Source organism: Rattus norvegicus, chromosome 3 (genome assembly GCF_036323735.1).
Source record: "Rattus norvegicus strain BN/NHsdMcwi chromosome 3, GRCr8, whole genome shotgun sequence".
NCBI classification, from domain to species: Eukaryota; Metazoa; Chordata; class Mammalia; order Rodentia; family Muridae; genus Rattus; species Rattus norvegicus.
In genome coordinates this window covers 63,613,252-63,757,430 of record NC_086021.1, presented here as the reverse complement: position 1 = coordinate 63,757,430, position 144,179 = coordinate 63,613,252, and the positions used below count along the sequence as shown (strand labels likewise).

The 144,179-nt window shown below is 43.2% G+C and overlaps 1 protein-coding gene, 1 long non-coding RNA gene and 1 pseudogene across 7 annotated transcripts; all 3 read right to left on the bottom strand.

Annotated features, from left to right (window-relative positions):
- Positions 1–31,236: 31,236 nt before the first annotated feature.
- On the bottom strand, positions 31,237–75,760 carry Upp2 (uridine phosphorylase 2). 2 transcript variants are annotated; one of them, NM_001106481.2, is given in 7 exon segments: positions 31,240–32,535; positions 49,090–49,230; positions 51,240–51,449; positions 55,366–55,480; positions 58,911–59,069; positions 66,948–67,059; positions 75,125–75,605. In NM_001106481.2, coding segments are annotated over 7 exon segments (951 nt in total). In that variant the 5' UTR covers positions 75,187–75,605; the 3' UTR covers positions 31,240–32,383.
- Positions 75,761–89,342: 13,582 nt separating this feature from the next.
- On the bottom strand, positions 89,343–97,039 carry LOC102556145 (uncharacterized). 4 transcript variants are annotated; one of them, XR_005502162.1, is made up of 6 exons: positions 96,928–97,039; positions 96,133–96,306; positions 95,257–95,330; positions 93,379–94,599; positions 90,294–90,370; positions 89,343–89,615 (listed from the first exon to the last, which is right to left on the bottom strand). It is a non-coding gene; the product is annotated as an uncharacterized LOC102556145 (long non-coding RNA). The 4 variants fall into 4 exon arrangements; XR_010065191.1 differs by having other exon boundaries at positions 93,379–93,588; XR_005502163.1 differs by having other exon boundaries at positions 93,379–93,581.
- Positions 97,040–134,380: 37,341 nt separating this feature from the next.
- On the bottom strand, positions 134,381–136,279 carry Gapdh-ps1 (glyceraldehyde-3-phosphate dehydrogenase, pseudogene 1; annotated as a pseudogene). The gene is made up of 2 exons (NR_003722.1): positions 136,122–136,279; positions 134,381–135,674 (listed from the first exon to the last, which is right to left on the bottom strand). The product of NR_003722.1 is annotated as a glyceraldehyde-3-phosphate dehydrogenase, pseudogene 1 (transcript).
- Positions 136,280–144,179: the final 7,900 nt, after the last annotated feature.

The window sequence follows — 144,179 nt, the reverse complement described above, 5'->3', positions numbered from 1 at the left end:
TGTAACTCCAGTTCCAGGGGCTCTCCCTCACTCCCTCTTCTGGATTTGGAGGGCATCAGGCATACAGTGGTGCAAGGATACACACACAAGCAAAGCATCCATACACATAAGGTACAATTTAAAAAAATATTGAAAATATAACTCATCTTGATCGCTGCCCTCTACAAAAAGAAGCTCCTATGAGCCAGGCAGAGAGCAGCCCAGGCCTATTGAGTACAAACATGAACATCTGGAAGGCCACTTGCCAACATGGCCACTGGACAAAGCAGCAACGGTAAATCTACCCAGGGCTGGACCTCCACCTTCGTCTCACTTTGTAAGCAGCATGTTTTGCTGATGCCAGTGAGTGCCATTTTAGCTTTCCATTTGTCATTCTGGTGGGCCATGTCCTGTTTGAGGGACGATTCCTTAGGAGTTGCTTATGGAAACTGTTTTGACTACGTTAATAACTTTGTGTTGGAGGCCTTTATAGTTGCAAATCCGTTTTCCCAGGGAATAAAATGCCATATTTACATTTTCTTCCCTTAGCATAAATGTCAGGAGACCGGTTGTAAACGGTTTTCTTTCCCCGACAATTTACTTCATCGTGTTTGCCTGACTGCACAAAGCTTTTCCCTGCTTTCCTTATGATGTAATAGTCACTGGATTCCTGCTGATGCCAGGGCCTTGGCTGGTCACAGTCAGCAAAACAGTTCCCTCTTATGACACAGATCCGAATGTGTTCCAGGGATTGTTAATGAATTATGCTTCTTCAGTATTTGTTGAATTATTAAAATTCTTGTTCCCCCCAGGAGGGCCTCTTAACTATGCTATTCTGATCAGTTTTCTCACTGTCTCCTTGGTCCTTTGATCTCATTTCTTGATGTATATTCGAGTTTAAGAAACTTCTTGCTTGGAAATAGTTTCGACGCTACAAAAAAAGCTAAAAACCAAGAAGCCATCCACACACAAACTCACACACACACACATGCACACATATTCATGTACACACATTCTATCCTCTTTATCTGTCAGTTTTTCTCTGTCTCTCTCACACATACACAAATGCACGCTCATGTGCACGAGCACACACACACACACACACACACACACACACACACACACACACTTTTTCCTTACCATTTGAGATTAAGTTGTCTGTCCTATCAGTCTACGTCTGCTTACTAAGTTTAAGGTAAGAATGCTAGCTTTTCTAAGCACAGAAGAGTCAAATACAGTGAAATGTATCACTGCTGTGAAACTTTCCATTCTAGTCTCCATGTTTTGTCTTCTGATCCATTTTCAGCTTTTGTAGCATCTCCCCTCACATCAGAACCCAGTCATAAATTTGGCCACTGATTTTCCTTGCTGGCCCTTTAAGTTCCTTTAATCTGGTCCATCTCCATTTTTTAGGTTATCGAAATTTTATCTGTGGTAAATATATGTAATGTAAAGGTTGCTACACTAGCTGATTGCAAACGTGCACTTGGACGGCACTGGGCTCCTTCACATCATTACTCCAACACTGCAGCCGTCCCTCTCTACAACTGTGTCATTTCATCCTGAAACTCTCTACGCACTAACCAAACCCACCTTCCTTCCTCCTTCAGCCACTGGCAGCCACTACTCTAGTTTTTATCCTCATGAATTCGTGTACTGTAAGTACATCAGGTAAGTGCAACTATGCATAATTTATTTGTGGGAGGAAAGTATTTGGCTGGCTTGGTTTAGTCACCGCAATGCTTGCGTGGGTCATCTGTATTATTCATGAGTCAGAATTTTGTTCTTTTTAAAGGCCGACTAGTGTTTTGTTGCGTGTATGTTATTCTGTATAGCGCTATTATAAATATTGATGTATAGATAGTTTAAATCCATGCTTTTGATTCATTCGAGAGTATACCTGTGAGGGGTATCGACAGATGATGTAACACTTCTGCATTTAGTGTTAGAGGAATTTACCTGCCTCTTTCCCACAGTGCCCTCGCTGTTTACATCCCCAGCAGCGATACGCAGATGCTCCAATGTCTTCACATAGTTTGCAGCACATGCTATTCTACACCCCATCCCCCTTTTACACAATAGCCATCCCGGTGGGTGCTCATCGGTGTATTGATGGCCCATTATGGTTTCAGCATGCATTTCCCTGATGAACGGCCCTGCCGATCTTTTCAGTGCGTCTTGCCCATTTGTAAGTCTTCTTTGAATAAATACATAGTCAAGTCATCTGCACATTTTTGAGGTGGGTTACCTGATTGTCATTATTGTCCTTAAATAGTAGGAGATAATTCCATATTCTGGACATGAATCCTTGATTAAATGAATGGTCTGCAAATATTTTCTCCAGTTCCTTGGAGCTAAGATTTTTACCCTGTTGATAGTATGATACCCCTTCTCTCCCTCCCTCCCTCCTTTTCTTCCTCCCTTCCTCCCTCTCTCCCTCCTTCCTCCCTGTTCTCCATCTCTGCCTCCCTTCCTCCCCTTTTTACTGCCTATGCTTTTTCTGTCATACACAAGAAGTCTTTACCAAATTCAATGCCACAATGCTTTTCCCATGTTTCCTTCTAAGGGTTGTATAGTCTTCTCTTGTTTACTTCTTTACTCCATTTAGAGTAGGTTTCTTCTTAAGATGAGAGTGCACAGCTTAACATGTGACGACCCACTTTCCCCAGAATTGATTGTTGAAAACAGTGTCCTTATTCCATTGATTTGTCTTGGCTCCCTTGTCAAAAGTCACTTAAGCAGACATGTGAGGAGGATTTTTTCCAGGCTACTTCCATATTCTGTTTCACTTGCCTCGTCTGTCTGTCTCATGAGCGAGGGACACACCAGCATCATACCGTTTGATTTCTGTAACTTTGTGCTGGGTTTTGGGACCAGGAAATGTGAGACCTTCCGACTATTTGGGGTCCACTGATAGTCCCTATGAATTTCAGGATGGATTGATTTCTATTTCTGCAACAACAAAAATGCCACCAGAATTTTTATAAGAATTATACCAAATCTGCAGATCACATATAGTGTGGATATAATATTGCCTCTTCCAGTGTGGGGAACTCGAAGTATCATTCCACTTGTTTGCAACTTTTATTTCTCTCAATGATGTTTTGAGCTGTTTTCCTTCCCTTTTGCTTTGTGACAAGTTTTACTACTCATTGGCCTGAAGTGGCCGTGTACCATAAGCTGGCCTGAAACTCTCAACCCTTTTGCTTCAGCCTCCTGAACACTGGGATTACAGGTGTGTGTTACCAGGTCCAGCATCAGTTCATAGTAAATCCTTTATATTTATTGTAAATCCTATAATAAAGGCCTCTCACCTTTGACTGAGGTGAATGGACTAAGTAAATTCCTAAGTGTTGAGTCTTTAGAGTCCACTGACAATGGGAATATCGTCTTGATTTTCTTTTCAGACTGTCCACTCTTCGTGCAGAACAAAGCTGAATTTTGCATAGTGATTTTGTATCTCGGTACTTCACTCGATTTGTTTATGACTTATGATGAGATCGTTGAATTAATTTATTAGTTGTGGTGAGGCAATTTTTTTGTAGAATCACAGCTTTGTAGTCTCTTCCAATGGATCTGTTGTATTTATTCCATATGGCCTATTTTTATTTTTTGTGCTTAACCACCATGTCCAGAAAATCTAATACCATGTTGAACAGAAGGAGAGAGAGAGAGAGAGAGAGAGAGAGAGAGAGAGAGAGAGAGAGAGAGAGAGAGAGAGAACTTTGTCCCATTATCTTACAGCTAGCTAAAACCGTTAGTCATTTACCACTGAGGATGACGCTAGAGTGACTTTCCCACATGTAGCCTTTATTTTGCTGTAGAAGTTTCTTTCTAATCTTACTTTGTATTTCTTTATTATTACAAAACAACATTGAATTTTGTCAGGTGCCATTTCTGAGTCAATTTATTTATCTATCTTCTGGTTCTAAAATACGATGTAGTATATTGTTTTCTATATCCTAGAAAAATTTGATGGCTTACAACACTTTTAACTGATGGATTCAGTTGACAGCTTTTTAAAAAAAAGAAAAAGAAAAATCATCTTTAAAATGTCCATTTTGTTGAGGGGGAGTATTCATTTTTTATTTTCAAATTGTTTTGTTCTACCCTACCTCCATTACCTGGAGACTCCATCAGAACCCTGTGGACCCAGCTTTGCTCATTCTTGTGACCTCTCAGTCCTCACTTATAGCACACCCCTTCCTTTATGTCAGCTCTCATAGCTCGAAATAATTTCTACCTGGATCCCCAGTGACCAAGCAGGGCTAGGACTGCGGTGTGTGATTTTCACCCTCCTTCCTGCCCTCCATCCCTACCTTGCCTGTCTTACCCTCAGCCCTTAGTCTTTAGATTCCATTGTAAATGGGAATATTGACTGCTTACAGATGGCCTTCCTCCCACACTACATCCACAAAGTTCTCTGGGGACTTTGTCAGAACTCATTGTTTGTTTCTTTTGTGTGTGTGTGTGTGTGTGTGTGTGTGTGTGTGTGTGTGTGTGTGTGGTATTTTAATTTTTTAAATTATTCTCTCATGTATTACTTCCCAACTGCAGTTTACCCTTCTTCCCCTCACCCCCAGCCTCTCTCCACCTCCCCTTTCCCTCAGATGCAACTCCCTTCACCACTCCTCAGAAAAAAAGCAGGCTTCCTAGGGACACCAACCAATCATGGCTATAATACAATCCTGGCTGCAAGCTACAATAAGACCATGCACATACTATCACATTAAGACTGCATAAGGCAACCCAGTAGCAGGAAAAGGGTTCCACAAGGAGGCAAGAGTCAGGGACAGTCCCTGCTCTCAGGGACTTCCACAGGAAGGATTTCCACAGGACCACCAAGCTAGTCAGCCATAACTGACATATAGAGGACCTAGGTCAGATCCCTACCTGTAGGGTTTCTGATCTCTGAGAGTCCCCATAAGTCCCAGCCAGTTGGTTCTGTGAGCCCTGTACTTGTTTTCTCATTCTATCATGTTCCCTTGATGTCCCTGACCCAAGTGGTTCCTCCAGTCATTCCTCCCCATTTTCCACAGAATTCCCCAAGCTCCAATGTTTGCCTGTGGTACTAAGCGGCTTCCATCGGTTGCTGGATGAAGTCTCTCTGGTCTCTTGGATGACAATTCTTCTAGGCTTCCAGGACAACTTGTAGGTCAATGATTTTATGACTGGATGGTGTCCCAGTCCCTCCAGGCCTTGCCTGGTTACAGAAGATGGCCCGCTCATGTTCCTTGCTTATCCTCTCTGGGTCTGGGACTGTAACTTGATTGCCATTTACTTTATATGTAATATCCACTCGCACATGAGTGCGTACCATGTTTGCCTTTCTGGGTTTAGATCACCTCACTTGGGATGACTTTTTCTACTTCCATCCATTTGCCTGCAAATTTCAGGATGTCATTGCTTTTAACAGCTGAACAATACTTCATTGTGTAAATGGACCACATTTTCTTGATCCATTATTTGGTTGAGGGACATCTAGGTTTTTTTTTTCCCAGTTTCTGGATATAAAAAATGAAGGTCCTATGATCATACTTGAGAAAGTGTCCCTGTGGTATAGTGAGACATCTTTTGGGTATGTGCCCAAGAGTGGCATAGCTGGGTCTTGAGGTAGAACTGTTCACAATCTTGTGAGAAACCTCCACATTGATTTCCAGAATGGTTGTACTAGTTTCACTCCCACCAACTGTGGAGGAGTGTTCCTTTGCTCTGTGTCCTCATTAGCATGAGCTGCCACTCGTGGTTTTGATCTTAGCCATTCTCCCAGCTGTGATATGGAATCTCAAGGTCATTTTCATTTGCATTTCCCCAATGGCTATGCATGTTGAACTTTTTTTTTTAACATGCTTCTTAACCGTTTAAGATCCTTTGTTGAGAATTCTGTTTAGATTTCTATCCCATTTTAAAACTGGATCATTTACTTTGTTGGTGTTTAGTTTCTTGAGTTTTTTATATATTTTGGATACCAGCCCTCTGTCAGATATGGCATTGGATCTTTTCCCATTCTGTAGGCTGCCATTTTGTCCTATTGGTGGTGTTCTTTGCCTTACAGACTCTTTTCAGTTTCATGAGGTCCCATTTACTAGTTGTTGACCTTTGTGCCTGCACTATTGGTGTTCTGCTCAGAAAGTTCCTCTTGTGCCAATGTGTTCAACTTTCTCTTCTATCAGGTTCAGTATATCTGCTTTTATGGTGAGATCTTTAATGCACTTGGACTTGAGTTTTGTGCAGAGTGATAGACATGGATCTATTCTTATTCTTCTACAGGTAGACATCCAGTTAGACCAGCACCAGTTGTTGGAAATGGTGTATTTTTCCCCATTGGCTTCTTTATAAAAAAAAAATCAGATGCCTATAGGTGTGTGGATTTATGCCTAGGTCTCCAATTCAGTTCTGCTGGTCAACATGTCTGTTTTTATGGCAATACCATGTGGTTTTTATTACTGTTGCTCTGTAGTACAGGTTAAGATCAGGGTGGTAATACCTCTGGAAGGTCTTTCATTGTTCAGGATTGTTTTCGCTATTCTGGGTTTTGGGTTTTTTTTGTTTGTTTTGTTTTGTTTCTTTAAGTTGAGTACTGTTCTTTTGAGGGCTGTGAAGAATTGAGTTGGAATTTTGATGGGGATTGCATTGAATCTGTAGATTGCTTTTGATAGAATGGCCACTTTTACTATTTTTATCCTACAGATCTATGAGCATGCAGGATCTTTCTATCTTCTGATGTCTCCTTCAATTTCCTTCTTCAAAGATTTGAAGTTTCTATCATGCTGGTCTTTTCACTTTCTTGACTATGTATTTTATAGTATTTGTAGCTATTGTGAAGGGTATTATTTCCATGATGTCTTTCTCAAACTGTTTTCCATTTTTAAATAGGAGGGATACTAATTTTTTAGTTGATTTCGTATCCAGCCACTTCATTGAAGTTATTTATCAGCTATAGGAGCTCTTGGTAGAATCTTTGGGGTTGCACGGTGATAATTTGACTCCTTTCTTTAAATTTGTTCCTTCTTGATCTTTTATAGTTGCTTTATTGCTCTAACTAGAATTCCAAGTACTATGTTTAATTGATATGGGAAGAATGGACTGCCTAGTCTTGTTCCTGATTTTAGTGGGATTGCTTTGAGTTTCTCTCCATTTGATTTTGGCTATAGGCTTGTAGTAAATTGCCCTTTTATGTTTAGATATGTCCCTTGCATAGCTGATTGCTCCAAAAATTTTGGGTTTTTTTGGGGGGGTTCTTTTTTTCTTTTCTTTTCTTTTTTTCGGAGCTGGGGACTGAACCCAGGGCCTTGCTTGCGCTTGCTAGGCAAGCGCTCTACCACTGAGCTAAATCCCCAACCCCCCAAAATTTTATTATGAAGGGATGTTGGATATGCCAAAAGTTTTTTCATCATGTAATGAGATGATCATGTCTTCCCCCGCCCCCAGTTTGTTTATATGACATATTACATTGCTGGATTCTTGTATTTTGAAGCATCCCTGCATCTTTAGGATAACGCCTACTTGATCATAGTGGGTGATCTTTTTGATGTGTTCTTGGATTTGGTGCGATGGTATTTTTTAAAACCATGTTCTTTTCCTTCCTTTCTTAAAAAGAGAATTATTTCTTTTTATGTATATAAGTACTCTGTTGCTTTCTTCAGACACACCCAAAGAGAGCATCAAATCCCATTACAGGTGATTGTGAGCCACAATGCGGTTGCTGGGAATTGAACTCAGGACCTCTGGAAGAACAGTCAGTGCTCTTAACCACTGAACCATCTCTCTAGCCCCTAGTTTGATAGTATTTTATTGAGTATTTTTACATCAATTTTCATGAGGGAAATTTGTAATTATCTTTCTTTGTTGAATCTATGTGTGGTTTGGATATCAGGGTGACTATGACCTCATGAAGTGGGTTTGGCAATATTCCTTTTGCTTCTATTTTGTGGAATAATTTGAGGAGTATTGGTATTAGCTCTTCTTTGATGATCTGGTAGAATTCTGTGCTAAAATCATTTGGCCCTAGGCTTTTTGGGGGGGATTTTTAATGACTGCTTATATTTCCTTATAGGTTATTTAAATTGTTTACCTGATCTTTTTTTTTTCTTTTTTTTTCTTTTTTTCTTTTTTATTAACTTGAGTATTTCTTATATACATTTCAAGTGTTATTCCCTTTCCCGGTTTCTGGACAAACATCACCCTCCCCCCTCCCCTTCCTTATGGGTGTTCCCCTCCCAAACCTCCCCCCATTGCCACCCTCCCCGCATAGTCTAGTTCACTGGGGGTTCAGTCTTAGCAGGACCCAGGGCTTCCCCTTCCACTGGTGCTCTTACTAGGATATTCATTGCTACCTATGGGGACAGAGTCCAGGGTCAGTCCATGTATAGTCTTTAGGTAGTGGCTTAGACCCTGGAAGCTCTGGTTGCTTGACATTGTTGTACTTTTGGGGTCTCGAGCACCTTCAAGCTCTTCCAGTTCTTTCTCTGATTCCTTCAACGGGGGACCTATTCTCAGTTCAGTGGTTTGCTGCTGGCATTCGCCTCTGTATTTGCTGTATTCTGGCTGTGTCTCTCAGGAGCGATCTACATCCGGCTCCTGTCGGTCTGCACTTCTTTGCTTCATCCATCTTGTCTAATTGGGTGGCTGTATATGTATGGGCCACCTGTGGGGCAGGCTCTGAATGGGTGTTCCTTCAGTCTCTGTTTTAATCTTTGCCTCTCCCTTCCCTGCCAAGGGTATTCTTTTTCCTCATTTAAAGAAGGAGTGAAGCATTCACATTTTGATCATCCGTCTTGAGTTTCCTTTGTTCTAGGGATCTAGGGTAATTCAAGCATTTGGGCTAATAGACACTTATCAATGAGTGCATACCATGTATGTCTTTCTGTGAGTGGGTTAGCTAACTCAGGATGATATTTTCCAGTTCCAACCATTTGCCTACGAATTTCATAAACTCGTTGTTTTTGATAGCTGAGTAATATTCCATTGTGTAGATGTACCACATTTTCTGTATCCATTCCTCTGTTGAAGGGCATCTGGGTTCTTTCCAGTTTCTGGCTATTATAAATAAGGCTGCGATGAACATAGTGGAGCACGTGTCTCTTTTATATGTTGAGTCATCTTTTGGGTATATGCCCAAGAGAGGTATGGCTGGATCCTCAGGCAGTTCAATGTCCAATTTTCTGAGGAACCTCCAGACTGATTTCCAGAATGGTTTTACCAGTCTGCAATCCCACCAACAGTGGAGGAGTGTTCCTCTTTCTCCACATCCTCGCCAGCATCTGCTGTCACCTGAGTTTTTGATCTTAGCCATTCTCACTGGTGTGAGGTGAAATCTCAGGGTTGTTTTGATTTGCATTTCCCTTATGACTAAAGATGTTGAACATTTCTTTAGGTGTTTCTCAGCCATTCGGCATTCCTCAGCTGTGAATTCTTTGTTTAGCTCTGAACCCCATTTTTTAATAGGGTTATTTGTTTCCCTGCGGTCTAACTTCTTGAGTTCTTTGTATATTTTGGATATAAGGCCTCTATCTGTTATAGGATTGGTAAAGATCTTTTCCCAATCTGTTGGTTGCCGTTTTGTCCGAACCACCGTGTCCTTTGCCTTACAGAAGCTTTGCAGTTTTATGAGATCCCATTTGTCGATTCTTGATCTTAGAGCATAAGCCATTGGTGTTTTGTTCAGGAAATTTTTTCCAGTGCCCATGTGTTCCAGATGCTTCCCTAGTTTTTCTTCTATTAGTTTGAGTGTGTCTGGTTTGATGTGGAGGTCCTTGATCCACTTGGACTTAAGCTTTGTACAGGGTGATAAGCATGGATCGATCTGCATTCTTCTACATGTTGCCCTCCAGTTGAACCAGCACCATTTGCTGAAAATGCTATCTTTTTTCCATTGGATGGTTTTGGCTCCTTTGTCAAAAATCAAGTGACCATAGGTGTGTGGGTTCATTTCTGGGTCTTCAATTCTATTCCATTGGTCTATCTGTCTGTCTCTGTACCAATACCATGCAGTTTTTATCACTATTGCTCTGTAATACTGCTTGAGTTCAGGGATAGTGATTCCCCCTGAAGTCCTCTTATTGTTGAGGATAGCTTTAGCTATCCTGGGTTTTTTGTTATTCCAGATGAATTTGCAAATTGTTCTGTCTAACTCTTTGAAGAATTGGATTGGTATTTTGATGGGGATTGCATTGAATCTGTAGATTGCTTTTGGTAAAATGGCCATTTTTACTATATTAATCCTGCCAATCCATGAGCATGGGAGATCTTTCCATCTTCTGAGGTCTTCTTCAATTTCTTTCCTCAGTGTCTTGAAGTTCTTATTGTATAGATCTTTTACTTGCTTGGTTAAAGTCACACCGAGGTACTTTATATTATTTGGGTCTATTATGAAGGGTGTCGTTTCCCTAATTTCTTTCTCGGCTTGTTTCTCTTTTGTATAGAGGAAGGCAACTGATTTATTTGAGTTAATTTTATACCCAGCCACTTTGCTGAAGTTGTTTATCAGCTTTAGTAGTTCTCTGGTGGAACTTTTGGGATCACTTAAATATACTATCATGTCGTCTGCAAATAGTGATATTTTGACCTCTTCTTTTCCGATCTGTATCCCCTTGATCTCCTTTTGTTGTCTGATTGCTCTGGCTAGAACTTCAAGAACTATATTGAATAAGTAGGGAGAGAGTGGGCAGCCTTGTCTAGTCCCTGATTTTAGTGGGATTGCTTCAAGTTTCTCTCCATTTAGTTTAATGTTAGCAACTGGTTTGCTGTATATGGCTTTTACTATGTTTAGGTATGGGCCTTGAATACCTATTCTTTCCAAGACTTTTATCATGAAGGGGTGTTGAATTTTGTCAAATGCTTTCTCAGCATCTAATGAAATGATCATGTGGTTCTGTTCTTTCAGTTTGTTTATATGATGGATCACATTGATGGTTTTCCTTATATTAAACCATCCCTGCATGCCTGGGATGAAGCCTACTTGATCATGGTGGATGATTGTTTTGATGTGCTCCTGAATTCGGTTTGCCAGAATTTTGTTGAGTATTTTTGCGTCGATATTCATAAGGGAAATTGGTCTGAAGTTCTCTTTCTTTGTTGGGTCTTTGTGTGGTTTAGGTATAAGAGTAATTGTGGCTTCATAGAAGGAATTCGGTAGGGCTCCATCTGTTTCAATTTTGTGGAATAGTTTGGATAATATTGGTATAAGGTCTTCTATGAAGGTTTGATAGAATTCTGCACTAAACCCGTCTGGACCTGGGCTCTTTTTGGTTGGGAGACCTTTAATGACTGCTTCTATTTCCTTAGGAGTTATGGGGTTGTTTAACTGGTTTATCTGTTCCTGATTTAACTTCGATACCTGGTATCTGTCTAGGAAATTGTCCATTTCCTGAAGATTTTCAAGTTTTGTTGAATATAGGTTTTTATAGTAAGATCTGATGATTTTTTGAATTTCCTCTGAATCTGTAGTTATGTCTCCCTTTTCATTTTTGATTTTGTTAATTTGGACGCACTCTCTGTGTCCTCTCGTTAGTCTGGCTAAGGGTTTATCTATCTTGTTGATTTTCTCAAAGAACCAACTTTTGGTTCTGTTGATTCTTTCTATGGTCCTTTTTGTTTCTACATGGTTGATTTCAGCTCTGAGTTTGATTATTTCCTGCCTTCTACTCCTCCTGGGTGTATTTGCTTCTTTTTGTTCTAGAGCTTTTAGGTGTGCTGTCAAGCTGCTGACATATGCTCTTTCCTGTTTCTTTCTGCAGGCACTCAGCGCTATGAGTTTTCCTCTTAGCACAGCTTTCATTGTGTCCCATAAGTTTGGGTATGTTGTACCTTCATTTTCATTAAATTCTAAAAAGTTTTTAATTTCTTTCTTTATTTCTTCCTTGACCAGGTTGTCATTGAGTAGAGCATTGTTCAATTTCCACGTATATGTGGGCATTCTTCCCTTATTGTTATTGAAGACCAGTTTTAGGCCGTGGTGGTCTGATAGCACGCATGGGATTATTTCTATCTTTCTGTACCTGTTGAGGCCCGTTTTTTGACCAATTATATGGTCAATTTTGGAGAAAGTACCATGAGGAGCTGAGAAGAAGGTATATCCTTTTGCTTTAGGATAGAATGTTCTATAAATATCCGTTAAGTCCATTTGGCTCATGACTTCTCTTAGTCTGTCTACATCTCTGTTTAATTTCTGTTTCCATGATCTGTCCATTGATGAGAGTGGGGTGTTGAAATCTCCCACTATTATTGTGTGAGGTGCAATGTGTGTTTTGAGCTTTAGTAAGGTTTCTTTTACATATGTAGGTGCCCTTGTATTTGGGGCATAGATATTTAGGATTGAGACTTCATCTTGGTGGATTTTTCCTTTGATGAATATGAAGTGTCCTTCCTTATCTTTTTTGATGACTTTTAGTTGGAAATTGATTTTATTTGATATTAGAATGGCTACTCCAGCTTGCTTCTTCTGACCATTTGCTTGGAAAGTTGTTTTCCAGCCTTTCACTCTGAGGTAATGTCTGTCTTTGTCTCTGAGGTGTGTTTCCTGTAGGCAGCAGAATGCAGGGTCCTCATTGCGTATCCAGTTTGTTAATCTATGTCTTTTTATTGGGGAGTGGAGGCCATTGATATTGAGAGATATTAAGGAATAGTGATTATTGCTTCCCGTTATATTCATATTTGGAAGTGAGGTTATGTTTGTGTGCTTTCATTCTCTTTGTTTTGTTGCCAAGATGATTAGTTTCTTGCTTCTAGGGTATAGCTTGCCTCCTTATGTTGGGCTTTACCCTTTATTATCCTTTGTAGTGCTGGACTTGTAGAAAGATATTGTGTAAATTTGGTTTTGTCATGGAATATCTTGGTTTCTCCATCTATGTTAATTGAGAGTTTTGCAGGATACAGTAACCTGGGCTGGCATTTGTGTTCTCTTAGGGTCTGTATGACATCTGTCCAGGATCTTCTGGCCTTCATAGTTTCTGGCGAAAAGTCTGGTGTGATTCTGATAGATCTCCCTTTATATGTTACTTGACCTTTTCCCCTTACTGCTTTTAATATTCTTTCTTTATTTTGTGCGTTTGGTGTTTTGACAATTATGTGACGGGAGGTGTTTCTTTTCTGGTCCAATCTATTTGGAGTTCTGTAGGCTTCTTGTATGCCTATGGGTATCTCTTTTTTTAGGTTAGGGAAGTTTTCTCCTATTATTTTGTTGAAGATATTTACTGGTCCTTTGAGCTGGGAGTCTTCACTCTCTTCTATACCTATTATCCTTAGGTTTGATCTTCTCATTGAGTCCTGGATTTCCTGTATGTTTTGGACCAGTAGCTTTTTCCGCTTTACATTATCTTTGACAGTTGAGTCAATGATTTCTATGGAATCTTCTGCTCCGGAGATTCTCTCTTCCATCTCTTGAATTCTGTTGGTGAAGCTTGTATCTACAGCTCCTTGTCTTTTCTTTTGATTTTCTATGTCCAGGGTTGTTTCCATGTGTTCTTTCTTGATTGCTTCTATTTCCATTTTTAATTCCTTCAACTGTTTGATTGTGTTTTCCTGGAATTCTTTCAGGGATTTTTGCGATTCCTCTCTGTAGGCTTCTACTTGTTCTCTAAGGGAGTTCTTTATGTCTTTCTTGAAGTCCTCCAGCATCATGATCAAATATGATTTTGAAACTAGGTCTTCCTTTTCTGGTGTGTTTGGATATTCCGTGTTTGCTTTGGTGGGAGAATTGGGCTCCGATGATGCCATGTAGTCTTGGTTTCTGTTGCTTGGGTTCCTGTGCTTGCCTCTCGCCATCAGATTATCTCTAGTGTTACTTTGTTCTGCTATTTCTGACAGTGGCTAGACTGTCCTATAACCTGTGTGTCAGGAGTGCTGTAGACCTGTTTTCCTGTTTTCTTTCAGCCAGTTATGGGGACAGAGTGTTCTGCTTTCGGGCGTGTAGTTTTTCCTCTCTACAGGTCTTCAGCTGTTCCTGTGGGCCTGTGTCTTGAGTTCACCAGGCAGGTTTCTTGCAGGGGAAAAATTGGTCCTACCTGTGGTTCCAAGGCTCAAGTTTGCTCGTGGGGTACTGCCTAAGTCCTCTCTGCTGTGGCAGCAACCGGGAAAATCTGTGCCGCTCCTTCCGGGAGCCTCCGTGGACCAGGGTTTCAGATGACGTTTGGTGTTTTCCTCTGGCGCCTGGATGTGCACAGAGTGCAGTCTCTTCTGGTTTCCCAGGCGTGTCCGCCTCTCTGAAGGTTCAGCTCTCCCTCCCACGGGATTTGGGTGCAGAGAACTGTTTATCCGGTCTGTTTCCTTCAGGTTCCGGCAGTGTCTCAGGCGAAGGGGTCCTGCCGCTCCCGGGCCCTCCCCTACGGGAACCCAGAGGCCTTATACAGTTGCCTCTTGGGCCAGGGATGTGGGCAGGGGTGGGCAGTGTTGGTGGTCTCCTCCGCTCTGCAGCCTCAGGAGTGCCCACCTGATCAGGCGGTGAGGTCTCTCTCCCACGGGGTTTGGGAGCAGAGAGCTGCTGCGGTCCGGGATCTGCCGGTGTGGGACTTCCGGTAAACACAGGAAGTGCCCGGCCTTAGAGGAATTTTGCCTCTGTGTGTCCTGAGTTCACCAGGCAGGTTTCTTGCAGGGGAAAAGTTGGTCCTACCTGCAGTTCCAAGGCTCAAGTTTGCTCGTGGGGTACTGCCTAAGTCCTCTCCGCTTTGGCAGCAACCGGGAAGATCTGCGCCGCTCTTTCCAGGAGCCTCCGTGCACCAGGGTTCCAGATGGCGTTTGGTGTTTTCCTCTGGCGCCTGGATGTGCACAGAGTGCAGTCTCTTCTGGTTTCCCAGGCGTGTTCGCCTCTCTGAAGGTTCAGCTCTCCCTCCCACGGGATTTGGGTGCAGAGAACTGTTTATCCGGTCTGTTTCCTTCAGGTTCCGGCGGTGTCTCAGGCGCAGGGGTCCTGCCGCTCCCGGGCCCTCCCCCACGAGAGCCCAGAGGCCTTATACAGTTTCCTCTTGGGCCAGAGATGTGGGCAGGGGTGGGCAGTGTTGGTGGTCTCCTCCGCTCTGCAGCCTCAGGAGTGCCCACCTGATCAGGCGGTGGGGTCTCTCTCCCACGGGGTTTGGGAGCAGAGAGCTGCTGCGGTCCGGGATCCGCCGGTCTGTTTACCTGATCTTAATCTAGCTTTGGTAAGTGGTGTACACTTACCCAATTGTCCACTTCTTTGAGGCTTTCCAATTTTGTGGAGTACAGGTTTTGAAGTATAACATAAAGATTCCTTAGATTTCTTTAGTGTCTGTTGTTATTTCCCCCCGATTTTGTTAGTTTGGATATTCTCTTTGTCTTTCTTAGTTAGTTTGGATAAGGGTTTGTCAATTTTGTTGATTTTTCTCAAAGATCCAGCTGTTTGTTTCATTGATTCTTTGTATTGCTCTCTTTTTTTCTATTTTATTGATTTCAGCCCTCGGTTTGATTATTTCCTGCTGACTACTCTTCTTGAGTGTGCTTGTTTCTTTCATATTCTAGGACTTTGGGGTATGCTGTTAAGTTACTAGTATGAAATCTCTCCAATTTCTCTATGAAGGCACTTACTGCTATGAACTTTCCTGTTAGCATTGCTATCGTTGTGTCCCATAAGCTTAGGTATGCTGGACCTTCATTTTCATTGAATCCCAGTAACTCTAATTTCTTTCTTTATGCCTTGACTGAGGAGGAAGTTGTTTAGTCTCCATGAGTTTGTAGGCTTTCTGTTGTTTTAGTTGTTGTTGAAGTCCAGCTTTAATCTGTGGTGGTCTGATAGAAGACAGGGGCTGTTTCATCCTTCTTGTATCTGTTGAGACTTGCTTTGTGACCAAGTATATGGTCAACTTTTGAGAATGGTCCATGAAGTACTGAGAAGGAGGTATATTTTTTGTTAAATGTTCTGTAAATATCGGTTAGGTCTGTTTGATTCATAATGTCTGTTAGCTCCATTTCTCTGTTTTGTTTTTATTATCATTATTATTATGATATTATGACATTGATGATAGTGGTATTTTAAAATCTCCCATGATTAATGTGTGAAGTTCAATATGTAATTTAAGCTTTAGTAATGTTTCATTTACAAATGTGGATGCCCTTGCATTTGGGGCATAGATGTTAAAAATTGAAATGTCATCTTGGTGAATTTTTCCTTTGATGACTATGAAATGTCCTTTCTCATCTCTTTTGATAAATGTTGCTTTGAAGTCTACCATGTTTTTTATTAAAATAACTGCTCCACACTGTAAATTAATTGGATTATTTCTATCCCCATCTAACTTCCAAATGTATGATAACCAGACTATGATTTATTTATGTAGCTTTGTGTAATTACTGAGGGATTGGCCCTAATCTATATTTCTATTCACTAATCTGTTAATTCCCAGCTATGCTCTCCAAATACTTGCTGTTTAAGTCTAAGAGGGTTATTTCTGCTCCAGCAGTCTGTCGTGAAGAGGACGGAGCTTGTGCTCCGGGGCCACCATGTTTAATGGAGACCTCCTGTTTTCTCTGTCTAATTTGTCCTTTACCGTCCTTCTTCTTCTTGTGGTCCCTACCTGAAACCCACAGACCAGTAACTCAACCTTTGTCCCTCTATTCTTCCCAGTAGTTGGTGGTAGACATTTTAAATTAACCAATAATTTAAAATTTTGGAGCAAGGCTTACATAGCATCACTTGGCATACATGGGGATCTGTTCATGGAGGCAACCAGATCTTGGGGGCCAGTATTTAGCTTTTGAATACATAGCAGCACCCGACCAACCTCCCAACACCAGTTTGCTTCTTGGGTCCATTTACTCGGAAACTTTTTTTCCAATGCTTTATTTACTTTGAGGTAATATCTATCATTGATGTTGTCATGTATTTCTTGTATGCAGCGTAAGGGCGGATCCTGTTTTCATATCCATATCATATACTGTGTCATTTTATTGGGGTAATTAAGCTCATTGATGTTGAGAGATATTAATGACCAATGATTGTTAATTACTGTAATTTTGTGGTTGTGATGGTGGTAGTGTGTATGTAGTATGGTGTGTGTGTGTGTGTGCTGTGTATTGTTTCCCTTCTTTGGCTTTGCTGGTGTGAGTTTATTTATCTCCTGTTTTCTTGTGGGTGTAACTAATCTCCATGTGTTGTAGTTTTCGTTCTAGTACTTTCTGTGGGACTGTATTTGTAGATAGATATTGTTTAAATTTGACTTTGTCATGAAGTATCTTGTTTTCCTCATCTCTGGTGATTGACAGTTTTGCTGGGTATGCAGTCTGGGCTGGCATATTTGATCTCTTAGTCTGCAAGACATCTATGTAGGCCCTTCTGGCTTTTACAGCCTCCATCGAGAAGTCAGTTGTAATTCTAATAAGTTGGCTTTTATGTTACTTGGCCTTTTTCTCTTTCATCTTTTAATATTTTTCTTTATTTTGCATGTTTAATGTTTTGATTATTATGTGGCATTGGGACTTTCTTTTCTGAGCTAATCTATATGGTGTTCTGTAAGCTTCTTTTATCGTTCTAGATATGCTCTTTACAATAGGAAATTTTCTTCTATGATTTTGTTAAATGTTTTTTGGGATTTTAAGCTGGGAATCTTCTCCTTTTTCTATTCCTATTGTTTTTAGGTTTGGTCTTTTCATAGTAGCCCAGATTAGATTTAATATTTTCTTTGGTTGATGACCGTCTTACTTATGATGATGATCATATCTTCAATGCCTGAGATTCTATCTCCGGTATTCTGTTGGGATGCTTCTATCTGTAGTTCCTATTTGCTTACATAGAATTTTCCATTTCCAGAATTTCCTCAGTTTGTGTTTTCTTTATTGTTTCTTTGTCCATTTTCAGGTTTGAACATTTTCCTTCACTTGTATGTTTTTTCTTGGCTTTCTTGGCATTCTTTGGTATTTATTGATTTCCTTCAAATTTTTTTGTTTCTGTTTTCCTAGAGTTCTTTTTATTTTATTGGTTGTTTTATTTATTTACATTTCAAATGCCATTCTCTTCCCAGGTAAACTTCTTATCCTCTCCTCCATACCTACTGCTCCTATGAGGGTGCTCCCCCACCCAGCCCCTCCCACCCCAGTGCCCTAGCATTCCCCTACACTGGATCATCAAGCTTCCACAGGGCCAAGGGACTCCCCTCCCACTGATGCCAGATAGGGTAATCCTCTGCTACATATACAGCTGGAGCCATGGGTCCCTCCATGTGTACTTTTTGATTGCTTACATTTCTTAAAAAGATTTATTCATTTCTTCTTGAAGGAGCTCTATCATCTTTAAATGTTGGTTTTAAGGTTATTTTCTTGTGCTTCAGCTGCACTGGAATATTCAGGTCTTGCTGTCATAAGATAACTGGGCCCTGGAGGTGCCATGTTGCCCTGCTGTTGTTGACTGTGGTCTTAGCCTGGCATTTAAGCATCTGACTTTGGGATGATTACAGGTCTAGGTGATGATTTCTAAGTTTGTCTTTGTTGGATAGGTATTTTGTTCCTTGGTTTCAATTTCCCCTTTGGTCTTCTGTTCTTTGTAGCCTGGAATTTCTGGCTGCTGGTATGACCTCTGACCCAGTGTATGTATGGGTCTCTGTCTAGGTTGGTGGCTGGACTTCTGGTGGCTAGCTTGGCCTTTGGTACAACAGGTGGTCCCTGTTCTTCTGACTGGTGTGGCCTACACTTGAGCAGGGGAAGTCTACTGGAGTTGGGGGCAGGGGAACAACTGTAGGATGGGTTGTGGTGTGTGAGTGAGTGTGTGTGTGTGTGTGTGTGTGTGTATGTGTGTGTGTGTGCATGCGTGTGTTTAGGAACTAAGTCTAGGGAATAGGGTAATTGTGGCAGGCGGGTCAGTTACCTATTCTTCTGATTGGAATTTTTTTCTTTTTTAGCTATTACTTCTGGCTTAGTCTTCTTTTTCAGAACTATATTTCTTTTGCTTATAATAACTCCCAAGTTATTTTTAGCTAACTTCTTAATTCTGATTAATGTTCACTCATATCTCCTACACTTTTTCTTAGTATATTTTAAAGTTCAGTTGTTGTTTCTGTTTTTGTTTTGTCATCCTTTTGATTCTTGTAATGTCTTCCTGGTACATACTCATTACCTTATGTATTATTCAGCATCTTGCCTTGCTCTCTAGTGTTAACTTTAAGACTTGATTCCTTTCTTTCTTTGCTTGTCTTAGTATTGCCTCCTTTTACCGTCTTGAAGTAGTTATAGTCATAGATAGCTACAGTTGGTTATCGTTATAATTATAGTTTACAGTTATAGTTACAGCTCAGCATAGTTCTAATATCATGACTCCAAATCTCTCTCTTTGGGCATCTCATACAATTTTCAAAACCTTTGGCAGATATTTTCCTGGAGTGTGTACTCCTGGGGATTGATGCAGGTGAGACCAGGCACAAGATAAGGCAAGGCCTGTGATTGGGCAGTAAAAAAGAAAGGCAGGGGAAGAGTTTTTGAAAGGTGGGAAAGAGAGGAGAAAAGGAAGAAAACAAGATGGAGAAAGAGAAGGATGACCCAGACCCATGTGGCTTTAAATAGCCATAGGTAGCTATGAACTTCTTAGAAGGGATGGATAATTACAGGACAATTTGTCTTATCTAGATGGGCAGTTTATATTAATATCAATTAGCTCTGGGTTTATTGTGTGGACATTTTGTGGGGTCAGAATTTACTGATATAAATCTAATTGATAATTTACAAGCTTCTAGAGTTTTGATTTTACTGGGTTGCTGGGAATGTGAGCAGAGTCTGCAGCAAAAGAGCCGTGAGATAGGCGGTCTCTGAATGGGACGAGTGTGGCAGTGACCCACCATGGGAACTAGATGGATGGCCATTGTTGGGGCTTGCCATGGAAGTGGAGAGACCGCAGGTGACAGAGAGTAGCAGGAGGTTGCGTGGCATGGTGCCTGACACTATCTAAACTTTGTTTATTATTTACTACTACATACGCCCTACTTTTACCTAGACCAGCTTTCCTTCTTTGACTTTTTCCTGTACTGCCCACTTTGCAGTTTTGGTTGTTTTTTGTTTTGTTTTGTTTTGTTTTTCAATTGCTCCTTGCTGGGAACCTTGCTCTGGGACAGGTTCTAAGTGTTTCATTTTGGCTCATGGGTCCCCATCATCTGTGGTTCCTCCAGACTCTACTGAAAATCAGGGGACTCACTCATTAGCAGAGACTGTGAAGCTCCTCCTCCTTCCAGAAGTCACCAGTACCTTTGGCTACTTTAGAAGGTCTCAGGTCCCTCTAATGAGCTTGTGCCTTCCCCTGGCATCACAGAGATCTCAACACAGCTAAAAGTGCCAAGGGTTTCCTTGCCAACTCGTATTTCGTCATGGATGGCAAGTCCTTGTTGATTCATTTTCAAGATCATTCCCACAGGACTTTGAACCCCCTCCCCTTTTCTATGTTAAGTTGAAGATTTTTGAAAAGCTGCTGCTGTCCTCCTATCATCTGCTCTTAGATGTGAACATCTTACGCAGAACCTTCTCCTTCCTCAAATCAACTCCATCGACTGCATTAAGTTGACATGAAAGCTAGCCATCTGGTGTATTACCTTGTTTCTCTCTCACACAGCATGTAGCTCATTAAGACTTTCTAGGGCCCGAATTGGAATCATCCCACTGGTAGATGGTATTCTGCCCCCCCAAAAACATTCTAACAATCAATAAATATCTTATATCATACATCCATGTACCAGAATGAGAGGATCAGTTTCCATAGTAGCTTATGACTAGTGTCTGATTGTCTTTCTACACTAATTTAAGACTTCATAAAGCACCTGCATGACAACGTGAGGATGCATTTTTGAAGAGCCAATTGAAACCCTCGGCTTTGGTGAGTAATAATTCTCCAGTCTGCGGTACCTACTGCTCAGGTCACTGGGTACCAGCAAAGAACTGAAGGGCTTGCAGAGGAACAGTGGATCTTCCCTGGAACAGTCTCCTGACGCAAGTTGAGTACCTTTTCTCTTTGGAGAGCCCTAAACACTGACTCTGTGACTGTCCCAGAAATTCTAGAAACTATTTGACACTCTTTTAAAGATTGCCTTTCTATTTAAAGGAATTCAAGTGGGCTATGATGTTCCCTATCATCAATGTAATGAGCCCAGGATCTTTTTCCATCCTTTTGAATGTATTGACCATGGCCTTGTGCTCTCTGTAGATAATCCCTCCATCCTGATAGTTCATCTACTCGGCTACCATTTTCACTCTCTGCACAAAACAGACACGAACATCTAGTCCTTCTGAGCATCGCTGGGGTTGCTGAGTACTGATTTTCATAGAAGTAATTTCCACTCTAAGAAGAACCAACTGTAAGATCATTTTACTCCGCACTAAAGAGCACAACTCACTTCCCAGTATCAAAAGTTCTATCATTAGTCTATAGTCCTAATGTGGTATAAGTCATGGAACCAGCTTGACTTCTATCTGCTCTGTGTGTGTGTGTGTGTGTGTGTGTGTGTGTGTGTGTGTGTGTGTGTGTGTAGTTCTCCCTCTCGGCTTCATATTTCCTTAGGTTTTATGTCAGTCTCATTAAAATATCCTCTTTTCCTCAGAGGCAAAACATAAAATCTATTAAAATAAAGACAGGTTTAAGAAATTTTGAGAAAAACTGGGAACATTTTGCCAAATAAGTGATAGAGGAAAATTTATGAAACAGGCATTTGAAAAGACCTCCATAAAATCCTAGAAATAATTTTTGACCAACCAAGAGAAAAAGACATAGCATTCTACCGTTTCTGTCATCTGACATGTTTGTGTGGAAGACTGGCTGCATGATTATTGGTGCATCTGAGGATGCAGGCTAAACAGATGACTGCCACACACTGCACAGCCCCTAGGCGACAATCCACTGGAACTAAGACATAAGCAGAGGGTGAGTACCCCAGTTCAGTCTTAACACAGAGCAACAGTGTAGCCACATGCTGCAGGACTCTGTGGAATCAAAGTCATTTTTCAGTCCTTAAGGAGAAACTGAACATCAACCCTATGTTACTTCATACTTTTTAATGTCCAGGAAGATGATTTGAAGTGTTCACATTAAATCCTTGAACTAATAAATATTTGCATTTACCATAAACACTATTTATGTCCAAGCTGATTCATCAGTCTATTTAAAATGCATCCATTTTTGCTTCCATTTTATCTATTTTGTTTTTAGTTTATTGAAGTTGATTGGTGCCATTTTTTTCTATTTAAAAATTTGATGGGTTTTTGTTTCAGATTTTGGTCAGTTATACATTTTGTCAACTCTGAGTTCTGATTTTGTGTCACTTTGTGGGCATTATTTCTTTCTGAATCCTTGAAAAAAATCAAGGCTGTCGGTTAAGTGCGTTGTCAAGGGCATGTGGGAGGAGCTTGTGGGCTCAGTGTTTCCCATGGCTCACATTGGTGTGAAGCCTATACTGACAAGGGTCCAGCATCCACCAGAGCTATGTTTACCTCTTGTTTCTCCTCTCTGAGGACCAGGGGCTTCTGGCCCTATTTAGCCGTGTGGCCCGTGGGGTTGGCAAGTCTCTTACCCTCAAACGCTCCCCAGATTGTACCTTCAGGCCTGGCCACTGTTCTAGCTGCCGGTGTCTCGTCCCAATTGTGTTACAACCGTGGGAAGCCACCAGAGCACTGATATCTGCACAGGCAGAAGGTTGGTTCTCATCCATTCGCGACATTGGAAGTATTATCACCCTGCCAGAAAGATGCCGCTAAGAATGTCATGTGACCACTGCTGCTTCTTTTCAGGTCCTATCACACTTAACTGAGGGAGTGGTTTCAGAGGTTGATCTGCCCACTTACATAGGGCCGGAGCCAACGAACCCAGTTCGTCCCAATTGGTGAGATCTGTTCCATGCATGCACCAGTAGGGTAACTTTTATCCGTGCAGATCAAACCACCAGCCACCTGAACTTTTTGGCTTGTCAGCATCCATGGGCTTACCCACCATTCGCAGCTACCTCCCAAGACTTCCTCTTACAATCTAGAACTGGGGAAGATTAAACTCAGGCTGCCATTCTTCTGATAGCTCCCTGTTCTTAGGAAGACGCCAGGATAGTTCAGTTTCAGACAATACCTTGTCATCCAACCAGGCTCCCAGCCTCTGTACATCAAGTGGGAGAGACAGAATGGGATTAGTGTTCACCGCTGACCCAGCTGTAGGAGAACTGCCATTTTACCAAAACCCGCACTCTGGGTTTGAGGTTTATGGAGACTAGCTAGCGGCTTGTCCTGTGGGTAGGACTACAGTCTCTTTGCATCAGGGTGGCCTGGCCTGCCTATTGGAGGAATCTTTTGTTCCCTTCCCCACAAGGATGCCATACAGCAGGCTCTGTGCTTGCCTTAGCTACCTTCCAAGCATTTCCCCGTTTGTTTCCTCCCACTTTTCTGGTGTCTTACCACCACTGTAGATTTCTGAAGCTCTTGCTCTCACCTTGATTTGGAAGATTCTGTTTTGTTTTGTTCTGACTTCCGTCTTCTACCACATCACACAGAGGCAGCCTCCAGACTGTCAAGCTTTCTAGAAAGTTCCCCCAATACATTTTTTTCTTGAAGATTGTACTTCTTGGGCAATTTTTTCATAAACAGTTTTGCCCCTCTATGCAGTGGGTATGCTGTGAGTCTGTGTGTATCTTGTGTGTACACGTTCATGGGGCTATGTATGGGTGTGTGCACGTGTGCATGCACAAGTGTATATTAGTGTGTTGAGGTCAGAGATCAAGGTCAGGTGTCTTCCTTACCTTAGTTTTCCAGACAGGATCTCACACAGAATCTGGAGCTCAATGAGTATCCCCTTGGCTTTGACTCCCAAGCACCAGGATCAAGTGCATGACACCCTGGCTGGATTTTTGTGGGTGCTGTAGACCTAAACTCAGTCCCACAGGCTTTTACACAGTGAGCACTTTATCCACCACTGATATCCCCAGAACCCCGTTATCTTTATGACTTATATTGTAACTTTTAATGGCCACCATAGGTATTTCAATGCACAGAGTAATTGTTCAATGTTCTAATTAGGGTAAGGATTTTAATGTCTGTAAACACTTACCAACTTTTTCATGGAAACAGTAAAAGTCCTTCCTTTCTTGCTTCTTTGAAACACACAGTCCACTGCTACCACCTAAAGTCATCCCATGTGACCAACGCATGTTTCTAGTGATACTGAAATCCTTGCTAATTTTATCAACTAGCCTTTTTTCCTCAGAGAACTTACGGTTTTATAAGTAGGAAAGTTTACTTGTCTTACTTCCCTTCTATTTTACACATTTCCTCTGATATGCCAATATTGCTTAGCACCACATATGCCTACAATTCTTAATATTTATAAACAATTTTACAGACAATTTTAATTTAATTCTGCGACATTGTACAGACACTGCTAATCTGAAATGCTTACTGTAGGAAAAAGTATCAGCTCCAGACCCCCAAGGCCAAGTTTCCGGCACAAAGGAGATTTATTCGCCTCAAGGAACAGAGGGCAGGAAACAAGAGACATAAGACAGGGGACAGGGAACAAGGGAGAAGGGAAAGGCACTTGTCCTGGAGGAGGACAAAGGACTGCATCTGGATAGAGAGGTAATCAGCCTTGGGAGGAGGAAGTGGCCAAGTAAGGGAATGGACCTTGGTGGCTAGCTCTGTGGATGTGATCTAAAGGATTTTAGCAAGGCAGAGGGAACGGGGAGAAGAGTGAGGCCGGCCAGAGCCATGCCCAACACACTCGAGCTGGCCAGAGTCCCTTTACTTATCTTCGTGGTATATTTAAGCAAAATGGTGCCAACCTACCCTATTATCGAACCACTCCAAACTTAGCTTAGAAAGACTACTTTGAAATCGCCCTCCTTTTGTGGCTTACTATAACGAAATAAAAATTTACTTGGAAGTGAAAATGGCTGTCTAAGGGGAACCCAGCAGGAGCTGGTCCCATCCCTGGGACTCCTTCAGACACTGCTGGTTCTTCCCCTTTTACCGTCCCTTGCTGTTGGCTTCTGCCACTTTCTCTTCTCTCTGGGCCCCAGACTTCCCAAACTCTGTCATACCTATCACCAACTCTTGTCTTGGCTGTGCCTAATCTTATTTTTAACTTACTTGTGAATTGGTCTTTAAGATTACTATTTTTTTATATAGCTTTGAAATTTCATTTTAAAATGAAGTTTGGTCCTTGGATTGATACCATACTTAAGACCATCTACAATGGGTAAAATAAATAACCTTGTGTCAATAATAATTCTGTAACTTGAGGTAAGTCACCTGACCTCTCTGCTCCAATTTCTTCATATACTGGGAAGACTATCTCATGTCCATGTAAGAATCGTGTTGAAAGGATTAAATGTGTTTATCTGTTTAGTGCATGTAGAAGGCTTGTCAGCATGCCGCCTGTGCCTGGCTGTTGGGGGCCCTAGCATCACCAACATCATCCTCATCACCAACATCATCAGCATCACCTGCATCACCAGCATCATTTGTGGTAGCTTCTCCTTTCCCACCTCTCATTTTGTGTCTCCGCCACTCTAGCCTTATCACTCTAAAGCGTTTCTCTGGCAGTCACTCTCTGGGTCCCGTTTTGAGCACCCCAGGCTGTCTCTCCTTTAGAGACCTCTTGTTTGGTGGGGATCCCCTTCTCAGCGTGTCTGCTCTCCCACATGTTTGTGGGTTTTTAATACCAGGAAAGGCAGGGGTGTTTCTGACTTAAAACTACATTTTCTGTCTATATTTCACAATGGGAGTCCCTGAGGTGCACATTCAAACTGCAGGCCCAGGTAAAGCACTGAGCTGGGCTTTCCTTGGGCCTTGCATTCCCCTTCTGGCTACCAGGCAAACACAAGCTATAGCCTGAGCGTCAGGCAGCAGATGGTTTCTATGGTGTCCTCATAGCCAGCACTTCACCTTCCCCAGACAAGGGGCCTCCTGCCTACACAGGGCTAGCAGATATATCCCCAGGCCTCAGTTCTGTCTTTAAAGCCCCCCACTCACCCCATTCTCTGATTCACTACCAAAAGCATTCTGTGTGTCTTTGCAGACATTCATGGGCTCACCCCCTTCGGCCATTTTTCTTACTGACCTTCTTTTCTTAACACCAGTGTCTTTCCTCCTCTGACTGTACATTTGGTCCCACTGAATCTCACAGGAAATGACAACCAGAAAAGAGAAGTTGTATTATTAGGTGGCCTTTTACCGTTGGTGAGACTAAAAACATTTGTACCAAGGATGATACATACATACCGGACTAACGTGGGGAAATTTCATTTAAACCTGCAGATTTTGATCCCGTAGAAATAGTCTCAGATGCCTTTTTTCTCTGTTTTCTCCAGCAAGTCATTTAGATTTAATCATCCCCTCTGATAGCTGCTGTTACATAAGTCATATCTTCTCACAGAATCCCTAACTCTGATGAATTCTGCCTTGAAAAATGACTTCGGTCAGACACCTATATTGAGCCGGGGGGCTGGGGCTGGCTGATCAGAAGCTCAAGGCTCCTTGCAGACATCTTATGTAGAAGAAGTAAACATTGGTCCATTCTCCCTGCTGGGACCCAGTCTGTTTGCTCTGGTTCCCCAGCCTAAGGAAACTTCTCAGAGCCATTTGTTTGACATGTAGACACACCAGTTTCCAGGTATGAAAATCAGACATGAACTGTCTCCCTAAAGATCCGTCAAGCTAGTGATTATTATTAAAAACACCAAAAAGATCAAACCTTTTACTCATAGCAGTATATATTTCCACTAAGTACGTGTGTGTGTGTGTGTGTGTGTGTGTGTATGTGTGTGTTCGTGCATGTGTGCATGTGAGTGGAAACCATTTTTAACATTCAACCTTTTCTGCGCAGACATTCACATTCATTCCCAACCAGCCATAATCACAATCTCTAGAAACTCTTATGATTTCAAAATGAGAAATCTGTATTTGTTCAGCAAGAGTCCCCTCTTCCTCTTCCCCTCGGGCCCGATGCCGCTATTCTATCTGCTTTTTCTCTGAATTTGATTATGCTAAGAACTTCATATATCGTTGGAATTATACAATACTGGTTCTTTGGTGGCTGACTTATTTCACTTAACACAATGTCCTAGAGGTTCAGCCACGCTTCAGCACGCATCAGAGCATCCCCGAGGGCTCATTTTTTAATGAGATGCGCTTTAAGGCACACAGAGTTTGGAAAGCAGCCACATTGGGACCAAAGTCTCCACTGCAGAGACGCTGCAGTCTCCACTGCAGAGACGCTGACGTCATCACTGGCATCTCTTGCTCATCAGCCCTTAAAGTCCCTCTCTCCTATGACTGCCAGTCTAGCTCTGTCACCTGTGGACTCTCTTCGGTCTCTCGGCAAGAGGAGGCTTTGAAAATGCATTATCTTTACATGAAAAAGATTTTTATTCTGACATAAAGAAACCAACCTATAAAGTGATGATTTGAGTGCATGTGCGTGTGTGTGTGTGTGTGTGTGTGTGTGTGTGTGTGTGTGTGTGTGTGATGTAAACAGCAACAATAATGAATTTGGAGTTGTTATCTAATCTTTCTCCCTTTGGCCATTATGGGACGTAGGTGACCCAGTCTTAGTCCCCTTAACTCAGGCAAATTTTCTTGCTGCAGGATCCTACTGCCCTCTCTTTCTCCCTCCCCCACAAGCCCTTGACAGACACCTGATTGCTCCTACTACGCACCTGTCACTCATCCCCCCCTTGCCTGCACAGTAAGTCCAATCTCCTTATAGAGCATAGAACTCCAATTACCTGTCCAGGTCTAGACATAGAAGAGTTGGTCAGTATTTTTCCTGTTTTTCTACTTCTCATCTGTTGTTATTGCCTTGCACAACGAAATTAGGCCTTCAGTAAACTTCCTCTCAAATGTTCACTTTGTCTAAGGAACCCTCTCCAAAGTACACGGGCACTCCTTTTTCTTTCTTTTTACAGTGACTCGCATGTCAGTGTCGGTGCTTCAAGTACACAAGGCTGTAATTGCAGTCCTCTTGCCGTCTCATGATACCTAACCTAGTGACCTACAAGCATCGCTTCTTAAAACCTCAGAACAATCATAGAAATAGTTCTATTTGGCTCAAGCCTTATGGGATCTCGATGGAAAGAGGCAAATAGAGCTGACAAGCAGCCCCTGAGGTGCAGACAGCAGGTCTGAGTAGGCACACGATCCTCATGCTGACCTTTTGCCCAAAGCGAGGCCCTGCCTGACAGGCCTCTTGCTCTTTTCTGTTAAGATTTATTTGTTTATTATTTATATGAGCACACTGTAGCTGTCTTCAGACACACCAGAAAATGGTATTAGACCCTGTTACAGATGGTTGTGACCCACCATGTGCTTGTTGGGCATTGAACTCAGGACCTTAGAGAGAGCAGTCAGGGCTCTTTGCTGAGCTATCTCTCCACCCCATCTTCTTGTTTTATCATTGTTCTGTGGATTTAATGTGGATGGAGGGGAGTGAGGCAGGGGTTGGATATAAAGCCAAAGTGTCTTTTCTCTCAGATGAAAAAGTATAGCCAATATTTTTAAAGATCTGTTCATTATGGTCTAATGGGAGACGGGACAAGATTGGAGGACTTAGATAATTTTTATTACTCTGGAATAGCGACAGTGCTTCAAAATGCTAACAATTAGGCTTCTGTAGAAGATAAGACATTTTCATAGAAAACTATTCTGGAAAAAAAAAACAGGCACGATCCTAAATTACTATTTGGCAGGATAATTCTAAACCTCTTCTCCCCAAAATATATGATCCTGGTTCCAAGGGTGTTCGCCTAATGAATTATAAAACTACTCAATACTCATAAAATATTATTAATATTACATTTAATGTTTCAGAAGAAAAATCAGTTAAATGGTGGGGTTTGTTCTCAGGGGGAAATTGCTCTGCTCCACTGGTAGAAACATAAATGTTAAGTTGATCCTATATTGAATGACATCTACTGTGCAGAATGCATCAGAAGAGGGGAGATCACTGAGAAATGAATGAGGAAGCAGAGTGAAAATTATAAATGTTCCCAGATATTCATTTTAGAAGACTCTGTAATGAGGACCCTGTTACTATTTTAGGATTCCTAAAAGACAGAGAGTCCTAAAGGAATGAATAATGTATGTGCAGACACATACATACACACATGCACACATATATGTCTGTATATGTATATGTGTATGTACATTATGCATATGATATATATGCATGTATATGTGATGTATATGTGTATATAATTTTTAAAAGGAACCAAAGGACTATTTATTAGCAAGATCGGTTTGTTTAGCTCTAAATCTGATATAAAGATTGTAGACCAGATCTTCAAAATGTCTACTTATGATATATGTCCAGAGGCATGCTGGATCCTTTAGAGGAACAGCATGGCTTTATGAAACTCGGTATGTGTTAGGCAATTTTATTTTTTTTTAAAGATTTATTTATTTATTATATATAAGTACACTGTAGCTGTCTTCAGATACACCAGAAGAGGGCATCGGATCTCTTTACAGATGGTTGTGAGCCATCATGTGGTTGCTGGGAATTGAACTCATGACCTCTGGAAGAGCAGTCGGGTGCTCTTAACCACTGAGCCATCTCTCCAGCCCGTGTTAGGCAATTTTAATTTCCTTCCATGACAAAAGACAGAACTCATGCCTCGGAGGCAAGCAACGGAGTCCATTTATCTTTGACTCAAGTTTTCATTTCTATCCAGCATGTGATGCCCGTTAGCAAAATTAGTTGAAAACCATGTTCCTAAAGCTGCAGTCCTTGTAGAGACTGAGAAGTATGAAGTGCAGGCATATATCCTTATAGAAAGGGTTATAACTTAAGGTATTCTTGACTTAGAGTTTTATAAGATTCTTATACTATTAATATGTATACACAATAATGCACAAAATATGCTTAAGAGACCCAGCCTTACTCTGCACCAGTCGGTGACTGGAATACAGAGATTAAGATTCTGTTCCTGGCATCAAGGAGTTGCTCTTCTGACAACTACTCCAGCGGAGAATGGCTCAAAGGCATTTAGCCATTCAGCTGGAGGGGCGCCCGCAGGACGCATTCTTCAAAATCAATGGCTGTCTTCCCAGCTTTGCCACAGACCTGCCCACTCTCAATGGGTCCGACTGTGTTGGTCTGAGTGAGGCCTCAGGCAGTGTTTTTGCAAGGTTTTCCTGACAGACCCTTATATACCCCAATGCTGAGAACCACAAGACAGCATCCTGGAGCAAATCAATTGACACCCATACCCTGCTCGTTACAGTAAGAGTTTATAAGGGAAGTACCCTGGCAGACATACAGTCCTCATTTGACAAACATGCATTGGAGCCATTAACCTCTTTTAGGTTCCCAGAGACAGACATTACAGCAGTACGTAAAGCAGATGTAGTCTTTGCTCTTCAGAATCCTACTGTCAAGGTATCAGTGTTCCATTAAACAGTGAGTCAAATCACAACAAAACTCAAGTTGTGATGAGTTCTTTGAAGAAGTAGTAGGGCCACCGAGGGAAGCAAGGCTGCACAGGATCCACTGGAGGCCCAGGAGGAGGGGAACACTGGGCTCAGATTTAAGCCAGGAGCAGGAATAGGTCCCACTGGCCTAGAACTCTCAATTCAACTTCTAGAACAGAGGTGTGGCTATCGAGAGGGCGAGACCCTGGCAGACATCTACAAGGCAGAAAGCGATATCTGAACTTGGAATAATGAGAGAGAGAGAAATGGGGGATGGATTGAGGAGGGACGCAGGGGAGTCCATTCATCTGACTCCTCAGTTGTTTGAAGAACGGAATGAGGAAGGCAGACTTCTCAGAGTAGTTTGCAGGTGTCTGGCTGGACACTATTTGCTGACATAGGAACTACCCCTGGTTAGGAAGTACAACAGGAAGGTTAGGCGGGAATGTTTCATTCATCTCTTTCTCAGAGTCTCTCCTTCTTGGGGGAAGGCAGAAAGCAAACACGACTTTCAAGGGCTGCCAGATAAAAGGTCAACCCTAAAGCTTATTGAAACCCTTTGAAGTGGATTCCACTTAACAAAATAGGAAGTTGAGGAAAAGGATGTGGCTGAGGAAGTGGATGCGCTCCTGCCTGGCCCTTCGATATAGTAGTTCAGATGTCTGTGTTTGATGGTCAATTATTAAGAGTCCCAGAAAGGTGCACTCCAAGCATTCTCGCTGCCAAAAAGGTTCACAAACTGAAGCACCTTTTAGGGGATCCTTTATTACTGCTGCTTAAAAGAGAAATCCATCCTCGTCTCGTCAGAGGCATGGGCCAGTTCAGCAGCAGGGAATCCTGCCTTGAACATCTATCTATTCAGCCACATACAACGGACAAAGGATCCAGGACCCACATATTCTGCAGCGTGATGAAAGATATATTTTATTCATTCAACAACTATATACATACATATATACATACATGCAACATTACATACTATACAAGTTTGCAAGACCTCCTCCACTCTTACCCCAACCAGACACTCCAGTTTCTAAATGTTCAAAAGAACGTGGAAGGCGGGGTCAATTCCTGGAGCCTCTGCTGCTTGAATCCTCTCAAGGTCAACCAGGGGAGGCTTATTAAGTGCAGGCTCTGAACGAGACCCGCCTCAAAGTTCCTGAGATGGATTCAGTTACTATCTTGATTTCAAGTTTAAATTTGGTTATTAACTAATTCTGCAGCTTATTCAGTTCTTATCGAGACAACGACAAATACAGGTTTGTGTGTGTGTGTGTGTGTGTGTGTGTGTGTGTGTGTGTGTGTGTGTGACATATTTCCTTGTAGGAATAAAAAGATCTTGAGAAGGCAACTGAGTCACTTCTGATTTCCAGCTGGGGAGGTGGGTGGGTGGGTGGAGGTCTGTGTTACTGAGGGTTTTCATTTGAAGAGGGGGGGGGAAAAACCCAGAAGTGTGACCTCAAGCTGTGATGTTCTGTGATTCTCACATACACTCATAAGGTTCTAATTCCATTTTTGTGCACTGAAATTGTACGGGGACCGGAGAAAAGGGATGGCCATATTTCCCCAAGGAGAATTCTTCCATACCGGCCTATATTACACTGACACATTTTTGTAAATATTTTGAATGTGCATGATCAAATTTTGTCACTTGTCCAACACCTAGAAGTGCTGACAACATCCTAGCATACACTGCTGGATCTGCTTCAGCAAGCAACTGGTAAGCATCTACAAATGGCTGATCTATTTTGATATAAGCTTAATTAATGCTACATGTGAAACTCCAAATGTCACATTTCATGAGTTTAAAATATTAATTATTAGACTGCTTTAGTTAACTCGTTCTAAAATGGAATTTGAACTTAATTTCACATGGGTATTAAATTCTCTTGCAATAAATTGAACTTCAAGATAAAAGATTTCATAAAATCTTTTATGATTTTTTTTAGCCCAAGGATGAGAATTACATAAAAATATTATAAACAACACATGGCATCATCGTTGCAGATCCATGTACCAACTCTCAGGAGAGGGGCGGGATTCGGAGCTATGACATCTGGTCACAAAGTCCAAGCTGTTTTTTGATGAAATTTGAGATTAGGAGTTGTGGCCGTTGCTGGTACTCCACCAGGACATCATGGGACAGATTGATTTGGTCACTCTCGAGTCTGTCGAGAAGTGTCACACAGACCACAGCAGCTAGTAAGAAAAGCCATATGGTTAGTGAAGTGAATGTGCTGATCTATTCTACAGACTATTTGTCTATAGCACTGACATTCTCAACATGGACGGTTTAAATGGTTTCCCTGTGATGTAGACACAGTCGGCTGGATTTTCTAGTTTCCTTCCTTCTTCCCTTCCTTTCTTCTTTTCTTCCTTCCTTCTTTCCAAGGCTCATTTAAATTAGTTAATTGAAAGTATCAAAATCCGTCTTGGCCCTTTCCTCTGTAGTGTACTAGGTTAAGGAAACCACTGTGCTCAGACCAGAACACCCAAGGCACACAAACCCCTGGGCTGCCAATGGTAGTACTCCTCATTGCTGGGAGGAGGCTCTTTCTCCTTGTGGATACATCTAAAGGGACGCTTTATTTCTGGGTGCAGTACATGAGTGAATGTGCTTGCTGTAAATGAATGAAGCAAACAGCAGTGGGCTAGCTCTGGGATGCTGCCTAGAAAAATATAAAGGCGAGCACTGATTCTTATAAAATTTAAGATCTCAAGTCAAATGCTTGAAACTCTCAGGCACATGAAAGGACAAACACATTAGTGTTTAATTTCCAAAGAATGCGGGAAATAACATTGTTAAAAAAAATACAAAGGGCAGCAGCTCTCTGCTCCCAGACCCGGTGAGAGAGAGACCCAACCGCCTGGTCAGGTGGGCACTCCTGAGGCTGCAGAGCAAAAGAGACCACCAACACTGCTCACCCCTGCCCACATCCCTGGCCCAAGAGGAAACTGTATAAGGCCTCTGGGCTCCCGTGGGGGAGGGCCCAGGAGCGGCAGGACACCTGCCTGAGACACCGCCGGAACCTGAAAGAAACAGACCAGATAAACAGTTCTCTGCACCCAAATCCTGTGGGAGGGAGAGCTAAACCTTCAGAGAGGCAGACAAGCCTGGGAAACCAGAAGAGACTGCTCCCTGCACACACATCTCGGACGCCAGAGGAAAAAGCCAAAGACCATCTGGAACCCTGGTGCACTGAAGCTCCCAGAAGGGGCGGCACAGGTCTTCCTGGTTGCTGCCGCTGCAGAGAGCCCCTGGGCAGCACCCCACGAGCGACCTTGAGCCTCAGGACCACAGGTAAGACCAAATTTTCTGCTGCAAGAAAGCTGCCTGGTGAACTCAAGACACAGGCCCACAGGAACAGCTGAAGACCTGTAGAGAGGAAAAACTACATGCCCGAAAGCAGAACACTCTGTCCCCATAACTGACTGAAAGAGAGGAAAACAGGTCTACAGCACTCCTGACACACAGGCTTATAGGACAGTCTAGCCACTGTCAGAAATAGCAGAACAAAGTAACACTAGAGATAATCTGATGGCGAGAGGCAAGCACAGGAACCCAAGCAACAGAAACCAAGACTACATGCCATCATCGGAGCCCAATTCTCCCACCAAAACAAACATGGAATATCCAAACACACCAGAAAAGCAAGATCTAGTTTCAAAATCATATTTGATCATGATGCTGGAGGACTTCAAGAAAGACATGAACACACTTAGGGAAACACAGGAAAACATTAATAAACAAGTAGAAGCCTACAGAGAGGAATCGCAAAAATCCCTGAAAGAATTCCAGGAAAACACAATCAAACAGTTGAAGGAATTAAAAATGGAAATAGAAGCAATCAAGAAAGAACACATGGAAACAACCCTGGATATAGAAAACCAAAAGAAGAGACAAGGAGCTGTAGATACAAGCTTCACCAACAGAATACAAGAGATGGAAGAGAGAATCTCAGGAGCAGAAGATTCCATAGAAATCATTGACTCAACTGTCAAAGATAATGTAAAGCGGAAAAAGCTACTGGTCCAAAACATACAGGAAATCCAGGACTCAATGAGAAGATCAAACCTAAGGATAATAGGTATAGAAGAGAGTGAAGACTCCCAGCTCAAAGGACCAGTAAATATCTTCAACAAAATCATAGAAGAAAATTTCCCTAACCTAAAAAAAGAGATACCCATAGACATAAAAGAAGCCTACAGAACTCCAAATAGATTGGACCAGAAAAGAAACACCTCACGTCACATAATTGTCAAAACACCAAACGCACAAAATAAAGAAAGAATATTAAAAGCAGTAAGGGAAAAAGGTCAAGTAACATATAAAGGGAGACCTATCAGAATCACACCAGACTTCTCGCCAGAAACTATGAAGGCCAGAAGATCCTGGACTGATGTCATACAGACCCTAAGAGAACACAAATGCCAGCCCAGGTTACTGTATCCAGCAAAACTCTCAATTAACATTGATGGAGAAACCAAGATATTCCATGACAAAACCAAATTTAAACAATATCTTTCTACAAATCCAGCACTACAAAGGATAATAAATGGTAAAGCCCAACATAAGGAGACAAGCTATACCCTAGAAGAAGCAAGAAACTAATCGTCTTGGCAACAAAACAAAGAGAATGAAAGCACACAAACATAACCTCACATCCAAATATGAATATAACGGGAAGCAATAATCACTATTCCTTAATATCTCTCAATATCAATGGCCTCAACTCCCCAATAAAAAGACATAGATTAACAAACTGGATACGCAACGAGGACCCTGCATTCTGCTGCCTACAGGAAACACACCTCAGAGACAAAGACAGACACTACCTCAGAGTGAAAGGCTGGAAAACAACTTTCCAAGCAAATGGTCAGAAGAAGCAAGCTGGAGTAGCCATTCTAATATCAAATAAAATCAATTTCCAACTAAAAGTCATCAAAAAAGATAAGGAAGGACACTTCATATTCATCAAAGGAAAAATCCACCAAGATGAACTCTCAATCCTAAATATCTATGCCCCAAATACAAGGGCACCTACATACGTAAAAGAAACCTTACTAAAGCTCAAAACACACATTGCACCTCACACAATAATAGTGGGAGATTTCAACACCCCACTCTCATCAATGGACAGATCATGGAAACAGAAATTAAACAGTGATGTCAACAGACTAAGAGAAGTCATGAGCCAAATGGACTTAACGGATATTTATAGAACATTCTATCCTAAAGCAAAAGGATATACCTTCTTCTCAGCTCCTCATGGTACTTTCTCCAAAATTGACCATATAATTGGTCAAAAAACGGGCCTCAACAGGTACAGAAAGATAGAAATAATCCCATGCGTGCTATCGGACCACCACGGCCTAAAACTGGTCTTCAATAACAATAAGGGAAGAATGCCCACATATACGTGGAAATTGAACAATGCTCTACTCAATGATAACCTGGTCAAGGAAGAAATAAAGAAAGAAATTAAAAACTTTTTAGAATTTAATGAAAATGAAGATACAACATACTCAAACTTATGGGACACAATGAAAGCTGTGCTAAGAGGAAAACTCATAGCGCTGAGTGCCTGCAGAAAGAAACAGGAAAGAGCATATATCAGCAGCTTGACAGCACACCTAAAAGCTCTAGAACAAAAAGAAGCAAATACACCCAGGAGGAGCAGAAGGCAGGAAATAATCAAACTCAGAGCTGAAATCAACCAAGTAGAAACAAAAAGGACCATAGAAAGAATCAACAGAACCAAAAGTTGGTTCTTTGAGAAAATCAACAAGATAGATAAACCCTTAGCCAGACTAACGAGAGGACACAGAGAGTGCGTCCAAATTAACAAAATCAGAAATGAAAAGGGAGACATAACTACAGATTCAGAGGAAATTCAAAAAATCATCAGATCTTACTATAAAAACCTATATTCAACAAAATTTGAAAATCTTCAGGAAATGGACAATTTCCTAGACAGATACCAGGTATCGAAGTTAAATCAGGAACAGATAAACCAGTTAAACAACCCCATAACTCCTAAGGAAATAGAAGCAGTCATTAAAGGTCTCCCAACCAAAAAGAGCCCAGGTCCAGACGGGTTTAGTGCAGAATTCTATCAAACCTTCATAGAAGACCTCATACCAATATTATCCAAACTATTCCACAAAATTGAAACAGATGGAGCACTACCGAATTCCTTCTACGAAGCCACAATTACTCTTATACCTAAACCACACAAAGACACAACAAAGAAAGAGAACTTCAGACCAATTTCCCTTATGAATATCGACGCAAAAATACTCAATAAAATTCTGGCAAACCGAATTCAAGAGCACATCAAAACAATCATCCACCATGATCAAGTAGGCTTCATCCCAGGCATGCAGGGATGGTTTAATATACGGAAAACCATCAACGTGATCCATCATATAAACAAACTGAAAGAACAAAACAACATGATCATTTCATTAGATGCTGAGAAAGCATTTGACAAAATTCAACACCCCTTCATGATAAAAGTCCTGGAAAGAATAGGAATTCAAGGCCCATACCTAAACATAGTAAAAGCCATATACAGCAAACCAGTTGCTAACATTAAACTAAATGGAGAGAAACTCGAAGCAATCCCACTAAAATCAGGGACTAGACAAGGCTGCCCACTCTCTCCCTACTTATTCAATATAGTTCTTGAAGTTCTAGCCAGAGCAATCAGACAACAAAAGGAGATCAAAGGGATACAGATTGGAAAAGAAGAGGTCAAAATATCACTATTTGCAGATGACATGATAGTATATTTAAGTGATCCCAAAAGTTCCACCAGAGAACTACTAAAGATGATAAACAACTTCAGCAAAGTGGCTGGGTATAAAATTAACTCAAATAAATCAGTTGCCTTCCTCTATACAAAAGAGAAACAAGCCGAGAAAGAAATTAGGGAAACGACACCCTTCATAATAGACCCAAATAATATAAAGTACCTCGGTGTGACTTTAACCAAGCAAGTAAAAGATCTGTACAATAAGAACTTCAAGACACTGAGGAAAGAAATTGAAGAAGACCTCAGAAGATGGAAAGATCTCCCATGCTCATGGATTGGCAGGATTAATATAGTAAAAATGGCCATTTTACCAAAAGCAATCTACAGATTCAATGCAATCCCCATCAAAATACCAATCCAATTCTTCAAAGAGGTAGACAGAACAATTTGCAAATTCATCTGGAATAACAAAAAACCCAGGATAGCTAAAGCTATCCTCAACAATAAAAGGACTTCAGGGGGAATCACTATCCCTGAACTCAAGCAGTATTACAGAGCAATAGTGATAAAAACTGCATGGTATTGGTACAGAGACAGACAGATAGACCAATGGAATAGAATTGAAGACCCAGAAATGAACCCACACACCTATGGTCACTTGATTTTTGACAAAGGAGCCAAAACCATCCAATGGAAAAAAGATAGCATTTTCAGCACATGGTGCTGGTTCAACTGGAGGGCATCATGTAGAAGAATGCAGATCGATCCATGCTTATCACCCTGTACAAAGCTTAAGTCCAAGTGGATCAAGGACCTCCACATCAAACCAGACACACTCAAACTAATAGAAGAAAAACTAGGGAAGCATCTGGAACACATGGGCACTGGAAAAAATTTCCTGAACAAAACACCAATGGCTTATGCTCTAAGATCAAGAATCGACAAATGGGATCTCATAAAACTGCAAAGCTTCTGTAAGGCAAAGGACACGGTGGTTAGGACAAAACGGCAACCAACAGATTGGGAAAAGATCTTTACCAATCCTACAACAGATAGAGGCCTTATATCCAAAATATACAAAGAACTCAAGAAGTTAGACCGCAGGGAAACAAATAACCCTATTAAAAAATGGGGTTCAGAGCTAAACAAAGAATTCACAGCTGAGGAATGCCGAATGGCTGAGAAACACCTAAAGAAATGTTCAACATCTTTAGTCATAAGGGAAATGCAAATCAAAACAACCCTGAGATTTCACCTCACACCAGTGCGATTGGCTAAGATCAAAAACTCAGGTGACAGCAGATGCTGGCGAGGATGTGGAGAAAGAGGAACACTCCTCCATTGTTGGTGGGATTGCAGACTGGTAAAACCATTCTGGAAATCAGTCTGGAGGTTCCTCAGAAAATTGGACATTGAACTGCCTGAGGATCCAGCTATACCTCTCTTGGGCATATACCCAAAAGATGCCTCAACATATAAAAGAGACACGTGCTCCACTATGTTCATCGCAGCCTTATTTATAATAGCCAGAAAATGGAAAGAACCCAGATGCCCTTCAACAGAGGAATGGATACAGAAAATGTGGTACATCTACACAATGGAATATTACTCAGCTATCAAAAACAACGAGTTTATGAAATTCGTAGGCAAATGGTTGGAACTGGAAAATATCATCCTGAGTGAGCTAACCCAATCACAGAAAGACATACATGGTATGCACTCATTGATAAGTGGCTATTAGCCCAAATGCTTGAATTACCCTAGATCCCTAGAACAAAGGAAACTCAAGACGGATGATCAAAATGTGAATGCTTCACTCCTTCTTTAAATGAGGAAAAAGAATACCCTTGGCAGGGAAGGGAGAGCTAAAGATTAAAACAGAGACTGAAGGAACACCCATTCAGAGCCTGCCCCACATGATGCCCATACATATACAGCCACCCAATTAGACAAGATGGATGAAGCAAAGAAGTGCAGACCGACAGGAGCCGGATGTAGATCGCTCCTGAGAGACACAGCCAGAATACAGCAAATACAGAGGCGAATGCCAGCAGCAAACCACTGAACTGAGAATAGGTCCCCTGTTGAAGGAATCAGAGAAAGAACTGGAAGAGCTTGAAGGGGCTCGAGACCCCAAAAGTACAACAATGTCAAGCAACCAGAGCTTCCAGGGACTAAGCCACTACCTAAAGACTATACATGGACTGACCCTGGACTCTGACCCCATAGGTAGCAATGAATATCCTAGTAAGAGCACCAGTGGAAGGGGAAGCCCTGGGTCCTGCTAAGACTGAACCCCCAGTGAACTAGTCTATGGGGGGAGGGCGGCAATGGGGGGAGGGTTGGGAGGGGAACACCCATAAGGAAGGGGAGGGGGGAGGGGGATGTTTGCCCGGAAATCGGGAAAGGGAATAACACTCGAAATGTATATAAGAAATACTCAAGTTAATAAAAAAAAAAAAAGGTTTAGAAAAGGAAAAAAAAATACAAAGACGTGTGAGAAAGAACACAATATCTTTTTAAGAAGCAAAATTCTCATTCTTTTGACCCAAAGGAAATGTCTTTGATTTGTTCTATTAGGAAAACCCAGACGGAAAAAAAATGTGTGCTGTATTAATTTTTGTTACCAATTTCACATCGTGTCTTTGATTCTGAGGAATGTGCCTGTTTATAATGGTGCCAGTGGCGAGCACTTAGGATCCTTAGCAGTGAGCTAATCTCCATCAGCATCTAAAAGTGTATTACTGCAGAGAGGGTCAGCTCTGGGGACATTAGCGACCTGTTTGGGCATAGAAGTAGAATTGGGTAATATATATTTCTGTTGCAGACTTCATTGGGAGATTTAGGAAGAAGTATACTATAATCACAAGAGTGAACACTATCTTTTAAATTTTTACTTTTCATGGATAAAGGATACTTATACATACTTGGGGCACAATGAAACACTTCAGTATGTATTTGAATTATTATAGAAAGATTAAGTCGATCTAACATATGCATATATATATGCATTATTATCAGCAATATTCACAATGTTTACTAGAATGTTTAAATTTGTTCCTCTATCTAAGTGCAACTTTGTACTCTTTGACCAACATGTCCATATTTCCCACCCCACCAAACCTCTACTCCCCAGCCTTTTGTAATCATGATTCTTGTCTCTATTCCTATAAATTTGAGGTTTTTAGATTCCGTACATGAGTGAAATTGAGCAGGATCTCTTCTCACGGCTGACTTATTTTGCTTAACACAACATCTTCAGTGTTTATCTGTGTTGTTGCAAATACCCAAATCGCCAAAGTTGCCTTCGTTGTAAGACAAGAGTGCCCTGTTTTATATGACTGTCATAGTTCGTTCATCTATGGATGAACACTTTGGTTGATTTTATAATTGTGGCTGTTGTGAATGATGCTGTAGTGGATGCTAGTGAGTACCAGTCTCTCCACAGACTGAATACAATTCTTTAACTTATGTATTCAGAAGTGAGATTGCCAGATACCATGATGGTACTATTTTCAGTCTGAGAGACTTTTTATCCACTTTCCCAAGATGGCGGTGCTTTTTCATCCCTCCATCACTAGCATACTAGGCTTCTGTTTTTTTTTTTTTTTTTTTTTAATCTCCACACAATGCTTGTAATTCTTTGCCTTTTGATAGCTGTTGTAGCAGGTGCCCCATAATCACGGGGTTACTTCTTTCCCTGCTGTTAAATTGTATGAATTCCTTTTGCATTTTGTTTGTAAGTGTGTAGTTATTCTATTGGAAATGTTTTCCCAATTCGTGTATCTTATTGTTTGTTTAGTTCTTGCTGCACGTCGGGCATTTGAGATATCGGAATTCAGGCAGCCATGTCATGAATGAGGCAGTATTTTTGTTCCCTTAGACAGATGATGAAAGGGGTAAACAAATGGCCCGTTATGATGGAATAGGTAAGTAAGTAACACAGTAAATCCCCAACTTCCCAAACAGCTGTATCCATTCCTCTCCTGAACTTGTATATGGTGAACTGCTAGGACTTGCCCTGGTCGCCCAGCAAACTGATGCTTACAATCTAATGAGAACCACTGGAAATACTCAACCGCGGAAGAGTCGAATAGTCCATCACCTAGGATCATTTCTTTTACTCAAAACCCAGTCACTTTGTTGTAGAGCAACTCTGCTAAACAGGTAAACAAGAAAGCTGTGAGCTAACACTCCCAAGCTGTGAGCTAACACTCCCCGTGCTTTTTAAGTTAATGAGCAGCGGGTCTGCGAAGTGTTGATGTGGCTGGCAGATGCATTGAAAGTCCAGCTCCAGTCCCTCACTTGGCAGGATAAAAGGAAACGTGTGTCCTGTACTCTCCACAGAGCTGGCACCAAGCAGAATGTTTCCCTTGGATTTCAAGGGCCAGGTCAAATCTGCAGAGAGCAAGTAACAGCAATTCTGGCTTCGTTTCCTCCGCCCTGGGGAGCCCCTTAACAAGCAGCATATAATGATCTTGTCACCCCCCCTATTTCCATGAACAAATAAAAGGGACTAATTACTCAAAGCAACCTGTCAAAACGAAGCCTGTGGTTTTGCTGCCATGATCCTTAGATTAGGCATGGAGGGTAGTTCCTGGGGCCAGAGGGACATTTAGTGACCTAACTGTCACCAAGAACATTGTCAGCTACCTGACCCAGGAGAAATGTAATGGGGACACACAGCTCTCAGGCAGAGCTCACTGTGTTCTGACCTCAGCCCTTTGCCACCTTTCATGGCCTCTTACCGAGAAGCTGAGGGAAGTTACCACTGTATCTTTTTCCCATAAAAAACTACATGGATTTCTATGCACATAAAATACCTGTGGATAATTTTGGGGACCCAGATCCTCAAAGCTCATGCATTAAATCCTTCAGGTACCCTGCAGCCCTCTGCTCGACTGTGTTAGCAAACTCTCTCTGGTTCAGACCAAACCTCCAGCAAGGTTTTACATTAATGGGGGACAAAGATAACAGGGTTGGAAGCCAACACCCATGCACACAGCAGCAACCAAATGAGCTGGCTGTTAGAGGAAGGAGAAAACAGCAAAGGTTAGTGTCGCAGCTCCCAGCCTGGCTTATCTTTCTGCAACTCTTTTCTCTTTTCTTATCCCCAACCTCTGCTTTCTCCTACTCAATCTGTTGCTCCTCAACTTTTGAGTTTACAAAGCCAACACATTTCCATTTTGGTCTACCTCCTGTAGAAGACACTAGAATCATGCCATCATTCACCCAAAGCCTTTCCACTTCCTGTCTTTCCTCTTAGACTTTGATCTCAGCCCATTAATCACCTATCACAAAGCAGATAGAGAAGTTCACATTCAGAGGGACCAATAGGACCAGGGACATGCAAATAACTTATTTGTATGATCATTTCTCTCAAAACTTGGTATGCTGGTCACCTGTGTCTGAGCCCCAGCCTGCAGGTAACTCACATTTGTAGGCTACATTCTAGACACACTGAACCAGAATGTGGGTGGGGGAAGGGAAGAGACAATAAATACAGTAAATAGAGAGCAGGTGTTTCTGGTTGAACTATCTGAAAACTAAAACATCCAACTCCGTTCTTGAATCAAAGAAAGTTGCCACAAATGCATATACCTGGACCCTAACCCTTTAGGTCAATAAAAACATGCTGAATTAACTGGTTCGTTCACATCCCATCCTTTGATTGTCCCGGATCTCTTATGAAAGTGTTATTAAAGATGCTTCCTGATACATCCAAGCTGACCATCGCACTTGTTTAATCATTGGGTAAAGTTTAACGTTTGGATCAAGTTTTGCCAAAACAAACAAGAGAAGAACGCACCTCAAATACTTTCTTTGGTTATATAAGGAGAACTGAATAACACAAGGTGTTTTCATTTTCACCCAGAAGTCTAGAACTAAATCCAGGTGTTTACATTCAGCCTTGGATTCCTGGGTATTGAGGCTCCTAGGAGTACATCCACTCCCTTACATAACCACCTCTCGGTCGTTTTCTCTTGTTTTAAATACTGTTTCAACATTCCTTTTCCACTGAAAGCTGTTACTTGTGTTTCTTCCTGTACAGGCGTGCGCATGTCCTCTTTCAACAGCAGCTGCCGGTTTGTGGCACCATGCGAAGGAAGTGCCCATTGGAAGGCAGTGATGTCAGATCTCATCCATCTTTGTCCTTACTTAGCTGTGTTTCCTTAGGCTACTCAGTTTTTCTCTCTAGACCTGGCTTCATCCTCTCAGACAAGGTTGTCTTTCTGAGGCCTCCCCAGGCCCCCAATTTCCACCTCAGACCTTACATCATCTTTCAATAGGAAGACCATGCTGTCATCCCTAAGGAGGCCTAGCAGCAATGCTGGGTCCGAGACCATCTTCTGCTGCATGCTGGGCCATGAAACAAAGATGTCTTGGGAAGCACAGACAATGGAGCCTGAGATCCTAGGCCTGGTTTCTGGTTCTGGTGCCATAGCAAAGAGAGGCCATACATGAGATGTGTTGGCAGTAGTGAGAGAAGCTTAGCCTTAGAATTAAAGCCACTCAACCAAAACTATACTGTGGCTTCTATTAAAGTACACTAAAATATTGCAAAGTATTTTTTCTTAATCTTGTCTTTGTCAAATTAACAGGCCCAAAAGTGTCAGTATTTTAAATATTTCATCTCAAAAATTAGAAACATGTTTGAAGTGATAGCTATTCTAATTAGCCCAAGTTGATCATTATACAGGCTATTCACATACTGGGATTTGCACGGTTATTAAACAATGGAAAACACACTGCAAGGTGTGGTGGGATAACACATAACTGTAATCACGGAATTTGGGAGGTTGAGACAAAAGACGTCAAGTCCAAGACCAGCCTGAGCCATATAACACCTCGCCATGATCACCTTAAACAAAGCAACAAGTTAACTACTTATTGACACCTGATCTTTTAGATGTGAAAATTGAGTTGCCATGGCATCGCTATGCAATATCACTTGGTGGTTGCTTAACTTTTTATTTGACTCCAGCACTAACTCTTGGGAGGACGCAGTCCTGACAGTTTGTTTGCTGAAGCAAGATGATTGTCTGCTCGTCATACTTATGACACAAACTACTCTCTGATTTCTGTATGATACACATTTTAGTTCTTTGGTCCAGAGACCCCCAGTCTTGTGTTTTTATGGAGATGCTCCTAGCAGAGGCAGCAGTGTTCCTGAAGCAAATGGCCTGAGTTACACAGAACTGAAGTCAAATTCCAGCCCATTGGCTTAGCTGGGAGAAGGTGCGAAAGTTAAGGAGCACTTGGCCACTGTTTCTCTTGTGAAGGTTTGGAGAGTTGCAAGTGGTTGTCAAATATCCATGTGAAACAACTTTTCAAAACCCTGATTTACTTCTATTTTGGGATTAAGAAATACTCTAACTACAAACCTAAAATAATCATTAATTATTTCAGTAACATCATCTGGGCTTTGTCAGTGGTCACCATGCAGATTCCAGACACCAAGATCCTTCATGGCTGGGAACAGCCTCAGAAGAATTTAAAAAGTTGAACGCAAGTTGAGTTTCTGTTTCCTTTTATTGAAGAGTTTCAGAGTTAATTTCCTAAAGAATGAATACCTCCCTAAGTTACAAGTAGCTGTCAAAAGAAATAACGTGGAATTATTCCTTTACTCTAAAGGAAAACCACAGTGAGTTGCAGACAACTGAAGGCATTGAGAAGGACTTGAGCAGAGCCTAATCTTAGACAAATATTAGGTTTTATATATTGCTGTGCAAGTTTGTGTCAAAAGGCAGTTCTCTTGATAAAAACTAGATACAGACTGAATATATTTGTCACGAGTTCATAGCCCAAGAGGGTTACCATCTTTGATCAGAAGCCAGGAGCTTAATTGAAATAAATTTCACCACCAGACATGGATAGACACACCTGCTGGACACTGTGTTGCTTTTCTGCTGTCCAGTTTTGAGTTACTCTGAAGGTACAGCTTTCTGATGTGGGGTGACTTGAAATCCACTATTTCCTTATGCAGATCTTTGTTAAGGTGGTACTGAACCCCTGATACATTTGTTGGGGACAATGACCAAAAGAACAGCAGTGACAGATGGATATTTGTGGCCCTATTCCAGGCAGTTTGTTCACCCACAAGTAACAGCAGAGCCCCTGGGACTGCAGGTTTGCGTAAATCTAACAGCAAGGGGAACTCTTGGCTCCCGTCCTTCAAACAATTCTGAACTACTCGTGTGACCCGAGAATGACGGATCTGGTTTTCTATGGCCGTTTGTCAAGATCAAGTAGAGTCTCCCCGCCATCCTTTACATTCATTCTATTTATTGAGTTCCCACGTGGTAGGCATTACTCTAGGGACTGGGCATGGAGCAAGGGCAAACTCCCCCCTCTTCTGGTGTCACATCACAAGGGAGAGAGAATGAAAGCTCGCCTGATTCGATTCTTGTCACTTGAAACAAATTAGAGCCAGGTGGACCCCTCAGCTCCATCATATTGGCCTTTGGAGCATTTTCTTCATTAACGATTGATATAGGAGGCCCAGCTCACTGTAGGCAGTGCCATCTATAAGCAGGGGATCCTCGATTGTGTAAGAAAGCAGGTTGAACAAGCCAGCGGGTGAAAGCCAGTAGGCATCCCGGGGCCTGACTCCCCTCAATGATGAACTTTTGTGTGGAAGGGTAAGCCATTTAGAAGAACTCATTCCTCCCCTAGTTGCTCTCGTCAGCCAGCATATTGTATCCCAGCAACAGACAGCACATCAGAGCATGCATTATATAAAGCCACACATAAGTTAATATATAAGCAAGCCAGAAATAAAGATAACAGTGTTGAATATGTAATGTAGAAATCAAATACACAATATAAGTATGGGTGATTGGGTTTGTGTAGTCCTACAACGGTCCCTTCCTTAAGAGACCAAGTCTCACTAATTGTGAAGATGAGTGCTGAACTACGTGGACACAGACCCTCCCCAGGCCGGACAGATACAGAATGATATAACTCTACAAGGGTACTAACTCTATGACTGAGTCCTCTGGGTTAAACTGTGGTTCCCAGGAGAGCAGTGTCAAGGCACAGTGTTATCGGACGGCAGAAACTGTGTCAGTTCTCATATGGGTGTGAATTCATGTTGGTTGTTCTGCTGTCTCTTTATAGTATAAAAAGACAGAAAGGGCCACCAGAGAAGGCAGCCTGAAGAGTACGATCGGATGGGCTAGGAGTGACTGTGGAGAATAGTCAGGTCTTGTGAGCCTGAAACCACGGATCTTGGACTCAGGGGTCAGGTGAGACATCAGCATATTGCTTGTTTGTCATTCATGGCCTTCCTGATTTTTCGCTTGAACAGCAGAGAATGATTGCACCCTCGGCCTTTCCTCCCAAGCTTCCCTGGTCCACACAGAGTGCGTGGATAGGATAAAGCTAAAGAGGGTGGCCAGCTTTAACACCATGAAGGGATGAAGGGAACATATTATGAAGTAGCAACGAAAGACAAGGGCATGATGGCTACCTTTCCGTGGGCCTTTGGCCCTGGAGAGTTGGTCTTTCAGAGCCGACATGCTAGAAATGCACCTTGTAAAACAATGATGTCTTAGGGACATTAGAGTCTCTGCGACTATGAAGACATTTTCACAGTAATACTTGGATGAGTGACAGAGCTGCAGAGCTGTGTGTGTGTCGGCAGCCAAAAGGGCTCTGCAGGATGAAAGAGAAGCTGCGGCAGTGACTTGGGAGAGAGAGAGACCCACGTGGATGCTGAAAGCAGCAGCCAGAAGCTCCAGCAGCAGCAGCAGCAGCAGCAGCAACAGCAGCAGCAGCAGCAGCAGCGAGAACAGAACACTGTAGAAAGACCAAGGAAGGCAAGTGGAGATATCTGCAGATACAGGTGAGATCATGAGATCTGCCACAGGACCAAAAGGCTCTCTTAAGAGAATGGCTTCCCTCCAGTCTCCGAAAGATTCTCAAAAGACAAAGACAGATACCCAGGGTTCGCAAGCCTACAGTGTTCCCTGGGGGCCAATAGATCACTTTTACAGAAAGAACTCATGGTCATCGCCACACTTATATCTGGCAGCCTATTGGCTCAGTATTTTATATTTGACAGTGCTGGTTACCAAAATCTGCTCGTTTATATATTAGCAGAGATATGAGTCATTTGTTCCGATAAAAAGGAAACCTCAGAAGGTCTTTCCTGGAGCAGAAATCTTTTGCATTGTGGCTCAAGCAAGGTCAAACTGCCCTGCCCTTGTTCGTTGTTTTGGGTTACAGGTTCTCTGAAATTGGGCATTCTCGCTGAGTTTGTAAGCAAACAAAGAGCACAGAGGTGGTGTCTGGGCAGATGGCTCAGTGGTTAAAGCACTTGCTATGCAAACCTAACTAAATGCCTAGTAAGTGTGTAGACCTGCGTGAAACTGTAGCCTCAGAACACAGAGAAGAGGTATTCTCCAGAGCAAGCCAGCCAGCGGGACCAAGCCATGACATTAAGCTTAGGGTTTGGTTGAGGTAGAAGAGTCACTGAGGATGATTCCTGACCTCCAGCTTCCACATGGCATCCACACTCGTGCGCGTGTCCCCCGACACAGGCAAGCATGCACGTCACACACATACACCGAAAAGCAGAAAACCTAAACAGCACAAGGAGGAATCTGTGGTTCTTCACCAGATAGAATCGCCAGGTTGTGCACATGTATTCTGCAGTAACTGGTTAAAAAACAGTGTCCCTGCAAACAATCTCCTATAACTCTCTGTAATTCCAGAGTGCATTTCCAGACACGCGCGGTGTCTATTACATGCATAAGGAAATGGATTGGCTGCAAGGACAGATGCTTTTTGTAACGTTTTTGCTCTCGGAGTAGCTGAGAATGCCTTCCTTTGTACTGGTGACATCGATGGTCACTCCATCTTGGACTTCATCTCCCTAACTTTTAGCTTTGATCTCCTTCTGTCCGTCTGTGCTCTTTCTACCTCGTGTACCGTATGGGCTTCAAATGCCACTTTACACTGTCAACGTATGAGCTATTCCTCCAGTGCAAACCCTTCATCGGAGCCCAAGTGTCGTCAAGTCCAACTGCATCTGCAGGTCACAGCCACCAAATCCTCACCTAAACACGTCTGTCCCGGGTGTGACAAGCTCACTCTTCTGGGTATCCTTAGGGTCTGCCTTTCTCCTAAAACTCACATCAAACTGTCCTCAATTCTCCTTGGGTTTCCTCTCTGTGTTGACTGTGACTGTATCCCACCGCCCTCTGCTATCCCCCTGGCCTTTCCTGCCTCACTAGACTGCTGCCTTTTAGCCCTTTAATCCTCTTCTCACTTCTGCTCTGTTCCCATTATCGTCTTCCCAACTCGGCATTCAGAGAAAAGTCTACCGAAGCGTATCTATTCCGAGTTCTCCAGTTCCTTCCAGTTTCCAGACAGAAAGTCAAAGATTTAAAGGTGCTACGTGCAGCCTGCCCCTCCCCCTCCCTCATGCCCCACATCTCTCCCCACCCCTTCCCACCTGTCCCTGCCACACACCTGCGTGCTCCCGATATATTTAGCTTTACGTTTACACTTTCCAGAACGTGCCACTTTCCAGAACGTGCCTGCCAGGTTCCCACGCGCCCCTTTCCCAAATGACACCTTCTCCTCCTACCTTTCCCTGACCACACTAATTAAAATAATGACTGATAGACTATTTTAGGAATCTCTCATTTGCAACCTGTCTCAACAAATTCAATTATGATTTTAAGAAAACCACACCCACTACCAAGATAGAGAACAGTGAACTTGCAGTTGAGTCCTCTCTACGTCATCAACCAGCAGGTGCCTTCGGATTTTTGATCCTTGAGCTCTGCTTTCTCGCATCCCTGAGGGGAACAACATCATGCCTGTTCACAAATCTCTATGAGGTAATGTATGGTCTGAATAATTTTTAGGCATGGGTTCGACACTAAATAAAATTTGTTTGGGCTCCCTTTCCTTCTCCTGAAGAACAAACATGTTAGCTTTGTGGAAGAGGGGAGCAGGCCCTTAGAATGCACAAGAAATTTACCTCTCAAGCCACATAGTCCACACATGGCGGCGAACACCGTCGATTCCATTTCAATGTTCCTGACTCCAGCTTTGTACGCTCTCTTCAAATAGTCCAGCTTTTTCTCTCTCGAGAAACAACATAGCGCTCCATCTAAGCGGCCTGAAAGAAAATGGGGTGATTCAGTGGCTGCTGCCTCACCTCAGTGGAAGTAACATTCTCAGAAGGCTGCCTGCTTATGTGCCTACCTCTTTGGAGAGCCTCCTCTGGGGACCTGACTGTGGACTCTTTCCTCCAAAGGGAACTACAGAACATGACCACACCTGGCTCAGGTCTCATACACAGGGCAGAATGTCTGTACCAGAGTCCCACAGTTCTGAAGGACAGTGGGGACACCAGGAATGGGGTGAAGGGGTCACAGAGGAAGTTGCCCTTTGAGGAGAATCTCAGCTGGTTCAGTGACAGGGACACAGGCCATGTGGAGACACCGAGAGAGAAAGGTTTCATATCTCAGTGATGCTCCTGAGGTAAATAGTTTGGATTCTGCCATTCTCCCTATGACCACCATGGCCAGACATAGGCAGCTGGTGTGGGTTTTGTCCCTTGCACACCCCTCAGGCTTCATGCTACCCCTTTACTCAAGTTTTCCTATCCAGATTGTCCCTGTTGCTCCTGCCTTGCTTAGTTTCACTGGGTTGACCACTGGGCCCAGAAGAAAGTGGAGAACAATCTGATGTTACCCCTTCACCGAGTGTGTAACCTGACCTTTTACACCCAGCCAGTGCCCGGATGGAAGCTAGTGGCCCTCCATTACTTATGCAGACCTTCCCGAAGGAAGTGCTTCCTTTCCTCTGCTCCTGGTCCCTGTGGCTTCCATCCTGACAACCAGCTTTCCCCTGTTCTTCTCTCCTCTTCAGTGCTGCCTGCCAACACCTCTGTGGTATTGAAGCTGAGTCAAGCTCAGTTGTCCCAGAGGCCCTCGGTAATGTGAGGATCTACGCAGGCAGATAGGGGTTGTCTCACCTCACCCAGCCCCAGCATAAGTAGCCCCAGATGTGGGCCAGGTCTTTCCAGAGCTGTCATGCATAGACTATTTTGTACTTTTTAATGCTACTTTATGTTATGTCAGAGAGCCAAACATCTGGACTTTCACATGGAAAGCTCTAGAAATTACAAATGTTGGCAAAAAAATACCTCATATTTGGAACAATATCTCACAGGCCAATGGAAACACTGACTCTACCAGGCGTCTGCTAGTGAACTGTGCCATAACACATGAGTGGGTGATGCTCTAAATGGAGGGCCTAAGAGCTGATGTCCTAGAACAGTCTCAACCTGTCCATAAATACCTGCTTGCCTATTGGATAAATACCTCCAACGCTTTTACTAACCCGAGCAAAGGCAAACAGAATGCGATCTATCTCCCTGCACGACTTTTAAAAGTAATATGTAAACTTTGATTGAAAGGTAAAAGAAGTTGGCAATGGAATCTTAACATTAACTATAATGATTATAGAAACATAACTACAACCCAAGATTTGCCGTGAAATGCTATGGTCTGAAGACAGTGCAGATTCTTCTGTAATGAGCAGAATCCATGGAGATTGTTTGTCCTGTTTTTCTTTTGCCTTGACCCTCATCCCTTGGAACGAGAGCTGTTATTTGACAGTGACCTTCAACTTAACTCTGTACTAGGTATGGAGAGCATTTACTCTTGGCTGTAGGATAAAAGCCCCACTCTGAGACTACCGCATCGCCATAGGATCTGTCTAATTAAACATTTCTCTCTGTTTGCTAGTCTCCTCTCTTGCCTGGGGGTCAGGAGAATGACAAAAGCATAGAACCAGCATATTCCTCTTTCTTAAAGTCAGCAATTTAAGTAAAAGTCACAGGCAGAGAGAGAAGAAGCTGTCAATACCGCTAATTGCATTTTAGTATTCAAATTGATACAGGATTAAACCCATTCTCAATATAAAGTCACTCTGCATGTTTCTCAGCTGCTTATTAAGCCCTTATGTTGCTATGCTTTAGTAAGTAAAAAGGCTATTTGCTTCCCCTTGAAAAATCCACACTATTAATTTGCTAGCGTGCAGTTTTAATACAAACTGTGGTTTCGTGTAACGAGCGGCTGCTGTTTTCTGACGCTTCCCTGGTGTGCAAATGAGTCTCACCTTCGTAAAAGTCATAGGTACACATCGTGTGTCCGATGAGGGTTAGAAAGTTGGGGATCTCTCTGCTACAGTTGAACAAATCAGTAGCCAGTTCTTTGTCAAGCTCGGTGCTTCGGGTGACCACGTTATCCAAGATGACCTGTTCAAACCGAGGCTTGAAGAAGGAGTCTACAGCTGTATCTGTTATTACAACAGACCCCGGAGCAATCCCTGCAATGTGGAACAAATAAGTGATCCCAGAAGGTTGCTTCGAGTTGACTTCTGTGTCGTGTAATACGCGACCTCTTCCGTCAACATGAATTAATGCTGTTTGTTACTGGTTCTCCCCGCTTCCATGTTTAAAGATATTTTTTTCCCCTAAGTGCAATCGAATAACCTTTAGAACAGGCATTCTCATTGGCCGTCTTCGCAGATTCGCATTCACAATGTGGTGGGGTTTAGGTTTCAAGACAAACATGACTCTTGGACATGCAAATTAGTGCCAGCCTTCAGGCTCGAATTTGAATAAATTAGGTCAGGAATGAAGTAAATGAGCCTGCCAGCAAGTAGCTTTCACAAAGTGATGTGACTACTTGATATTTAATCTTCCTACAAACTCCTCCATTACTATAATTTCTTGGCAGCCCTCCTCTCTCTCCCTACAGAGTCTCACCACAACCCCTCCCTTTTCTCCCTGACTCCATGCAAATTAGGCCTCTTGGCTGCCCTTCCACTGCTCCAAAGTCTGGCTTGAGCCAAGTCAGGGACCCACTGAGATGCCATTTCCTGTCAACTCTTACTCTCCCTGTTTGTCCTTGTCCTCCCTTTCATCCCACTAAAGCCAACGTTCCCAGTTCCCCGGGTGTCAGTTTGAGTTACTCCCTTCCAAAAGTCTGAGCCATGGAGAGAGAACCAAATAAAGGAAAGGTAATGAAGGCGGGGTACAAAGAGTTGCCCAAGGCCTTCTGGGACCCATCTTTTGATTTAGGCCAATTTCTACTGACAGCCAGAGTGAGAAGATGTATCTAAATGATACTTTTTTAAAAAGATTTATTTATTTTACATGTATGAGAATACTATAGCTGTCTTCAGACACCAGAAGAGGGCATCAGATCGCATTACAGATGGTCATGAGCCACCATGTGGTTACTGGGAATTGAACTCAGGACCTCTGGAAGAGCAGTCAGTGCTCTTAACCTCAGAGCCATCTCTTCAGCCCCCTCTTTTTTTCATTTTTAAACTGGCCTTTGTGTGTCTATTTCTCTGATGAAACACAAGCTATATAAGGTTAAGAAGGGCGTCAGCTCACTGCTCTCTTGCCTGGCCTGGCGTGGAACCCAGCACATCGTGAGTATTCACTAGAAATCAGTGAGTACTTGCTTCTGTCAAGATACCACAGAACACAGGTCTGCAAATTCTGGTCCTCAGGCCACATGCCTTCTGTCTTAGTAAGTGAAGCTTTGTTGCAACATGATCCACACACTCATTTACATACTGTCCTGGCTGTATCTGAGCCATGATGTGATGTTAAGAAGTAGCAACAGAAAGTGCACAGTTTGCAAAGCTCAGAACCTTTATTATCTGGCACTGTGAGAAAACATTTCTAACAACCCTGGCTATGGAGTGCAGACTCATCTTGGGTTCGTATATATTCCGATATTCCAAAGGAAAGTAAATAGGGAGCACTTTACATTTCCCACTAGATGCCCAAGGTGGCTGTGGGACTTTAATTTCTGTTGTTGTAATAATGACCCTAACAAAAGCAGAGAGACCAGGTTTATGTGGTTTACAATTCCAACTTACAGTCCACCATTATGAGGAAGTTAAGATAGGAACTAGAAGCAGTCAGTCTCATCCAGTCATGAGCAGAGGGGGAAAATTGGTGCACATGTACCTGCTAACTTGCTTGTGCTCAGCTGCATTTCCTTACACTCACAGAATTGAGGATCCCCTGCCTAGGGAATGGTCACGCCCATATCAACAAATTGAATTAAGACAATCTCCAACTAGATATACCCACAGGCCAGCCCAAGGTAGATGCTAGGTTGTGTCAAGTTGACAATTGATGCTAAACATCCCAGTAGTTTCTGAAGATACAGTTCTGATTATCCAGAACAACAGAACAAGGGTTCCGTGTGTGTGTGTGTGTGTGTGTGTGTGTGTGTGTGTGTGTGTGTGTTCAGAATGCCCTAAGACACTGAGAAGGAAGTTGAAAATGTGCTTTCCTCATACTGGTTCAACATGTGTACATACATTGAAGCATCTATAGCCTAGTTTCTCCAAGACAAAACTTCTTTTTAATTGTGTACATTTCCTTTATCAAGGTATCTTTCACTCAGTTAAGGAATGACTGTGTCAGCAAAAGAATAAGTAATATCTGTAATTTTCTGTCTTCAGATATAGTGTTGCTTCAAACAAAGCAAATGAGTCCATCTCAGATGCAACTCTGAGCTGAAGCTGTTCACACCAGTACAATAGCTTGCTTTGCCTCCATTTACAGGCCTCCAGAAGTCGGTACAATCTTGTTGTAGTCTGTACTGTGTTATCATGAAACACAAGACTATGACCGTGATTTGGGCAGTCACCAGAGTGAGGAGCTGGAGGCTCATTCATATCAAATGACAACTGCTGCAATCAGGAGGCCAGAATGTGGAGCTGTGAGCACAGAAGGCAGATCAGGGATTCCCACAAACCGAGGATTACAAGCAGGCTTAATAATGGTTCCCATGTCTTTCCCAGGCTCTTTGTCCCCTGAAACTGATTATTTGAGAAACTACAATCTACAAGGATGTCTGGCCAACACTGATTCCATTCTCCCTTTCCCTTTGGAAGAGCACCCACAAAAGAGATACTTTTTGTTCACATGTGAGGGGCTTTGGGCTGGCTTTGTCTCTGGAGTATAGCTCTAGAATGGCTGCTCCCTTCTAGCCTGCCCCATCTGAGTCAGAGCCATTTGTGGGCCTGCCATTTCTCTAGTCCTCTGAGGGTTTTTTGAGATCACCTCTTGCTCCAAAATGCTTACTCAAGCAATTCTGGTGTGTGTGTGTGGGGGGGGGGGTTGTCTTTTTAAAGGCTCACCCTGTTTTATGGAACCATGTGGTCCTGTTTTTCTATCAAACCTTTCCATATAAAATATTGCATCTGCATTAACATGTAGTCACATGATAAGATGATACCCTGATAAGACCTGCTCCTTAGGAAACAATTGAAGGGAGGCAGGGGAGATCTTGGATGGACTTAGGCAGTCACTTGAACTTTCCTAAGAGCTCACGTGGTCCTTTTTGCTGTGTAGTTGAGTAAAACACAAGACCAAGAAAAGAGCTGTAAGCACTGAAGTGAGCCAAAGGAAAGATTTTGCTAGCAGCCATAAGGTCTGATCTTTTCATTTTCTTTACCGGAACATCCCCATTCCTGTCACATAGAATTTCTCAGGTCCCAAACCTACCCTTACTATATGCTGATTAGTTTTTGTCAACTTGGCTCAAACCGAAGTCAACTGGGAAGAGGAAGCCTCAACTGAAGAGCTGTCTCCATAAGAAAGGCCTAGCAGCACCACGGCCTCTGCTTCAGTTCCTGCATCCAGGTTCTTGCCGTGAGGTCTTCCCTTGGCTTTCCTCAATAACTGGCTGGGAGCTGTTAGCTATATAAGCCCTGCTCTCCCCATGTTGATTTTGGTCAAAGACTTTTGATGGCAACAAAGAAACAGACTAGAACATACTGTAAAATCATACTTTCTAATAATTCTTCTCTTCTTTGTATGAACATCTTTGAACACCAGTAGAATCACACACACACACACACACACACACACACACACACACACACAGAGAGACAGAGACAGAGAGACAGAGAGACAGAGACAGAGTTAAAGTCAGAGAGATAAAGTCAAAAACAGAGAGAGGGAGAGAGAGAAAAAAGACAGAGAAATGCACACACACACACACACACACACACACACACACACACACACACACACATATATAGAGAGAGACAGAGAGAGAGCTTTAAATTTTCAAGCCCCAGCCTCCCAGTACTTTGCAGCCTATCTGAATTTCTGTTGGGCTCTAAGTATGTTAGTGTACTTTGAATTAACACAGGGATGTATGAAGAATCACTTGCTTTAATGGTAGAAATCAATCCATCTCACCAATTCCCCCCGATGTTCCAATTCTGATGATGGTAACATCGCAGCAGCGTGCATGGTGGAGTAATTTGATGAGTTCGTGGAGCATAATGGAAATGGAGGGGATGCCCATCCCGTGCTGCGGAGAGAGAGGAGAGTCATTATACATCTCACACACGCATAAGCTAGCAGGACGTATTTTTTCTTCTTTATGAGTTAACAGCCCTTGTATAAATTTACATAATCATCAAGACTGTGCCAACGCTTGGGAGAATGTAAGTCATCTCTAAGTGATGCCTACATGGCATGCTGATGGATGGGTCCATCTGTGAGGACTAGAGAGAGGCATCCTCCAGCCAGCTAAGCTGAGCTGCTCACTGTCAAGAGCAGAGGTGGACGGCAGAGTACAGGTGTGCCAGGGCAGTGTCAGTGAGCTCACTTGAAGAGGATCCCGCCCCCATACATAACTGACAGGAAAGTGACAAAACCTAATTTTGCCTTCCATTTCACACAGCCTTACTTCACCCTAGTGAGCGAAATAGTGAACTAATTTTATTGCTCAGATGTAGCCTTGATAGTTTTGCTGTTAGTTCTGTGTGAGTCCAGAAGGACTCTAATGGAGAAACGTGTCTTCAGTTCCCACTCAAGGGTTTCAAACTTATGCTGACCCTGTGAATACATTCACATTACCATGGATTATGACTGCAGCCTGGTTTAATTCAGAACTTATGTCAAAACAATCACAGGCACCACACTAGGGGTCAATCAACATGGACTAGAGGATTGAGCCACTTACGGTGGATCCATTATGTCTAACAAATCTTTGGAAAGATTTTTCATGCAGTAGTTTGTAGAAACTGGAGCTGACTTTTATCATGGCTACTTCACTTCTTTTTTTTTTAATGTCATTGGATTTTTTTTTTACTTCTACTTTTATACGATAGCTTTTTTTAAAAATCATTATAAACATCAATATGGTTTGCTAAGCAAAAGGTAATTTGCAGCCAGCTTTGAACAGTATTGTTACGTATAAAGGTTGTCAGTGACATCTAGGCTAATCCCCCAACCCCATTTTCTACATTTTGGTCTGTACCTCAGCATTCTCTTTCATCCATCCTCTCTCTCTCTCTCTCTCTCTCTCTCTCTCTCTCTCTTTCTTTAAAATTCGGTATTTCTTATTTACATTTCAAATGTTATTCCCTTTCCCAGTTTCCTGTCCATAAGCCCCCTAGCCCCTCCCTCTCCCCTTCTATAAGGGTGTTCCTCTCCCCATCCACCCCCCCAACAATCCCCTACACTGGGGGTCCAACCTTGGCAGGACCAAGGGCTTCTCCTTCCATTGGTGCCCAGCAAGGCCATCCTTTGCTACATATGCAGTTAGAGCCCTGGGTCAGTCCATGTATAGTCTTTAGGTAGTGGTTTAATCCCTGGGAGCTCTGGTTGGTTGTCATTGTTCTTATGGGGGTCTCAAACCCCTTCAGTTCTTTCAATCCTTTCTCTAATCCCTCCAACAGCAGTCCCGTTCCTAGTTCAGAGGTTTGCTGCTAGCATTCCCCTCTGTATTTGACATGTTCTGGCTGTGTCTCTCAGGAGACATCTATATCTGGTTCCTGTCAGCATGCACTTCTTAGCTTCATCCATATTATCTAGTTTGATATATATATATATCTCACATGTGGGGCAGGCTCTGAATGGTCGTTCCCTCAGTCTCTGCTCTAAACTTTGCCTCCCTATCCCCTCTTATGGATATTTTTGTTCCCCTTTTTAAGAAGGAGTGAAACATTTGAATTTTAGTCATCCTTCATGAGTTTCATGTGGCCCGTGCATTGCATCTTGGGTAATTCAAGCATTTATTTGGGCTACTTCACGTCTAAGCTGATGGCAGAGTCTGTGTATCGATCCACGACCACAGAGACTTTGGAAAACCACTAGAGCTGTGGTCATGTTGTTTCCAACCAGAGCTCCCTCTCCTTCCGGTCACCAAGAATATTAAACTGTGGAAACTGTGGGCCTCTGGGGTCACCATGTTTTGTTCTCATCCAATATGCCCTAATTTCTGAAAGCTTCATAAGCCTCCTGGATCCGGGAATCAAGTCTGTATTGATCTGTGTGCTCGAGATTAACAAGTTTGGGGCCTTGGTGCTAGCGCTGCAATGAATAAATAAACTATCGTTTGCTCCAACTGTAAATTAGCAGATGAGTTACTATTTCATCTACTAGGTTCCCTCACAATCAGCCATTGTGAACTTTAGGATCAGCACTCAGTTTTCAATATGATGATAAAATTACAAATAGACTTCCGTTTCTCTTAAAATTCTCTCTCTTTCCCTTTCCCTCCTCTTTCCCTCTCTCCCTGTAGCTACTGGAGATTTGCAAACTGGTCTGTATTGGGAGCTGCCTGTCCATCTAGTATTCTCAGTGGCCAGCTTTGATCATTTGGGTCCTGCTCCTTGACAGGACACAAGTATCACCTCTGGCTTTGCCTTCAGATCAAGTATTTCTGATCGTTTTTGTGTGTGGATGCTACTTTTTTCTCTCTCCATTTGTTGTACAAAATAGAACAAATAATAATTGTTTAAAGGATTTTAACTGAAAAGTTACTAGGACAGCATCAGCGGACACTTAGCTTCTTCTAAGGTAGGTAGTCTGTAATTTTTTTATCGACTGAACAAATTAGTAAGTAAATGGATTCTGCTATTAGAAGCCAAAACAAATTTCAGGCACTCTTGGCCTCATGAGATCCTCTTCGCCACCCCAGTGGAATTATTATGCGTGTTTTCTTTGGTTCCCCCATGTTCCCTGCTCTCTGCACATTCCACCACTGGGTAATCTGAGTCAGTTGAGGGATTACCATCAGTGGATTGTGATGGTTCCCTAACACTTTACAACTCAGCTCTTCAGAATTGCCACATCTATGTAGGTCTTACTCATTGTCCCAGGCCCATGCCCCTTAAGAGGACTACCACATCCAAGCCCATGACAGACTTGGGTTTTTGCTTCAGAATGTAGCCATGTGTGGAGAGCTGGGTCAGACAGAATGGGTGGCTGTGTACACCTTGCCATTGGTGGGAACTGCTCAGAGACTCACTTGCCTTTCATTGCATCTTAGACAGTGTCCAGAAGAGCTATCAGGTTCTGACAGAGAGCAGAACGCATCACAAGACCTCAGTGCAAATGCGCTTGCTGCTTTTCGGCAAGTTTATTTGTGTTAAATTTTAACAATCCTGAGAATTGGCCTCTATGAGTAGCTCAAGGCTCCTAAAGCCTTGATAAAAGAGGAAAGGAAATGGCTAGGAAGGGGACCATGTTGATCAGTTAGGAATAGAAAGAGAGATGAGCTTTGAAGACTTTTGCCCTTTCCTAATAGTTAAGTAGTGAGTATAAAGGCAGGTAGTGACCCTGCATGCTCTGCCCTGTCCCAAAAACCTTTTCCCAGTTGTATTAACTTCTTCACTTGCGTTCCTTGTGTAAGAGGACACAGCAGCATGGAGAGAGAACTGTGTTCAGATGGTCCCAGTTTGGTGTGCATCCCACAAAGTCTAGCTGGCCTGCAGCCGTCCCCTACTTACACTGAGGGAGAGCACAGGGCCTGTTTTGAACATGCAGTATCTGTCTGTCCCCGCACAGATGTCCTCGATGTCGTCTCCATCTCCCTCCAACCCGAGTTCCTTGTGCATAAACAGTGCAAACGCTTTCATTCTGTTCGAGCTCCCACCAACGCAGACAAACTGTCAACAAAAATGAACGGGTGCCTACCGTCATCACTAGGATAAGAGCAAGGGGCAACATCCGGTTCTAACGTTTTTGTTTTTGCAGCGCATTTAATTTACTTCTGAGTGTGCGTAGATATCTTTGATTGTGTTCAAAATTTGGCTCATTTACGTCATTAACCTGAAAAGAGGCAACTAGTTGAAATGCATTATGTACTAAATTAGTGAAGAAAATCATGTAAATGTTCACATTGTTCAAGGAGGTGTTTCCTGGTGGTGTGGTAGCATCAGCCGGCATCTTCATGGCTATAATCATCCTAGTGGGGAGCACTCACGTGACACGTTTAGTGTCAAGTGCTAAGGATGTAGATTGTAAGCACTTGCCAGTTTTACTGTTTTCTGTGTATCCACCCTAATCGGGATCCTTTATTTTAAAATTTACTATGATACCCTCAACCTTTATAGGAAGCATCTCAAGACTTTCCTTCACTGAGAAAAAAATCATAATGGAACACGGCTTGTTACTGTAAGCTCAGAACTTGACTGCAGTTGGTCATCCATCCCACTAATTTGCTTTTGTATTTATCTTGTTCTCTGACTTTAGGGTAGATGTTGCAGTCAAAGGTTGTCATGCCTAATAAAATGTGTTGATAATCAGCAGTTAGGCATGGTAACGCATACCTACAGCCAGAGTTCTAAGACAGGAGGATTATGAGTTTGACAGCAGCCTGGACTGCATAGTGCTTTTGATGCCAGACCAGACTATATAGTGAGACCCTATCTCAAGAAGAAAATTATAATTAGTTGTGTCACAATCTGTTAGTGATACGTCAACCCCAAGGATGGAAGAATATGCCAGAGAGAAAGGAAAGGAGTGTCCTGTTGGTGGCCTCCATGAGTAGGCATCCAGGTGGGTACCAAGCAGGATTAGCAACAGAGAGAGGGGTCTGAAGGCCAAGAGGAAGCAGAGCACACAGAAGGTTGTCAGGCAGAAATCTACTCTGAAACAAAAGCCGTGTGGTATGGTGCAAATGTGGTGTGGTGTGTCATAAGAGAGGGAGCATGTGTGGTGTGATATATACAGTATGGTGTATGTGATATGGTCTATATGGTATGATGTAAGAGATGTGGTATATGTGGTATAGTATATGTGATATGCTATATACGGTGCAGTATTATGGCATGGTATATGTGATACAGTATGTTGATGTGGTATATGTGGTGTGGTATATATGGTGCAGTATTATGGTATGCTATATGTGATACAGTATTTTGATGTGCTATATGTGGTATGGTATATATAATGTGGTATATGTGATATGGTATATATGGTGTAGTATATGTGGCATGCTATATGTGATACAGTATGTTGATGTGGTATATGTGGTATGGTATATGTAACGCGGTATATATGATGTCGTATACATGGTGTAGTATATGTGGTATGCTATATGTGATACAGTATGTTGATTTGCCATATGTGGTATGGTATATGTAATGTGGTATATGTGATATGGTATATATGGTGTAGTATATATGGTATGCTATATGCGATACAGTATTTTGATGTGCTATATGTGGTATGGTATATGTAATGTGGTATATGTGATGTGGTATATATGGTGTAGTATAAGTGGTATTCTATATGTGATACAGCATTTTAATGTGGTATATGTGATGTGGTATATGTAATGTGGTATATGTGGTGTGGTATATATGGCGTGGCGTATAGAGTGAAGTACAGAAAGCAAAAGCCAAGGAATGCTGGACAGCTGCCATTTGAGTGTAGGCACACTTGGCTTTGAGCACTAGCTCACCACTGATTAAGTCACTTGCTCAGCAACACACGAAACCTTTATATTCCTCAGATCATCATCTCTGGCACTCTCAAGTTTAATCAGGATGAAGTAGGACTGAATTTAACAAAGGACCAGGCATGGATCCTGGAACCTTCTCAGTGTCCACATCTGTGGACTTCTACCTTTCATATCAGATAACACTGCTCTGGCCTGCATTTTGAGCCCACATCTCTGGTGCAGAATTCAGTTAAAAATGAAGCCAACTTAAGTTTTCTTGGGGGGAAAAAGACACTTAGTGGTGCCTGGCTGATGTGGGCAGTTTTGGGCAGAAGAGCCAAGGAAGGCTAGCAAGGGCCTTCGCAGGGGCTGTCTGAAGAAATTCCTGAGGTTGTTGAGTGGGTGTCCTTCATGTAAGAGATCAACAGAAGTATTGGGTGGTCTGATCTCATGATGCATCCTGTTTCCACTTAACAGTAATTTCTGGGCAGCGTACAGTAACTTTCAATCACAGGACGTAATTACTCTTTTTTGTCTGGGCATTGCTTCTCATCTGCCCTCTCTGCTGCCTTCTCTGGAATTCTCTAGGAGGTTTTTCGATGGGGCCTTAAGGTAGTAATGAAGCCAGCCTTAAAGGCTAGAGACAAGACAGCAAGGCAGGCCATGTTTAAGGTAAGCCTCGAATACTATTGATTATTCATGGACTTTGCTCCTTTCTTGTTATGAGTAGTTAAGCACTTTCTTGCTGTGCGTAGGTCAAGGTCTAAGTACAAGAAGGCCCCTTTTAATATACAAAATACAGGAGATTGAAAATAACCTCACAGTGTGGTGCCAGTACATCTAAATTATAATCATTTGCATTGACCATAAAACCAAAACAGATGTTAGAATAGTTTGCAGTTTGTGTTCTGCTTTGAACTGTAGATATTACAGTAATCAGGCAGAATGTCTGCAGATTTCTGGAGACATGCATAGACAGAAGCAAGCTTAGCTCCTGACACCTACTCCCAGATTCACTAAGCATCGCCTGTAGACACCATGACCAGCCTGGCTGCTTTAATAAGAAATAACACACAGCTGAAGACCACCGGCCAACATTGGTCACCAGTGGCACTGACTGTGATTTATGTTCCAAACAAAATGATCTTTGTCCAGGATTTATCAAAAAAGGTAGAAATGCATTGGGCAGGAATAAAGCATTATAAAAATATTTTCAGGCTTTTGCCTAACGACTTCCAGAACAAACTCACCTTCAAACATCCCCAGTAGCTTAAAAGGTTTTGCCATATGGCATTAATTTACAACACAGAGTTTATGCATTTTGTATATTAAGGACTATAAACAGTCCAATGCATAGTCTGAAGTCTTATGAAGCAATGACTTTCCATGTTACTTAAAATTCTGATGACACCATGAAGTTCAGAACAGAGCCTCCTGAGCTTGAACTGATCAAAGGCTCCCTACCTGAGACGAGCTTGCATGGTAAAACTCAAGCTTCTAAAGGAGGTAGGCAACCAGTCATCATGTGGCTATGATGTCTGTGAACCACATTAACCAGTACGGCATGCTAACCCGAAGGGTGCAGTAGTGGCCCACACATCTTGGTAGTAACCAATTGCTCTCTAATTGGATGTAAGACCCACTCAGCATTCATGGGACTGGAAACCTAGCTAACTATTCAGAACTAGGAAAGTCATGGTTTTAGGAGGAGAATCTCCAACCACTAATTTACTAAACCAGTGCTATCCCTAAAACAATCTATAAACAATTGCCCTTATAACTACAGGTGAGTGTAATCTTTATCGCCAACCCCATCAAGAAAAACCTTTTTGCAACAGAGAGGGACCATTACAGAAACCCACAACCGGTCAAAATTTAGAGCTGTGAAGCCCAGTCTCGGCGGCTACAACTACAAAGCATTTCTGCACCTAAAGATCAGGGAATTGTGGAGGAGGAGAGGGGAAAACTGTAAGAGCCAGGGAACCAGGGAGATTGTTGGGAGACCATATCACTTATAACAGCAGAAGCTGTACTCATAGAGTCTCACCAACATAACTACTCAAATGTGAGCTGAACAAGAGCAACACCCATGGGCATGCAAACACACACACACACAGACACACACATACACACAGACACACAGACACAGACACAGACACACACACACACACACACACACACACACACACACACACACACGGCAAATAAAGAAAGCTGGGAGGTGTTCTTCCTCAGGGAAGAGTACACCAATTGGTTGGCCAGTGCCAAATACTCAGCCCTGAAAACATACCTCCAAGCAACATCATATGGACTGAACCAGATAATGTTTAAGATTGTATATGTATATGCACATACGCATGCGATAACAATTAGTGAAAAAGAAGTCAGGAATTTGGAGGAGAGTGGGGAGGAGTATATGGGAGGGTTTAGAGAGAGAACAGTTAAGGGAGAAATGTAATTAGAAGCTCGGCAAAATTAATTGCTTGGATGAAGGGTACGTTAGTGATTTTATAAAAGGCATCTGTGACAACATGATAAAATATACATTTGGATATTGAATTTGGAAAACATCTTTCTAGCACCTCTATCTTATTTTTCAATCGTATTCATCTTTTATGAGTGTGGCAGAGACGGATGAGTTACATGCCAAGACTCTCCTCTTCTCTCTGGGTTTATAGGCAATGCTAACTTCCCAGGCTTCTTTCCAGGTAGACAAGGCCATATGCCCAAGTTCCAGCCACTAGAAATGAGCCACTTCACTTCCAGCCTGGTTCACAGGTGCACCCCATCCCCATCTCACAGGAGGATATAATACACATATATACAATCTATAAACAGAGGGACACAAGAGGACCAGGTCTCTGGACCTCTACTCTACCTGGTCAGCCATCAGCCAGGTATCCCTGCTGTACTTGCTATGACCTAAAGGTCAACTTACATTGTCCTAAGTCACAGAGACTATGTAGTACCAACATGAAAACCCTTCAAAATATAAGAAAGCTATGAAGGAGTAAGGCTAACCATCAGAGTCAGTCAGATTTGTTTTTCTGTGCATTTGTCTAAGACAGGATTCCATGTAATCCAGGCTGGTCTTGGACTCATTGTATAGTGAAAGCCAGGCCTGAACCCCTGACCCTCATGCTCACACCTCCCATGTGCTTTGATTGCAAGCATGTACCACCATACCTAACTCTTTCGGGTCTTAACTGTGTATCTTACCATCTTCTCTCCTTTTGAAGCTACTACTGATAATAATTATCACCTTTATTTGCTGGGCAAAGGTGAGTTTTTAGGTATTGGTGGTTTGTATCCTTTGCTTTGTAGCCAGAATTGCTGTCCTGAGACTTAAGGAAGAAGTCACGTCTATAATGTTCTCACTCTGAGTTAAGGGAGCACTGGGTGCAGACACACTTCTGAGGATAGGATCTATAACAACACAACTGGGTTTTTATCTTCTGTCCCCAACATTCCGTTTCCACTGTGATTATAATTCTCTTCGGATCCTAAAGCTAAACACATTTTTGCCTCCTATCCATCAAAATGGGGCTACAATTAGGGTTGCTCTCAGGGACAAAACTCTTTGAATTGGCACATGTCTGTTATTCAAGTGACTGTCCTGGTGGGTGACATTGTTTCCGGGAAACAGTGTGGCAAACACGCTGGTGGAAATCCAGCTAGGTAGACATGTGGGAACATGAAGTCCCAACGTCTAATGTAATAGAGATAAGACCATATGCACTCGTGTGTGTGTGTGTGTGTGTGTGTGTGTGTGTGTGTGTGTGAGTGTGTGTGAGTGTGTACATAACATGTGTGATTCTCATCTCTAAAACAAAGTTATCCATCCTGTGATTTACCAATAACTAGCAAAGTTACTGTTTCATCAGGGAACCTAGGGTTTAATCTCAGCTTTTCCACTTACTGCCTGTGCCTTCCACAGATACATAAATATAACAGGTGAGTTTTAACACCACATATGCATTGAGACCTAGTGTCCTCTTCTGTATAGGAAAGATAATAACTAGTTTCTAATGTAAGCAAAGCCTGATATTAACTCCTGACCCTTTTGCCTATACTTTCCATGTGTTTTGATTACAGGCATGTGGGTATAAGAAAGGAAGGAGTCTCCTTACACGGTGAGGGTTAGATAGGATCAGATAGAAATAATGGCAGAGGAGAGGCAGGCACTTAGACATGTAGATAATAGGCCAGTCTGTATCAAAACATCTCCTATCTTCTTGATGTACTGAATATGGTGTATCTTCATTTGTTAATTATGGCAATCCTTCTATTCCAAACAGTCATCCTTAGATAAAGGTCTTGGGGAAATCACTGCGAGGCACGAACCTCACACCTAACATCTGAATTCAGGTACAATCCAGTTAATAAGTACCAACATTGACTCCATCAAAGAGTCCTGGGGCCTAAACATCAGATTCAGTAGGAGAGACAGAGATTGCATTCAAAAGATGACGCAGGAAAAGGAGGTGGGCTTTACAAAGGCAGGGAGCTGCCGTGTGGAGAGGAATGGGGCACAGGCTGTGCTGCTGTCTGGAAACCCACCTACGTTCTCTCCTTTAGCGCTGGACGGAGGAGGTGGCTGCGCATGCGCGGACTGACAATGGACATCCTAGATGTACTTGCTTCCCTACTTCCTTCTTCCACCCTCCTTTCTTCCTCTGCCTAAATTCATCCTCTTTGTCCTCTTTCTCCACATTCCTCCCAGTTCATGTTTGAGAATTCTGACTTACGGTAACTCGGGATCTACTCAGTAACTTGAGCAAGAGCCCTGGCACCTTGGTCTAAGTACCAGCTCTTACCAGCTCTGCCCCTCTGGAGTGACTTTAACTTCCTTTGACTTCTGTGAGTTCATTCCCTTTGACCATGTCTATGACTCATCCTATACTAATATCCTTGCATGAGAAAAGTCCTTACAAGAAACAATATCTACTTGAGTCCTGTTTCTAATGAGAAACATTAACTACAAAAGTTAAAAAATAGTTTATGTAATTCTTGATCCCATGAACAGTGATTTTTCAAATAAAATGGAATAATATGGGAAAATGGTAATAATATAACGTTAAATAAAATGATAAAGGGTATCTTTAGATAAGAGTCTCACCCAGACTGTCCCTGGACTTGTTATGTAACCAAAGATGATCTTGAATGTGAATTTCTGATCCCCCTGCCTCAACTTCCCAAGTTTTGAAGATAGAGGCTCTCACCACTCTATCAGTCTATGCTGAGTCTTATTTTACCCTTAGTCTTATTATAAGTATTTTAATTTTTTTATTAAAAGGAATGGAAGAGTTAGTATAGGGGTAATATGCTCAAAGTACTCTATGTGCTTATAAGAAAATGTCCTTATGTAACCTAGTACCAAGTACAATGAATATATACCAGTAGAAAAAAATGAATAAGTGAAAGTGAAGAGAAGAAAGTGGGTTGGTGGTGTCTTGGTCTAGGAAGTATGGCTATAAGGTATATTTTAAAAGGAGAATGTTCTTGTCTGTGTTTTCCTAATTTTAAATAAGGAGCAAGAATCGCTCTTACAGTTTATGTGTTTGATAAAATAAATAACTTAGTAATACAATTCTCCCATTATTATTCCATAAACAATTTTCTCATGAAATATTTCTCATAAGATGATAAAATCTTAATGATTCAAAATACGGGCAAATGCTTGTTTTTGAGAAGAGAATAATAAGGCATTGTTAGTCTAGAATTTTTTTATGATTCAATAAGATGAGAATTAGTGAGGTTCAGCGATAAATGTAGACATTAAGATGTGAGCTGAATCTGTTAAGACATAATGAACTCTGAATACCCAACAGCATTGTCAATATAAGATTTACGTCCAGGGAACAGAGCAGCGAAGTGATCATGTTTGCATTGGATTCAGTTCGGAAACCTTTGTATCCTGTTGGGGTGGAAATGACCATTCATGATGCTTGAATTCCAAATTAGAGTGGCTTCATGTGCTCTTGGGATTTCTGACCTATCTCTACCCAAGGCTATCAAGTTTATTTTGGAAAAAAAAGAGGAAAAAATGGCTGTGTAAATACAGTAATGTTTCTGACATTCAGAATAGTTTTATCTTTACATCCCCAAACATGGCTGGTAGGTTGTGTGTTTTGGTCCCTAAATCCAAGTGGTAGAGAATGCCTTCGTCCATGGCATCCAAGTGTGGATTCCTAACATACACAGACCGTTCTCTAAGGGAAAACACAATGAAGATGTCAAGCTATTTGGAGAGAAGAACACCTGAGACAGGAGGACAGTCTACACCTATGAGCGCCACTAACACAGCCCACAAACCTCTCATAGTTAAATCTATAATATAGCTAACAATATTTGTAATAATTGTTTTATAATTACTATATACCACATTTACACCCAAGCATGGAAACTATACTATCCCAGGAAACTGATGAAATAAATACACCAACTCATTTAATACCATGACCATTACATTACATGAGAAATATTAATAATCAAACTTACAAACTGAGACAGCAAGATGCTTAGAAATTGAACACTCCCATGCAACTAAGAAATCTACAGTCATCTCCCTCCGTTCACTCTGTCCCTAATTGTCATCTCTTACTGTGAGGCTACATAATATAGGGACGTGGCTCTCAGACTGCCTTTGTTCTAGTGTCTGATCAACTGGACACACACTTACCATGCAAGCATAAGTAAGCTATCGCTGTCCTTCTGTTTCCTTATCTGTGAAGTAGGAGGGTGAAAACTGCCACCAGGCAGTTTGTGAGCCCTGAATTTCCTGATAATTACAAGACATTGGGATGTATAGTGACAAGGCACTTACCTTTATGCATGAAATTCAGACACACACACACACACACACACACACACACACACACGAGAGAGAGAGAGAGAGAGAGAGAGAGAGAGAGAGAGAGAGAGAGGATGCTTGCAAAAAGCCTTGTGTGCAGTGATAGAAGCATCCATTATCCCTCTACTTGCAATATTGTGAGGCTTTATTGAGATCAACCAGAAAAAGCAAAGTGGGACCCAAAGTGCTTTGTGTTTGTGAACTTCTGATTCTTTGCTTTTGGGGTACACCACTAGGTAACTCCCCAGTGAGATAATGTCATATGACTGAGTTTGGACAACGGGATGTGAGGACATGACTTGTCTACTGTACTACTTAGTTTTGAATTACATTATCTCAATGGCTACCTGGAGTCAGTACCCTCTTCAGCCATGATTTGTACGGAGCAAGAAGCCGCTGAGCTCAGACAGTATTGGTGTCTGGTCCCTGAGAGGTTGCTATCTGTGGTCAGTGAGCTTGGCCATGATCCTGGTCCCATTAGAAGGTTTAGGTGAGAAAGAGACTTCAAAGGATGGGGAGCTGGGCACAGAGAGACCAACAGGCTCCTGAGGAATGTGAGTTAGGGTACATCAGAGACAAAGAAAGGAGGACTAGGTACAGGTCTGGGCAAACAAGAGTTAGCTAACCAAGAAAGCAAATGCTTAAAATGAAGTCTAAAGAGCTTGAAGAAAGTGGGGGTGGGGGTGAGGAGAAGGGGTTTAATTTTAATGAACACATGAAATTCAAAACTATTGCCATAAGAAATAGGAAACTTAGAAACTGAAGGTAAGACAAAATGAACCCTTTAGCCGAGCATGGTGATGCATGCATTCAATCCGGCACTCAGGAGGCAGAGGTAGGCTGCTACCTGTGAATTTGAGGGCAGCCTCGTCTGTACTGTGGAGTCCCAGTCCAGCTGGGGCTACATAGTGAAACCATGTCTCAAAAAGCAAAACCAACCAAACAAAAAGTCTTTTGTTTTCCTTTAAAGGAAGGTCCTTTAATGTAGAAAATGTCCAGTAGCATTCTTTTACTGACATCAGAAGCGTGTGGGACGGGGAACAATGGAAAGACAAACTTGCTCCAGAGAGAGAAAAGGGGTGGGAGGCCTAGAAGCTTCGCTTGGCATTGGCCCATCGCTCCATTACCCAGGATGTTTCAGTGGCTTCTCATTTCCCCCTGCATCCTGGAGCCCACCTCACACTCAAGGCCTGAACATAACCTCCCTTAGCATGGCTGACAAAACCCCCGCTCCTTTCTTGACTGTATCCTTCCTCAGGGAGCAACTGTGTCTTCAATAGCCTTGTCCCACATGCTCCACTGATGAGGCATCTCTCAGCACTGTGTCTCCATCTCTACACACTTCCTGTCTTCCTTCTCAACTTGTTCTGGGTCTGGGTCTGGGTATACCTACGTAAACAACATATGAGTCCTGTGCTTACTTCCATATGCCAGGATTTCTTAAAAGCAACCATGAAGAATTGTCTGGATGGCTCTACTCTCAGAAATCTAGATTTAGTTGTGCTTCTCTGTCTCTGTCTCTACGTGTGTGTGTGTGTGTGTGTGTGTGTGTGTGTGTGTGCATGTGTGTGTACATTCTTATGATGCTGGTTTATGGAAATACTTTGAGCAAGTGCCTTTGAGAACCCACCAGTTGTGTTTCCTTTCTGCCTAAGGCCACCGGCCTAGCCCCCATCACAGCAGTCCTAGCTGGGTCACCAGTCCTTCTTTTCTCACTTGGCAAATCTATGCGAAACAAGGTAGCGAGCTGCCATTACAGGCGGGCCCTTAATTCAATCTACTCTGTACTTACAAAGTACACTCTCAACAGCCTTCTCTTACTTTGTTTATGATATACTCCTCTGAGTATCTGTAATAGCAAATCACCTGTTCCAAACTGTCAAGACTTCTTACCAAGAATTCTCTAGAAATTCTTTGCTCCGTCTACTTCCTTCTAAATACTTTAAACCATCTCAACTCACCTCATGACCTTATACATCTCCAGAGACTCTCCTCTGATCAGGGATGGGCCTTAAAACCACTAAGGGGATTCAAAGGAAAAACACTGGTGACTGGACCAAAATCAATTGGATGCTCAGAAAGTATTTTTTAAAGTTTGCCATCAAGCGCGCTGCTGACGCTGAGAGCTCCTGCAGTAAGCCTTTGCCCATGAACTTCTCCTTCCACTCCCCTTCCAACTTTTCCTATCAAAACAGGGCTCATTCCTTAGTCCCACTCAAACAGCACATCTTCCAGGAGAGTTTTCTAAGCAGTCTTTATCCCTAATCAATATCTTCCCTCACTGTTGTTCCTAAAGCATGTATGTTGTGCTAATGCTATTAAAATGGAGTTAACTTTCTGTCTCCTCAAAAAGACCGTAAATTCCTTGATGCGGGCTGTCTAATGCATCTTTCTTTAATCTCTAAGACTTAACAAATCCTATTTGTTAACCTAAATTTAACTGTTCAGAGAGTGGAACAAAATACTATTAGGTTATTTTTTTTTCTCCTTAAAAACATTGTAAGTGACAGCATCTTAATTGGTTGCTGAGTCATACTGCTTTTGAAAGAAAGGAAGAAAAAGAAAAGAAGGATGGACAGACAGACAGACGATTACTCCATGATGCTGCTGTACCGTCACTACTTCAGGCCCAGCCCCTGCATCCCAAAACAATGCAGACACCAGACACCTCCTTGCCCCTGCTGGGAGGAGTGAGTCAGCATTCCCCACAGTCCTGATGCAGAATGCTCAATGAGGCTTCTGGGCCTCCCAGCCCAGCTCAGGAAGCTGGTTAGAAAGGCAAACCACGTTTCCACCCCAGAACCATTGAATCAAAACGTGCATTTGAAGAAACCCTAGTGATTCACATGCCAGTTCTGGAAGCACTGCCACTCCCTTCCTCCTCCAAATTCAATTCCACTTTTGATTTCATTCTGCCAAAGCTGATTTCATGATCTGGACATTTTTCTTGGGATTTCCAACCTAATCTACAAACCGAGCCGCAAAGAAACACACTCACTCATCTCCGACGACTCTTTAATCACTCGGGCAACTTAAAACTAGAGTCCGATGTGGATGGAGACTCTTGTCCAACTGGTCCTTGAAAAAGCACTGCTAAGGTGATCATTCTGTCAGCAACCAGAGAAGGCTTTTTGGCCATTTGAAATCTTTTCTGGTTCCACACAGATTTGAGGGTTCTTCTATTTCTGTGACAAAGGACATTAGAATCTTAATTGGAATTGTGCTGAATCTGCAGGCCACACTGGGTGGTATGGACACTTCGCTAGTCTTTGTCCACAAACATGAACATTCCTCTCACCTATTCATATCTTTGTGATGTCTTGAAGCTCTGTCACCAGTATTCTCTGGTTTTTCAGAATACAGTATTATTCTGTTTAATTGGGATTATTTTATTAAATTCATTTTCAGGCAGTTTCTTGTTAGTACATAAAAATTATTCATCTTTGCTGAGTTTATAACTTACAACTTCACTCAATTTATCGGTTGTATTAGGGTGTGTGTGTGTGTGTGTGTGTGTGTGTGTGTGTGTGTGTGTGTGTGTGTTTAACCTTTAAAACAACAAAGTTAGAGACATCACCTTTGAGTGGAAATACAAAACTATTGTAGGGGGGAGAAATATAAAATATATGGCCCCGTGCACCTGTAATATAGAACTAAGTTCTAGCCACACAGTGAAATCACTAGATGGACTTTAAAGAGCATCTCAGTTCCTTCTCTGGATTTCTGATTCAATTAGACAAGGATACCTGTGTCTTAAAGTTTCTAGAACAATGGGTGTCCACCTTTTCTGTGTTCAAGAATAAAGTCTGGAATCAGCATTGTCATTACTTACATTCTCATGTTATATTTGTTATAATAATCTATAATAATCCCATACCACACTTTGGAGATGTTCATTAGATTTCTGTGATGTCTGATTGCCAATTAGTGATGCTGAGACAGAATAACCCTAAATGCAAGGCCAGTTTAGGCTATATAGAAGGTTTTAAGGCAGCCTCTGCCAAATAGTGGAACACGGTCTAAAAGAAACAAGCAAACAAACAAACAAAAACCCACACATGATTGTAATCAAAACAGTGTGGCACTAAACCATCACTGAAAGAAACAAGATAGAAGATGCAGAAGTAGACCCAGTTATAAATGGACAGCTGGTATTCGACAAGGCTGCCGAACACACACAGTGACGAAAGGAAAAGCTTTCCACTAAATGGCGTCCAGAAAATTTGATCTCCACTGGCAAAAGAAAGAAATTGAACCAGGTCTTGGACTACGTCCAAATGTCAGCTCAGAAAAGACAGCAGCTGTACATGTAAGACCTGACGCTGTGTCTCAGAAGATCACAGGGAAAAATTCCACCATATTTGTTTGGAAAGTAGTCACATGAGTTGGACTCCACAAGGAAAGACAAAAAAAAAAATGGGATTGTAGCAAACTAAACTCATACGGCGAAGAAACAATCCATGAGCTTAGGAAAGTGTTTACAAACTACATATCTGACAGGAGTCTATAATCCAGGTTAAATAACTTAATAAGAAGCACGCAGAATACAGTTGAATACAGCCTAAAGATTAGGACAGATGTTCTCAAAGATCCAAATGTCCCACAAGGATATTTAAAATTTTTTTACTATCACTAATCATTAGGGAAATTAAAATTAAGAACACAATGAGATATCTCTTGGAATTAGTATTAGTAAAGGCCAGTGATAAGAGATAATGAGGTCTAAAGACCAAAAAAAAAAAAAAAAAAAAAAAAAAAAAAAACCAAAATACCCTGTATACTACTGGTGGCAGTGTAAATTAATACAGATAGTTTGAAAAAATACTATGGGGGAGGACTAAAATAGACCTATCATGGAGTATAGAAATTTCACTTTTTGTTATATATTCAAAATAATTGAGATTGGGGGAGGGGTGCTGGAGAGATGGCACAGTGGCTCAGGGCACTGGATACTCTTCCAGAGGTCCTGAGTTCAATTCCTAGCAACCAGATAGTGGCTCACAACCATCTGTAATGGGATCTGATGCCCTCTTCTGGCAAGCAGGTGTACATGCAGATAGAGCACTCATAGACATAAAACAAATAATTCTCTTTTTAAAAAATTGAGATTGGTGTGTAGGTGTGAAATCTGTACTCCCGTGTTGATTTTAGCCCCACTTATAATAGTGAAGTATATTTACTTACATATTTGTGTATATTATAAATATGTTTATTAATATGTATTCAAAATGGAGTACTATTTAGACTTTATTACAGTTAGTCATTTGTGGGTGTGAACGGGAATGTGCACACAGGACGGCACATGTGTGGAAGTCAGAGAACAGCTTGTGGGTGTCTTTTTTCTCTTTCCACGATGTGGCTCCTAGGAACCCAACTCAAGTCACCAGCTTAGTGTCAGGTATTTACCCACTGAGCCATCTCACTTCTCTCAGCTTTCACAGAGAAGAACGTCCCATCATTTGTAATGTGGACAGAACTGGAAGTGTGCTAAGGAGAACAGCATCCCAGAAAGGCAAACACTGTGCCACCTCTCCTTTGTGTGGTCTCTAAAAAAACTGTTGCCGTAACTGAAACAGAGAGAAGACTGGAGGATATCAGAGTCTAGCAGCCAGGAATGTGTGAGGAGAGGGTGAAAGGATCTCTACCTTCAGTGGATGATCTATCCCACCTTGTCTGGTAACCACAGGTGATACATATATAATTCCAACTTGCTTTAAAATAGACTTTGGACATTCTTACCACTAAACAATGAGACACTGTTGAGGAAATGGATATATTATCTAGATCGATAGAATTTTCGACAACACGTACATAGTTCAAAACCTTTTGATGGGATGAAGATATGGATCAGTGATAGATCCAGCATGCCTGAAGCCTTGGGTTCAGTCCCTAACACCATAAACCAACCAACCAACCAACCAATCTACCAACCACACAAACAAAAACCTACCAACACATCATGCCTCAGGAATACAGGTCAGTTATCATTTTCAACTAATAACAAATAAATTCACATCTTAAAAATCTTTGAGGAAAAGCTTGTCTGAGACTTCATGACAAATTCAAACAAGTGTGAACCTGGCTCTTCCAACACTCTTCTCTTTCTAAAAATCTCTATCTACCACTAAATACACTCCCACGTACTGTTTCCTGTGCAAATCTATTTTTCAAAAGAGTTATTTGTTGTACTATGTGAGTACACTAACACTGTTTTCAGCCACATCCAAAGAGGGCATCAGATCCCATTACAGATGGTTGTGAGCCACCATCTGGTTGCTGGGAATTGAACTCAGGACCTCTGGAACTCAGTCAGTGCTCTTAACCACTGAGCCATCTTTCCGTGCCTTTTTTATAGTCTATTTTTATTCTTTTTCCTAACTGGTGCTCTAAATATTCGTCACCAAAGAAAAGTACTAACTGGGACATTTTCCATTTTCCTTTGCCTTCGTTTGCATATTTCTCCATCTCTCCTTGGCTTCCCTGAAGGAATGAAGGTGCCTGGAGAGGTCGGTTTGAGCCTGGGAGTGGAGTGCTGACCGTATGCTGACGTCATGGCAAGACATTTCCCACAATTCTCCGCGAATCAGAGGGAATTTATAAAAAATTCCTTAAGCCTCATGAAGACTAATGCTCTATTATGTTCTGTTAACCGGAGGCAGAAATTAGAGTTTAATTTGCAGGCAGCTTGGGCAGATTTATGCCTACCTTTGAGACGAATAACACGCATGGTATTTCAGAAGTCGATTCTATGTCAAGTCCGTCCATCACAAGGCATAGGAAATTACTCCATGACGCACTCAACACAGTTAAAGTGCCGTAGGCACCACGGGGCCCTTTCATCATTTCTCAGGTACAGCCCGTGGTCCTGGAATTAAGCACTGAACTCCACAGTGAATTCCAGGCTGTACTTTGAATTTGTCCGCTCCTGTGGCTTGGTTAAAATTCTCACGGCTTTTGTAAGTTCTTTTGACCTATTTTCTTTGTCTTTTCCCCTCTTTTTCCTTTATTATTACTATGTATGTTTTTATCATGTTCTCTTATAAAACCGTGTGTACATGTGCCGGGGTGTACATGTGGAGGTCAGGAGACAATTTTGCAGAGTCCATTCCCTCCTTCCACCTTCTCTGGGTCCTGGGGGAGTGACCTCAGGTGGTTAGGCTTGCTCAAGAGTACTTTTATCTACCGGCCTCTGCTCTGCGTTCTTACATGAACTAACTTGCCAACTCCACAAAAAACAAAGGATGAAAATTTTCAGTGCTTTCTCCCTCCCCCACCCCTGTGGATTTGTATTATGAACAGTATTAGAATACATAAATCCAATTTTTAAATGTCCAATATAAAATGATGTGTAACACTCTGATCATTTAAAATAAAATCCTTGGACACTCATCTGACTGAAACGATAAAGATCAAAAATTACTCACCTCTCATACGGATTCTTGTCAGGTCTCATGGTTCTATTAGAAGCAGGCAAAATGGAAGCCATACTCTGCACTGGGCAGATAGCAGGAAAAAGCAGTGTGAAAGCCTGCTGTTAAATTACAGAGCTAATCACAGTGATGCAGCCTCAAGTCAGAATACCACCTCCCCTTCAAACTGAGGTTTCCTCCTGAAATTTTCTCTAAAATCTTCCGTGAGTATTTTGAACCCCTCTGACAAAGTCAAAACACCATCCCTGGATAGCCTTTTATACTCAGCCCTGCTCTCAGAGAATCATCCCCCAGGGAGTTAGGCTCCCTTGGAAGGTGTGGTATCCTTTCTCTTTGAGCAGGTTTGTTAGCTTGTTAACTTTGATCCCAGCACCCGTCCGTGGCACGTGACCTTGGTCCCAGCATCAGGCTGGTGTGACACCCAGACTTATTTGCTTTGAGACAACTGTACACGGATGCAATTCCACTTTCAGTCTCTGTGCTCACCTCATCAAAAATGTGCCCAGTGCTCGAGAGAACTTCCAGTTCTCCAATGTTTCGTTTTCCTCTTCTGCCCCACCTCTTGACAATCTGTTTTTGTTGTTCTTTGTGTGAACATCCAAAGTCAGGACCTCAGAGAGGTTTCTTTGTCTGAACTTTGCCCATCTGAGCTCAGACAGAAGGTCTGATGATTAAACCAAGCTGGTTTCCTGAGGCCTCTTCATTTAACTCAATACTATACCCTCCACTAAGCCATGTCTCTGGGTGTCAATGTGGGTAGAATAGAGTTATAGCTTAATATTTTCAGAAAATATGGGTTTTTAAAATAAATCTATTGATTAGTAGCCTGTTGTAGTTGTGCAGGGCTGTTGTTCTAACCCTTAGGAGTCGGAACAGGAGAGTTGCTGGAAGTTTGAGGGCAACCTGGTTTACAGAGTTCTACAACGTCTATGGGAGTAAAGCAACCCCTGCCTTAGATATAAAGAAGGAAGGAAGGAAAAAAAGAAGGTAGGAAAAAAGGAAGGGGGAGGAGGGAGGGAAGGGATGGGAGAGAAAAATTATGGACCCACTGTATTTTCTGATGTATTTCATTCTGGAGTGACAAAACCTACTTCGTCGTGACCCTTTCATGGTTCCTATGGGAATCCACTGACATTCTATATGGAGCAGAGCTTTGGGAAATTTGGTATCATGAATTTTAAGTAAATCCGATGTTAAAATATCCACGAGTGCCAAATGGAAGCTTGCATATGGTGGCACTTCCTGATGCCTGTGGATTTCTGTTTAAGAACGTGCATGACATTCAAGGAGCAGATACCCTGGATCTTAATGTACCCAAAGCATCCAAGAACCGTTATGAAAATTACCTTAGACAATGGAATGATAGGTGCAAGGCAAAATAACCCTGGGCGTGAGAGTTGTCTTCAAACTTGGGACCTTGGCTCCTGCCTGCAGCTTACAATTGCCTGTACCCCTCAAGGCTCCTGACACTGCAAGCCAGTCCACCCGATGCCAGTCACCGACAACATAGACACTGTTACCAGCACCTTAGTTGGTTGTCTATATGCTCAACCTCTCCATTTATCTTAGAAGATAAAGAGGAAGACCACCAAATTGCATCTGGCATTTACGGCTGCTCCTGACAGGTCGAAAGTGTTAGCTAATTAGTTATTATGTAATTAATTATCTCTGTGAGCAAATTAGGGTAATTAACATGTCTGTCTCCAAAGCTGATTCTGTCAACTAATGATCCTGGTCACTAAGAATGTAAGATAGAACAAGTAAAGTGTATGTACTCCATATAACGACTTTTTCCTGCTCTGGGCATTGAGACCCGTAGTCCATCATGTGAGGAAAGTTTAGTCTACGAAAGGCCAGGATCAGGTGATGTCTTTCGAGGAATCTGAAATCATTCTCTCCTGATTTCAGTCTTCTAAAGACTAATTCATACTCTTACAGTGAGCTGGTATCTGAAGGCCTAACAGGAATGGGAGAAAGCTTTGTTTTGGGAGAGCAGGGAAAAGGTCAACTCAGGTCCCGCCACTGAGTCGCAAACATGGGCTGTGTTCCAGCAAAGTCTTATGACTCCTTAGAGCATGGATCAGAAAGGTCCTGCATTAGCCTCTCTGGAGTCCTGCTCTGTGGTGTCCGAGCTGCAGTGAAGTGAGTCTTCCAGCCTTCCGCCACAGGGCCAGGCCCTGAGGATCCTCCAACCTAGACTATTCTCTCCCTGACTTAGTTCTGCCTCCAACCTCTGATGTCAGCTTGATGACTCTAGGTCTCTCCCCCGTGACTGCAATTTCTACTGAGTCCAGGAGTGTTAGACATGTGGAGTTAAAATCTTGCCTTCCCACCCCCTACAGCAGTGTTCTGTCGCTCTGAAGAGGGTTTGTTTTCAAGATCTGGTAACATGGTTAGCGCTCAGTGTTCTTTATCTCTAAGTATTTTCCACAAAACAACTCTAGTGTCCTTCATTTTTCCTTCCAGCATGCTGGTATTTTAAAAATCAAGTGTCAGAAACACTTTCGATATTCACACCTAATAACAGCCACCTTAGTTCCTTCAGTAAAATGTTTCATCTGAGACACAATCCTCAGGATGCTTCTCCTTAAGGTGCCCGGCTTGGCTGTGCAGGTAGATGGTAGCCTTCGGCAAGTTACCTCTGTTCTAGGAACAGCATCCCTGACGGGCGTGCATAAGCTTGCAGGCACACCCCTCATAACAGTGAAGTACCACACCCCTGTCCTGTTTTCCTTCTTCAGGACGAGCGGTTAAGGGCAAGCATGGGCAACAGTAGGAAATTCCCCTTTTGAACCAGATTCCCCTACTGGCCTGTGACTGGCTTAAAAGAGCTCTAAAAACATCATAGTCTATCCACTCTGGTGCGCACAGTTTATTTATAGCTTTGGTTTCATCCAGTAATATTAAACTGAGCACAGTAATATTCGGTAATATTACTGTGGCCAAGAAAGTGGTCCAGATAAAGGCACGAGTAAGACAGTTCTTACTTCTCTTATTTCTTTGACAAAGCTAGTGTTGTCTGTGGGCCAAGAAGACCCAAGCTCCCACCTTCCTTGAGCTTGTCTTCTGTATGTCAGCACACATGCTCTGGCTGTATCGGCAGCAGCTCTTGTGTCAAGCAGTCTGCTTTCTTGATCTTTTGGTCTTCCTTTCCTAATCCATCCCCAGTTCTCTCCCTTTTTATCGTAGACAACTTGCAGCGAAATGTTAGGCATTATTTTGCTTTAGAAACTCCAGACACCCTATTAGTAGTGCTACATGGTTTTCACGGCCAAATATTTGCCACGGAACAGCACCGGTGGCCGTTCTTTGAAAATCAATTTTCCAAAATTGAATGCCCAAGCAAGGTTTCACTGACTAACTATAATGCACTTGCAATGCTCACAGTTAATGCATAGGCACCTTTAATAATGCACTCTCCCGGTGCTATGTGCAAAGCCTCCCAAAGATGCCTTATTTTCTATGACCCATTTAGGCTTTCTCACTATTTCCCACCTTCCTGGGAGTCAGAGCAGGGAGCAGTGGCTATAAACGTCCCGATCACCTTCTTTAAGAGAAATCATCAGCATATCTGGCTTCCCTCCATCCCCTACTCCTCTTCAAGGTGACCCCACGGAGCGGTGTGGGTATGAAGGAATTTCGTTGACTTTTTGGCACTAAGGAAGAAGGCTCTTTTACCATTCTATGGTTCTTCTGTCAGGGGGCAAATCTGTGGTTTTTGTGAGGTCCTTGGATGTAGTTTATGGGTTCTGAGGGACAGCTAAGCTAACTAGCCTTAATTCAGTGCTTCTCAACCTTCCTAATGCTGCAACCCTTTAATGCAGTTCCTCCTGTAGTGACTCCCAACCACAAAATTATTTTCTTTGCCACTTCATAACTAATTTTGGTACTGTTATGAATTGTAATGTAAATATCTAATAGGTGGTCCCTGTGAGAGGGTCATGTAGGCTTAGTTTTTTAAAAAAAGAACAAACAAGCATACTTTTAATAAGGGTTCTCAAAAACTTCGACCCCCCCTTCTAGTCCAAAGATAGGGGAGAAAAGACGGTAAATAGGACAAGGGAATATGGATCGGTTTAGAAGTAGTTCTTTGGGGCAACTCCAATCTCCGTTTGTTAGGATATCAGCAGTCCAGTTCAGTAGTGTCGAGACAAATCAACAGCAGTGGCACAATTCAGCAGAAACCACCAGGCCTCCACCGAATTGGCACGAGTCAGCAGCAATGACCAGGACCAGCCAGAATGCCAGGAGTTCTCTACCATGCCTCTCTCAAGACCAGCGAAGCATTGCAAAGTTAGCTATGCAAGCACTCTGTCGCTGCCCACTGAATCCTATTCATAATCTCTCCAAACATCACATGCCCTCCTCCAGATCTTGCCTCAGCAAAACACCATGTGAGTTTGCTTCAACAAAACACCACATGAGTCTGCCTCACATGACACAACCAGAAACTTCCACTTTGGATCATTTAATCCCTAAAGGGGGCACAAGCCAGGGGTTGAGGACTACTGCCTTAGTGGACAGTGGTGTGTTTCCTTAATGTGTTAAACATGGCTGAGCTCAGAGGAGAGCTTCTCCTTGCAATTCACCCCTCCAGAGTCATGTAGAAGGAGCCCATCGATGATTCTTTTCCAATATGACATGGAAACTCTTTCAAACCATGAGCCCATTCAAACCTTTGCCCTGTTAGTTATTTTGGTCAGGCATTGTGATCACTGTGATACAAAAGAAACAAATGGAGAAATTTTGGGCTGACAAGGGATTGTATTATGAATAACTCTGTGCAATTCTTAGACCTTTAGATCTCCCAGGCTGAGGTATGCCTGCTTGGATGTATGCTGCTCCCTCTCCCCAGAAGTTCATCCCTTAGAGTGAAACAGGAAATCCTGTGGTTCTCTCGTTTGCTCTCTCTCAATCTAGAAGGTGAGGTCTCTTTTGACTCCCTCCACCCCCAGCAGAGTGAATTTCCTCTATTCTGAGTTCTTTCTAGTTTCTAGTTATCAATGTCCAGAAACTGAGTGGAGACAGCCCAAGCAGACTGCAAGCCTCAAGGCTATAGGGGCGTTCAATCCTATTGGAGCTCACATGACATCATCAGATCCCCAGGATAGACAGGGATTTAATGTTTTCCTTTTTAGGTCTTGGTCTTGCGTTGATCCAACCTTTCCTTCTATTCTCCTGTCCCTTCATTTTAGAGTAGGAATGTTTACTCTGTGGATTATACATTGGAAAGATACACCTTCTCTTTTTCTATTTTACACAGTCTTGCCAACATAGAGTTGGCCTTGAGCCTCGGAAGAAAAATTGAACTTTGACATTTAAACAGCCTTGAAACTGCTAAGTTTGAGGCAGGGCTCCTAATGCTGTGTTTAAGTGCTTTTTATATTATGGGATGCCCATGAGCCTTTGAAGTCTAGGGAAGAGATATTCTATTTTGGATATAAAATGTGCTTTTCGGGCTCATGTTTTAAATGGTCAGTCTCCAGCTGGTGCTGCTTTCTGTAGGAAATGATATATGAAACCTTCAGTAGGGAGGGCTTAGCTAGGGAGAAGCAGAGCGCTCAAGATGGGCCTTTCTAGGCTATATAGTTATATAGCCCGCCCACCCCACCTTCTTTCTAGATTTGCTTTGTGCTTTGTGGACCATTCTGAGCCATCTCTGCCACATGCTCTCACCATCACGAATGGAGCTGGCGTCTTTGCTTTTCTTACCATGATTCATGGAAACTGAGCAGAATAAATACTTCCTTTCTTGGGTTGTTTATATCAGATATTGTGGTCAGAGTGATGAAAAATACAGTCTATTACTCTTGGAGCTGAGAAGTGAGAGGAAAAGCTTCTTCTTCCAGAAGCATCCAAATGAAAATGGTGTTATTTACACCCTGGCTTTTCTTACTGGGAATATGAGAATAGAGTGTAGATAAATTTGAAATACCCTGTGCTTAGGGCTAGAGAGATGGCTCAGCAGTTAAGAACACTTGTTGCTTTTGAAGAAGACCCAAATTCACTACCCGGTCTCCACATTAATTCACAACCTGTAATCCTAGGTCCAGGGGATCTGGCACCCTCGGATGGTCTCTGTGGACACAACTGCACATACATTAAGGCAAACACTCATGCATAGAATATATATATATATATATATATATATATATATATATATATAATTTTTATGCTCTAATGGATGACTTTAATGTAAACACAGAAAATCAACAGACAACTCAAAAGCCAGTGACACCATAGACCCATAATGGCAGGATCAACAGAGTTATTTAAGACTGAAAATGCTGGGCTTCCAACTATGCTGGTCTTTCATTTTTAGAATTGCTCTGCTCTCACTTTCTGAGAAAGGAAGTAGAGGCACAGGATATCAGACAAGATTCAGAAAAAGAAAAGGAAAAGAAAAGAAAAATGAAAAAGTTAATCTTCCCGAAACAAGTATGGTATTTTAAATCAATAGCAGTAGGGAATCAAATTTTAAAGCTCTTCACTAAGCTCAAAATAACCGCTTTCAAAAATAATAACCACATTCAATCTAGAATGGAAATCTGAAGGACAAGGGAGAGAAGATGAAATAGCAAGAAGAATGTGTACCATCGGTGCCTGCCTCAGGTCCCCCCCACCCCACCCCGGGCTGAACCGGGGCTAGGCGGTTTCCGTGCCACACCACATTTAAGCCTCATAACAACCCTCGGAAATGGCTGTTATTATTGCCCTAGCTTTCAGTTAGGAAGTTAAAGCTCAGAGTGCTGATCTAGGGGATGGAGATGAGCGTTCCTATAATAATACAAACAGAAGCCCCGCCCACTTCACCTGTACAAGGGCAGGAGGCCAAGGACGCCGCAAAAGACAGGAAGTTGCTCAGGGTCTTCAAGGTAAAGTAGGATGTGAATTTTGGGTTAATCTCTGCAACGTTTTACCCTGGGAGACACAAGAATTTTTTCAATTCATTTACAGAAAAAGAAGCCATGGCGGGGCTATGGTGGATAATGTGTTCCGTAGGCACTGAGGAGCAAACCATCCCACTAAAAGGAAGGCCCATTAGGAGAGCTGAAGTCAAAATCGGCGTACTGCCAGATTTTAACTAGACCTCCGATTTACAATTTAAGCACCTGATGTTTGGGTCACGTCAAGAGCACAACTTCCCTAAGATTTTATGTCAAAAGTCAGGCCTGGTTCAACACACCCCCTGCGGCATGTCCTGTTCTCCTCGGCAGGACACTGAAAGGTGAGTTAGAGACACAGAGCCGGAAGTTGTTTCTGTGACCTCCTCACCAGCTTGCTGGCTGTCCTCACCTTTCCAGTGACCTGAGCCTGTGTTTGTTTTTCAGCGATGCATACAGGAACATTCGGTGTACCGGGCAGTCAGCCTTGGGCTGGGAAGGAACCTGTGAGTCTGTAAGCCAGTTAACCACGTTCATCGAGGAGAGTGGGCCAATTTTCTTAGGACCCAAGGCTGTAGTAACCTCAAACATACAATTTAGACTTGTGTTGCTACTGCCCGATGCAACTAACATCGTAGGGTTATGACATTCCAAAGTCAGTTGCTTCTAATTTGGGTTTGAAAATAACGTGTCTTATAGCATTCCCTCATCACGAGTGACTGCAACGTGTTGGCTAAACATTAATTCTTTCTTAAGGAGGTAGAGCCCTTTGTTACACAACCACGATTGGGCTTCTGTTTCCGTCAGTTATAACCTGATTTTCACCGCTGACTTTTTAGCACTTTACCTTGGTTTGCTTCTTAGGTTTCTGTCCCTTCAGTGATTCTGTGTGGTTCTGTGTGTGCGTTCCACATTGAAGATGTCCAACTATAAAAGATTTAAAACAAAAGTAGATAGATACTTAATAGGGATCTGTCAAAAGGAGGGATTTTGCTGGTAACCATATGAGGGGGGATTGAAAATTACTTACCAGTATTTACTTATAATTTCACAAGGAGGTTTAAGATATCTGTGTACATATTAAATATAAACTATAACATCTCATACATTACAGGTGCTATTATATACAATATACATATTTATATCATGTTACACATTGAGTACCATTGTCCCAAAGTCTAGGTAGAGGGAATGTTTCAGAATTTGAATTACTTTCAGAATGTAAAGTCTGTATGTATGAATAATGAGGTATCTTGGGTATGGGACCCAAGCACAAACACAAACACAAGTTGATTGATGTTTCATGTACACCTAGGCTGACAGTGCCTTTATTCAACATTTTAAGTAAATTACACGTGAACCAAAACATGTATACAGTGAACCATCAGAAGTCAGATGTGCAATGTATCATCTGTGGACTGACATGTCAATGGTCAAAAGTTAGACTTTGGAGCCCTTTTGACTTCACATTTTTGAGCTAGAGATGCTGTGTGTGTGTGTGTGTGTGTGTGTGTGTGTGTGTGTGTGTACAAGTGTATGGTGGGTGTGAATGGGTCTATCCATGTCCTACAATTTGTTCTTTTGTGCTCAATGGAGGCTTTCCTGCAAAATGGATATTTACTCATAATATACACATCTTTGTGTGTTTACATGAGTTTTGCTAGGACATATGATCATAGGTTGACATGTAATCAGTTTGAATTAGATATTATGACACTGCCCTATACAATGATTTACCAAGTTACATTTCTGCCAATCATGCATGGTTTTCTATTCTCCCATATTCTTGCCACTAAGTCTGGTATTATAAGCCACATAATTGTCTTGCCAATGTGGCTGTTGTATATGGTATATTCTATATTTCCCTAACTATTACTAAGGTTAAATATTTTTAAAGATTTATTTATTTATTTTATGTATGTGTGTGTACACTGTAGCTGTCTTCAGACTCACCAGAACAGGGCATCAGATTCCATTACAGATGGTTGTGAGCCACCATGTTGTGGCTGGGAATTGAAATCAGGACCTCTGAAAGAGCAGTTGGTGCTGTTAATTGGTGCTCCATCTCTCCAGTTCTGGGTTAAATATTTGTATGAATTTCTGGTATGTAATTGAGTTCTTTCTTCCATGATTTACCCACTCCTTGTCTGTTTGTCTTTTGACTTTTTGTCTTTGTCCTACTCATTCATAAGTCTTGGTATATGTTAGGTACTAATCTTTTGTTGGGAGTGTATTTTGTTTTGTACTTTCAAGGATTTTCTGTCAATTATATTTTAAGAATTTATCCAATGAACCATATACAGCCTGATTTTTTAAAATAATACTTTTGGACTGGGTGTGGTGGCACATACATTTAGTCCTAGTACTCAGGAGACAGAGGCAAGTGAATCTATGATATTGAGGCCTCCCTAATCTCCTCAGTTAATTCCAGGATGGCCACAACTAGACTACAGAATAAGACCCTGTGACATAATAACAAAAGAATCCATCTTTCATCTGCACGGGACACATTCAAAATTACTGTGTTGCTGGTTGTAATGGCACAGGCTTTAATCCCAACACTTGAGAAGCAGAAGCATTGAAAGGTCACAGGTTCAAGGCCAGCCTTGGCTATGGCTGGCTGGTTGTCTGTCTGTCTATCTATCTGTCTGTCTGTCTGTCTGTCTATCTATTTATCTATAGAAAGAGGTTGGTTTAGGGTAAGTTTGGAAACAGTAAATGCATGAGATACACAAATGACACAAGAAAAGAATTTTTTTAAAGGAGAAACAAGGCTAAGTTGATACAGGAAAAAGAATGGAAGTGGAGAATACTATGTGGAGGGGAAGGACAAAGGTGAAGAAATAAAGAGAAAGGGAAGATTTTAAAATACTGTAAAAGTTCAAAACCAGAATTTGTAAATGTCAGGAGTAAAATGAAAATATGAATTTTTAAAAGCCAGTGAGATAAGATCAAAACACTACTAAGCATGTTAAAGGCAAAGAGAAATCACAGGGACAGAAAGACAATTAAAAAAAAAAAGCAAGGGAAAAGAAAATGTGGTGCCTAAAACATGTAAGGAAGTATGTAAACAAATTAGATGAACATATGAGCACGAACAGTAAAATCATAAAACCCATGCAATACCTGCTCAATGTGGAGGGAAGGCAATGAAGTGTCGGAGCAGTTTCCCTTTGTCCTTAGGAGTTAGAGGCCGCCAGCGATGCGCATGGACTCGCGGGTTTGAACAAACCCATGGAGCTTTGTCTTTCCTTTGGTTTTGGGTATGGAGAATTCTGCCTGTGCCCTCCATGGCTGTCATCCTGGCTGCACTTTTCCCTCTTCGTGTTATCAAGAGCCTCATCTGGCCACAATTACCTTTGCCAGCTGTGTCTGCATAGACTCTCCCGCCCTCCCGCTACTGTCCAGGTCGTTCTGGATGGGATAGCCAGTGGTTAGCTGACGGGGTGTTGAGGATATGGGCAGCATGAGTATCATGAAGATCAGCACAGCCAGACACCCCTACCTTCATACTGTCCAGACCTCATGGGGATTAATACAGAGCTGATGGGATACCAATGTAGCTGTCTCTAGAACATCAGAGTCCTTGGCTTAAGAGTAGGGAAAGGCAGATCGACCAAAAATCAATTGATCTACCTCCTGGCCTCAGAGTTATCAAGCCCCAGGCTTATTCTCAATTTAGGAGAGCTGTTCTCAGACATCAAGAGCAGAGGTAGCTCTCATCATGCACTTCCCAGCCTGATCCAGCCTCCTGCCACAATACCCTTGAGCTTATCATGATCCAACCTTCCTGGCACTCTACATTGCTTCTCCAAGTCTTCCCTCATTTGGAGGATAGAGAAGGACAAGGCTCTCCCATTTATGGATCACATGGCCTCTGGAGCGCCTCAAGTTTTGCAACAGGTTCTCTTTTAATATGGAGCCCAGCAAGGGCTTTCCAGGTCATCCACTGTGTCAAAATGGCTTTCTCTCTGTAACTAATCTGTCTGCCAGAAGCTTTACCAAAGCCCACAACTGGATTTGAGGCAGAAGAGGTCTATGGACTTGTCCAGATGTGCCTGACTTTCATCTGCCTTACCTACTGGAATCAGCTTCTGAGCCCCTTCCCCTATCAAGGAACAGAGGGACTGCGATGCATTTGGCTTCTTGCTCTGGGCCCCGTGACTTTGGTTTTGCTGTTGTTATCCATTGTTGCCTGGCTTCCTTTGTAGATCTTCAAAGAGTCCCTTCAATTTCTGTCTGTGGGATGAAGCCTCTTTCCTCTCATTCTGACTCTCTTTCTTCAGCTCATACCAAGGCACCTTAACTTGCCCTCTTTCCGTAAGTCCTTCTGGCATTTGCAGTAGATATCCACTAGGTTGCTTCAGCCTGTCCTGTGAGTGTCTTACCTAGAGTCTTTTATTCGCCTCTATGCTACAAGCTGAGGAAATTACCTGGACTGTCCACCGTCACTCATTTCGTAGCTGTGATTAACCGGGCTGGGCCAGATTGCAGCCACACTCTCGGTGATTAGCCATGCCTTATTCTGGTTAATTATGCAGTGTCCTACAGAGCCTTCTCCTCATAAACAGCTGTCCTGCCCTGCCCTTTCTGATTATGTCACCAATTTCATCAAGAAAATGGGGGGAAATAAGACAGTGCCAGGTGTTCCTGCCCTTGCACTTTGAATTAGTCAGCAGTCTGCCACAGTGTCAAAATACCCACGAGAAACGGCTAAAGGGAAAATATTTATTTTGGCTCACACTGTGGAGGTTTCCGTCCATAGTCACATGGCTGTGTTGTTGCTCTGGATCTACAGGGACCACATGTGATGGGAATCCCATGGGACAAAGCCGGTCACCTTGTGGCAGCAGGTGAAGGAAAGGGAGAGGAGGGGGCTGGTGTCCCCACACATTCTTGAAGAGTGCTTTGAATTGTTCCTGTTACCTCCCAGTAGAGCCACAGGAGAGTAACACAACCCTGAGTCCATGAGAAGCGAGGCACATCAAAGCTGTGGCACTGAGTTTGGCTATAACTCTGGTTTAGGTTGGTTTTGAAATAGGACCTCGATCAGTATCTCCAGCTGTAGATTACTACGTAGATCAAGTTGGCTTAGCTCCCAGAGCTTTGCCTTTTACTGACGGTGACCCTGGTAGCATTGGGAACCCCTTCTATGAAACCTCTACTGCCCTGATTTTGAAGATGTCCTAGCCGGAGTCTTTTAGTCTAGTGTCATTGGTTGGGTCAGAGGAGAACCCCACTATGGTAGAGGCAGCTACTGGTGTTTATGATCTCAGCAGCAGGTCCAGTCTGATGGTGGAAAAAGGTCGGTGGGTCTGACGGCCTTATGGTCTGGGGTGTTGACCAGGTCAACATAGGTTACAGAAGTAGTAGTAAAATATCCCTGTTCCCTTTGATTTTTTTGCCTATCTCCAGCCTCCCCGTGACATGGTTACTAGGGCTCCATCTTACCGCAAGTCCCTCTGTCTATAATTTTAAACATAAATAATCCCTAACTTGACTCAGACCATTTAATTACCTTGTTTTTGCCTGTGCTCATTTTTCTCTTGTGTTTTTGCTGCCTCCACTGGGGATGGCTTCCTGGTTTTAGCTGTAATTTTTGTGTGAATCTCTGCTTCCTTCACGGGGATCCGGGACGTCTTGGCTTATGAAGTGTTGCTAGACACTGACTTTGGATTTGCTTCTGCCTAAGGCTGAGGAGCTCTCCCATGCAGCATCTGTTTGGCCCTGATGTCATCCAAGAACTTTAACATAGTGCGGCCCCATCCATTGTCCTTCTGTAACCACACATGATAATTGGCTCGAAGGACTCCCTGCAAATCATTTGTTTTTGACCAATACTTGCCCCCAAGTTTTCTTTGCATCTCAGGACTCATTGTTGGAATGTTTAAGCCACTCTAGCTATAATGTACACAATATCCAAGAATAGTGTTTAGCTTAATAAGGGGCTTTTGCGACTCACCACCTCCTCCTTCCAGGAAAAAGCAAGTGTGTACACCCTGCAGCCCCGAGATACAGAGAGTGAAGACTCAAGTCGGCTCTCCTCTGGGTTAGGGCAACATCAGCTCATATAATTGATTGGTCTTCATAGCAGATGGTGCCACGTGATGTTTTTCAGTCCCTACAGCAAACTCCCATGAACCTCTACTCCACGCACCTGTGTTTGTTAAAATGCTTGTCCCTGTGCCATGCCGCTGTGTGTGTTTTGCTTGACAAGCAAAAATAACACTGCAAAAGAATAGTTAGGCAACGTTTAAACCAGCTTTGTGCTGGGGAAAAGAAACCCATTCAGTATAAAGGATGTGATTTAGGATCCAAGATTTTCTTGAAAACAGCCTTGACTCTTGTCTGTCTTGACTCTGGTGCTGTCTGTCTTCGTTGGCCACTAAAGAATTGCTGTGAGGAACCTTTGGCGTGTATGAACATCTTACTCCAAAACAAGCATCTCGCACATTTCTGCTATACTGTGGGATTTGATTTACGGAATGCAACTATCTGTAACTTTCCTGATCACTCTTGAGCCTCATCTGTGCCCATATGTACAGTGACAGCCCTGTAAGGAGGCTTCACAACAGGACACAGGCACAGCAAGTTTTACTTGAAAATACTTTAAATCAAATGTCTTTAAGATGTTGTTTCAAAATGGTATAAAATATGTTTATAGCTAATTGAGGCAAAACAAGTGGAATTTTTTTGAGCAACTTCCCTCTCCTCGCCTAAGAGCCTCTCTGGGGTGAGAAGGGGGCCCGTGGCACAAAGACTGGCGATGCTCATTCTAACCATCTACTTGTGCCTCACTGTCTTCTTCATGCCCACCCGGTCTGGTGGATAAAACACAAGATGGCAGGCACTGTGGTAAAAGTCATAATTCTGTCTGAAGGCAGGAAAACCATTGTCAAGCTTTAGCCAGTCCTGATTCGAGTTGAGCCAGCTAGAAAAGAGGACCATAGAGTCAGTAAACTCAAAGCGCATAGAGCATAAAAATAGAAGGTCAACGTAGGAAATGATGCATTGTTCTTGAGTGTGATCTGTGCATGAATAAGTGGAAAGTAATTGCATTCAGAGAAAGACCACGATCCTGACTCCACAGGCAGCAGGAAACAGCAAGCACAACGCTAACGTGCATGAGGACTGCACCTCCAGTTCACGATGCCACACAAACCATACACAGCTTAAGAAGCAGTATGGCCAACTGAGAAGAGAATTCTTTCCAAGCCAAATGGACCCACACCATTGTTCCACACATGGATGCTTTTCCTGTAGAGTGAAAATAATAACTACTACTCTGGAGAAAATATATCTTAAGGAAAAGAACAAAACAAAGTCTATCAACTTTTACCTCAATGTCATTTATTACTTTTATTAAGAGTCATTGTTAATTGTGTGCATATGTCCACATGCATGCCTGTGAGTGCAGATGCCCCTGGAGTCTAGAAAATGGAGTAGGATCCCCTGGAGCTGGAGTTGCGGCTGCTTGGGAGCCATCTGTTGTGGGTGCTGTGAACTGAACTCAGTTCCTCTGGAAGAGCAGCAAGAGTCCTTCAGTCTCTTCTAAGCCACCGCATCTCCTCTATCATTTATTATCTCCACACAGGCTTTTGCTTAAAACCAAACATGTAAAATAAAATTAAAAACATGCAAATGAAGAAACAGAAACTTCTCTGGGGTTGGTTGAACCCAAATCTCTTAAACAAAAGTGTCCTTCAAGAAAGATCCCCTGACTGCTGAGGGGTTAAGCTGATGTCTGTAACATTGTGTGGATCTCAGCCCTGGAGTCAGACGTCAGTCACAGAGGATGGTAGCCCAGGACCGCCTATGTGTCTCTGTGCCAATGCGGCAGGCAGAAGAAGGCTCTGAGAATACATGAGTCCACACACAGCTAACTCTCCATTTATCCACACTGACCACGCAACGGAAGGATGAAGGAGGGATCGAGAAGCCTTTGGACTCATTCAAACACATTCCACACTGTGCTATAAGACACAAAGTCTTTATGAAGGAGCAGAAACAATGGCAGGTCAGGGAGAAACACTAGAAAAGGATTTTGAAATCTTTCTCTCCTAAAATGAATGTGTGGAAATATGAGGAACTTAATTAAATAAAGGGGGATGGGTTTATCATGATTCTTTTTTTTTTCTTTTGAGAAAGGCTCTTAGTAGGAGTCCCAAAGCAAGCTCAAATTTGACATCCTCCTGCCTCTGCCTCCCAGACAATGTAATCACAGGAGTGTGACATTATATTCTAGTGGATTATTATGATTTAATGATCTTTTCATTTACCTTGTTTTCCTAAAGTCCAGTGATAATCATAGTGGCTTCGTGTACAACGTGAGACTTTTCTTCCTTAATAAATGACCCTGTAACATAGATATGAAAATCACGACAATGTCCACTTACCCTCTGGGTCTCATGGGTGGTACATAGTCCATGATGTGATTCTGGTACTGAATTCCACAATTACCCAACCTCCTCCTAGCCGAGAAGCATACCTAGAATGTGAATAGCTAATGAAGTTGTATGCAAGTAACTGCTGAAGTAATATGGTTTTTTTTTCCTGAATAGATTCAGTGTAACTGCAAAGAAATAACACTGGATTGGAGTTAGAATGCTAGGGTTCTGGCTCCAGCCCCTTATTTAACTCACCCACACTTAACTTGGTATTCGATTATGAGGAAATCATATACTTTTTTATGTCCCCAATATTCCCTCTATTAAATGGAGGTAAATAATTAATACTTCATTCAACCCAAGAGACCTGAACATATATTTTAAGTCCTGTCTGACATACATGTGGGCATAGGCAGAGGCATCTTGTTTGACTGGGCATGACATTCTACATAAACAACACCAGTATAAGTGGGAGAGCTACAGGCAGCTTGGGGGAGTTTAGAATTCATTGAGATCCAGTCATTTGAAAAAGGAGTTCACTACCAGGACTGAGCCTTAAGAAGAAACTGGAGTGATGAGAATTTGGCCATTAAGAAGTAAGGAGCACTCTGCACATGGACATGGTAGATTTCTAACCACAAACTCAAGCTGAGATACTGTATCTGAGACGCTTCTGCCTAACCCTGAGGTCCAGACTAGAGGGAACTAGCTCTTTAGGTTGGAGCCTTTGTGATCAAGGTCAATGCCCTTGTGGAGGAAGCCCAGAGAGTTTTCTCAGTCTGTCTCCTCTGTGACAGTACAAGAAGTCAGCAGCATGAGCCCTGGCATTGTATAAGTTTGCTGAAATCCAATCCTGCTTGCCTACTGATCCCAGATCTCCAGACCTCAGAGCTGTGAGGAGTAAGTACCTACCAATTCTGTGACTGGATGTTATAGTACTCTGAACTGATGGAGCCATCGTTAAGGGTGTGACAAAGTAACAAACAATGAAGTCATCAATGACTCGCCAGCAGGACTTGCTGGCAATTGTAGCTTGTCAGAGAAGCTACTACCCAAAGGGAGATGTCTCAATAGAGAGGTTTTACTGTAAAAGTTTCCCAGGGTTCCTGGGAAAGTGGCCAGCCTTGGTGCTCTGCTGGAGCTGGGCATAGACACGCTGAATACACTGCAGAAGGTTGGTTTCCTGCAAAGTGACTAACGCTAACAGAACATTAGTAAGAAGCCCTGTGCCTATAGGAGCCAAAAGCCACCAAAGCTGCTCTCAGTACAGGTGTCCTGGGTGTAATCCTCAAATCCACAACCAAAAGTTTAGAAGTAGGCAAGGGCAGAAAAAAGGCAAGAAAGCTCTTCTCCTCTAATGTCTCTCTAGCACCCTCTACTGGTAAACTCAATGTGTAAAGAAAAACCATAAAGGGGCCAGCTTCACATTACAGAGAGCACCTTTCGGAGGGTGGGGGAGGTAATTATGGAATGAGAGGCAATCTCTCAATAACATGTGGAAGGATCTTAAAACCTGTTTCCCGACAGGAGAGATTTACATTCAGACACTGTATCACTCTATCATTCATCCCAGAGGGAACCACCCAAAAGCCTTCTGACTGAACCCAGGCCCTGTGAATAATTGTGCTAAGTTTGAATGTGAGTGGCTTATGGGAGGTCATGTTTGCCCAGCTCACCACAGTGGTCAGTAGGCAAGCTTCTCCCACGTGGACCTCAGGTCCTTGTAAAGTAAGCAAGTGAGAGTGTGGTCCCTCCGTGACTTGTCTGTGATATTTCATAAATGACAGATTAAGGCTCAGTGAAATGTAACAATACAGTTAAACTGGCCACTTCTGTCCCTGTACCATCTCCATTATTAGTCAAGCAAATCACAAGGCGAGTGGCGCTAGCGTTGTCTTTTCTGCTGATTTCTCTCTGCTCTGGATTTGGCTGCTTGGATTGCAGAGGCTTTGCTGATTTGCATAAAATCAGGGGCTTATTGGAAGAAATATCAGGTAATCCTCCAAGGCAAGGAAATAGCTTGGAGCTTATCAGGTCTCCCTTGTCCTTGGGTTAACTACCCTGATATTTACTACTCCCTAAATTAAATTCCCATTCAAAATCCCTTAAACACAACCACCACCTCACAGTCTGTAATTACTGCTGCAAAAACCGTTGACTTGATTCTGCTTTTCTCTCTCTGCCCTAGTCTTCGGGACCATTATTTTCCAACGCGATGAGATTGTAGCAATTTCTATCACTCCCCAGAATAGGAAATCCATGGTACTTTCATCAAGTAACTAAATGTTACCCCATTTCCGACTCTTAAATAATTTCTTAAGGGAGAAAATGTGATCTCAAAGTCTTTGCAGCACTGCTGATAGTGTTGATGGTAGCAATCAATGCTTTGGCAAGGTTAATGATGTGCATTTACACATAGTGGTTCATTTAAAGTAAATAATCAGGCATTTTACTCGCTACCGCCTCTTTATTTCTACGATAGAAGCCTAATTTAAGACACGCTGCAACTTAAAGAAGCTGTGGTAAAGCATATTTTGCAAACATTACAGCTAATTGCAGATAGAAACTTGAGCCCACTTATTTATTTAAAACATGAAGGATACAAAAATAAAAATGACCAAATAAAACACATCTCAAAACACTCAGAACTACTGGAAGATGAATTTCAGAATTTTACTGGGGACTCAGGACTTATAATGGAGTTTCGTTTTGTTTTTTTAAGTGGGTGTTAGATGCATGGGCATATACCTGACCCAACTGCCTAGGAGACTGATAGCTTATCCCCAGAGGTCAAGAACCACTGGGCAAAACAGGAAGACTATAGGGAGCACAGGAAGCATGCGTGAGTGAAGTATCCAGTTGAATGTGTATTGTTGATAGGAGCACAGCCATGTCCAGGACCCAAAAGCTAATTGCAGATATAAACTTGAGCCCACTCATTTATTTAATTTCAAAATAGCACACAGAGCACCCTTACCTGGCTAATGGATGGAAAAGCTTTTCTCAGGAGTCTTTATGAGTGCATATGAATGCTTGTCTGAGGGTCTGTCTTAGGTAGGGTTTTACTGCTGTGAAGAGACACCATTACCATCAAGGAGGGAGCACGGCAGCATCCAGGCAGGCATGGTGCGGGAGGAGCTGTGAGTTCTACATCTTCATCTGAAGGCTGCTAAGAGAAGACTGGGTCCTACATGGTTAGGGGGAGGGTCTCCTTACCCACCCACCCCCAGTACACACTTCCTCCAACAAGGCCACACCTCCTTATAGTGCCACTCCCTGGGCCAAGCATATTCAAGCCACCACAGTGTGCTAGGAGCAGAGTAGTAAGAAGAACAGTGAATCAAGTAGGAGGTAGTGGAGGGACTCTAGTCAGGCCAAGCATGGCAAACAAGGCTCTGGCAGGCCTTGCCCTTCTCCCTCATTCTCTGTCTTGCTAAAAACCAAAAATACAAAACAAAACAAAACAAAAAAACCAACAACAACAACAACAAGCAAACAAGCAAACAAACAAAATAAAACATTAGATTGCAGTCCTCTGAGGTCTATTCTCTTCTGAGGCCACTTCCTCCTCCTGAGGCTGTCTGCTAGCTATTAAAGTAATAAGAGTCTAACAATCAAAAGCCCCCTTTGGCTCGACTAATTAATATGCCCAATTAAAATTAAACACTTCATCCTAACATGGGGCTTCCCCTTTTGCCTTTATAAACCATCCATTTTCATGTCTCTCTTCTCTATTCCGAGGCAGTCCTTTGTACCCCTCTGGGACAAATACCCCTTCTCCTTCCCTTGTTCCCTCCCCTTCTTCCTCATCCTCTGTCTCCTGCCCTGGTCTCTTATTCCCTGTCCTTTGTCCCTCTCGGGAAAATAAATCTCCTTTGCGCAGAGAACTTGGTCTTGAGAGTCCTGAGCTGATACAGTTCTTTTTCAGATAGGACATTAACTAATGGAGTCGTCATCGAAGGAGGCTTTTGGAAAACTTGTAGAGACAGATAACAGTGAAGAGAACAACTTGCAGCTGTAGGAGGCAGGAGGAGAGAAGCTGGTCTTCAGGAGCTGATGAGGAAACGTGTTCCACAAGAAGTAAGGGTGAAGACGAGGTGCAAATTACTCAAGAAAGCTGTGCGTCTTTCGCAAGTACTCAATGTGGAACTGCTGAATGCAGATTCAAAAGCATGACTGTGAAGCGATGCTGGTCACACTGTATGGAAGGGGAGGAGAAGGTGGGGGAGGAGCAGGTCAGGGACTCTTTCTTACAATGGATTGAGCACTTGAAACACGTCGGGCACCCGACAAATGTGTGTTGAATCGGAGCATAGTCAAGCTTTTAACCACACATAAATCGAGTTAATGCAGCAATTCTATCAAGAATAGTATTTTAGAATGCCAGTATGATGGACCTCCCTTATAGTTAAGCTGGTTTCTATCTCTGGGCCTCATCCATCTGGTAGTCCTCAGAAGGGAAAGGAATCGATGTTATCCAGGAGAGAGATATAGCATGTTATTAGGGAAGTCTCAGCTGTATGAGAAAGAGGGAGATGCTCGCCCACCCACACCTAATGGGCTGTGGAAAAAGAAGAGGGTTTCAGAGTTTGTTTCTTGTATATTATCCCTGAGTCACGTGTTGGGTCTGAAAACCCCTGACAGAAATGAAAGAATCTGGATCCTCAAATACTATTGCCTGGTCCCCCAGTCTGCTTTAGGAAAGCTAAGCACTTAAAGGCCAACGCCAGACTTGGACCACTGGGACAGTACAAACATACCATGCAGGGCAAAGCCATTTATAGACAGACCAAGATAGAAGGGAACAGAACTCATAAAATCAACCCCAAAGCTGAGGAGAGTAATTCATGCTTACAGTTCCAATACTCATGAAGCTGAGGCAAGTGGATAGCCACGATTCCAGTCTAGACTGGGCTCCTGAGTAAGATCCTGAATCAAAATAATGCAAAACAAAACAACATAAAACCCAATCCCAAACATACCACCTCCAAAATTGATGGTTTAAAGGAAAGAGACCTAGACGTTCTTGGGAGCTGTGGGTGGTCACAGCCCCTCTCTACTCTCTATGCTCCCTCTACCTTGGCTGAGCATTAACCTGGATGTTCAGATCCTCTATGGGGGGGGATGTTTTAATTCCTTTGTACCCTTAAGCAGTGGTGGACATAAGCGCATGCTGCTGTACAATGCTTTCTCGTGATATGAAGGCAGAAAAGGAGGAAATGTTTGCATCCTTCCTTTCGAGGAGTTTAGGCTGTGGCTAATTCATCTCCACCACCACACCAACCTAGTAACTGAGGCTGTGCACTGAGGCATTGCAAGTAGAGAACGTTCACCTCAGAGGGAAAACCTTGGCTCCAGTGTGGTGGCTTCCGTTCAGTCTCTGAAACATTCCAGGGCCCAGCGACCTCAGCCACCGCAGGAGAAGATGAATCATGTGACCCTACTTCCCCAGCCAGCTCAGAGATAATCACTTTATAACTCATCTAGAAGACATCTAGTTTGAACATATCCTGAAAGTATAATTAATATAGTGAGCCCAATTGCATGCCAATGAGTAGAGAATTGGCCTGGTCAAAAGTACCAGTGACCCTTGGGAAGGGCTGATTCTAGATAGGACTAGGACAGGAAATACAAACTGTGGCCCTCTTGTATCATATAGTGCCCAAAATAAGGACATGCTAAAGAAAGAAAGAAAGAAAGAGAGAGAGAAAGAAAGAAAGCAATGCCTTACACTTATTTGCTGAAGCCACGATGACAACACGCTGTAGACTTCTTGACAAGTGATGGAAATCCTCTTCTCATGGCTCAGGAGGCTAATGGTCCAAGATCAAGTGCTCTCGGGGTGATGGCCACCTGTTCACTGTGCATGTTCTCACCAAACTTTCTTCTATTCTCACATACAGGGCTGCAGGAGACAGGTGGGAGCAGGAGCTTGTGTTTCTCCCAGAGGAGAACACCAGACCTAGTAACATAAAGCCCCACCCTTACAGCCACCCTTAACTTTCATCATTTGCTACCCTTACTATGTAACTTTCAGGACATTTATACCTACAGTGTGATTGTACCAAAGTAACACAAGACTCAACCAAAAGAACTTCCAACAACAAAGCCAGACCGGTTTTGCCAACAAGGTGAGTAAAGTAGCAATTTATATCACCCAAATATAAAATAAAAACCCTACCAGTTCATATTGATAAACATAAATGATAGAATAACTTAGTGATAGGTTTAAGAGACAGATCTTTGCTCAAATGAATTCAAAGTAACTTATATAGATATTTACCCTCAGAGAACAAGAGCCCAGTTTCTCATATTTTTGGTTGTGAGCCTAGCCTTTAACGGCTGAGCCATCTCTCCAGCCCGAACCCAGTTTCTCGAGCTCTGTGAATTAGCTTCTAACATGCATAGTGTAGATAGAGAGAAAATGAGCAATCTCGCACATAATCCAAGTCAAGGTCTACAGAGATAAGTCAAGTTATAGCAAAAAAAAAAAGTCAAGTTATAGCCTAAGATATAAACATATCACCTTGATAGCCTTCCTTCCAGCAACCACATTGCACTAGACAGATCATGAGGAAAGCACCAAGTAGTGATATACTCTTCTATACATAGTCGTTTAAAAATAAGGGAAGTATAAGAAATTACAATGCAGGAAGAGCCTAAAGACACAGAACATTGAAACATAATGTGGTATATTGAGCAAGATCTGTTATGAGTTCAACTGTGTTTATTTCAAAAGGGCAAGTGTACTTAACCATCAAGAATTCATGTAAATGATTTCATTAAAAATAAAGCCCATGCCATGTCATTGGTTAAGATGATGTCATACCAGAGTAGGATGCAACTCCCACGTATTATGATTGACTGGTCTTCTTATAAGAAGATGGCCAGGGAACTGGGAAAGTGATTTATCGGACAAAATGCTTGCTAAACTATCCAGGCATGAGGACTTGAATTCAAGTCCCTAACACCTACATGAAAGCTAGGTATAGGGTCTCACATCTACCCAGTGCTGGTAGAGTGGAAACAGGCAGATCCACTGAGCTTGATGAAGAAGTGTTAATCCCAAATACAAAAGGAGAAGGACCACTGGCCCAAACTATCACAACCAAGTTAGTTAAAGCCAGCAGATAATTGAAGCAAACATCGTTTTAAGTTTGTATAGGTGAGCTATTTCTCCCTAAAAGCAAGACTGAAAAGATCAGCATTAGACAAGAGGAAGACAAGGTTTTTGGGAGTTCCCAAATGGGGGTTGGGGTTGTCAGGCAAGGTCCATGCCAGAGGTCCCCATGATGGATGGAGAGAACCAAGTCCTACAAGTTACCCTCTGACCTCTATATCCATGCCATGGTGTGCACCTGTGCCCTACCATGATTAATTAATTAATTAATTAGGGTCTTTTAAAATTTGTTCAAATGTTAAATTCTATGGGTTTATACAGAATTTGACTTTTATTTAGAAAAACTAATTAGTGAGTCATAACTAACTTACAATACTGTCCCTTCCACATACAAATCATTGAGTACTCATGGGGATGAGGAGAACCGAGTGAAATATTAGGGATGTTTCTGGAGAGGAGTCCGAACACTGCATGGAAAATAGAGCGAGCTGTGCAAATCACCCAGGGAGCCTACCCTGCACCCTTCACTCAGCAGCTCCTGTATCTGAGGTACTGCTGCTGTTTTGCCAGCCAAGCTCTTCCCCGTGGCCCACGACAGCAATTTCAGCACAATCTCACAATACCACAGGGAAATGCCTTTCAATATACAAAGCCCATGATTCTTCGCAATAGAACCAAAAGATGCAAGATTTCATTTTCAGCAAACCCTTGTGCTTCAAAGTAGTGTGAAGATTTTATTTGAAAAAAAGAAAATGAAAGAAGGGAGAGAGAGAGAGAATGAGAGAGAGAGAGAGAGAGAGAGAGAGAGAGAGAGAGAGAACGTGACCTTGTTGCCTGTAAGCCTATTTTTTTTCCTTTTTGCTCTTTTGGCAAATATATAGATTGTTCACTCTAAAATTGCCACTATTTCTATGTCAGAGTAAAATGCAGAAACATTTGAAACCATCAGTTACCATCCTTTCCCTTGAAGTAATCCTACACTGCCTTTTTTACTATTTTGACCTCTGATTAAGAAGGTCCATAATCTGTCCATCACTTCTGTGGTGATTTAAGTGAAATGTTTCCATAGGCACTGGTATTTGAATGCTTGATCCAGTTGGTGTTTGGAGAGGTGAAGGAGGTGTGGCCTCGCTGAATAGAGTACTTCCTGGAGGTGGGCTCTAAGAGCTGAACCCTACTCCCAGTTGGGTTTCCCCTGCTTTGTGCTTACACTTAAGCACATGGGTTCTCGGCTTCTTGCTCCATTGGCCATGGCTTCCTGATGTTATGCCTTGCTTCTGTGACAGACTCTCATCCCTCTGGAACCATAAACCCGAATAAATTCTTCCTTCTGTGAGTTGCCTTGGCCACAACAATACAGAACAACAAAAGAGTAACCAATCTGCCTTTCTTCCTAGATCTGAATTGTAAAAGGTAAAAGTCTCATCTCACAACTAAGGGATGTGAATGACTGAGCCATCCCGGGGTAAAATGCTCTTTTTGTCTGGGAAAGCAGCTTCGATGCATCTCTAGCTGGCTTACGATGTGTCGATAGTTCTAGTAAAGGACAAATACTGTAGAGTGCTGTTTTATTTTTTAAAACACATTCATTCATTCATTCGACGTGCAAATGCTATGGGATGAAACTTGGGTTAGTCAGTGTTCTCTAGAGGAACAGATCCAACAGAATGAGTGTGTGGACCTGAAAGTGTACAGGTGTGCCGAAATAATGATGGCAGCTGAATCACACCTGAGACTGACGACCAGGTGGTGGCTAGGTGTCTCTGCTGTCAGAGTAGTCGCACAGTGGCTGCCTCTCACTGCTGACAACCCAGTAGTCACACAAAGCTGGACACCTTAAGGGTACCAAGCTGTTGCCAGAAATCTGGCAGTTTCCTGGGATGCTACCGGTCCTTTGCCCACAATGGAAGCCTCGAAACTCTAGTTCAAAGAATTTGCAGCAGCAGCAGGAGAGTAAGTCATCCTGGTAGCAAGAAGAAAGGCTAAGCAAGCAAACAGTGAGATAGCTTCTTTCTGCCATGCCCTTCCTCACCTGGACTGCTACCAGAAGGCAGAATCCACAATCAAGCTCGGTCTCTCCACACCAATTCAGGCAATCAGGATGTTTCTTCAGTCGAGGCTCCCTACACAGATAATTATGATTTGTGGCAAGTTGATGTCAAAATTAATCCATGACAGTACTGAATAAGATTTTGTACATGGGCCAGGCCTTCTATGAGAAGTCAGACCCTTGAATCTGAACTCTGAAAATCTGTTACCCTGGTTGTCTCTAAGTCTGTCTCTCCATCTATGAGGTAAGGAGTCAAAATGCCAGTTCTTTGAGAATTAGAGATATATTAGATGAACTACATTAATACAGTTCTTAGCACACTGAGCAACACATGAGGAACCCATCATATACACTAGATATTAAAAAAACACATAAAACATAGCTCTTGCTTTCAGGACTCTGTCAGAGAGTATATCGTTCTCAGATATTTTGAGAATCAGAGACTTTTAAAAGATAGTTGGAAATTGGAGAGATGGCTACACATACACACAGACACAGAGTACACATACACACATATACAGAGGACATACATACATACAGACAAATACATTTAAAATAATTTTCCTCTTATTCTTCTTTATGGCATTATATTCTATTTCCCCAGTCTTTGATGATCTAGATAGGGGAGGGCAGGGTAAAGGAACATAAAGAAAGGCAACTTACCCAAGAAACATTTTTAAAAGCCAGGTGGAAACCTACTACTGTAGACACTTTCTCGTATACTTACATATGTGAAAGGAATTTAAATGGAACTACCATATAATGGGGAAGACAATGCCCTGATTAGACATTTTATGTAACTAAGGAAAGTCCCCAGTATTAGAAATAGGTTACATCTTGTTGAATTGTCAGCCAAAATTCTCCCATAAATTACAAACTATTTCTAAAGATAGTGGTTGCAGTAAGGCCCTAATGCTGAAGACAACGTTTTCTTTGTCATCCTATGTGAAGAAGTTGACCTGGTGCCCAACTAGTAGCTTTATCCCTATTGAGTAGCATTTATGGTGTTTGAAGTTAATCCGCGTGCTAGTGGAGGATTAAGGTAATCGTCAATATCACCCACTTATAGTCACAAATTCTGTGACCTCCAGTGAGTAACCTTCCTGAAGGGTTTGCTAGTGCAATAGTAGTACATATGTTACATGAGTAACCAACCATTTTGTTGATGGGTTAAAGCACACTCTATGAGATAGAACCCATGCTAGGGCACTTCTAATGTAGCCAAGAACTTGAGGATAGGTCATAGCTTAACAGATAACCTACTACTATTATTCTGCTAAATGGACATAATGATAAAATAACTCTTGACAACATACTGATATATCCACAGATCAGGGCATCCCTAAGCCCTTAACAAAGAAGCTCCTGTCTGTAGTAGAAGGTAATCAACCCAGAGACCTTCAACAGGACAACATGCAGAGAGTAAGAACCTGGAGCACTCAATCCTAACTGGGATGCCTTTATTAAGTCTCTGCCCTCAAGGCTCAGTGATCGTTGTGTAAGGCAAAGGTAGAGAAATTGCAAGAGCTAGAGATGGTGGGTGACACCAAGGAAATAGCATATTCCAGATTATAGTTGAGCAGAGGCACAGATGAACTCACACAACTGTGATAGCGCACAAGACCCACACAAGTTCAAGCCAGACAAAACCCCATCATAGAAAAGGGGAAGTGGGTACACATCTCACTGCTAGCAAAGAAGTTTTCACGACTGATACCTTCTGAGAGAGACAAAGGCAGTTCTTTCCACAGAATGACAGTGGGTACATCAACTACACCCTGGATCCATGCCTAGAAGTAGTTGGGCAACACAAAATAGACTGCATGTTCTTTTGTGACTTTTTTTGTTTTGTTTTGTTATTTCATGTCTCTTTTTCGTTTGGATATTTTTCTAGAAAAGAGAAAGAATATGAGTTGGGTGGGTATGGAAGGGAGAATCTGTAGGACTTGGGAAAGGAGAAGTGTGATTAAATATGTTGTATAAAAAGCCAAAAATGCACATTAAAAATTTTTAGCTATTAGGATTCTGTCTTAGAACTACCATCTGTTCTAGCTTGGTTTCTGTTGCTGTAATAAAACACTGACTGGAAGCAACGTGCAGAGGAAAGATCTCGTTTGGCTTACAGGTTAGAAATCATCATGGAGGGAAGTCAAGGTTTGAAGCAGAAACCAAAAGGGGAATACTGTTACTGCCTTGCTCCCTTGGGTTGCCTTTCTTACAAAGCCCAAGACCACCTGCCCAGGGAGAACACCAGCTACCCCTGCTATATCAGTTAGCAATAGAGAAAATGTCCCACAGACCAATCTGTAGGAGGTGGTTCCTCTGCTGGGATTCTCTCTTTCCAGATGTGTCCAGGTTTGTGTCAAGCTGACAAAAACTAACCAGGGTTACATCCAAGACTCTATCATCCTCTCCTCTCTGCACCCCTTCCATTTTCTCCAGAAGAGTCGTTAAATTCCGGCTTATTCACCAGTTCTGGGGCACCTTGGTCCTGCTTACCCAGGCTTTCCCCACAGTAAAGAGTTTTCGGAAGTGCTTGGGAGCCTTCCTTTCAATCAAGGACCAGCATACCACAGTCCTAAGGACAAATCTGACCCATGGTTTGATCTGTGTCATTAAGCTTATTGGAGCAGAGCTGAGTCAATTTCTTTATGCAGGTTCATGGCTGCATTTATATGACAGTGGTAGAGTTCAGAGTTTAAAGACTTTATGCCCACCAAACTTGAAAATATTTACTTTTTGGAAGACTCCAGAAAATACCAGTTTCTGTTCTAGGAGAGAACAGAAACTGTTCTATATTCTGTTGGGAATATAGCTTAGTTGACACAGCGCTCACCTAGCATGCACGGGGCCCTGGGTTCAGTCTCCTGCCATGTGACACAGTGACAGAATGACAGTGAGGACATACCAATCAGACATTCACTAAGTACAGTAATTCTTAGAAATAATGGTCAACGCCATAAAGCATTCCAACAAAGGCCCAGAGGCCCAGAGATATAGTGATCTGATGACAGTAACAGAGCTAATATGTCACTAAAGTTGTTCCCAGGTCTGTCTTTAAGAACCAGCATAAGGAGTGCCCACTGTGACAGGACAGAGTCCATTGATAATGTAAGATCCACCTTCTCTAGGCAATGGGCAGTACAAATAAGGTAATTTTCAACAAGGTCCTTGGTTATTGAATTATTCATCGTGTATGCACTTTGTCCTGGTTTACAGGCATCTTGGTGTCTAGACTGTCACACTTCATACTATTACATCATCCAATAAAAGTGAAATGGGTTTTTTTCTTCTTTAGGAGGAGTCCTCAAACTTCACTGCATTCTAGATCTATTGATGGACTCCAATTTCTTCCTCCTCGTAGCATGTGTCCATTACCTCTCCCCTGGAGTTTCTGAATAAAATAGAGTATACTAACTTTTTTAGAATACTAGATATACAACGACCCTGTTTAGTACAAATATGTCCTATATAATATGTGGAACATACACAGACCATACATATTTTTTGTTTTTCACTAATTCTGGATATCTTGCCTCTAGTTCAGTTTGTGTGTGACTTGACTTATCATCTACTGTGGAGTGACAAGACATTTACTTAAAAGGCCTCCCGGACCAGGTAAGAGGTCATCAGATTTATCACATGAGGGTATGTGCTAGACTGTCTGTACCATGTACTGCATTTTGCAATTCCCATTTTGCCCCCATGAAAAAGACATGATAGTTTTCCCATCTGGGGATAGTCAGTCAATGGAATGCACACGAATAGTCTTATGTGTTCAGTGTAGTATAGTAGTTTTTTTACGTTTCTCTCTAAGTAAATTTGCTTGTTTATTTTTCTAATATTCCCAATAGAATATTAGAATATTCCCAATACAATTGGAATATTTCTAATATTCCAATAGTTTAGACTCAATAAGATGTGTTTCTCAAGACGCTTTCAGCACAACGCTGTGAGGCTTGGTCCCCAAAAACTTCATTCCACCACAATTTAACTGATAACGTAAATGACCACTAAAGTTGATTTCATCCTAAAGTATATAAAATCCTCTCTGATTTGTAATTCCTTAAAGGGAAATTAAACAGATCGGGTTGTTATATAATGAAAGATTACCTATATCCCCGGAGTGTTTTTTCAATGAATGCTCCTAATTTAGTTATATTAGTCTAACTAATTAGTCATTAGTTACATTGTCTGCTGATAACTTCCACCTGCCACCAAGTCCACAGTCACTGGATAGCAGCATTAGAGATTCACTTGAAAAATAAAGCAAAACACTTCTTTGAATAATGGGTTTTGTTCTCATTGCCCACTCAGTAAAAGCCAGACCCTTTTCATCCCAAAGTCCACTTTGGAGACAGAAATTTGGTTGCTGGAGTTGATGGAGGTGTCCATCTCTTACCATATCATAAAACACAAATACAGGCTAGAGCTGGATGTGAGAAAGGAAGATTCTAAGCCAGTGGGTCTCAACCTTCCTAATGCTGCAACCTTTCAATACAGTTTCTCATGTTGTGGTGACCTCCAACCATAAAATTACTTTTGTTGTTACTTCACAATACAGTTTTGCTACTGTTATGAATCATAATGTAACCATCTGTATTTTCTGATGGATTTGGGCCACCCCTGTGAAAGGTTGAGAACCACTGCTGTGAGAACAACTGGGGGCCCAACAAGGCCCTGCTCAGCCCCCAGACCCTTTGTCTGAAGGGTCTATAGTTGCCTGGTGCCTCGCACTGCGCCTCAAAAATGCAGAAAGGAAAGAATACTATGTTTACTGTGTCTAGTCAAAATCTGTGCAGTTTACAAAAGTGTTTATTTCTTGCAAATATCTTGAGCCAAGCAATAAGCTAAATGTCTGATCTAGAATGAGGAAGAAGACTCCTTCCACTTGAGTCCTGCCTGCCAGTCTTATTATTTTAAGGAAAGAGAATGAAAGGAAAGTAAAACTGAGACCATCAGAGAGATCGACTATTAGAAATCAGACAATGGATCATTGTGGTGACATTAAAAACTGGGAGCCAAGGGAACTTTTCTTTCCAATTCCATTAGGCCGTGTTAGTTCTCATAAATAAAATCACATCAAGCCGTTCTGTTCAAGCCTTTTCCAAAGGAAAGCTGTCAGCTAGGTTTAGGCTTTAAACAAACACTGGGTGTTTGTTCTAATATTCTAATATGTGATCATAAGGAACTAATGTGAAATGCTTACAAAAGTCCTCTCTCCAGGTAATGCTCCCCATTCCCCTCAGAATCCCAAACGAGAGCTGCCTAACTGCTTTACTATGGACGAAGGTCTTTAAAGTCGTGATTTAAAGCCATGATTTCATTAAACTGCCTTCTCTCCTGCTGCCCATGGAGAATAGCACCCTGATTGCTACAGCCTGTCCTCCTCCAATGTGATGTCCTGACACCTGTTGTTCACGAAAAGAGAACTCCAGAAAAGGAAAGGAGGCTGAAGACTCAGACAGCTGCTAATAACCGCTGAGCCGCAAAGGGGTGGGGGCTGGGGGGATCTCTGAAAGCAAATCAGGAGACAGTGTGACATAAGACCTGGTGTCCTCTGGCTTTCAATGCACCAGGAAACAATTTAAATTAAAGGAAGAAAAGACCAGCGATAAGAATAGGGAAGTGTCTATTTACTGGGTACTCTGGCTTTGAGAATGCCATCCCTACCTATGCAAATCCCTCCTAGACTCTCTTCTGTCTCAGCGCCCAGCATCAGAGTGATGGATGTCCAATCAGTCTCTTGCTTGGGTCTTGCTTTTACATTCTCTGTCTCTCTCTGGAGAAATGGACCCAGAGTCAACCGTTATTTTCAAGAGTAGTTCCTTACTAGAAATCATCTAGTGGGGCCCCTACAGAATCAAACAGTTAACAAGTTGTGATGACGTAGACGAGAAACATGTCTGGCACTGCACTGAAACACCTAAATTGTCAGAGTCCATGGCAACAGTGCAGCAAGTGAATCCCCCCCTAAAAGTTCATTGTTCCTAAGGCTTCCCATTGACAACCTCCCATGGGCTTGCCCCAGCTAACTCCCCAAGCCCACATATTCCCCCCAGCCAGAGCACAGCTCTGAGAAGATTGGGCTCTTCCTTATTCCACGTCCACAACTGCTTTGTGCCTTGTACAGGTGTTGAAGTAGCTGCCAAGCGACCCGACTCAGTCTCTCCCTCGCCCTGGCCGAGCATCTAGCGATGGCTCTCAGAGGTTTCGGCCTTTCACTTGCCCCAGTGCAACCCTCTGTTCTGTTCCATCTATGTACCCCTGTCTCCTTAGCCCCTTAAATTGTTCCGGGAGCATAAGAAGCCCTAACGAATTAGGGTTGAGGTAGGAGAGGCCTCTGCTGGACTTTAGGAAAACTAATAAGGAAGATTTGCAGGCTGGGTAGCGGAGGCTGGGCCTGCAATAGGTCCCCTGATGTTCTATCCAAAGCAGTTGCCAGCCGTGCTTGGCCTCCACCTTAGAAAGCAACAAAGTCTTTTTGCATTCCCACATCCCTCCCTAATGTCCTATTCCTTTCCACTAATAGTGTCCACCATGTTTTGTGATATGATATGATGTGTGTGATATGCGACATATATCATATGTGAAATATATGCGTGTATGAGACAAAGCATTCAATGTTTTCCCTCTTTCCCACCCCATTACTCTCTCTTGTTCCTTCCACTGTACCTTTAGATCTGTTCCTCTTTTCCACAATCCCCTTTTCAGTTTCATATTATGATCAACGTAATACACACACATGTGTAGGGAATGTCTTTAAATCTAGATTCTACGTGTAAGAGAAAAGCTGATTGCTGGACAGGATGGATTTTCAGTTCCATTTGTTTTCTTGCAAAGCACACAATTGTATTCTTCACTAAGGCAGGACACAGCCTTGTGTGTCGGCGCCACGTGTGTTTATTGACACGTTGATGGACTGCTAGGCTAGACCCATATCTTGCAATTGTTTTTACACAGTGACAAATACGGATGTGAAATATTCCTCTTATATGTTGATTGAGAGTCTTTCAATTTTATACTCAGAAATGGTGTAGCTAGGTCGTAGGTTAGTTAGCCCTATTTTAGTCTCTGAAAATTTGTATTCTGGTTTTCATGGTGTCTGTACCACTTCGCATCCCCACCCACAGTATAAATGTTTCTTTTTCCCTACACCCTCACCAGCATGTGTTATCATTTATTGTCTTTGATGATCAGCACTCTGACTGGTGTTCGAGGGATCTCCAGTGTGGTTCTAATTTGCATTTCTCTGATAACTAAGAAGGTTGGCTGTTTCTTTCAGATAATTATTGACATTTTTATTTCTCGTGCTGAGAACTGTCCATTCAATTCATTGCTATAGTTATTGATTAGATAATATGTGGGTTTGCTGTTTGATTTCTTTTGAGTCCTTTACAGAATCCAGATATCAATCAGAAGGAACAGAGTTTCTCTCCATTTTGAAGGCTTTCTGTCCTTGCAATTGTTTCCTTTGTTGTGTAGAAGTTTTTAATTTCATGCAATTCCATTTTCCAATCCTGCTGAAGGATGTGAGGGCGATCTGGCTGCGACATCTGTCACCCCATTGATCGCCAGGGTTGATTCGGCTGATCTGGCTGGCTAGGCGGGTGTCCCCTTCCTCCCTCACCGCTCCATGTGCGTCCCTCCCGAAGCTGCGCGCTCGTTCGAAGAGGACGACCTTCCCCGAATAGAGGAGGACCGGTCTTCGGTCAAGGGTATACGAGTAGCTGCGCTCCCCTGCTAGAACCTCCAATCCTGCTGAAGCTATTGGAATTCCTTTTCAAAAAGCCCTTGTCTGTGCCTATAACTTGAAGTGTTTTGCCTGTGTTTCCTCTTGCCAGAGTTTCTGGTCTTACATGAAGGTCTTTGACCTACTGGGTTTTCCACAGAGTGAGTTCTCTTGGCTTTATTCTTCCTGTTTTTGACAGCACCAATTTTTATAGTCTCTTTCCCAGTGTCTGTGTTTGACAGCTTTGTCAAAGACTATGGTGACTATTGGCTGTATGGGTTTATTTCCGGGCCCCTCTATTCTACTTCACTGGTGCATGAGTCTGGCTTTAGGCTGACACCAGGCTGACTTTGTGGCACTATGGCTCCATGGTATAACTTGAAATTGTTGATTGTAATACTTCTAGTATATCGCTATTTAGAGATGCTTTGATTATTCAAGATCTTTTGCATTGCCATACAAATTATAAGGGTTTTGTTTTTCTACTTTGGGTCACTTGAATTTTGGTAGTAAGTGCGCTGATTTTGTGGATTGCTTCTTGATAACAGAGCCATCCTCACAATATTAATTCTGCTAATCTACGAGGATGGAGAGCTTTGCCATCTCCTGGTGTCATCTTCATTTCTTTCCCCAGTATTTTAAAGTTTTCATTGTAGAAAGCCTTCTTCTATTTGGTTAGGTTTATCCTTAGAGTTTGTGTTTTAAGCTAATGTGAATGAAAGGTTTCTCTTTTTTATTAAAAATAGATTCTTTTCTCATACAATCTATTCATTATACTTTCCCCTTCCTCTGTTCCTCCCAATTCTTCTTCACCTCCACTCCCCTCTGCATCCACTCCCCTTCTATCTCTCATTAGAAAAAAAAACAGGCTTCTAAGAAATAACAACCAAACATAACAAAGTAAAGTATAACAAGATCAAAGTTGAACATGGCGACCCACCAGGAGAAAAAGAGTCCCAAGTGCAGGCACAAAAGTCAGAGACCCACTAGTTCTCACAGGCAGGAGTCCCATAAAAATACTAAAGGAATAGCTATAGTACATATACACAGAGAACCCTGCTGTAGACTGGATTAGGCCCTGTGCTTGCTGCTTTAGTGTCTGTGAGCCCATGTGTACCTTCTTTTTTTTTTTTTTTTTTTGGTTCTTTTTTTCGGAGCTGGGAACCGAACCCAGGGCCTTGCGCTTCCTAGGCAAGTGCTCTACCACTGAGCTAAATCCCCAACCCCCCATGTGTACCTTCTTCAGTTGATTCAGAGGCCTTGTTCTCGGTGTCCTCTATCTCCCCTGACTCTTACAGTCTTTCAACTTCCTCTTCTGCAGGGTTCCCTGAGCTCTGGGGGGAGGAATTTAATGGGAACACACAAGTATGTCAACCATCCTGTACATACAGAAGAGAAGGAGGGGGCTGCAGAACAAGGGAGAGCAATGGGACATAGTCTTGAAGCTTTAGCCCATGGTTCTACAGGAGTCATGGAAGCAAAGCCTGCATAGGCAGGAATAAAATGAGGAATACAGAGGGAGGCGCTGCTGCTGGAGATGGCTCAGTGGGTAAAATACTTTCGGCACAAGCAGAGAGCAAATGTGACCAAAAGACAGGGGACACATGCATGAAAACACCGTAACAACAATCATTGCTGCATAATTATGCACAAATAATGTATGCCAATAAAGATAAATAGCTCAGAAGTGAAGGATACGCTATTTTAAAGGAGGGCCTGGTTTTACTGAGTATACTCGTAATGATTTTTTAAAATATTTCACATCTGATTAAGCTGAGATTTCTAATGATCTCGCTTCTAATCTTTGATGTCTACTGGTTGATTTCCCACCCCCAACCCCCAAAAGTCAGCACATTTCAAACACCTGTTAATATTCCTCATGAGAGAGGGAGGATTCTGTGCTTCTCCTAGTTTCACTGGAACCTGTCAAATCCATGTCATACTTCTGAGTAAAGAGCAGGACTGAGGCTTAAAATGAATGCCATCACCAAATCCTTGCAGCAGGGTGCCTCTCTTGCCACCCGCATGCATGTGAGAAAAGGCAGGTTTAAACTCATGCTGTGTTAGACAAACGAACAAGTCCAAAGCTGCCTCTGTAATGTTCCCCAGGGTCAGGGGCTTTGGGCTCACTTGTGCATGGCCTAGAATGGGGTTTCCTGTTGGTTCTTGGTAAGAGAACCTCAACATCCCTGCATGTGCTTTATGGGAGATGGTTCTAAGGTGGGGAGATAAAGCAGTTGCTTTTGGATGGAATGCGGCTTAGAATAAGCGCACCAGCATAAACCAATTTACACTACCAACAAGAACTCTCAGAAGTGCCTGAAAAACGACAATTGACTTACATAACTTATCACCCAGACAGACCACAAACTGATGAAGAACCTTCTGTGTTTTACTATATTGAAAATTTTGGGGAAAACAAAGTCTACTTTTTCATAATATACAATGGCAAAGTTGTATTAACCTTAATGAAATCGTGATTAAGAAAAAGTGACTCATCCTGATTCCTCATATTCATTTCAGGTGATAGGGGGAAAAAATCACAATTTAAGAGCCTGTTGGAATGCTTCTAGGCAAAGACTGTGTCAAAAGAGAATGTTTTCCAATCCAAACAACACAGGGGAAACACAACAAAAGCAATCAGGGCAGTGGGACTCTGTGGTGTCTCTGACTGGGGAGACCTGGAGCAAACTACCCATGAGTAAGTCCAATGTTTAGCAGCATGAAATGAAGTTGTAGGTGGAGTTTTCAAAAGCAGTCGGAAAGTTGGCTGGGAAGTCGTGCTGGATCCTAGCCAAGTATGGTTATTAGGGAGTGGAAACTCTGAGCGAGTACACACTGTGACAGCAGGGTGAGGGAAGTCGTCAAAATGCAAGCCCAGCGCTCAAGAGAACTATACACACTTCCTTCCAGTGAGGGACACTGACTTTGATCTTCACTCTGCCCACTCAGTAACAAAAGAGACAACATAAAACAGAGTATCAGGCCCATTCTTAGTTTGAAGCAATAATTTTGACATTCTTTGGGGATATGATTATTTGTGGTTTATTTTTTAGTTACAGTGTAGCCTCTGAGACTTTGAAGGCAGATGGAACCGGTGTGTCCTTGTGTTTTGATGTGGAGTAGCCACAAAATGAAACAGTATCCTTTGTCTCCACTACTCTCCACAACCATGTGTCCTTGAAATCCAGGTCACAGCTGGCCCCATGGACGCAGCTGCTGCTAGCAGCTGGTATCACTTGATCTGGCCACTGGCGGCTTGAACAGGGGCTGGTGGCTCTTCTTGGTTCATGCAGCCCTGTGCCATTTGTCTGATTGAACAGATTTCTCCTAAAGGTCTGTGACACTCAGTTTCCACAGCCTCGAAATTCCCACGCTCACAAAACTTCAAGGGTCTTTCCTCCTGAACACTCATCACTGGAGAGCCAAGGATAGAACGGAAGGACTGAGGCAGCGGGAGGTCTGCCTTAGCTCTGCAGAGCACCAGGTGTCTTTGATGAAGACAACTGCTTAGAACAAGATGAGAAACGACGACTCTCCCGAGTCTTCCCTGTGTTCCTGAGCCCTCCCTGTAGAATACAGAACATCACTGTGCTCTTTACATATCCAAGCTGCTAGTGTTACTAACGCTACCCACTGCCCTTGAAGTTTGACCTTGGGGTGGCATAAGGAAACATGGTGTTCCTTCCGTTACTGCATCTCTTTTACAGATCATTCTGGGTGAAAAGGGGCGGGGCTCTCCTTCCTTTCTCCTGAAACATAGTATCCCTCTACAAGTAAGCCTTCTGATTTTACTATACTAGATATGTAGTCTCTGCATGCTAGGAGGAGCTCTGTCACCTGACCCATCTATGGTAGTTTCTTCAAATCTACAATGGATTTAGAAATCTCTCCCACTTGAGCCTTTTTCCAGGCGCGTTATTCTCTCATAGGTCAGGGTGTAACATGCCCCTATACCTTAGTAGGTCCTCAGACTTTAGCACAACTGAGGCCATGATAGAAGTACCATTTAGGCAGGTCTTGGAACCTAGTACATAGGTAGCAGTACCTGCCAAATTGTGGGGAGATCCCTAAATGTACTAACCTTGCTTTTCTTGGCTTCTGCAATTCTGATTCTGACTAACTGTTCTTCCCAGCTGAGGTGTGTCAAGCCAGGATGTGACTTTTATGTTTAAAAGCTGACCCTAAGAAAGGCTCAGCACTCCACTGGGGTCAGGGGCACCCAGTGTGGTCACCAGCAAGATAATAAAGACTCACTACTGGCTTGAACCAGGTCTAAGCAGTCTTCTCTGGTGGATTCCTCACGACAAAGATATTTCATCGCTTAGCCTCAGAGGTAAAGGCCCAAAGATTATTTGACAGGGAGACAAGACAGATTAGTTTAATATTTGCAAAATAGCCTCATTACAGTATAGGAAATAGAAAGTCTATTTACAAAGGGGAGGAGCTGGCAAGGGAGGGCAGGATGCTGGCCCATGTTGCCTGGTGTGGGCTGTGATTGACAGAGCACAAAATGCAATACACACCCAGCTTACTACAGCCATTTGACTGCAGGGGGGTTATCTCCAATGCCTCCTCTTGGTGGTTTCGTTGGCTTGTCCTCAGTTCCCAGGCTTGTGTGTAATCTTTCATTACTGGATTATCTTAAGTGCATTTCTTTTTGTTTTCCTTAAATCCAAACTACGAAACTAAATGGAAACACTCAGCTCAGACTTGCATTCCGTAATGGACCCTTTGTGCACACGCACAGAGCTAATGCTTACCTCTTGTCCCTGTAATCCCACTCTAAACACTCTTTCACTCAACGGCAGTTCCTGGTTGCCACACCCCAGGTTACTGCAATGCCTTTAATCTTCCCCCCAAAACCTGTCTCCACCACATCCTTTCCTCAGATACTCATCTCTCCCTCTCCCCCAGCCTGTTATTTGGATTTCTGTCAGTGCATTTTCTGAGTAGGCCCCTTCAAACAAATCTAATTTCTCTGCTTCACTCAGCAGGCTTCTACGCCAGGCAGGCTGACATCCAAACTGGCCTGTAAGCAGCAACCACAGTCCATACCTTCACTTATGCTTTCTGCTTGCCCTGAGACACATTATACTGTGTCCACATTCCAATGCTGGCCTAAATCCAACCCCCTCTTCCAAGTGCACCTCAAATCCTACTCACTTTACATTTCTCTAAATCACTTGTCGCTCAAGGCCACCCCATACTACTTCAGAACTTAGGGATACTCCAACTTTGAATCAGAGGGAGTGCCCATGCCTGATATTTATTGAAGCCATCCAGGACCCAAGTGCTTGGCTGGGATGGCTCACTTGATCTCCATTCTATCCCTACAAAGCACACTCTGGACATGAAGAGTTTGAACTTCGAAGTGTCTGGCAGTTTTGCTCAGAATTCATGGCAAGAAGCCGGTACACTACCCCTTTCTACTGTACTGGTTCTCAACCTTCCTAATGATGCAACCCTTTAAAACAGTCCCTTGTGTTGTAGTGACCCCCCAACCACAAAAGTATTTTTGTTGCTACTACATAACTATAATTTTGATACTGCTATGAATCGCGATGTAACTAATTTTAGAGATACAGGTTTGCCAAAGGGGTCATGACCCACAGGTTGAGAACTGCTGTTCTAGTGTCAAAGGTCTTCCTTTTACCTCCTGCCTGCATGGCAAAGCCATGTAGGGCAAGAATTGGGACCTTTGTATTCTCTGTGTGCTCTTTTAAGCAAGCACACAAGCCTTGAACGATCCTCCCCTGCCCTGAATGGTCTTTCTCATGGAATCATTCTGTGGTAGATTGAATGGAAAGTAACACCATGGGAAGAGTGGCCTATATTAGAGTAGGTGTGGCCTTGTTGGAGAAAGTCCATCATCATGGGGGCGAGCTTTGAAGCTCCACCCAATGAGGAAGAGACCCTTCTCTTAGTTCTGCCTGTATGCTACTATGCTTACCACCATGACAGTAATGGACTGAACCTCTAAAACTGTAAGCCAGTCCCAATTAAATGTTGTCCTTTATAAGAGTTGCCTTGGTCATGGTGTCTCTTCATAGCAATGGAAACTCCAACTAAGACACAGCCTTTTGTCTGCTATCCAGCACCATGGGTCTTGCATTTAGGTTTTCTTATTCAACAGCATTAGTGGCTGCACTTGTCTTTCCTCTCGGGAATCTTTAATGATTCTTAGGTGGCTAAGATGCCACCAGTCTGAGACAGGAGGCATGGGAAGGCCTTCAGGGGGACCTGCCATCCCACTCTGCCCACCTACAGCATTTGATTCTGATGTCCCACCTCATGACACCCTTTTGCAAGACCAGAGGCACACAATTTTCCTAATTCTCAGTCAAGTCAGAATTGTGTCCTGCCAGAGGCATTCTTGGGACCAGCTTTGGGAGAGCTGGTCTCTAGGGAAGTGTGGAAATGAGACCCCCTAGATCTCTCACTAAATGTTCCTCAGCCCTGTGATTTATTCAGAGAGGAAACAGCTGTCCCCGACTAGAACAGAGAGATGTATAGTTTGGAAGTAGATGTTAAACATTAGAGCTTATGGTTTCAAAGAGGATCTGCCCAAGGGGATTCCTCTGCCGGTTCCTAAATGACAAGCTACGAGCGTTCATCCCTGCCTTAAGAAGTGGTGAATCTGGGGAGGATGTGTGGACACTTTGCAGGCACAGGCCTGGCAGGGAATGTTCTGCAGGGCTGCCCTGCTATGAGAAGACTTCATCTGGAAGCCACTCCAGTGCGTCCACCTCCCCCCCCCTTTTGCCTTCCTTCCCCTGCTCCCCTACTTTTCTAGATAAGGAGAAAAGGACAGAGTAAATGGCGCCTGCATTTCTCACAGCGCAAGCTTCCTGACATACCAACGTCAGCTCGCAGTACCTGGAAGCCCCTTGGTCACTGTTGACACGACAGAGCCATTTAAGAATCCCCTGAAAAGCCTTTCAGGTTCTCCTGCTTCTTTGTGTACTGCTGCTGGCCCAGGAAACCTAACAAAAAAACTGGAAAGTTCCTTTCGATCTTACATCCCTCCTTCGCTGGTAAGTGGAGCTCCTTCGAGATGGGGGGGGGAGATGGCTTTCGTGATGATGACAAATTCCAGATACTTCCCATTCCAGACATGTCAAGGCATACCGTGGGTTATAATTAGCTCTCACAATAACAAAAAAAGGCCATTCTGGCTAGCTTGCTTGTCTTTACACTGATCACGAGCCTCTCTTGCCTACGTTGAGTGAGAAGATCTGCCCATGCCCACTACTGTTCTCAGGACAGTGCAATCCTCAGACAGCAGTTAACTCTTCCTGCAAGACGGGAACTTATTTCTATGACCCACCCACAGGGCCATCTTCAAAGGGACCCTGGACCTGGTCCCTTGTCTGACTGCATCCCTCTGCTATAAGAAATGTTGGTACTGGAAATTGAGATATAAAGTCAGATTAAATCAGAGATTAGGTAGACGTTTCATCTTTATCCAAAGAACGCCTTAAAATAGTATCTCCTCGCCAAAGGCAGTTGAAAAGTGGCCGGATTCATAAGAATTTTATCCCCAATCAATTTCTTGGGAATCAGATCACACCCACCTTCAGTGCAAATGGCCCAGGGGGCCCTTTCACATGTCTGTACGGTTCCAGGGTGTTCGCTGGGTGTGCAGTAATTCTTAGGACAGAAGAAGGTTCACTAAGTGACTGACCACTCATATAATTAGTTCCCATTCAGTCATAACTTCTCAAATATTGGCAGCAAGATCTCTGCTGGATACTCCCATTAAGTGATTAATACAAGGCAAATCAAATGCAGATTGACTGAAGCCAAGTGAAATTGCCCACCCTGCAATAGATGCACGTTTTTATCTGAATAGGGGGTGGATATGATTTGAACTTCATAAAAGAGCGCCTTAAATATCAAAGAATGAAAAGAGATCAATGGAAAAGTAAGGAATGGTATTTTTATAACTTTTTCCTCCTAATGTCAAAGGTTGCAGGGTCTTTGCTAAGGTCATCTGTGCCCTGTTATAAGTTACTCCACATTATGTAAAATGGTGGCTCTCTTGGCAATGTCTTACCGAGAGACACTCCATTTGACAAGCACCTTTGACTCCATTTTGAGTTCAGACTCAGAGGCAGAATGACTGTGCACCCTGGTGGGTACATTAACAGCATCTGTCCAGCACCACCCACAAGGACTGGGCTGGCATATGCACTATTCCTAAGAGTTAAAAGGAATAATGCCTTATAGGGAGCAGAAGAAGTCCTGAGAAAATGTGTGTTGTTGGTAGGAACATAGCATGACAAAGGCCCCAATGCCTCAGACCCATGGGAGTAGCAAGGCCCACTCCAGGTTAGGCTTGGAGGAATGCAAATGCCTTCCCCTGGGTAAAACTTTAACAAAAACACGTGTGCTGAAAATATCAGTTGCAGCTTTCTCCTCCAGGATGACTGCAACCTGAGACTACCTGCCTATAAAGACTCCCTACCTAGATTAGTTAAATTGCTTCCTCTCCTCCTCCTCCTCCTCTTCCTCCTACTCCTCCTCTTCTTCCTCCTTCTCTTCCTCCTCCTCCTCCTCCTCCTCCTCCTCCTCTTCCTCCTCCTCTTCCTCCTCCTCTTCCTCCTCCTCTTCCTCCTCCACTTCCTCCTCCTCTTCCTCCTCCTCCTTCTCTTCCTCCTCCTCTTCCTCTTCCTCCTCCTCTTCCTCCTCCTCCTTCTCTTCCTCCTCCTTCTCTTCCTCCTCCTTCTCTTCCTCCTCCTCCTTCTCTTCCTCCTCCTCTTCCTCTTCCTCCTCCTCTTCCTCCTCCTCCTCTTCTTCATTTGTGCTGTGCACAATAAACTGGCTAAGTTTCTAGGTTCTGCTAGTATTTCTGTATCAGACTGCATGGCTCACCCAATCCCAGTTCTGTCTGTCTGTCTGTCCATCTGTCTGTTGTTTCATGTACCCATTCTACATCCCCCCAGTTAGGTCAGTCCCTGAGCCACAAAGCACTGCCCTATAAATGTAACAAGATAAACCATAACTGTAGAAACATACAGCATATTAAAAACATACTGTGATAACCAGGCCTGAGGACTTATTGATCGTATCAGCTTAAAGAAAGGATACAGCACTCTCTCCTCACAAATGGAAAGCACCTAACACTGTGACAATGCCAGCCCCTCACACTTGCCATCTGACCACCTGGTGTTTGTGTCAGGGAACAACAGGCAGAGAGACACTAACCCTTAGGGTCTTCAGTGCAGCCTGCTCAAGCAGCCTTCTCTTCCTCCACCTGTTCCTCTGACAGGACTCCGGTCTGCTGTGCATGTCTCTGGACTTCGCAGTCCCAGGCCCCCACTTCTGCAGCTCAACTGGAACCTGAGACTTGACTCTTCAGTGCCTCCTTACCATCCTGATCTTATTCCCACACAGATTCCTTTGCATTCCAACCAGCCTTTCTTCCTGCCTCTTGAGCCCATTCTGTAACATGTGTGTGTGTGTGTGTGTGTGTGTGTGTGTGTAGTGTATAGCCAGAGTTAATAATAGTAATTAAGACTGGGATAAAAGGACCAATGTTTGCCTCAGTCAACTATCAGAACAAATTGCTGTCAATGAAACTGATATAGCTCATGGATTTATTATTTTTCAATTAATCCTGACAGTGTGGAAAGACACAGACATGTTCATATGTTTTTGGCATATTTTTCTTGTAGATAGAATTTTATTTCATTGCCCAGGGTTACCTCAAAGTAAAGATCTTCCTGCCTCAGCTTTCCGAGTGAGAGAATTTCAGGCATGTACAAGCATACCCACCTCAAAATTTTGCTTTTTGTTTTAAATTATTTCCCCTTTAATTTTTAATAGTGATTTCCTTGGATAATAAGATTCACTTATGGCCCTTTATCATTTTGGGTATATATTAGTGCATTTCATGCTTGGAGCCTGTGGGATTGAGTGGCAGTGAGGGGCACCACATAGCAGGTGAGAGAGCTGAGCCCCTGGGAGGTGACTTAAACACACAAGTTAGTAAGTTAGCTTCAGTAGCATATTCAATGTGCATGCTCTCATTTTATAAATAAGAAATGTAGTTGCTAAGTAATTTAGTGACTAACCCTTGGCCATATGTCTAAGTATATTAATTACACTTCAATACAGACTTTCTGATCCCCCTACAAACACACTCACACACACACAGGGGGGAGAGAGAGAAAGAGAGAGAGAGAGAGAGAGAGAGAGAGAGAGAGAGAGAGAGAGAGAGAGAGAGAGAGAGATTGAGGTTTATCCTACTGTATGGGCTGTTTCTTTACAGATAAAAATAGTAAAATATGACATAGCCAACGTTACCAGCACTAAAAATATCTAAGGAAATTTCAGGAGTCAGGTTCTGTTGCAACTTCCTTGGGAGTGGGGAAGGATAATGCCTGCTGGTTAAAAATGTTTGATTCATTCTAGGCTGAGTGACATTGGCCTTTCACCCATGAGTCCAGCAGGATACGTATTTGTCTTCAGTGACCCCTTTACCAAACGATTCACAGTGATTAAGCACTGAGCAAATTCAGACACAGGTAAGATCTGATAGCACTCAGACGTGGGGAGCCTAGACATCCCCAGCACAGTGAAGCCATGCAGAGCACTGGGCCGTGTACGTTGTCTATTTTTATCAGCGTATTTCTATTTCTGCCTTCATTTTTTCCCCCTTCCTTGCCTTTGCAATGCTAGGTGTAGGCAGAAAAATTTAGATATTTATCCAGAAATTGGTATTTTACTACTGATGAGCTGATACAAGCAATACAACCAGGGCCATTATAATGTTAAGTGAGTTTTGAACAAATAGAGTTAGAAATCCAATTATCTTTCCATAGGAAGCTTTTGTGCGCAGCCATTGTTAAATAAAGAAGGGAAGCCGGGAGGAGAGTTGGAACACCAACTTCTTCTGCCTGTAAGGGGACATCAGAGAATTTTGCTCTGCACATATATTAATCCATTCATAATGGCCACCCTTTGCTGTCAGCTCACAAAGATCATTTTTAACTCCTGCTCTCTATGTTGGTTACTGGAGGCTTCCTTTTGGGAGAGGAGCTGAAAGCCAGGAGCACACAACATGAAGCATGAAAGACCAACCACATAGATACTACACACAAAACTAACTTCCAGAACCAAGCTCCAACAGGCTTCCCCTGGGACCCCAGATTTGGACCCTCAGGATTTACTAGAGATGAGAAAAGGTCCCAGGCTAACTGTCCTTTAACTGGCCTTACACCAGTGTCTCTCAAAGTATTAGAGGTGCCGTCATTACACTGGGATCTGGCTTAAAACTTCAAATTCTCATGCATGGGTTTGTAGTGGGATCTGACAGTCTGCCTTTCCTAAATGTTAGCAAGAGGCACCCACACTGTTAGTCCATGCACTCAGAGCAGCAAGAGTCTCAACCCGTGCCTTGGTTTACCAAGTCTTCTACTTGGTTTTCTTTTCTTTCTTTCTTTTATTTTAATTGGATTTTTTTTTTCATTTCAAATGGTATCCTTTTCCTCCTTTCCCATCCATAACCCCCTTATCCCATCCCCCTCCTCCTTCTTCTGTGAGGGTACTCCCCCTCCCAACCAATGACCCCTTCCTGCCTCCCCGCCCTGACATTCCCCAACATTGAAGGGAGTGGTCCAGCCTTCACAGGACCAAGGGCTTCTCCTCCCATTGGTGCCCAACAAGGTCATCCTCTGCTACATATGCATCTGGAGCCATGGGTCTGTCCATGTCTACTCTTTGGATGGTGGTTTAGTCCCTAGGAGCTCTGGTTGGTTGGTATTGTTGTTCTTATGGAGTTGCAAGCCCCTTCAGCTTCTTTAATCCTTTTCAAGAACAGTCGTTACCATTCCAGTCAGGAGGGAGCTTAGAAATGCCTCGTCCTTTGAATAGCAAGCACTAGCTGTGTGACCTCTGGGGGGAAGGAACTTCCTTTTCAAAGCTGGTTACTAGGACCAAAGGACATCGTGTTTATGTTGGTGCTATATGGTCATCGTTTGCTCCATCAACACTAAGAGCAGCCATCTGGCTTTCTGCTTTCATTTTACAAATGTGAAGTCACTGTGAGGTGAAGAGTCCAACTTGGTGTGGCAGTTTGGCTAAACCAGAAGAAACCTGATCTCCTGAGAACCTGTAGGCCATGTACTTAGTTACATCATAGCCCATTACTAACTGAGGAGCTGACCCTGGCATTCGCCCAACCTCTTTCACTGACCGAGCCTCTGGAACCCACAGGACATCAGTGGCTTAAACCACACAGCCAAATATATTTTGCTATAGCTGGTTCTAACAGGTCAAGCCTTCTTCCATTAATTATGAAGATTACCCAGATAATTGATGTAATTGGGGACACAGAGTATCTGAGTGAAACCAGCCAGAATGAATTAGATCTCGCCAGTACAGCCTGAGATTCCTACAGTTCTCAAGGGAAAAACATTTCCTCCCCCCGTGGAAAATTATGGATGACCCAGTGGAACCTTTGATTTGGTTCACAAATAATACTAGGCATGATGACCTAGTCCCTAAGGACAAAGCGACTATCAAAATGTTGGACACATGCAGTCATCCCTCCTTTTCTGTCATATTTTACAGAAACCTTCAATAGAGTTTCAAATGTCCACATTTGACCGTGATGTCTTTTGGGAGGTCAAAAAGCAGATCAAATAGAAAAAAAAATGCTCTCCCGAGGTGCTTTGCAAATGGGCACTGGCCACAAGCTGTTCCAGTTCGAGGGTGAAGGAGAAGCACCAAACCTCCTTTCTCTGCAGAATGAAATGGCTTCTGAGATATGAATAACCGAACTGGAAAAAAAAATATTAGCTGTCTGTCCACTGCTGCTGCATAATACAAAATATATATCATTCCAGCGTCTGCCCTGTGAAAACCTACACAAACACTACCAATGGCTGGCAGGACATCTCTGCGGTGGTACAGACGGTCCTTACTGGTGTAGTCAGAATGACACTGTTCACAAAGCTCATTAAAATTGCTAGGGTCAATATGCACTCATTCCAAAGACGCAAGCCTTCTTAACAAGGCAGCCCTGCATCCTTTTAGTACAAGTGGGGAATTTCTTACGTTTCTACACATTATTAGAGCCATTTTGACAATCTGGTGGGAGAAGGGGCCCAGGAAGTGGCGCTGCCTGAGTGAAGCACAAGAAAGCTGGTGGGGCTGACGCAAATGAGAAATTCTATGTTCTGGTCAGTTCCAAAGTTGGGAGTCTGAAAATAAGATGGGTCTGGAGACTGGAGATGGAACACAAAGCGTCTTCCTTTTAAGTGGCTGTGGACATTCTAAGGCAGAGAAGGAACAAAGCGAGAGCACGTTTATCCATTTGTGGGTACGTCCCTGGATGCTTGAGCTTCGTGTGGACTTCCGGCCATGTGAACCTACCGTCCCAAGGCGCAGCCACCTAAGATGCTTTCCGGTACACTCCACATGTGTTGGGATCAGATATTTTCTTGTCCTCTGTTATAGATTCAATTATATCCCTAACTCTCCACCAAAATGGAAAGTGTCAAAGTCTTAGACCCCCAAATACCTCAGAATGTGGCCTTGTTTGGAAACAGAGCCACCACATGGTATCTACCCATCACATGGGTGATCAACAGCTAACACGCAGTCATGGTGCACTCTGCTTCTAATATGACTGACATCCTTAATGAAAGGATGGGCATAGGAAGAGTGACAGAGTGACGCGCATACACAGAGGCCACCATTTAAAAACAGGGGTAGAGACTGAAATGATGAGACTGTAAGCCAAGGGATTGCTGGTTCTCATAGGAGCTAGGAGAGAAACGAGGAACCATGCTAGCTTGAGAGAGGAACCTACTACACTATTCCTACTACTGTACTACTACTACGACTACTACGACTACTACTACTACTACTACTACTACTACTACTCCTCTACTCCTACTCCACTACTACTACTACTACTACTACTACTACTCTACTCCTACTCCACTACTACTACTACTACTACTACTACTACTCCTCTACTCCTACTCCACTACTACTACTACTACTACTACTACTACTACTACTACTCTACTCCTACTCCACTACTACTACTACTACTACTACTACTACTACTACTACTACTCCTGGACTCCTCACCTTGACAATGGTGAGGACACACACTCCTGGGATTTGATGCTACCCTGTTTGTGGTATCTTTTTTTTTTTTTTTTTTTTTTTTTCGGAGCTGGGGACCGAACCCAGGGCCATGCGCTTGCTAGGCAAGCGCTCTACCACTGAGCTAAATCCCCAACCCCTGTGGTATCTTTTTTTACAATATCCCCAGGGATGCTATATCCACTGTATAAGGACCACCACATTTCTATTCTTTATGTCAGGTCATCAGATATGAGAATGAATATGGGATGCAAGGAAATAAATGAGCTAGAAAATGGGAAACATTTCCAGCCCCAGATAGACTTTGGGCAGAGCCAATATTTTGCGGGAGATGTGCCACAGATTTTAAAGAACATACAGAAGACCTTGGGGTCTCCTTGTCTGCCTATCTGGTACCTGTCAGGCATAAAGCGAAAGAAGGGGAGTTCTGCCTGCACCCCCCTTAAACTATTCACCGTTCTTTCATTCACTTGACGAATATTTATCTTCTGCCTAGGGACAGGACACTGGCATGTTGAGAACTGGAAAATAACTGGTCTTATCTTCCTTTGCCTTTCCAGAAGCATTTATATTCACAATATCAGTCTCAAAAATCTATAGTTGATTGATTTGGAAGTTGTGTGTTTCTCTATGCTGTCCTCACACCCGCTATGAACTGAAAAGCTGGCACTCTTCTGCTCAGCCTTTACATATAATGGTACCTTGGCAATAGCTTATGCTGGAACGTAGCCTTTACCTGCTGAGGGGACATTTGATGAACAGCTGCTTTTAGTGTCAAATAAGAACACCTCGGGGTCCGCCCATCTCATTCCTGGGGTGCTAAATGGTGGGGTTGAAATGTTTGGCATATATCATCAGTAGATGGATCAGTTACACTGCTCTGGTTAGAAGACACCCGTAATACCTCTACCTTTGTCCAGATAGCCTCTAATGGGCCAGCCAGACCATAGCCTGTGCCCACTGATGTCTAAGAGATGACTCACTGGAACCAGCACAAGAGAGAAGGGTTGGATGCTGGTCAACAACTAAAATTCAGAACGACATCAAGGTCCTCATCTCCCCGAATTCAGGCCTTTAGTCTTACTATATCTCTATGTGTCTTCTGAGGGTTCTTGTGCTGCCTCTGAAAATAGTAGGCTGCTGATAAATGCCGATCAGACAGAGACATCACTAGGCAAACCGCCTTTCTCCGTATCTCCCCGTCATGTGTTCCTGATCACCCATTGATTTGATACAGGGACAGAAGATGGGCCCTTGTGAAAGCCCAGGCTTCCAATGTGCACAATGTTAACTGGTAGAGGACTGCAGAATGTGCAGAATGGAGTTTCCCAGGAGGGATGGAACAGTGCAGGGCTCTCTCCAGTAACCTCAGTTTGAGATGTCCATCAGGAGGAGGAAAAATCCCAGGACTAGTTTAAACAAGCTTTTCCTTAGAGAAAGGCAGAACTGGACAGTGCCATGTGGCACAGGAGCAGACATGAGCCACTGCCAGGTGCACCCACTCTCATCCGTCACTGTGACCTTTTCAACTGGGTTTATAAACATTAGGCTCGTGATAAATCTCAGTTCTCTCTAGGAAGAAGAGGAGTCCTAGTTCAGCTTCCAAATCTCTTCTTTGGGAGCCTTGCCACTCTCCAAGGCTGCTCCAGACTCTGGGGCCCTGAGGTTGTTTACATATGCTGGTTTGGGAAGTACACACAGGCTCCTGCAGCCCGGCTTCTTTGAATGCACTGACCCCTGCTGGACGCCTTCCTTCTCTCTTGAAAGCACCTGAGCTGAAGCCGGGTTGTTTACTGAGGTTGATAGAGGACACTGGCTTCTGGGCTGGGACTGCCTGCCTATCACCCAGGCCTCTTCTTTATGGGAAACAGACTTGCATTCCTGGCCAAGTTCAAAGACAAAGGCCTTCAAGGTGCAGGCGGGAGTGCCAGGCAGAACAACTCTGTGCCTGGTCAGGCTTCTGTGTTGCTATGTTGTGTGTGTGTGTGTGTGTGTGTGTGTGTGTGTGTGTGTGTGTGTGTGTATGTGTTTTCTTCCTTCCTAAAGACACAATGTGAGTCTAGAGTTGAAAAGCATCCACTTCAGAGTCATCAGCTTCTCGCATTTGCTGCATTGACTGTCTTTGTTGACTTGGGCAAATCCTGGAGGAAGGAAAGGCAGCCCTTGCATTCTCTTGCCAGTCATTGGCTGCCTTGGGCTTCCCTCTGCAGCTCTTCCTGCGTTCAGGGCGGTGCACCGCGATTAACAGGGTGGGATAAAGCAAGAGACGGACTTGATCGGATCCCAGAGAAGCTGCTTGTTGAACGAGAACCTCGGGGGTGAGATTCATGGCAACATGATCTAGTAGTGGAGTTTCACTCTAGTAGTGGAGTTTTAATTCCGTGAACCGGCTCATGAGGACGCTACTTCAGAAAGGATGCCTCTAAGTCCTCTGAGATGATGCTGTGTAGACAGGGAAGCCGTCCGCGGAGCAAGTCTACTATTGCAGCCAACTCGCCCAAGAAATTGCCCTTCTTGGGGGAACATCTGCCAGACAGCCCACACCCACCTTTCCCTCTTCCTCTCCCCGTTTTTTGAAAAGAGGTGCTGTTGCAGTAAACATTTTAAAAGGCGGAACCTTTTAGCTCGCACTAGCGCCAGCAGCAGCGTTGGGCCACATGGCACAGCAGGATGTCTTCATCTCAGCGGTCCATACTGCCCCAAGTACTCTCAGACCCAGGCGGTCCACAAGCCGTTCCAGCATGGCTTGCCACACTGATCTCTGGTGTTAGTTCCAGCACCAGAGGGCCATATGGAACTAACCAGAATTTATCTCTGGTTAGCATCTCTCCCGGCAACTCTCTACAAGCCTGCAACTCTCTGGTTCCAGCTACCCGGTAAGATCAGGGCTCTAGAAGTCCAGCAGCGGCTGACCTATCGCGGCTGCCTGCCACATACTCTGCCCACACTGCCGGCAACCGTCTCCTGGAAGTTAAGGTAAAAACTCCCAACTACCTGGTGAAATCAGGACTCAATATACTGTAACTTAACAATCAGATTTATATGTTAAATTCTCAATCCATAATACATTCCCACAAAAAACTCACAACCAAATGATAAAGATATAAACCACCCACCTAGATAAGCTAAGTTGGCCTATAGAAATCCATCCCTTAAGAAATATTCATAACAACCTGAGCCTATGTAGAGACGCATGGCGATGGATCATTTACCTCTGCCTCCATGTTGCCTCTCCTCCTTTCTGCCTCTCCACCTTCTTCTAAAACCTCTGTTCCCGCCTCCCTTCCTTCTCATCCAACCACAGGCCTCATTTTATCTCGTGTCTGCCTTCACCTGCATAACAACACCAACCTACATGGTGCTGTGTGGCCACTGGACTGCTAGGGTAGATCCCATATATTGAATCTATAGGTCGGCATACTACGTCTATACCCACCCCCGTCCCTTTGGGGTCACATCAAAGGGCTGTGTGTTATCCCAACTTCCCTCCCAGAGAGTCCTGCTAAGGTTAGGAGAGAGGCAACTACGCTGGGGGAAGCACCTGCAGAGGCCAGAACAGACTTGTCCCCACTGAGGCCAAGGATGAGAAGAGAAGGCCTGACTGGAATGAATAAGCTATACTCTTCCATACAGGTCACGCCATCCACGGATGGTGAGCACCTTGTCTTCAGGCAAGAAATACCACTTTTATAGTCCCACCACCACCATCCCGAGCCTCCTTCCCTTCTCCACAGTGCTTCAGGCCCAACTTTATGGAGAGCACTGAAATTTAAGTTCTAATCACCAGATGTTGCCTCCACCTGCTGTCCTAAATGACCTCTGGCTTGCTGGAGGTAATTACACGCAGGCTTTGTGGGCTTAGCAATGGGAGACCGAGGGTGAAGAATCCCGACAAGAATGTGCTATTTCTCTTAGAAGCCTGTTAGGACTGGAGCTTGAAGTGATGAGAAAGGTCAGGAAACTACTCCGGTATACTTACCCCCTGCTCTAACTTGGGGTCTCTCTGCGGCTCTCCAGAAAGCAGTGTGTGTTGTCTGTCCAATATAAAGGGCACTGCTATCAGTAACTCAAAACTGGATGAGAATTTTCCCCACCAACCTCGCATTCAAGGACTCCCAGATCCTGCCTTCATGTGGTCCGTAGGCCACTTCTACACAGAGGCCCCTCTCTTCCTGGGCATGCGCATGCTAGCACAGTCCCGCATTCCCAGGGATCTCACAGCCCCAACTGCTGCCCGTGAGACAAGCAATCTGCCACACTTAGTCTCACTCCTGCATGGTTCCTGCCTTGTCCCACCTGCTAAGGAAGCCTCCCTCCTTCTGTGCTTATAACTTTACATCCTTTCTTTGAAAGAAAGCATTTTCATCCACCATGAAACTCTAAGTTCAAAGAAGTCAATGCGGGTGGGGCAAGCGATACAGCTTAGTGATGGGGCACTTGCTAGACTGCTCAAGGCTCTAGACTTGATCCCTACCTAGTACCATTAAAATTTACAATAAGAACAGAGTCAGAGAAATGACTCGGCGGGGAAAGGCATCTACCACCAAGCCACATTACCTGTTGTTCATTCCCAAGGCCTACACAGTGGAAGGAAAGATGCTACTCTGACCTCCACACTCACACCATCACACCTGGGCACATGTGCATACACACACACACACACACACACACACACACAAACACACACACACATGCACATAAAAACAAAGACAACAAAACCATCCAATCTTATGCCTCTTTCCTTCTGGGGGTAGGTGGACTGTCGAAGGTCAGCACTCTGTCATGTGTCCATTAGTATCAAGGCCACAGCTGTGTGTGTTGGCTGGGACTCCCAGAGGAGCTTCCTGAACATTGCTACTCAGACCTCCCATAAACATCCCTGTCACGCCATCCCAGTCAACTCCAGGACTAGACAACTGCATTTTGTTTGTTTCTTTCTCTTTTCTCTACTCAGCCAAGTAAGCAGCTTCTAGCTCTTAAGTTTTAAATTAGCATTGTCTTCTCCAAGCCAACAATTCTGCTGCCCTGCCGCATGGTATCATGGTTTCTATACGGGCACCTCTCCAGAAGTGCTTTCCTGGGCACCATGTGGCTTCTAGTGTCATTCTTAAGAAGTGCTGGTAGAGCCAGGCGAGGTAGCACAAACATTTAACTCCAGCACTGGCAGAGGCAGAGGCAGAGGCAGAGGCAGAGGCAGAGGCAGAGGCAGAGGCAGAGGCAGAGGCAGAGGCAGAGGCAGAGGCAGAGGCAGAGGCAGAGGCAGGTGGATCTCGGTGAGTTGAAAGTCACCAGCCTGGTCTATGTAGAGTCCCAGAACCTCACACAACATGAACTTCAAGCATGTGTACCAGAAGGTGGCTGGCACCTTGGGTTGGTATAGCTGGGATTTGAGCAACTTCTACAACTAAGAGCCCATGCAGATGATTACTCAGTTTAAAGTGGTACCAACCAGAAAGATCATAGGCCAAATTGAGGGACCAAGTGTGCCAAAGCCACAGCCTTGAGTCAGCTCTGCGTGCCTCTGCAGGACCTCCTTTGGGAAGAGCTGACTCAGCCAAGGCACGCCAGCCGCCAGGCTGCCTCCCACATCTCTAGCCTGTTCCCAGGGCCTCATCATCTCTGAGGCTTTTGATCTTTGTTTTAATGGACAAACTAAGAGGACAGAGTCCTCATGGAGAAGAGGAAGGCTACCAAGAAGAGATGTCTCTTCCCTGTACCCCTCCACGTGTCTCGAAATGCCTGGCACTGGAGGAACCAAAGGATCAACTTAGCACGTATGCTCTAAGAAGTGTGGAAAGTGTTTGCTCATAGTGTTTAATTTACTAATTGATATTTAAGCAATGCATTACCTAACAATGTTTAATTAAGAATGTCTTCTAGAATAATTTTACTTTTTCTCAAAACACTAAGTAGGCTTGGCTGGCCTCAGACTCACAGATCTGCCTGCCTTTGCCTCATGAATACCTCTGATGTGCCACCATGCGCAGAATGATTTTGTTTGACCCTTAATTTCATTGTCTCTTTATCACAGTGGCCAGCCATATTGTGAGCACAATATATCAGAAACATAGAAAATTGGGTTTGTGTCTGTCTGCAATGTCACAACTTATTGAATAACAATAAATTCACACAGCTTAAGTTTCAGTGACTAATTCATCATAAATCCTGGCAATGAGGCAGAGGTAGATACAAGTTCTTTATACTAATATCACAGAGTTCACAACATATATATATATATATATACATATATATATATATACATATATATATATGTGCATAGGTATGGTTTTGAGAATGAATATAGGTTAAAGAGGTCACTTCAGGGTTCAAGAAGTTTCACGATACTGAGGCAGACCGGTGTGAAAGAGGGCTGCTGGTAGACCTATTGGTAGAGATGTTGGAGTCAGGTTTGAGAGCTAAGCTGCAAACTTCATCTGCAAGGTGAAAGGCCAGACCCAGTCTAGAGCAGATGGTGGGTCCAGATGCATGAGAGGTGGATGCCAAGCAGCTGAGTACGCTTTGTCAACAGAAGGTGGCTGAACTGAGTCAGGCAGTCCTTGGTGCTCAATACACCATATTGGTGTGGGGCCCTGGCATGGCAGTATTAGGAATCTGTCACTTTCGGGGATCCAGGAGAGGGAGTCACACCATTTTGGTGTGTCGTTATATTTTCAGGTCTAGCTTTCCTAATACAATTTTAAAAATGCCCATGTGCCTGTTGGACTGCAAGTCTGCCTCACTGCCACTGGGGTGCTGGAGCACAGCCTGCAGGCATCTCAGGGGAGAGAGAACACAGTCTCAGCCTGTGTTCTTCCGGGCCAGACACAATGAGATCTGGGATAGATGCTGTGGTTCTCAGTCTCCTGTGTACCCAGATGACACTGGGGACCTTGAGGAGTGGAGAACAGGGTGGGGTTGGGGTGGGAGCTGGTACAATCCAGGCAGGAAAGGGATAGCTGAGCCCAGAATGAGAAAGGAATCTGGTTTGGTTCTGAGTGAGTGCTGGGAGATTGAGGATTGGTTCTTTACAAAGGCCTCCTCCCTGCCTCCAACTCGAGGTGATCCTTGATGAAGGAGAGGGTCCTTGGCTCTCCAAACTGCTTAATTTGATGGCAGATGGCATACTTCTTACTCAGGGTGAACCAGAGATTAAATACCTTTTGCAGGAAAAAATGCCTGGGAAGGGAATCTCATTGGCAAATACTCAAGGCCTATCTAGACACCTCATTAACATGGAGAACTCCAGGTTTTTATGCTTCATGACACGTTGTTATGGTCCTTCATGTGGGTGTCATGGTTGTGTTCCAAGAGAGGTGGAGCTTGGCAGGAACCTGGTTCCATTTCTACTGTTCTCAGTTCTGAGATTCCCCGGGGTTTTGAACCCACTTCAGCCTTACCCGTTCTTCTGTCTGGTAGCATGGTCCAGTTGTTCCACATGTGCCCCATGGTTTCTACCTTTCTACCCACCCACCTTTCTACTCCCAAGATGAAGTCATTTGTCAGTCTGTACTGGAGGTGTGGTACCCAATGCTGCAGTTTCTGGATCCAGCCAGAGACTGGAGTCATCCTTCTCCCTCAAAATGAAGTCAAAATTTGCTTGTAAAATGGATTCACCCACGACAATGCACAGCATGAGAAGCCACTGTTTGGTAAAGTATGAAGTAAAGTAAGCGTAACCTGACCTCACCAGGCCACCTATGAGCGTTACCAAGTCACCTGGACCCGTCTTCCCTCTTCAGTGACTTGTCACACTGCACTGTCGACCTCCTAGACAGTAGTGTATGAGGTTTTCAACTCCAAACCATATGATTCCATAGCAGTGGAAATGTCAACTGCTATCTTATAGGTTGGGAGTGTGACCACTTATTCTCCATTTGTTCTGTGTTTGTTCTGTGTTTTTTTATCCCAGATATAACAGTCTGAGGCACCACTCTAGGAGTGATTACTAAGTCTGTGCCAAAGTTCTATACCTCTTTAAAAACTTGGTTCTGGGATGAAGAGATGTCTCAGTGATTAAAAGCACTGGCTGCTCTTCCAGAAGATTCATAATGTCCCACGACCACCTGTAATTCACCTCACGACCACCTGTAATTCCAGTTCCAGTGCATCCAATGCTCTCTTCTGACATCTGAAGTCACTGCACACAGGTAGAACATGGACAAACATAGACAAAACACCTATACCGGTGTAAAATAAACACATAAAATTTAAATCTATTATTTGCTCTTTGTAATAATGTAAAACTATCAGTGTGTGACTAATTCCAAGGTAATAATGAATAAATAGTAAATAAAGAGAATTTTGTGGGTTGAGTGGCTTGGTTTGTTTTGTTGAATGTCTTTTGAGATGGGAGTCTCATAAAATACAGGCTAGCCTCCAACTCTATGCCTTGCCAAGTAACCTTGAACTATTGTTGCCTTTGCTCCCACCTCTCAAGTACTGAGATTACAGGTATACATCACCACATGGTTTTGTCAAAAATAAGCAAAACAAACTGGGGATGCCTTGTAACCCTGAGTAAGGTAATTGTGGTGGTTTGAATACATTTGGCCCAGGGAGTATCACTATTAGGAGGTATGGCCTTGTTGGAGGAAGTGTGTCTTCCTTCTAGCTGTCTGGAAGCCAGTCTTGTCCTGTTTACCTTCAGAACAAGATATAGAACTCTCAGCTCCTTCTCCAGTGCCATGCCTGCCTGGACACTGCCCTGCTTCCTACCTTCACGATAATGGACTGAACTTCTAAACCCATAAGCTAACCCCATTAAATGTTGTCCTTCAAAGAGTTGCCTTGGTCATGGTGTCTCTTCACAGCAATGGAAACCCAACTTGAGACAGTGACTCAGACCCAAAAAGACAAATACTGTATTCTCTCTCTCTCTCTCTCTCTCTCTCTCTCTCTCTCTCTCTCTCTCTCTCTCTCTCTCTCTCGTTGATTATTTGGGAATCTCACATCATGCACCCCAATTGCATTCACTTTACAGTCCTCCCCTGTCCACCATTCATCCTCTGTAACTCCCCTCCCCCACACCCTCCCCCTCAAAAAGAAGAAATTGGGAAAAAAGAAACAAATGGAAAAAAGGACATTTTGGGTTGCCCATACACTCACCAGAGCATGGTCACATTCCTAGTGGTCAGCCCCTTACTTAGGGAGGATGAGTCTTTCTCTCCTGTACCCCTGTCAGAAGCCATAGCCTGAGGAGAGCCATGGGACTGCCATCTCCTGAGAGAGGCAGGGCCAGCTCCTCCATGCCCATGGACATCAACATGGCTTCAGGTGTCAAGCAAGACCATGTTTGGGCTTCAATGATAACATGGACCACAGACATCAACATGGCCCCTGTCTATATCAGGACCAGTAACACAGTCAGAAGCTACCTGGCCCGAGGCTCAGGTGGGTGCATATACCACTCACATTGGCATCACACCCCAACCCCGGGATAGCAAAACCCAAGGATGTCACCAAGGTATCAGTCAGTGCCACTGACTACATACATTCACTATTGCTGAAGATGACACTTTGCTTGTAACTTTGAAAATGGAGTCGTTGAGCTGGTGCCCCAAATAGAAGCATCACCCCTACTGACTACTGTTCATGATGCTCAAGAAGGCAGGAATACAAAGGCTGTAAGAGTCAGAGGTGATGGATAATTCTGATGCACATACGAACTTACACAGACTAGGGCAGCACACACATGACTTCCACAGGTTCAAGCCACACGTGGTCCCATTACTGGGAAGACACAGGTCTGAGTCCCACTCCTAACCAAAAACTACTGCAACTGATACCCACTGGCAAAGAGACATCAGTTCACTCCAGTGGAGTTTTACTCGGTGAATCTACCACATTCCAGGGCAGGGCCCTTGCCCAGGAGTGAAAAGCAAAAGGACTTGATGTGGACTCTTTCCTTGTTTTGCATTTTTTGTCTTACTGGTCCTTTATTGGTTTGTGGACTCTTTCCTTGTTTTGCATTTTTTGTCTTACTGGTCCTTTGTTGGTTTGTTCTGGTTTTTGTTTTTGTATTATTTGTGTTATGGGGAATTTTTGTTTCTTGTTTTGTGTTTCTTTCATTTGTTGTTGTTGTTGTTCGGGTTTTTCTGAAGACATGCATACATACACACACACACACACACACACACACACACACACACAGAGAGAGAGAGAGAGAGAGAGAGAGAGAGAGAGAGAGAGAGAGAGAGAGAGAGAGAGAGAGAGAGAGATGGATAAAGAGAGAGAACATAAAGTTGAATGTTGGATGTCTGGGGAGGCCGGGAGGATCTGGGAGGAGTTCAGGGAGGGGAAATGATCATAACATATTACATGAAAACAATTTTAATTAAACAAAGCATTTTTAAAATCTTGGAATGACTTAGAGTATAACAAAGCTTCCCAAGGATTTACACACTATCTAATTATTGCAACATCTACCTTTACATCCTTCTCTTGAGGGAAAAACCTCGCCCAGTGTGTAAGCAGGTCCTAGCTTTACACTTTCTGAAACACTCATCAGCTAAGGCCCTTCCTTCCCCTCTCTCTGACGTTACCATTTGGACAGTAAATGTCAGAGTCACTCTCAGCGTGCTTCAAATCTCTGGCTCTCTCAGACGGCGGGCGTTCGCTGTGTCATCTTGTGAGTCTAACGTCTACACTGTAGCCAGACAGAATTCATGCTCGGTAGCTGGTAATGAAGGCATTGCAACCAGGCATGCAGTATGATATTTAGAGTATGGAAAGTGGGCTTGAGAGATGGTTCAGTAGTTAATAGTACTGGCTGCTTTTCCGGAGGACTTGAGTTTAATTCCCAGCACCCATATGGGGGCTCACACCAGTTACAATGGATCCCATTCCTCCATGAATAGTGCGTACACACAGTGCACAGATAGATATGCCGGCAAAACACCCATACACTTAAAATAAATAAATATTAAAGCGACAAAGATTCTGAAAATTACATTAACAGTCACCGCAGCTTCTGCTTCAAAGGAAGCATTACTGTGAGATAATTCACTGTTGCTCAAGTCTAAACACAAGAGATTAATTGCATTCGATCTCAGAATGGCATACTCGGTTTAAATTAAGTATGCAATTTAATGTTACTAAACATTAATTATTACTTGTTTTAGGCCTGAACGCTTCTTCTTTAAGGCAGGATCTCTTCAGATGTCTCATGACAGGGCTTCTGGCTACAGAGAATGGAGTTTCCTGAGGAAGGTGAGGTCCTGGGAGAGAACACACATTCACGCAAAGAAATAAAAACAACAACTGTGGTGGTTTGACTGGGAATGGCCCCCACAGACTCATGTACTTGAATGTTTGTCCTATAGGGAGTGGCACTGTTAGGAGGTGTGGTCTTATTGGAGTGCATATGGCCTTGTTGAAGGAAGTGTGTCACTGAGGGTGGGCTTCAAGGTCTCAGATGCTGAAGCCCAGTTTCAGTGGCACACGGTGCTACCTTCAGATCAAGACAGAGAACTTTCAGCTCCTTCTCCAGCACCGTGTCTGCCCGCTGATCTGGGCAGCGTGAGTCCAAGTCAGTGGAACATATCCACAAAGGCAAGGCTTCTGCCTCATGTGTGTGAGGTACGGCTTCAGTTTAGGAACCATTAAATTAACCCCTTGCTTTTCTGTGACCAGATGCATTTTATACTAAGCATGCTCAGCAGAGAGGCATGGCAGTTGGCGAGAGGCGAAGGCCGTGTGTCCAGTTCTATGAAGCTCACATCCCTGGAGCTGTAAATACAACATGGAAAATGATCTTGCTCGTGGGCTTCAGGTAACATCACAGAGAAGGTTCTCACAGGCTGGGGCCTAGAGACATATCCTGCCGCAGCAGGAGCCCCAGCCTTGGGCAGTGCAAGGTGATTTATGACATCAGCGTCCTAACAGTGTCTCGTTCCCACCTCCCAGGGGAAGGCGTTAGAATCCTAGCATCTCAGATGAGATGGGTCCTGAGCAGTCGCCCCTGGACCTGGAAGAAAGAGTCCCGGCTGAAGAAAGGCAGACTCAAAGGCCACTCAGAGATGCCCTGGTGACCCTGTGGCCATGCAGAGCTTCGTCCCCTCCTTTTCTTCCTCAGATGACAGACTTACCCTGACTACAGACCAAAAGAAAGGGAAATTTTCTCAGATATTACTGCTTTATGTTTTAACGACCAGATTACACCTGCTGGTTCCCCGAAAAAAGTCAAACTTCTGGGGTGCTTTTGAGAGGTTCCTTTGAGTGACAGCTCTCATCCTACAGGGACCTTTTCTCGATTTTTTTTTTTTTTTTAATCTTTTCTCTGGATCTACTGTGGATGTCTGGCTAAATTCCTCCATATAGACTATGACATTTGATGGAAGTTTAAGTTTGATAATTAGGTAATTTCTCTCCCGTTAAATAATTTCCTTTCCCTTCCTTTTAAAATTAATACATACCTTTAAAACTAATGACATCTATACTGAGTAGCTGAACTGATGGTTAGCTGCATAGTTTTTCAATTTTATGCAGAAGGCTGCCACCTCGTGGCTGCTGTGAAAACTGCTACTAAGACCCCCTCTCTCCCCAAGCACACGCAAACACACACACACACACACACACACACACACACACACACACACACACACACACACACACACACACACACCTGTTTAGGGAGGGACTCTGGCCTATTAAATTAATAAATTCCAATATCGTCTTTTTTTGAAAATGTATTTTACATGCCCTTCTTCCCTTCCACAAGTAAACGTATATAGATTTCCTCAAGTTTCAGTACAGAGACCCTGTTCCATGTGGGCCTGGTAGTCACAGCTAGTGGCTCAGTTGTCTTTTACTCATTCCTATAATTTTCCCTGTATTTTAAAACGTGGACTGCATAGACTGCCTCCATTGGAATTCCTGGGGAACATAGTAAAATTGAAGATTTCTAGGGTTCTCTCCGAGACTTGAGACATGGAATCTCTGAAGAAAGGCCCTGAGGTTGGCATTTTATTTTATTTTATTTTTTAATTTTTGGGGGTACAGTGAACTTTATTGATGGCAATAAAAAGAAAAGAGAGGGATCCCTAGGGCCCTCCTGTTATTACGGGGGTCTGGGATAGAATTGTGAAAGAGATGCTCAGTATTGGGGACTGAGTTGGGATGGGGACTCCTCAGCAACTGAGGGCCTCTCTCTTGCTCTCAGTATCCTTGCTGGGCTGAGGTGGGTGGTCCATGGTTTCTTACTCCTTGGGGGGGTCATGTAGGCCATAAGTTCCACCACACTGTTGCTGTAACCGTATTCATTGTCATACCAGGAAATGAGCTTTACAAAGTTGTCATTGAGAGCAATGCCAGCCCCAAGGTAAAAGAGTGGGAGTTTCGTTGAAGTCATAGGAGACAACCTGGTTCTCAGTGTAGCCCACGATGCCCTTTAGTGGGCCCTTGGACACCTACTTCACCACTTTCTTGATGTCATCACACTTGGCTGGTTTCTCCATGCAGCATGTCAGATCCACAATGGATACACTGGATGTAGGAACACAGAAGGCCATGCCAGTGAGCTTCCCGTTCATCTCTGGGATGACCTTGTCCACAGCCTTGGCAGCACCAGTGGATGCAGGGATGATGTTCTTGACTGCCCCACGGCCATCACACCACAACTTTCCAGAGGGGCCATCCACAGTCTTCTGAGTGGCAGTGATGGCATAGACTGTGGTCATGAGTCCTTCCACGATGCCAAAGTTGTCATGGATGACCTTGGCCAGGAGGGCTAAGCAGTTGGTGGTGCAGGATGCATTGCTGACAATCTTGAGGGAGTTGTCATATTTCTCATGGTTCACACCCATCACAAACATGGGGGCATCAGCTGAAGGGGCAGAGATGATGACCCTTTTGGCCCACCCTTCAATGAGCCCCAGCCTTCTCCATGGTGGTGAAGATGCCAGTAGACTCCATGACATACTCAGCATCAGCGTCACCCCATTTGATGTTAGCGGGATCTCGCTCCTGGAAGATGGTGATGGACTTCCCATTGATGACAAGTTTCCCATTCTCAGCCTTGACTGTGCCGTTGAACTTGCCATGGGTAGAGTCATACTGGAACATGCAGACCATGTAGTTGAGGTCAATGAAGGGGTCGTTGATGGCAACAATCTCCACTTTGCCAGTTGCAGAGGAGAAGGCAGCCCTGGTAACCAGGCACCCAATAAGGCCAAATCCATTCACACCAACCTTTACCATCTTGTCTATGGGATGAGGCTAGCACTGAAGGAGAAGATGCTGCTGTCTCTGGAATAGGGAGGAATAGAGAGCTGAGGTTGGCATTTTAAACAACCTCCCAGGTGATTTATCACTCACATTAGCATTCTGACATCGCTGTGTTCCCATCTACTAGGGGGAGACATTAGAGTCCTAATGTGCAAAGTGGGTTGAACAGTGAGCAGTTGCCCCTTGGACTTGGAAGGGAGAGAGTCCAAGCTAGATAAGGCATTCTCGAAGACTACTGCAAACCCAGACATTTGCTGCTTCAGCAAGTGAACACCATGACAGACCATGGTGACCCACTGGCTCTAACCAAACTCTCTAAACAGTAAGTCATTCTCTACCAAGAGAGTGGCCACTATCGAGGGACATCTTGTCCTACACAGGAAGCAGAAGATGGCAAGCAAAGCCAGAAGAACAGGTAACCCCCTCCTCTCATCCAGGCCACCTCCTACCTCCTAACTGATTTCCTACCTTAGAAACTGCAGTCCTATAGTTAGAGTCAAGGGCTAGTGCCCAGGCCTGTTTGGGAAGGGGACAGGGTTGGGGAAGAGGCCGGCTTCCGGTCTGCCTCCCTGCTAACCAGCTATGTGGGCATGCTCAGAATGTCAGTGAAGCATGGTGATCCGTACTTAGCTTTGCCCCGAGTCTAAAGTTCTGTAATTCCAATTTGAGCTTTAGCTAGAGAAAAGGTCGTGACCTCACAAATCCTGTGTTCTAAACTTAAGACTCTGTTTGTCAGTAACTCTTGGATGTCACAATAAGAAATGAGATCCTTTGCCTCATATTTGGGCAAAATAAAACCCAGCTGGGTTGAAAGACCTCCATTCTCCTCCTCCACGGTCCCATGACCTCACCTCATGATCCCCATCCAACTCCGTTGTGCATCCAGCTCAGTAGATATCAGACTCCACCCCTATCCTAGCTGGGCCCTGGTGTCTGGACCTTTTCCTATTCGAGCTCCCATTCTGAAGAGTACCTAGGCGGTTATGAGAGTGTGTCTAGACTGAGTCTTCACCCAGAGCTTTCTTCCTGTTCCTCTAAGGTCAAAGTGTGGCTCCTCTATGATTCCATCATCCCTGCACATCGCACTCAGTTCTTGACGAGAGGCATTAGGACTATCTTGTTTTGTCTGCGGCCTTAGATACAACACCTGGGTCTGCCACCTAATGAATATTTAGGACGAGGTTCCTTGACTGAATGATACTGACACTAGCAATGAAATAGCCTGACTTTTCCAGAACAGGACTTTAGTAAAAGCAAGTACGAGTTCATAAAACATTTGTAAATAAAGCTGTAATACAAAACGTATTTCATATTTCATACACACACACACTCAAACACACACAAGCACATACACTCAAGCACACACATACACTCAGTTCTTTACTGCACATAGTAGGCTAGCCATTTTGAAGATATTCATCTAAGAAAAGTCATCCCTCCATACTTCATTGACTCCATTCAAAGCATTAACTATCATTATGGTATGACATCCATTTATTGGAATGTGGAGAACAGACCATTAGTCGGCAGATAGCGTGGTTGTTTCTCAAGACCAGTATGTTTTCTAGTTATTTGAAATGCTAATTATTGGATCTTATGTGCTTTAATTATGATTATAACAGGCAAATATCCCTCACAGAGATTTATAACTTAAGAAATCTTTATTCATGATGGACATCCGTCTGTTCCCCACATTGTCCTTGACTATATGCACACCCTTTCTTTTTCCTTTTATTCAATTTACATCTCTATCGCTGCCCCACTTCCGGTCACCTTCATCCACAATCCTTCTCCCCTTTCCACCCTCCCCTTTTCCTCTGGGTTAGTGGTGCCCACCCTGGGCATGCTCCCACCCTGTCACACCAAATCTCTTCAGGGTTAGACACTTTCTCTCCCACTGAGGCCAGACAAGGCAGCCCAGCTATAAGGACATATCCCATGTACAGGCAACGGCTTTTGGGATAGCCCGGCCAGTTGTTCGGGACCCACATGAAGACCAAGTTGCACATCTGCTACACATGTGTGAGGAGGTAGGGGCTAGATTCAGTCCAAAACATAAATCCTTTTACATCCTCCCTTCTCTCTGTATGAAGCTGAAGAAGCCATTGTGTAGGAGTTAGTGGGAAATGCCTGATGAATGTGGACTGAAATGCTGGGGTTTCTAAAGGCAAAAGTTAACAAACGCATTTAAATTTCTCTGTGGAAATCACAGGCAGAGTGGGGAGATAATCCCTCAACACAAAAAGAGAGAAAATGACATCAAGACTCCAAGCACATGGGACCCATGGGCACATGTATCCTTTTTGTCCTTTGTCTTTCTCCTTTCTCCTCCAATGAGAGCCAGGCAATAGACTCTGGCTTAGCTATGGCAGTGGTCCCAGTGTCTGTCTGTCTCCTTCTTGACAAGGGTCCTGTGCAGTCTGTAATCCTGGATTTCAATGTTAGACCTCCAGCCAACAGCCGCCCAGAATGGATCAGTGTTTACACGAATGATGCTGACACTTAAAAATTAGGAGCCATTCCTTAAATAGAAGTCGCCGAATTTCCTTGGAAAATCAAAATAGTCAAAGGTGCCAACCCCATAATGTTACATCAAGACTGTTGTTCTCACCCTAGGCCTATGGGTGCCTGTATCTTTACATAAGTGGCTTCCTTTGTAGACCCATTCACTGAAAACATCCTACAGAGAAGAGATTCGAAGGTTGACTACACTGCCAAAAATACCCATAACCCTTCCTGATTAAGAATGCTCTAGTCGTATTTTCTATCCTGGACATTGTTAATGTTTTTTTTTTTCTTTCTCATGTTGCCCAAACTGTCCTTGAGCTTGCTATGTAGCTGGGCCTAACCTTAAGCTTCTGACTCTCTGCCTTCCACTTCCAGAATGCAGAGTTGATTACAGGTGTACGCCTCACACCAACCATGCTTTCTCTCTCAGAAGCAATACACACACTTCCATTTTCTGTTTGGCTTCTGACTTTCCCGGACTTAAGACTCACTTGCCTATAATCACATATCTATCAAAATGAGGAAAAGGTAGCAGGGTAATAGCTTAGTCACGAAGAACTCCTCCCTTACGTTCAAAGCCCCAGGCTCAACATAGATTGCAGGGCAAAGTGTATGTGCAAAACGGGAAAACCAAAGCCAAAGAGCCCCGGAATCCTGTGGCAGCAGACACACTTACCCACACGGTATCACCTGTCCCTAACTCAACAGGAGCTGTGTCCAGCCTCCTGACCATGGATCACTGCGAGTGACTGTAACTGTTCCTGGTCCATGCATGGCTGTCTGAACCTGGAGCCCACCATTGAACTCCAGGAGACTTCTCCAGCTAGCCAATGTCATCCCCTGCAGCCGAGAGGGCAGAGGTTACTAGTGCTTCAGAGTCTTTGGAACTCTTGGCTCTTAAAGTATCCGCAGGAAGCTGGGGACGGTGACTCACGTTTTTCATTCCAGCACTTGGGAGACAGATGCAGGCAGATTTCTGTGGGAACAAGACCAGCTTCATGTACATAGCGAGTCCCAGGCCAAATGGGGTTACATAGTGATGTGAAAACTACATCCCCGGGAACCAGAGAGAGATCAGTATGTCCACTTCTGTTCCTCCTCTTCAGGAAGGAAACCAGGGCGCCAGCTACAAGCAGCTGTCTGGAATGCGAGCATGAGGGCACACTGGCAGAGTAGGTTGGGACAGTGCCCATCCTTGCAGGGAGTGACACTCCCTCTCCCAACCCTGACCACAGGTTCTCAGAGTGGCCCTTCTGAGAAAAGAGCAGCGGTGAGCCTCACTCTGCAAAGGAAGCAGGTGGAGACCTGACTTGAGTTCATCCAAATACTCAGAAATCCCTCTCTCTTCCACAGAGGGAATGTCTGGGAGTTCTCCAGCAAGTACTTAACTAGTTTGACCTAACAAGTGTTAGTTATTGCATCAGTGTGTTAATGGAACGAGTCCAGACCTTTGAAGTAACTAGAATTTCTCATAGACAATCTCCCAGCCTTCAAGCTAACATGAAGCGAGTTCCTGCATGCACTTGTATATTACAAGGAAGCTGGGCATTTTGTGGCAGCAAATGCTTTAATTTAAGTCATTTTTTTAAAAAAATTATAATGCTGTAAAAATTAGCTTCTTTTTTTTGGTATGTAGTTCTATGAATTTTAACACACGTATGATTTGTATAACCGCCTTTAGGAATCAGCTCCATCACTCAAAATAGCTCCTCCGTGCCCTTTGAAATGGTCTCAGAAATAATTAGAGTGGTGTACACATAAATCGAAAGCCACAGGGATATTTACAAAATGAATTATGCATTTTATTTCCAGGGCATTAGGATGAAATTTCTCCGTGTGCGAGCGTGTTCCGTTCCAGTTGGGGGATATAAATTGTCACGAAATAACGTTCCAGTTCAGCACCACGCACTGCGTGTGGTAAGCTGAAGGCTAATCTTTCTGTTCTTATTTTCGTTTATTTAAAACACGTACATTTAATTCAAATATTTTCAAAGTACATAGGCTTAGGAAGAAGAAACAAGGCAAGGTGGACAGTGGCTCGTTCGTGTTTCCTTGAGAGATGTCCAGGAATTTGACAGAATCAGAGAATCTCGAGTCTCGGATGAAACTTGGTAAGAAGTCATGAGCACCTCCCTACCTTAAGTTTCTTTTCATGGGCTTTTCGCTCTCCACCTGTGGGAATGGCTCATAGCACAGGCACAGGCACAGGCCAGCTCGCACAGGCATACACCTCCAAGTAGCTTGGCACTGTTGGGGTACACTCACTGTGATTTTCACATATCGATGGGCCTCCATTTCTCTGTGTGATGGATGGCATTCGCTTTCAAATCCTTGTTTCAATTTAAGCGTGCTTACCTGAAGTTACACTTTGTTAGTTCTTGGGTCAGAAATTATTGAATTTTGGGGAAACAGCCGACTCGGAGTCTTCTCTGTCCCCATTTCCATGTAGGAGAGATAGAAGTATCAGGAAGGCTTAGACCCTGTCCGAAGAGGCACATTTAACCGCTTAAATATGTTGTCCCCATTATTCACAAGGCAGTTCTGAGTCACCTTTGCCTTGAAGATGGAGCATATTTTTACAGTAAAGTTAGGGCACACTCCATAAAAGTTTTATGACTCATTTATTGGGGAAGAGCCATATATTTCAGGATGAAGAAGTAAGTTCTAGATATTTAGCAGGAGAGGGAGGAATCCCTGTGCCAACCAATACTGTGTTCTATATTTCATTTCTGCCTTTAATGCTTTTTTAAATCCTGAGAGATTACAGTTTATTTAAAATGTCACACTTTGCAAGCCACCCATTACCTACGGAGAACACCCCAAGAGCACGGCCATCGCTCTCGTTTATTGCTGTACAGTAGTTACAGACTCTCTGTCGCAAAACCCTGACTCCTTAACATACTGAAGAGCATGAGAGAGAGCCGCTCAATAGGCGGTTACAGAGTCGTCTATCCATCCATTCCCCCTGTGTTCAGGGGGAGCAGCTCAAGAGCATGGTAGTTGGAAAGACCTCAGTCTTAGCATTTGGTCCTCAGGAATCTGCCAATGCCTGAAGGAATCCTGAGTTCAGGACAAGAAAAAGGTGAAAGCAGGCTGACCTGTACCTTGGCCCCAACTTTTTTGTTTTGCTTTGTTTTGTTTTTTTGTTTTTTGTTTTTTGAACTCGGAGTTTTTTAAAACATAATAGCAAAAGCACACCAATTACTTAAAGTTTGCAAGCACATTCCTGTCAACATGAATCACCTGTTCACTTCTGCATACAATGAAACATTTAAAAGACAATTTAATCCCTGAATAAGATTCGATAAAAACAGAAGGTACTATTAGAGGGCTTTAGAGGAATGGTTGGGCGCGTACATGCGTGCCTGCCTGCATACGTGCGGGCGAGCCTGAGTACGTGCATGGGTACGTGCGTGGGTACGTGCGTGCCTGTGTGTAAAATAGTATTCAATCTTGAAAACAAAAGAAATTCTCTCCATACTGCAGCACAAATGAGTCTTGAAGATGCTATGTTAAGAGAAATAAGCCCACCGTGGAAAAACAAGCATTATGTGGCCAGATAGTTACATAAATACCTAAAGAGGTTAAATGCATAGAAATGCACAGTAGAATGATTTTTGCCAAGAGCTGGGGACTGTTGGGGAGAGGCTAATATGGGATTGTCTAATGGGTATAGAATTGTAGTTTTGTAAAATGAAAATGTTACGGAGAACCTGCACAGCAATATAAATACACATAACAAAAACTCTACACTTTAAAGGGGGATTTAAAAAAAAAAACAAATGAATGTGCGTGAGTGCTTTTACCTGCATGTATGTGTGTGTACCATGTGCATGCAGTGTCCTCGGTGGTCAGAAGAGGGTGACAAGTCTAATGCCTCAGAGACACCCTGTGGGAACTGAACCTGGGTCCTCTGCAAGAGCAGCAAATGTTCTTAACCGCTGAGCCATCTCTCCAGCCCTAGACGGTAAATTTCATATAGTATTTTTCTTTAACCAAATTTTTAAAATCTGTTAGTTTTTAGTGACGATGATGAGAAATAATTAAATCCTGATCTAAAGGGTATGAATGCAGGTAATTTTACCATCCACAATGTCGCCAGGATGTGTTTTATACCCCTACAAGTCAACATGGTTGAGTATTCAAAGATAAGGTACCACAATAAAACCCAGGAATTGGAGGCATCGATCTAAAAGCAATCTGTGACCTAAAGATTGCCTGGAGCCAGCTCTCTCTGGGAAACTTAACGGTTTGCATGCGTGGGGTTGAGGTACATGATCCAAGTTGGTGAGGTCTTCATGTGTGGGGGGAGGGACAGTCTGGGTTTTTAGTGATGAAGAATACTGGTAGTCCTCAGTGGCAAATTACAGAGGATTCATGTCTCACATCTCATTGCCTGGCTTTATGCCGTGCAGTAACAATTTGCTCACCAAAAGCCTGATGAAACATAGCTGTGTAGCGAAGAGGAACACTATTATCAAAAACACATTCCTCCGCTGTCATGCAAGGGTTCGGATTTAACTATTGTTTCTAACAAGTGAAGGAGCTGTTTGGAAAGAATTAAGGAAACCACGGCTCTAGCTTGAATTCCAGCAAGCCCCTTACAAAGCTACTACCTTCCAGGATGCTCCCCACAGCAAGGCCCCTTCTGCAGACGCATGGCTTAGCCGACTCTGTGGGGCGATGATACACGTCGCTGCAGTAGAGTAGCCTCTCTATAGGCTCCTCTGATTAACTTTCCTAATAGATTCTACCAGCCCTACCTTGACTTGTTCTAGTCTGGCTCTAATGAAGGCAAAGAGTCTTCAGAGACCACTTGCCATCCTGGAACTGGGCCTTGGAGCTGTGGCATAGGCCTGTGAGGCAGATGTGTGGTAAATACCACTGTCACCACAGCCAAGCACACAGCACATTTTCCAGTGGAAATACTATGCTGGAGACAGAATATTACTTAGCAGTGGGTGGGCAACTCACTCCTAACAGCTCAGTTCCTCCCTGTCAGGCACCCTGTGAAAACTGGCTTCTGCTGCAGCTGTGGGAGAAAGCAGCCCTCCAGTAGCTGCTGGGAGCAGACAGTGGGGGAAGCAAAGAGAGTCTCTTGGGGAACCACTGTTTGTGGTTTGACAGTATAAACAGCAGAAAACAAAACCCCTGGGTCCATGAGCACAGACTCTCTGTATACGGCTTTCTCATCTGCATGGACTTGCTTATTCCCCCTTCTAACTACTTAAGGGTGCTTTTGTCTGTAGATGTAACGACACCGAGGCGTCTCCATCTTAAGAAATGTTTGTCAAGTATGTGCCTGTCACCATCTGAGAGCCTTTTACTTCTTCCTAGTGGGTTGTTCATATGACACCTGTAAGTGACCCAATCTGGGGCCGGGTGTTTTTATTTTTCCAGAATGAGTGCTCACAAGAGGAAGCCACAGCAATGTGCTGTCTTCTTGCCTCGAGGTCCCTTTTCAGCCTGGCCCATCCCTGCTAGCACCTGTCATAAAACGCAGCATCTGTGTTTCCTCACCTAGACAAGGCCTCAGATGACAGGGGACTCCGGCAAAGGCTTGACTACATGCCGCATGTCATATGCCAAAACATGTAAAGATTATAACACTCCGGAAACAGGCCCTTTGTCCACTGGGTCTCTGCACCATGCTTTTTGCATAAGAAACTCATTAAAATCATCGTATTGGCCTGTCTGGAGCTTCGGATGTACTGTAAAGCAGTCTTCATGGCAAACGGTAGTGGCATAAATGACAATGGTCTACCATGGCTCATGTATTTGAGCATCCCCAGTTGATGGAGTGGCTTGGGTTATGACACTTAAAGATAGGTTTTGCTAGGAGCAGCGCATCCCTGATGGCAGGCTTTGAGAATTTATCGTCCCGCCCTACTTCCAACCTCATTCGTCGTAGCCTTTTGTGGAAAGCTGTGAGCCTGCTCTCTACTTCTGTTTAATTCTGTGCAGCCTATGAGGGCCATTAGAAGAGGGAGTTCTGTCTGTGCCTAGGACTGTGGAAAA

Bases quoted from the DNA above. Each gene is read 5' to 3' on its own strand.
- Upp2 (XM_039104478.2), bottom strand. From the start codon at position 59,039: ATGAAAGCGTTTGCACTGTTTATGCACAAGGAACTCGGGTTGGAGGGA. The intron at 49,231-51,239 runs GTGAGACTCATT...ATTTTCTTTCAG, and splicing joins TACCTATGACTTTTACGAAG to GCCGCTTAGATGGAGCGCTA. The intron at 32,536-49,089 runs GTAAATTTCTTG...TTTTCTTACTAG, and splicing joins TGGACTATGTGGCTTGAGAG to CTGCTGTGGTCTGTGTGACA.